General features: G+C 36.1%; 1 protein-coding gene across 2 annotated transcripts; it reads right to left on the bottom strand.

Moving 5' to 3' along the window:
* Positions 1-11,547: 11,547 nt before the first annotated feature.
* MAP3K7 (mitogen-activated protein kinase kinase kinase 7) lies at positions 11,548-73,428 on the bottom strand. 2 transcript variants are annotated; one of them, XM_054569722.1, is made up of 17 exons: positions 73,118-73,428; positions 61,116-61,226; positions 57,493-57,558; positions 56,956-57,001; positions 55,595-55,733; positions 47,221-47,345; positions 44,628-44,756; positions 42,890-43,020; positions 41,218-41,299; positions 38,795-38,925; positions 38,014-38,143; positions 35,366-35,446; positions 28,931-28,995; positions 20,186-20,291; positions 15,915-15,976; positions 15,101-15,216; positions 11,548-12,904 (listed from the first exon to the last, which is right to left on the bottom strand). In XM_054569722.1, exons 1-17 carry the CDS (start codon positions 73,235-73,237, stop codon positions 12,724-12,726), a joined length of 1,821 nt encoding a protein of 606 aa, XP_054425697.1. In that variant the 5' UTR covers positions 73,238-73,428; the 3' UTR covers positions 11,548-12,723. The 2 variants fall into 2 exon arrangements, with proteins under 2 accessions (XP_054425697.1, XP_054425698.1); XM_054569723.1 differs by lacking the exon at positions 35,366-35,446.
* Between the last annotated feature and the right edge of the window lie 70,751 nt (positions 73,429-144,179).

Below are 144,179 nucleotides of genomic sequence, written 5' to 3' on the forward strand. Positions count from 1 at the left end.
ATCATGTTTACTCTACTACAGTTGTCTCAATTTTTCCCCCTTTGCCCTCCTCCACCCATCCCACCCTGCCCCCCTCACCCACAGTCAATTCCCACTCTGTTGCCAATGTCGATGGGTCATTCATAAATGTTCTTTGTCTCGTCCCTTCCCCTTCTTTCCACCATTGTCCTCTTTCCCCATCCCCTCTGGTCACTTTCAGTCTGCTCCATGTTTCCTTGCCTGTGGTTTATTTTATTCATTAGTTTATTTTGTTGAATAGATTCCATTTATAGATGAGATCATATGGTATTTGTCTTTCACAGACTTGCTTATTTCACTTAGTATAATATTCTCCAGTTCCATCAATGTTGTCACAAAAGGTAGGAGTTCCTTCTTTCTTTCTTTCTTTTTTAAAATGCAGATTGATTTTATATTTTTAAATGTCAAAATCCATTATAAAATATTAAAAAATTTAAATCCATTTTAAAGTCTCAGCAATTAAAACAACATGACACCAGCACGGAAATAATCAAGAAGGTCAATGAAAAAAATGAGCATTCTAGAAACAAATGTATATATCTCTCTAACAATGTAATATATGATTAAATTGATATTTCAAATCAATGTGGACAATAAGGTTTATTCAACAAATAAGGTGCATGGACCACTATTACTTGAAATAAAAAAAAAATACAGAGCTCTATTTCACACATCATACAAAAAGTACTCAGGTGAGTTAAAAATCAATATGTAAAATATAAGGAGTTTTAGGATAAAATACAAAATAATATTTTTCATGACCTGAAGTAAAATATTCAAACCAGAAGCTATAAAGTAAAATATTGACAATATGACTATATTAAACATTTCAGACTATACAGTAACATACATATAAAAAAAGTTAAAGAACAAGTAAAAGAATAGGAAAGTATTTGCTACACATCTAAAAAAGAGTTAATAGTTTTGTTTTTTTTTTAGGGAAAAAATTCTACAAACCTTTAATCAAGAAATAGATAAAGAATACCAAAATGTCATTTAAAACTTCTTAAAAATAATAGAAATAGGCAAGATATATCCAAAAACAGGTTAAGTTTCAACAAATAATAAACAAATTAACACATCATTGTCACAATCAGATTAATAAGTATTAAAAATATTGATAATAGCAAGTCTTGGTGACTGTGAAAGGGAGTGTGTATTCATAGACTCTTTTTCTTCATCTTACAGCAGTCCCTTTAGCATATTTTGCAGTGCTGGTTTGGTGGAGGTGTATTCTCTTAGCCTTCTTTTGTCTGGGAAACTCCTTAATTTGCCCTCCATTTTAATTGAGAGTCTTACTGGGTAGAGCAGTCTTGGTTGCAGGCCTTTGCTTTTCATTCCTTGGAATATTCCTTGCCAGTCCCTCTGGCTTGTAGTGTTTCTGTGGAGAAGTCAGCTGCTAGCCATGTCGGGGATCCCTTGTGTGTTCCTACCTCTTTCTCCCTTGCTGCCTTTAGGATTCTCTTTGTCTTTGACATTTGCCATTTTAACTATGATGTGTCTTGGAGTGGGCCTCATTGGGTTCCTCTTGAATGGGACCCTCTGTGTTTCCTGGACTCGTGTAACTTTTTCTCTCCTCCAATTAAGGAAGTTTTCCATCATGACTTTTTCAAACAGGTTCTCTACCCCTTGCTCCTCCTCTCCTCCTTCTGGTATCTCTATTATGCGGATATTAGTACGCTTCAGGTTGTCCTGCATTTCTCTAAACGTCCCTTTGTTCTTTTTGAGTCTTTTTTCATTTTCTTGCTCCTTCTGGGAGCTTTTTCTACCTTATCCTCCAGCTTGCTGATTCGATCCTCTGCTTCATCTAGTCTGCTTTTGATTGCTTCTACTGTGCTCTTCAATTCAGAAACTGTGTTCTTCATTTCCTCTTGTCTCTTACTGATAGTTTCTATGTCCTTTCTCATGCTGCTAGAGCGTGCAGTAAGTTCCTCGTAGTTTCCGTGTACATTTTTGTAATTCTCTCTGAGCTCACTGAGCTCATTGAGCTTCCTTAGCACCGCTGTTTAGCACTCAATACCTGATAGTTTACTTGCCTGTATTTCATTTAGTTCTCTTTCTGGGGACTCGTCTTTTCCTTCCACTGGGGGGTGTTTCTTTGTCTTCCCATTATTTGTGAGACTCTTCTTTTTTGCTTCTGCTTCGTAAATTGATCTGTCTTGATTTCCTGACTTTGTGGTGTGAACTTCTATGGTAGGCGACCGCTTGTTTTTCTTTCTGGATCTGCCTCTGATGATGTCAGATGTTGTTCCTGTCTGACCTTGGGCAGTCTGTTTGAGACTTTCAGGAATCTACTGTGTGTGGCTGTCTCCTTCCGCTGTTTATCCAGTCACTCTGCACTCAGCAGGCCGACTGAGACACCGCAGGGTGGGGTGGAGTCCCTTCTGGGGGCGGGGCTATTGGGTCCTCTGACGCTGTTGCCGCTCAGGGGAGTGGTCTGCCTGAGCAAGATGGCTGCTGCCTTACGGGGGATGAGTCAGCACCAGGATCCCGCTGGCTACTCTCTCGGTTCTCTCCCCAAAGCCTCCTTCCCCAGTCTCTCCTCAGGCGTCTCTAGCCCACTCTGCTCGCACCTTTGCCAGAAACCAGGGTAAGTGGCCGCAAATAAAAATTTATGCGTTGGCCCTTTAAACGGCTCTTTGCGTCTCCAGCTGCCTGTCTCTGGCAGAGAGCAACCCTGCCGCTCTTCGCAGCTGGTTGTTATCTGTGTACCTTTTGGGCTCCGGTGCTGTGGGCTGGAGATCCCTCTTATGGTGTAGACCCCGCTTTTCTCAGGGGGATCCAACTGGCCGTTTCAATATCCTTCTGGTGCTGCCGCCCGTGGGCTCCCTGCCCGCATTCTCGATCTCTATGGCACTCTTTACCAGTTAGGTTGTGCTAAAGCTGATTCTTCTGTCCGAGGTTATATGGCTCCTCTCTTGCTATTGTTCAGTTGTTTGTTCCAGGTGTTTTCTCCACAGTTTAGTTGTAATTCCAGATTGGTCCTGGTAGGAGGACCAGTGTGACTTCCACCCACTCCTCCGCCATATATATTTTCTTATCTAGGGAAATGTTGAATTCATGTCTTGCTCTATATTATTCATGAAGACTCTGGTTTCTTCCATGCCTATTTCCTGTGACATGTTTTCTCTAGTAGTTTATAGTTTTATTGCCATTGTCAGTATGATTTAAAAAAAAATCTCATTTCTACTTCTAATTTTTGTTATTATAGAGAAAAACTACTGATTTTGATTCACATCATATAGTCACTTTTCCAAATTTCTAATCCTAACAGAATTTAAGTAGAATTTTGTGCCTTCTATGCAATTTTACATTCTGAAAATAAAGACAGTCTTATTTCTTAACTTCTAGTGTTTATACTAATTATTCTATTTGGGGATCTTTTTTCATTAATTAAAACAAAAAATATTGAATGAAGATAGTGCTTCTCTACTTTCAGATTTAATTAAAATGTGTCAGATTTAATTAAAATGACAGTCATCTATTTAGTATGCTGTTGGTTTAGATAAGTGGCTTTTATTAAGTTTGGGAAATTACATTTTAATCCTTCTATGTTATTTGTAAGTATTATCAAGTGTCCTCTAGGCATCTATTGATATAACAGTACAGTTCTTTTAAATTGTTTATATAATGAATTACACTGAGATTAAAAAATGTTGCATTCTTGATAAAAACTCCACTTCTTGATTGGTGCAGCCACTGTGGAAAGACTATGGAGATACATCAAAAAATTAAAAACAGACCTGCCTTTTGACCCAGCAGTCCCATATCTGGGACTATATCCGAAGGAATCCAAAGCACTAATTTGAAAGAACATAAGCACCCCTATGTTTGTTGCAGCGTTATTTATAATCGCCAGGATATGGAAACAGCCCCTACGTCCATCATTAGATGAGTGGATACAACAACTATGGGACATTTACACCATGGAATTCTACTTGGCTATAAAAAAGAAAATTTTACCTTTTGCAACAATATGGATGAACCTGTAGAATATTATGCTAAGTGAAATAAGCCAATCAGAGAAAGACAAATACCATATGATTCCACTCATATGTGGAATCCAATGAACAAACTGAATTATCAAGGAAAATGGGGAGAGATTCTAGATAGAGGGCAGGATGGCAGCTATTGGGGCAGGGGAAGGTTAGGAGGTGGTGGGAGCACAAAGGACTCATGAACATGGACAACAGTGTGGTGATTGCTAGAGGGATGGGGTATAAGGGGACTAAATTGTAATGAAAAAAATACAATAAAGATTAAATTAAAAAATAAAAATAAAATAGGAAAAATCCTACTTCTTGGTGTATAAATTTTAAAAATATTTTGAAGCATTCAATTTTGTACAGATGTATGCAATACTAGAACTACATCATACTTTATTTTTTTTTATTTATCAATTGATTTTAAAGAGAGGGGAATTTTATATATATTCCCCCTCTAAGTGAAGGGGAATCTCTAAGTGATGGTTCCACTTAGGTATACACCCAGTGGTTTTACTTATTCATGTTCTGGCCAGGGATTGAACACACAACCTTGATGTATTGAGACGATGCTCTAACCAACTGAGCTACCTGGCCAGTCTGTTTCATACTTTGTAATGGCTATATAGTATGACATCGTGTAGCTCTGCTATAATTTAATCTGATGATTAATGCCTATTTAGGTTGCCTTTTTTTCATTCAATACTCTGATAAACCTCTAAAGTGATTTCTAATTTCACCTTTGCTTCTTTGCTTCCTCTTTAGGGATGAAAGTGGTGGAAAAGACAAAGTTCACATAGTCAAAACTTTTTGCTTTTTCTGTTATTCAGGTATCCCTTCTTATATGAAAAGGCAGTTTTTTCCCATCACGAGCCTCCATCGTTATCTAAACTTATCTAAACACATTTTGAGTTGGCTTTCCATCGTTTTTGAAAGTTCTGTTTCTGCATCTTTCCTAATCTTATCCTCACCTCCATGCTCCTGTTTTTTGTGAATCCCCAGGATATAGCCGATCTTATCAATCTGAGTCATTAATGATTTGGATTCAAAGTCTAATGTGTGGGTTCCCTCCCCACACCAAGCAATTCTTTGACAATGGCTGGGTGCCCTAGTATTCATCAAAATTTTGACACTATCTACTCAAGAGATAATATCAGGTTCCTCAAGTTAAGGATTCAGTCCTATGAGACTCCCCCCTGCTCCCCCTCCCCACTTCAATACAGACACCAATGGTAAATCCAGGTTTCATCTGTGCTTCTGATTTATCAGCTACAGATTAGAAGTTCCAACAGCCCTCTCCTTGGATTCAATTTGCTAGAGCAGCTCACTCGGAGAAACATTTTACTTACTAGATAACCCTTTTATTATAGAAGGGTATAACTAAAGAACAGTCAGAAGGAGGAGATGGCATGCAGAAAGGCGAGAAGCATACATGCTCCAAGTTATGCCCCTCTCCCCAGACCTTCGTGTTTTCACCGACCTGGAAGCTGCCCTCACCTTCTTCTTTTGGTGTTTTTATGGAGGCGCCATTACAAGTATGACCAGTTCAATCACTGGCCATTGGTGACTGAACTCAATCGCCAGCCACTCTCCCCTCATCCCGAGATCTGGGGTTGGGACAAACAGTTCCAATTTTCTAACCTTGTGGTTACTTCCCCTGGCAATAGTCTCTATCCCTGTGTTACCCGTGGGCTTTCCAAAGTCACCTCATTAACATGACAAAGGACATCTTTATTATTCTCACCACTTAAAAAATTCCCAGGGTTTGAGAGCTGTGTGTCAGGAACAGGGGACAAGACCAAATACATATTTCTCATTATAACTCACAATATCACGTTAATCATTCTAGCTTTCAGAATACTAGTGGTGTTAGTCTAAAAAATTTATAATTGCAATGCTCTTTATATACTCTATGGTGCAGGTAATTCTCAAATTTGTCTATGCAACAGAATCACTTGGCAAGCTGGGGGGGCAGGGGAAGAGTTTATATTCCTGGGTTCATGTCCTGCTATGGTGAAGCAGAATTTCAGAGGGTGCCCCCACCCCTGGAATATGCATTAAAAAACCTGAAACACTTAAAGTCATTGAAGTTCTGATTCATTTTTTTCTACCTTCTTGTTGGAACTGTGCTTCATCAAATCTGGGAGAACCTATGGAATCCCCTCCCCGCAGGCCCACCCCCACCGGCAGGGCTCCCCCTGCAGGGGTGGGAGCCAACAGTGAAGCACGTTCCTGCCCTCGTAGGGTTCATGCAAGGGCCCCGGGTTCCTGCCGAAGGAGCATTGTTAATGTGTAAGGTGGCGTCAGTGTAAGAAACGTCCAAACCTTTTAGAATGTTCGAATTTATGTGTGTCAAACTGACGACAGTTGCGGGGAGGCAAAACCTCAACAGATAGAAAAATGCTCCAGGGAAGGGCAGTCTGCACCCTGCTTTATACATTACCGTCAAAGGGGAAGATGTAAGTACACGGGTTACATGAAATCCACTGGTGATAGATTAGGGGAGTGGGAGAAAAACTGGGGAAATCTCTGGGATTGGATAAAAAAGTAAAATGATAGACACATGCTTCTTTTATGTAAGTGGGTACAGGACAGTTAACAGTCAACAATGAACTAATAATGAGATTTGTGGTCTCCCATTTGGTGGGGTATCTGCACTATGAGGGGTCTGGGAAAAGGAAATTACTTTGACATTCCAATGGTATATTATGGTAGATGCAAAAAAGACAATAGACAGGCTTAATGAAAGTAAGATTGAGTTTTGTCAGGGAAGATTCTAACCTAGGTCATGTCTATGTGCCATAAACTACTTTTAGTTAGGAAGTCTTACTCTCAGACTATCCCTTGTGGTTACTTTAGGTCTCTGAGTTAAGAGCTTGCCACGCAGGACTCCCCTGAGCTTGTCAGGTTTCATTTGTGGCCCCGTTTTGTTTGTCCACAGTGGTCTTCCCTCTGGGCAAAAATACAATAAAAAGGGAAAGAACTTGGAAAAGGGTAGTCACCAGTGTTAACACCTGAACATCAACTGCTTCGTTTTTCTGTTCTCTTACAGTCCTTGTTGGAATTGTTCACTTCAGTGGCATTAGTATTTCATTTCCATTAAAGACCAAGTAGACTTTCTTGAATGAGCTTAGGAATTTAGCTCCTCTCTCCTTTATTAAATCTGTAAGAAAATGCATTACAAGTTCTAAACTAATTGAGATTTTTGTATGCATTGAGGTTTAGGAGACCTTAGTTTGAACTAGAGTCCACCATCTATTAGCTGGGCAAGTTTTCAAACATTTCTGGGCTTCAGTCTCTCTTTAAAGCAAGGATAACATTTCAGAAATGCTTGAAACATAGTACACTCTTAGTAAATGTTAATTCTGTTGTTTCTAATAGCATCTCTAAGTTTGTTAATTTTTCCTCTTATGGCTATTTTGCTCATTATAATAGTTTGTTCTGTCAAAGTTCAAAGTTCATTCTTTTTTTTCTTAATCCCTTCACCTATTTCACTGAGCCCCCAAACCTGCTCTCCTGACAGCTGCCAGTCTGTTGTGTTTGTCTGTATTTTGTTAGTTTATATTGTTCATTAGATTCCACATATAAGTGAAGTCATGTCTACCAAAGTCCTATTCATTCATTCATTCAAGATAAAAGTGAAGGTGTTTTCTAAGGTGGATTGTCTGATTGAATATATAAATTATTTCAAGTCTGGTTCCCAACTAGTGTTCCAAATAAAATGCTCCAAACGTCACATTTTTAAGTTTTACTTTTCCAAGCTGCATCAGTTATAATCGCAGGAAAATCTTTAAGTATTGTACACCACATTAGTCAGGTTTTGATATTAATGAAAATGCAAATTACATCTGCATTCTTGTGAGGTCAACTTTTCGTATTTCTCATTTTACTAGAAGAGTGGGGACAGAGGAATCAGAGACGGCAGTGATTTAGCTTCTTACCCACCTTAGGCTTGTCTGCCCTTAACACAGACATTTCCCAGCATCCCTGAAGGCAGGGCGCTTATGTGACATGCCATGGTAAATAGATGCGAGCCTATGTGCTTCTTCACATCATAGACTAGTAGTGGCCACTGAGTCCACTTCCAGGAGATTCTGCTTGAAACAGATGGAAAGGCAGCCTCAGGTACAAGTCTTAACCTTCAGGAGCCTATTTCCCCATCTGTGAGATGGGAACACCATCTATCATAGGACTAAAGTGGACATGTAACTTGGCATTAGTCACAGGAGCTTGGCATAAAGTGAGTGCTCAATAAAAATTGGCAAAAGGAACCAGTTAACAAATGGATAGATTTTACTAAAATGAAGGCAGATTTTATAAGAGTGTGTGTGCACATGCATATGCACTGGTTGGGGGGCTACTAGGTTGATAAGTAAAATATTTAATATAGCTTAGATACAGCACAAAAAAATCAGTTTTTTAATTAGAAGAATCACTTAACAATGCATGCCATGTTGTACTTCCTACAAAGTAGAACTCTGAGATTGCGACAAGTACCCATGTAACCAAAAATCTAAACTGCAGATATGTGTAAACTGGCCAATCAGCCAGCCTCTTAAAAATTATGACTATGTTACAACAGTGTTAGTATTATAAGAATACTGACTTTTAAAGTTTTTATTTGATTCTGTCTAAGGTGTAAGTATAATGCTGGAGCAATATGCACAGCTCATTTGTTGATACAAATCATTCACCATTTTTAGGAACAAGTTTAGAATAAAAACCTGAATTTTATTACAAACAAAAATAAATTAACCCTCCCTTCAATTATACAGCATGTACAAGGATTTCTGTATTACATCATTTTACATAAATGTTCTAAATGATAGAAGATGAACTTCCTACCATTGGAAGGGAGGAGTTGACTGCTGAAAACCACAAGCCTACAGAAAGAAACGTTTCACAGGTTAGAGCTGAAACTAGAAACATTAAAGAAACTTGGAGGGAAATGACGACATTCAATACCCTAGAATACATCAGCAAAAATAGCCAAACATTTGTAAACACTTAAAAAAATCTCTTCAATATGCTATATTTCTATAAGGTAAATATTGTTTTGTAATTTATTTAAAAAATTAAAAATGATTTTAATTACAGTTTACATTCAGTATTATTTTGTATTAGTTTCAGGTGTACAGCATAGTGGTTAGATAATCATACTTGACAAAGTGTTCCCCTGATATTTCCAGTACCATATATAGTTACTACAATATTATTGGCTCTATCTCCTATGCTATCCTTTACATCCTGTAACTACCAGTATGTACTTCTCAATCCCTTCACCTTTCACCAAGCAAGCCCTCCCCCGGCAACTATGACTCTTCTCTGTATCAATGAATCCATTATTTTGTTTGTTCATTTATATTGTTCTTTAGATTCCACGTATAAGTGAAATTATATGGTATTTTTCTTTCTCTGACTTAATCACTTAGCATAATACCCTCTATGTCCATTCATGCTGTTGCAAATGATCAGATTTTGTCCTTTTTTATGGCTGTTTAGTATTCATATTTTAAATCTTTTCTTCTTCTTAAAGAAGACCCTTTATTTCTTCTTGTAATATGGTGGTAATAAACTCCTTTAGCCTTTTCTTTCCCCCCTCTGGGAAGTTTTTTAGCAGTCTTTCAATTCTAAATGATAGTGTTGCTTGGTAGAGTAATCTTGGCTATGGGTCCTTGCTTTTTATCACTTTGACTATTTTGTGCCAATGTCTTCTGGTCTGCAAAGTTTCTGTTCAGAAATCAGCTCAAAGTCTTCTGGGAGCTCCCTTGCAGGTATCTGATTGCTTTACTCTTGATGCTCTAAGATTATCTTTGTCTTTAACCTTTGGCATTTTACTTACGATGTGTCTTGGTGTAAATCTCTTTGGGTTTATCTTGTTTGGGACTCTGCACTTCCTTGACTTCTATGGTTATTTCTTTCCTTAAGTTTTCCATTATTATCTTTTCAAATGTTCTCAATTTCTTGCTCTCTTTTTTTTCTGGAGTGTTGGTACACTTGAAATTGTCCCAGAGGCTCCTTACACTATCTTCATTTTTTTTGGATTCCTGTTTCTTTTTGCTGTTCTGATTGGGTGTTTTCCATTTCTATACATTCCAAACTGCTGATTTGATTTTGTTTCATCTATTCCACTGTTGATTCCCTGTAATTTATTCTTCATTCCATTTAGTGTGGCCTTCATTTTGAAATGGTTCTTTTTTTTATGCTTTCCATGTCCTTTTTAATGCTAATTTTTACTTGACTCAAAAATGTAGTTTTATGGATGAGGAGTACTTCCCTCTAGATTAGATAAGAGCTTTGTTTCTTTCTCTGGAGGCAAGAACAAAATGTAATTCTGGCTTGTTCAGGGACTATTTGTGAAGTTCTTAGACTGGGGGCTTTTAGCTACTTGTCTGTTTGTGATTTCTACCCCCAGAACAAGGGTTAGAATAAATGGTAAAGACAGAATTAAATTAAAAAAAAAATTAGCTCCTTGTTAACATCTCTTTGAATGTTTGATGGGTGAGGATACTGATGAAACTGGCTGTGGACTTGAACAATCACTGCAATCCTTTTCTCTGACCACCAAAGATAATCACGATGTACAAAGTATGAGCTTAGCAACACAACTACATAAAAACCAAGTAAGGCTGAACTGCACCTTGTGTCCAGGACAATTACAGTAATGAAAATCCCCAGGAACTTACTGTACACAAGCAAGTGCGCAAAAGCCTTTTTCACATTTGGCACCATGACTTAAAAACTATTTCCATTTACTTATTTGGATATTTTTATGAAGTGACTGCATGTAATAATTATAATAAAAAATTTTCCAAGTATGTAATATAGGGCAAAAATATATTGAAGATTAAAAAATAAAATGAAAATCTAAATACTAATGGAAAAGCCAAGCCTTAGCATCCATACCTGGATATCTCATGCTCTTCTGTGATAATCAGAAAAGTCTCTCAACACTGACTGGGTCCCTTTTTTGTGGAGTGACAGATGTAAAAACAAGCAGCAATGCTATGGCTGAGTCATGCTTTTCCTTAGTCTATAGTTATTTTCTGTGCCAATTTTATTTTATGATTAATAGGTTGAAGCCCAATATTATTTTCAGCTAGGTATTAAAATTATTTGGAAATGATAACCCTCCTTCTGTTTAAATGATGTGATGACATTTAATAACAGATTTTGAAGAAGCTAAAAATGACACAGTTTAGTACAAACTGTCCTTTACCTTTATTGCTTGTATACACAAAGAATACATTATAAAACTCAGTGGGAGAAGGAAAAAATAACGAAAGAAAAAGTTACCTGCTTTAGCATTTTTAAGAATAGTTTGATAACTTCTTAGATCAACTTGCTTATCTGAAATAGAGCAAAAACTACAATACAATCACGATATAATTCTAATAATCACAGCAATTATGCTTTGTTTTAATTTTTCTTCAAAAAACATTAATGTTATAAAAATGAGGTGGATGACATCCTTATTTAAAAGACACCTTGTACTGGTATCAAAATATGACTTATTTCAATACCAACTGAAAAAATAGATCTCATATAGTCTATTTACTTCAATGAAGTTTTATTATTACTTTTATTTTCAAAGTTGGTAGCAAAGTTATTTTTAACAATATAAACTTTCTCTTTATAAGTGTTGAAATTCCCTTAAAAGTGTTGAAAGGCAGCAGGCATTCCAGGAAGGGTTTGGTAGGAAAATCAATTATTCCAATATTGATAAATAGGATACTTGATACATTTATAGTTACTTTAACTTCCTTACTAACATTTCCTGATTTTCCAGGGTTTTTATGCATTTGGTATCATAAAACTATCTAAGGCCAAGCCTTTTTTCTTGGAGCCATTATTTCCATTAATTCTCTTCAGTTTTTCAAATACATAGTAAAACAATCCAATAATCATCACAGGAAGGAATGATCATTTAAGTTGGATAGTGCTGATTTACCTTTTAATTTCATTTAAGAGATATTGATAGCAGAGTCATAAAAGCTTTACAGTTTTAACACACATACATGCCATTACAGAATTAAAAATCTTTATACCCTTTAGAAAGGGTTCCACTTTGTTTAATGTACCATAGTCAAATTTCAGTCTAATGAAATATGCTTTTATTAAATACAGCAGCCACCACTTACCTTTAAATATTTTATGGATGAAACTAAGTTCAGTACTGATCCAGGGATGCTGGCAACAAAGCCCTCACTTCGAACTATCCCTAAAGGTTCTGCATTTCTAAAACGCACCACCCATTTTTCTAGATTTATCATACCCTGTCTTTAACCTGGTATATACCATCTTTTGGAAAAAAGATTTATTTATTTTTTGAGATGAGATACAAGAACAAAATCATTTTTGAGGTTCCACCTCGGAAAAAAAAAAGTTTGCACATAGCAGCTAGTTTGATACCTCCTGTTTTTGTTAGGCTAGCCTTCACACAAAGAGCATGCATATACAGCCATGGTTCACGCATCTGTTTGGAAGTTGGGAACTGCTGCTTATTCAAGTCACAGATGCCCTCATGATATGCAAAGAGACAGTTGAATTGTATGTCCACCATGAAAAAATGAAAATTAATGATGAAATAAATGTAGCAAATATAGGCAGTTGGCATTCAGAACACGCCAAAAAGCTCACTCATGATTGTCATTATCAGGGTTTTTCTTTCCTTAAAAAAAGTCCTTCTTTGCATATTTTAAAATTTAACGGTCCCAGAGAATCATGAAGTGCCTTGTCGTTTTTGCTGCTGACTTCTGATGACCTCTAGTTGTTTTTTGCATTGCTGGTAGTAAGTAGAAAGGCTTTTGTTTTCATCTAAAAGCTTTTTATGTTCTTGTACCAGACGAGATGTATTTTGCTGGTCCTTTTCATCCTGGTCCAGTTCTGCAACTAGTTCTTGCCTAAAAACAAATTCAAATAATAAGATATTCTACCTGATGTAAAAATTCATACCTTAATAGCTGATGATGAAAGCTCAATGAATTAGAATTTTTATTCTGGGTCTATCATTATGCATCTTAGGTGCACCACTCAAATTTATTTATGTGCTGGAATGGAAACTGTCAATCATTCTTCCAGTGTAAACATACTAATGTCATAATCCTATTAATAAGTAACTGTACTTAGATAATTAGTGAAGACAGACAAAATGCTATAATAGAAGTTTCAGAAAATTCCTTTGAAATTCTTTTTGTGGAGGAAGGAAGAATGAAAGGTTGGGAAGGGCTTCATTTGACTATAGGACAAATAACATGAAGTTTTTTATCATTAACATTGCACTTTTATATTCATGCACTTATATTTTGAAGTCATAATCCTATTTAACTGCAGTGCAGAGTGGTAGCTAACAGAACATTTGCAAGGTAATTAAAATAGATGTTATCAACTTAAATCTCTTTGCCATTTTAAAACAGAACAATACAAAATACCACTTTTAAACTACTGAAGTTTCCAAACAGTTTCAGGAAAGACCCTCAGATTCTTTTATAGCCTTGTAAACTTTTAAAAGTCCCTTTTATTTGGGGGATATTAAGCAGTAGCTCCTGTAGTAATAGGATATACCTAAATAATTGATAAAAAGTCCTCAAAATTATTTCCTAGTAATATCTCTCAGTTAAAGTATTTAAAAGTTGATTAAAACTGTCATAGTTTCACATCCCTCAAGCTACTATTTGGCTTTCCAGCACAGAACTTCTCTTCCAAATGATTAAAGTAGTATAGGTTAAATATGTGAAATGAGAAATACAGAAGTTCTTTAAAAAAAAAATTAAGTGACAACAGTTCCACAATTAGTTTTACAACTTGCAGACTCTAATACAGGGTGGGGCAAAAGTAGGTTTATAGTTGTTAGTATGGAAAAATAAAACAATAGTTAACAAATAAGACAAGAATAAACTCTGTGTTTTGCATACTTACAACTGGGAATCTACTTTGCCCTACCCTGTATTTATTTCCATCTAGCCTTGCCTTATAAGGTACTAGGTTGAATTCACTTAAATCACTGTTATCAGTAAATTGTGATGAAACTATGCTTTCCTTTTTTTTTTTAAAAGTACAAACAGAAAATTTTTCATAGATTACTTCAGGAAAGAAGAATTTTTTATTTATTTGATTAAAATTAATAGAGGAAATCCTGTTACCATGTATATATAGTTTCCATGATTTTTTTCCTATACCACCACCATAAATTGGCTTCAGAGGCATAAAATTTCATGAGGGGGGGTCCTGTGTAAGCACATTAAAGATTTTTTTCCTCTTAAAAAAACTGCAAATAAAGGAGCATGAAAATTGTACTGTATTTCCTAAAAAAGAGAAATGCAGTTGCTACAACTCTCAGAAAACATGTGTAAGTATAAGGCTTCCCAGAAAAATACTCATAAGGTATGAAATAAAGTCATTATACTCTCCTAACCATACTCCTGGAAAGAACATAACTACAAAATGTTCCTAAGATAAAGCACAACTCAACATTAGTAAATCAAATTATTTTACCTATGTCCAAGAGAACAAATCTTTATAACAATAAATCTAAACAGCTTTTAACTTTAAAATGCTGAGAACACAAAACACATTTATGTAGCACCAGTTTACTTTCTCCTTAGTACAATATGATATAGTCAAGAGTTTTTAAAAAAATTTTATTCCTCACTGGAGGAAATTTTATCGATTTTAGAGGGAAAGGGAGAGGGGGAGGGAGAGAGTGAAGCACTGATGTGAGAGAGAAACATCAATTGGTTGCCTCTGGTACGCATCCTGACCAGGGAGAGAAGCAGCAAACCTAGGTATGTGCCCTAACTGGGATTCAAACTCGCAACCTAGGTGTGTACCCTGACAGGGGATCAAACCTGCAACCTTTTGGTGCACAGGAAAACACTCCAACCAACTGAACCAGGGAAAAAGCGTCGAGTTTTGCATGAAAAATAGCCAAAAAGGTGCTTAAACACGAACATCTATAAAATCTCCAAGTTTGAAATATGCTTAATTATTAATTCTAAAAATGATAACGTTTTCATGTCTTCAAACAATAATGCAGCTTAACATATTTCAAACTCAAAATATTAATGAGTTTTAATTTCTATTCATAAAAGATAACTTACTTTCTCTGTAATAACAATGCAATTTCTGTTTGAACTTTCATATATTCTTGTGCCATTTTACAATGCTGTTCAAACACCGCCATAGATTCTTTGGAGTTTGGGCATGGTGCTAGAGGCTGAAAATAAATAAAAAATGTTAAAACACAGTTAAACCAAATCTCAGTATCTCACTAAGAGTTAAGACAGTGACTGTGGTATATTTTTATAGCACTAAAGTAATGATCTTTTAAAAGTAAGTGTTAAACCATGCCCTAGAAAATCTGTGTCCTTTTGTCAGAGTTAACTCAGAACTTAAATTTATACTTGCTGTTTTAACACTTGTTGTTCCAGAGAACCATGACTATAGTACTCCTGGCCTCTGGTTTTACATTGCAGTTTACCAAGCTGTATTACACCAAAAGATGTTTATAGTTCTCATAAGCATGAGGAGACACCCAAGTGCATTACTTATGTTTTCAGTCACTATGAACATGCCAATGTATCACAAAACTTATTACATACAAATGAGCTTATATGAATTTTATATTTTAGTGCACTAAAATTAAAGAACAAACACGCTATACTTGGCAGTTTTAAAGATATGAGAGTATTTTAAAATGGCTGTTGGGATAAGAACCTATGATTTTGCCAATTTTAGGTTTGATTAACTTAACTGAAAGAATCGTTTATTCTAACAAGAATAAGGAGGCTAACCGAGAGCATAAATAAATGAATATCTGATGACAGAAACACAGCTGTCAGCCTTAAAGGTACATTCTCTACATTTTTCTAAGGAAAAAGTAAAATTGAGTGAGAAAGTATAGTATTCCTTTACCTGTAGTTGGTGATCCAGTGTAAGGTAAGCCATTGGGATGGAGTTATCTGATCCATTGGTATCTGTAATTCAAGTATGTTATTTATTTTCTTTCATAAATTATTAGAAAGTAGGAAAACATGCATGAAATATTGGTATTTTTTCCCTAAATAACACGAAAGTTATTGTTACTGGTAATGAAGAGTCTAGTCTTGAATTCTAAAGATAAAAAGAGGATATCCAATTACCAGATAATTAGAATGCAATCATTACTTTCAACTTAAGTTGGCTACAAATTAAATAAAATTAAAGCTTGTAAGCCCTTGTTTAATTAAAAACAAAAACAGTGATAGGCTAACGTAATAATCTTTTAAAAATAAGTGTTAAACCATGCCCTAGAAAATCTGTGTCCTTTTGTCAGAGTTAATTCAGGACTTAGATTTACACTTGTGTTTTAACATTTTTGTGGTTACACAGAACCACAACTACAGTACCCTTTATATTTAATTCAGAATAATGTCCTTTCCATTTTAAGTTCAGTCTTCACATACTCCATCGACCTAATCAAACCCACATCTTTCTTTCCTTGGCCACGCCAGGTTTACTGTCGGGCCGTCCGCATCCCAGCAACGTTAGTGTTCCATAGTAGGGAAAAGGGGGCAGCAAGAGACACCTTCTCTTCCAGTGGGTCACCTTCAATTTACAAAGATTCTAGTGTGAGCCTCCAATCCCACCCCTCCTAATGAGAATCACTGCAGAAAATGGGAGACATTACTGATGGTAGTATATTACGCACATAAACATCATAGCTGAAAGTCATGCCTGAACAGTTCAATGGGTTAATCTGAACAACCAGTCAAATTTTATCAAAGTATTTGAACAGAGAGCTTTTGTTTTTATTTCAAGAGGCTAAACTGCCCTAGCTACTTGCCCAAGAAGCATGGAACAGTCTCTTCCCAACATTAACATTTATGTGTACAACAGTTCCAGAAGCAGGCAGGGTAACTATGAAGTATATGGCTTTTCTATTTCAGGAGTAGCTTCTTTCTTACTGTTAGTAGAGAACAAATGAACTCAACAAGTGAGCTGCTGTTCAGCCCTTTTTCTGACAAGTAACTCACTGGAAGAGCAGTGCAGATAAAGGCAAGGTCAGGATAGCAGCAAGGCAGGCGCTGCATCCAATGCAATGAAAAACTAACAGTTTGATGGTTTGACTGATACTCTAGTTTGTTTTTTTTTTAAACTATTAAGATGCTTGTAAGTAACCCCCAAAGCTAAGCTAAGTCAGACCACATGATATAATGCATGTAAGAAATACCATGCAATGCTGGCATTTGGTAAGCACTCAGTACACAGCAGTGATGGCTATTACTATTCTTGTTTTTAATACTTAATGGAGAATAGTGAAGGAAGGTCATTTGAAAATGCTCAAGTTTGTATTTCAGGTTGGAAAAAGTAACGTTTATTAAAGATAAAGTAACAGTATTGCCTAGGAGAGCCTAATTTACCCTAAAATTATACATTAACATAAATGTTTTTTTTGGAAATGGCTGAGTAAGAAATAAGTTCATTTATTTCTCTGACCAACGCTCTCCTTGCCCCCAACAGCAGTTCCAAACTATGCTCCCACAGAACACTACTTTCCACAAAGTTAAAAGTGAGTGAAAATAATTTGCCCTTGACTTTAAAGGAAAAATTGTCTTAAAAGTTTTTCAATTTAACATCCCCACTCCTATTTCTTAAATATTTGATACTTGATATATCTTATTAAATCAGTAACCTATATCTGATATGTATTTCAGAATCAGGTATAATATATCAATGTTTCACAATATTCTAGGGGTGGAAAAAAAAGTCCACGGATTTATTCAAATAGTTAAAGCCTTTCAGTGGTGGGGAATATAAAGTCCTTTATTGAATATTGGTTTTTCTCTACAACCAAGAAGTGAGATTTTGCTTTCTCACTTACACACAAACTAAAATTGTTTTTAAGTTTGTAATAGCAATAACTGATCTTAAGACAGCAAAGGATATTCCACAAAGAGTCAGTTTTTTAATGTTTCAATTGCTAATCAAATCTAATCTCATTTCCTGAATGTCAAGACTCACATTTGTTTGGTTAAATTAGGCAAAAATATCTTTCTTGGCCCTTCAAACACAATACGTATAACCATTTCATATTTTCTAAGTATGTGTTCCCTTTATGTGAAATGATGTCTTCTTTCTGCTTTATGACTAAAAAGAAGTCTCACAATTTTACAAAAAAGTCTCAGACTATGCCAGGTCTTACCTAACTGATTTCTGTCTTAACTATTAAAACACTTTGTTGATAACACAGCATGATAACTTTAAAACAAAAATGTGTCAATATTATAATGCTCTAATCAGACCGCAAGCAATGGGTGTCTTTACTTCTATCTTGGCAAAGTACTAAGCACAGGAGAATCTCTCTTCAAAGAGTTTTCCCAGTCTCTTTCTCCTTACTAAGTCTAGGTGTCGCTCTCACAAGCTGCTCTTGGGCATACTTGTCTTTTTCTTTTTTTTTTTTAAATCTCCACTATTTTATAAATAAAAACCCAGAAACCCAAGAGCACTCATTATATGCTATTAAATCATCATGCTCTTTCTTTTTCTCTGGAAACTACATAGAAAGCTCTCCTCTTTTAAAATTAAAAAAATTTAATTAGACTGTTTTAACTTGTGTATGCACTTCTAATTTTTTTCCTGAGTTAGTGGGCCTTCAGAGAAAAAGGCTTTACCTATCTTTTCCCTGTAATTTATTTCATTAGCTTATCAATACTTTTCTTTAGAAACTGAGCAAAGCTGAACTTCATTCATTATAAACTTAAACCAGAGCTTCAACTTCTAAAATTGTATTCAATATTATTTAAAAAATGAAAACTACACATTTGCAATAATTTCAAGGCAAAGAAAAAATTCAGTTACTATCACAAGCTGGACCTATGTATGATTTCTAGCTATTAATATTTTATGGTATTTTAGGTTGCAGAAAAAAAAAATGAAATGGACGCTCGCAGAGAACACATGAAGTAGAAACACAGCCGTTAAGTGAGATGGACATCAGAGGATTTTGATTTTAACCTCATGAACTCATGTTTGACACGCTGACTGGCATGTCTAGATTAGTCTAGATTGGAGTCAGGAGGCCCACCATGTTGAATCCAAGCTTAAGCAAATGCTGTTGTATCAGGGAGAGTACTTCTTCACCAGATGGTGGAGGGGTAGGAACAACAAAGAGCTGATATTACCTAACCAATGATGATCAAATCTGTCAAGAGCATTTCCTTGTCTGCCTCTGAGGAGAAGCATGTCATGATGAACTCTGCACATGTGCTGAGTAGTGGTAAATGTTCTGAGCAATCCTAGATTGGACTGTGCTAGGGGAGAAACTTAGAAGAGTTTTTGCTACCACTAAATTTAAACTTACTAAAACTACAAAGTACACACCCCTGGCTAAACATAGGTCTATCTTAACATGACACAGAGAAAAGCCACCCAGTTAATTTTTTAAATTAAAATTATAAATTTGACTAAACCATGCCAAATATCTATAAATACTTATAAGCAGTATTTTAGTTTGTAAACACAATGAGCTGACTTTTTAATTTCAATTTAATTGACACTATTAATAACATAGTTGTCTTTATATAAAATCTGAAATGGTTTAATTTTTCAAGGTCTAAGAGACTGTTGTTTCTTCTCTGACATCATACCATATAAATAATTTTTATAGGAGCATACTGCTGAGTATTTATTAAGGCATTCTTCTAATGCTAAGGAAAGGTTAATTCTACTATGGCACACAATTTCCTGTTTGCACATAATGAAACTATTCCAGATTAGATTTTAGGGCTAGTATTTTGACCAGTTATTCATGTTAGGGAGTTTTAATAACTCTTAACAGACTTTTAAAGGTCTATTTAACAGACTATATAACTGAAGTGAAGTTTCCTTATTACTTAAAATTGATTTAAAAGGTCACAGTCAGAAATATTTATCTCACTGAAGTACCTGATATCTTATATCTTTAAAACCAAAGACTGAAATAAAGATGATTATATTTACCATTCTGCTGATTTCAGGTGTTGGTCTCTGTCTCAGTACTCAATAAGACATTTTTAAGTTTATTGCTAAATATTTGATTTTATTAATATGAAAACCTAAACTACCATACAATGACTGCCTTTGTAAAGATTACAGTAATGACACAACTAAATGATAATAAACATGGTAAATTCAGCTTCATAACCATGAGGAAATAAACCAGCTACCTGTGGAGTCGTCAGGGGTCCATGGATGACTTCGTGCGGGCTTTTCTGAGGTTGGTCCTGAGGTAGTGATCATTCTGATGCTAGGACTGGATGACCTACTGCTCACCTGGAGGAAGTGACAGGAGTTTTATTTTTTAAAAATGACAAGGAAAAATTTCCATGATAAGGCAAAGGACAGAATTCCATTTTTATCATTAGAGGTCCTGAAATACTCTTGCCAAAAAACAAAAACAAAAAACCCCCCAAAAGCCAAATGAATCCTCCAAGGACACCGCACATATGCACAATTACACACGCACTGATCGCCAAAGGCCTAGAGCTTTTGTTCTGACTGCCTGCTGCACTCAGAGGAAAAAGTGTAAAGTCTTGGGCCTTTGTAGGATGTAAGGCTGGAGAACCTCCTTCATGCTCAAAGCTAAAACCTAAGAAAGGCTTCACTCTCAGAGAAAGAAGGAAGTAGGAAAAAAAGCCTATCTTACAAAAGAAGAGAGTATGTAAATTTGCCTGTCTCTAGCAGCAGCTGTGGGTGGAGGGGAGAAAACGTATTCACTGTGAATCTGCAAAAAATTTCCAAAATTGATGGAAGATGTAACAAATCCCAACCATAACAAATCCCGAGCAGAAAAAAAATAAGAGAAAACCTACAATACTAAGTTAAACATGGGGCAAATTATAATCAAATTCAAAGAAAAACAAATAGGGGAGAGTAAAGAGCAGCCATAGAGAAAAGATAGGTTATCTATAAAATACCAGTAAGACTCTCAATAGCCACTAGAGAAGACAGAAAGAAGAAAGTAGAATTATCTTGAAACTGCTAAAATAAAATAACTGAGAACTAGAATTATTTAGCTAACAAAAATGTGAAGAATGAGGTCGGAATAACATTCTCAGATAAGCAAAAACTGAGTCTATCATTCATAAGACTCTTACCATAAGGATTTCCTATAGCATGTTCTTCAGGGAGAAGAAAAATTTTTCCCTAATAGAATAGCCAAGTTGAAATCAGGATCACTGGTAAACACAAGTATGAATCCATATACTGAAAATATTAAACAGTGAAAACAATGACTAATTTACAGAATTACCAAACAAATAAGATGGTACTTAAATCTGAATAAAAATAGCATCAGCAAGAGGAATGTAAATTTAAAAATCCTCATATTGATTAGGATGAAGGTAAAAATATTAATTTTAGATTGGGCATGAGTGTTAAAATTTCACAGGTAATTACTAAAAGTAGTAATATATCTACCTCCAAAATGAGATAAAAAAGGAATGGAATGAGAAATATATTTATGGAATACAAAGGAAGGCAATAAAGGGAAAAAAAGAAATAAAGCATATAACAAGAACAAATTTATCAGTAGTCATAATAAATATAAATGGATTACACTCTTCAGTTAAGATATTTAAAAAATCAGATAGGCTGGATTAAATACTGTTTGTAAGAGACATATCTGATTCACAGAGAGATAGAGAAAACAGAAAGCCAAAGCATGAAAAAAGATAACCAGGCAAAAACTACCCAAAATAAAGTTATATAGCTATATTAATACCAGAGGAATATATTTTAGAGCAAAAAAAGTTACTAGGGAGAGAGATATGTTTCAATTTAGAACATAACTCAAAACCTACATGCTGCACTTACAACAATATAGGCTGTACCTATACATAGCTTCCAAACAGATAAAGCAAATAAAACTGTAAGAGAAACATTCACGATCAATCATAGTGAGATATTTTAATCCTCTGTAAATGATCCATAAAATCAGATCAAAAAACAAAATATGGACATAGCATAACCTAAACTCCATGAACCCTATGTGTGAAAAATGAGGATTTGTGTTTTAAGCACCCAAGGAACATTTATGAAATCTCATCATGTAATAAGCTATAAAATAGATCTTAAAAAAGTTAAAACAAACTTAGTATCATATTAACTGATCTTTTTGTATTGATTAACAATTGATCTTTAAAAAAAAATTCCATGTTTAAACATTTAAAAACTTATACATAACTGGTAAAAAAAAAAAGGAAATTAAAAAATATTTGAATTGAATTTTAACTTTAATCACGCTAAAAGTTGTGGCATGCAACTTAAGAAGCACTTAGAGAAAAATACTGAATTCCAAGTTAGAGGATGAGGCGTGCCTAGCAGTGTACGGAACACAAAATGTTTATTGCTTGTTTCTGCTGGATCAGTTCTGAAATTCTCACCTGGGCATTCCTGAACTTCCATCAGCAGGTTTATCTTACCTATACAGAACGTTCTCCTCTGACAGTTCCTTATGCCCATTTCCCTCCTTGCTTTTAATCTTGACCTATAGTCATTCAAGAACTATATGGTGCAAAGTGCATGTATGAAACGGAGCTATATATAACTGCTGCTTTTGTAGGTCAAAAACAGTCAAATGCAGCAAATTCACATGACTGAGTCCAGTGATTTTCAACCTTTTTCATTTCATGACACTCATAATCTAATTAATAAAATAATTATATAAAACATACATAGTGACCAAACCCTATCACAAAGACTTTCCTCTTGGTTTCTGGCTGTATTTACAGTCTGTTCCTACATAAACTTCAACTTCAGCCAGAAGTGCTTTATACTATTTTTAAATTTTGTGATTTTGCAAAAGCATAATAATCTCCTAAGGGCGGGGAATCATGTGTACTTTTGTATTATACTCCCCAGCATTTAGGAAATTACTAACTATACAATAACTACATAATCAATACTCATTGAATACAATGATAATATAAGCTGGTGTTGATTAGGTTTATTTACCTTTTATACAATACATAAGAAAAATAATACATACCAAAGAAAACCAGCAAGGAAATAGATCTTTTATTTTAAAATGCTGTTGTTACCCTTGGTAAAACAAGCACAGACATTAGGACCTTATTATTGAGTCCTTTTAACCTCTTTTACTGAAAGAAGTCTTGTGATTTAAAAAGAGTACACTGATTTGACCATAGTTCTAATTTCTATTGTAAAACAAGAATAATTTTTCTCCAAAGTGCTAGCAGAGGAGGGTTCCACAGTCAACCTAAGTTTATGTTAATAGTTTCACTGTAACATTTTAAGGGGAGAAATAAATATAAGTGTAATGTGCGAGACTCATATCAGTTATAAAGATATTAAATAAGATACAAGTAATAATTAGGTTTACAAAATATAAGAATGGATTTTGTGTATTAAAAAGTCCACTGAACATCTGTCATATTAAAACAAATAATCCTATTTGGACCTATTATGAATTATAGTATTTCTTAAGTTTATATCTTTCCCAAAAGAATTCTTTGCTACTTATTTCTTTTCTCCTTCTATTTTCCAAGAAACAATTAGCACCTCACATGCAGTCATTTTTTCTACTTGAGGTTTGCTATTGCTATAAACCTAAAAAATAAGGCTAATATTTTTAGGTCAACTTTCAAAACTGGCCTTTCTTTAAAGGTACAAGAAAAGTTCTAATGAGCTAAATTTAAATACATAAAAACAAAACAGAAAAAAAAATTTAAATACATAAAAAGTCTTCATAATTTGAGGAATATCTCATATATTCATAGTATCTCAATAAGTAATAACAATATGCTAATATGTCTGTATTAAAAAAGCCTAAAAAATATTTAAAAACAAAGCCATAACTGTATTTTTTGAATATCTGAAAAATAAAAGGTATAAATAAGAGGGACAGGCAATATCTGACAATTTACAAAAGCCTAGTTCGTGGGTTAAATCTATGGTACTGCTTACAATTTGCTATGGAAGATGTCTTATTTTATAGTAGCTATTTTTAAAAAAAATCACTGGTAAAATTCCGAAGGCCATAAACACTCTCAAACCATTAAATTACTTAGGGTGCTCCTTTCTTCAAGACATTTACAATTACTTTATTCTATGTTTACATAAACTGCAACATTTAAGAGATACAGAAAACCTGACTTATCACAAGTTTTGGATATGAAAGTGGTTACAAGAATACAGAAATGCCACATAGCAATTTTAGGCAGCAAAAGAATACTAAGCCAAATTTAAACTGCAAGGGCAAATTTACCATCAGTAGACACGAATGAGAATTGGACTTTGACCAGAACTTTATCTCTGTATTTATAAAAAGAAATTGGGTGTTATTTTACAGACAAAAATAAAGCTTTGCTTCTTTTTATGTCTCACCTGAAAGACTGAAGAAATATTTTCATGAGGCAAGAATTTATGGCCAAGTACTACTGTTTAGACTGACATTTTAAAGCTATTTAAAACCCTCAGAAATCTTAGTTGCTAAAATTATACAAACACAAAACAGAGATTAAATGTTGATTTATCTACTATTCTACTAAAGTAACATTTGAATAACAAATATTAAAAAGAAATGTCTATCAGTTGGTAATGTGGATTTGCAAGTGTACTTTCTCCACTATGACAGTCACAGATAATTCAATTAAATTTGTACATGACAGGGTGTAATGAAAACATTTTTTCTACTCTGAAGGTATAGGTTCAATTTAATTCTGGCTTCACTATACTAGGAGAAAATTTTAGAATTTTATTATTATACGATCTTTAAATTCTTTAAAAGTACAAAATTCCTATGACCCAAGAATTATTTAAAACTATAATGTAAGCTTCTGATTTACTTTTACACAAAATTATTTACACTAAAGTAGGTGCAGATTGAGGATGGACAAAAACTAGTAGTAAAATAAATTATATCCCTTAAATTAAAAAAAAAAAGTATGATAATACATCTCTCTATGTGATAAAAGGCCTCTAAGGCAAGTATTTTCCATAATCCCCAATAGAAACTCCTCTTCTGATACAGAAAGAATAGAATGCCGATAGATTTTACTTCTTTCCAAGTGCTTTTTTGTTTTACTTCTAGTTAGTAATACACTACAGTTAGAGCAAGGAAGTGTTAAGAGCCCTGGAAGACATACTATGGGGACGCAGGCATACAGCATACATTAGGCATCTACTGTGTGGTACTTTCCTATGTGATAACCCTGAGGTGTGGGTATTATGTCCCCACTGGCAGATAAGGTTACTGAAGTTTAGTTACATACCTGACTAGTCAAAGTAGATTCCAAACTCCATTAAAAAATATAGTATGTCTAGCTTTCTAAATAATCATAATTGCATCATCTTGCAGTTGTGATTTTTACTGACTTACGTTCCCTCTAAGAGAAATCTTATAAACAGATCTGTATTGCATACATTCCCAGAAGGGGTATGCAGGTATACATGAGGATGTATAATTTTAGTGAAACACAGAAAGGCTCACTCAAATGTATAAAACATAAATTTGTGCAATCATCTGTAGACATTTATCATTAAGGTGGATTAGCCTTGCTCAATAATATGATGCAGCTAAAATCCATCATCACTGAAAACTATTTAAATAATTAATGACAATGCAGACTGTCAGTAGCCAAAACACTTGAAATTAAAGAGTTCTTGGAGTACTTTAGCATCTGTTACATTCAGTTTTACATGCACAATGGAATGATAGAGTGTAGAGCTGGGTGCTCTGATATCAGATCTGGATTTAAAACTTGGGTGATAGCAGTTTCTGACAGTAAGAGACTTATAGTAAGACAGTAAATTGAGACTCAGGCTTCTCTAACCCCCAGTTTCTCAATCCACAAAATGAGGAAAATAAACAATGCAAATTTATAGGATTAAGATCAAATAACATACATTAAAGGCCTGACTGGCACAAAGTTGGTACACAATATGTAAACAGCACTTGTTATTATTATAAATTTTAAGTGATCTGGGGATAAGATCTGCCCAGATATGCTTCTTGGGGACTGGGCATTCTTGGTAGGCTATTTCCCCAGCCGAAGGCCATCAGGAACGTACCTGTGGTAAGGCAAGTCGCTTTCAGTTTTTGTTGCAGCAAACCAGGAAGCTCACCATGAGGCACTGTGGGTGTCTCCATAAGAGGGTTTTAGAAAGAACTTATTATAGAATTTAGGATTTTGTTTTGTGATTTGGGGAGGCTCCAGAGAAGGAGGGGTTCACTCTAGATGGGCTGCTGCCAGAAAGCAGGAGCAATTGTACAGGGAGGACAGACCAGAGTGAGGATAAAATTACAACTGAAAAAGCAGCAGCAGTCACTCAATCAGCTGGGAGAAGGCAATGTGTGGCATTTTGTGGGTGGCACAGGGACCTTGTTTTTGTCTGTGCTTAGACAACATTACAAAATGGTCTTGTTTTGTCTCATCATGGTCTCAACATAACCTCATCTACTGGTGTTCTGAGAAACTGTATGTTTTAACAAGGCTGAGGCCTCAGTGTCAGATCAGTTTGTGGACATCATGTTGCTCTTTCTTAGCATCTTTTCAAAGCATCTAGCAGGTCAGATCCACTATGTGTGCTTAATAAGCTTCCTGAATAAATAAAAACCTGAATTAATTAATTTAAAAGTGATTTGTGTGTTTTGAGTTTACAAACATACTTACACAACTACTTTTAATAAAGAGGCTTACTTGGTTCACTATGCCTCTCAATAGAAATGGTAGTATAAAAAACAACTACTTAATTTTAGTTTATAGATACAAAGTCTAAGTGATTTTATTAAGATCAGTCTTGAACCAAGAGCCAAAAAATACACACTCTGGTCAGTTTACTTTCCCCTATGAGATGGAATGTTAAACTTTATTAGTAGGGTCTCTCTCTTCCTCTGATGATTGTACTAGGTGGGCAAATTACTTTCTTCGTATTCTTCATCAATCTCCATAACCATTACAAACAAATGAACCAACCAACCCTGTGCATGATTAATCACTGCTTACCTAGACTTTAAAAAGAACTATACCTTCAATTTTGAAAATTCATATTATGCAAACTTTTCTTCTTCAAATAATGAATATTTTCATGAGTAATATAAATTATTTAATGCCCAATTTTCATAACATTTTCATGGGAAAATGTTTTCATAGTGCATTAAGGTTACTGTTTGCCATTCTCATCCGAAATGGCGTATTAGGCATTTTAAATTTCCAATACTTAATTTTGAAAAGAGTGAATCAATTTTTTTAAATTGGCTATACATAGGCTATATATCACCTATTTTAGAACACATTTTTCTGCCATATCAAACTCCCCCTCACTCCAAATCTTTGGGAGTGATACATGACAACTCATGCAAATGACTGTCTTACAACCACAGTCTGCCTCAGTTCCTGTTTTACTACTTGAAGATATTGTAAACGAGAACAGTAACAATATAATCTCAAGTACAACAGAACTTGTAAGGAAGTAAGTAAGGCTTTGTATGGTGAGGTCAGTCCCAAATTATAGCAATGCCTTTATTAGAGTACAGAGAAAAGCATTCGTACTAGCAGATGCTTCTGAACTGTCTTAGGGGAAGCTTCTCATTCCTAGTCAATGGGAGAACACTTGGCTAGAGTTTCTCATAACTGAAATATCAATGGCAGTAGTAAAGAGTTAAAAAGGCTGAGCTCATCAAGCCTTTAAGGAATCAAAGCAAATACCAGATATGTTAAACTATGTTACTAAATGACCTGATTAATACTTGAAGTATCTGAGGAGGTAAAAAGTGGGAAAATTCATACAAAAGTTCTGGAGTGTCACAAAAGCAGATATACTGAAAAAACTGCTATTAAATAAATAAAATCAAGATCTAGGGTCACTTAATATCATAAAATATACAATAAATTAATGTCTGTGTATAAATATTTTATCTATGTGTGTGTACATATGTGTACATGTGTGTTTATAGGCATTGTGAGAAATAATTTTTATTAACAACTACAAAGACTCTTCAAAATTTAAAGTACATTATAAAAATGAAATAATGAAACATCTTTCTAGGATAAACAGTACTCATATATTTTACCATAAATTGAATCACAGTGTTTATAACATAATCCTTTAATTTTATATGAATATGGACAATAATGTGATATTTTTATTATTTCAGATGCATACTGTATTCAAAATCTATTTCTGCACAACTGAAAACAAATCAACAAACACCTAATAATTAGTTCCCACTGATTTTAAGAATATGACATATATAAGATATATATGTTAAGTTTATCAATCTGAGAAAGAGATGAAAAAACAGTGAGTTGCTACTTTACTTGGTGGGTTAAAACTCTGTACTAGTCAGAAATGGCTTTATCATAACACTGTCTGGATCATATACAAAAAAGCAGTAGTAAAGAGATTAGGGGAATTTAGCAGAGCATCCAGAAATATAAAGATGATGAATGAAAATCTTAACCACTAGGATAGAAGCCATTCTTGAGTTTACCCAAATGCTTAGTTAATATTTTTCATAAAAATATAAATCCAGTGATATGATAAATTAAAAGATGTTAAGAGTCTTCCAGGTATGTCAGTGTTTTATGTAATTGCAGAGAAATGATATCTTATTAGGGAAATATTTAAGGATTCCCTATAGAAGACAATGGTAACAAAAAATTATTTAATTACAACATTGAATACTTCCTTATTAGAACACAAAACCACGTAACATGTACAGAAGACTACTGAATTTAATCGACCTTTCTTAAATTATCCTTCAAGTTAAATTAATAATGGCATGAAGATTTTTTTCTCCTAAGAACTTCAAACACAAATGAACTTCTCTATTACAATTTTAGGTCAATTCATAGACTAATTTTGCAGAGTATATATATTCCAGTTAATTCTTGATTTCTACCCATTATTATTCTTCAAAGACTGAGAATTCAAATGTTAAGTCTTACCTGGCCAGGTTCTGTTCCAGTAGCAGTCAAGTCCTGGATGGATCTACGTCTTGGCTGTCCGTTGCCTTTTAAAAAACAGAAAAAGTAAAATGCTGAAATCTAGTCAGACAGACAATAAGGATGTAATTGCTACAGTAGGAAGTTGGAATTTGTTGCTCCTTGAATCTATACAAAATGTTTGTGAAAAAAAGTGAATTTATTATAAAAAAGAAAAAGAGAAAAGAAAGATGTATAAAAGGGAAGGGAAACAGCTGCAGTGTTTTAACTCAAAAGTTGCTGGACTACAATGAAGTATGTCCTAATACAATAACCACTTCTACTACACGAATAGCTGCTGAACTCTCTCCCACCATCTTCTGTCATGTATTTAAATAGATGAATGCTTGGGGGATGGGACTGATGACGGCATCTATTTCAGGGGCCTTACGTTACGGCTTCTACAGCAAGACAGCTATCAGGTTGTAAGACATGACTGACTTTAACCAACAGCAGTACCTTGTTCATTTCAGGGCCTGAAAGGATGCTTGGACTTTAGAAACTTCTATGCTATAATAACTTAAATATCAGTTTATGAAAGAATTCTACAAATTTAAGTCTTCAGCAAGAGAATGAATTAAGCAATAGCTGCATTCGGCACTTTTATTTGGGAATAGGGATGTTTATACAGTATCTTCTAAGATGAGAGATCAGCTGTCTAAAAGGAAACACCAAGATATTATGAATAACAGCTGACAAAATACTCAAAATTCTTTTGACTCTGAAAGCTGTATTATGTAATTTCTCAACTAGTGGGCAGCCCAGGAACATGTACTCTAATAGTTGTGGCCTGATTAGCAGGCAGCACTCATTCTTAAAATTTTTATTTCCATAATCTTAAGTATCTTAGATTAAACTGATCAGTAATATAATTTAGCATTTTAATCCATGTGATCCTATTATTATATTCTGCACATAAACTAAAAGGACCTTACAATAAAATGTTTGCTGCAGTAATATGTGTAGTGAATACAAAAAGACAAATTTATTAGCCACTCTTGAAGTACAAAACACAAAACTCTTTCCCATTTTAAGTTGTTTTAGAATTTCGTATAACTGTAACTGAAAAATGTACTACAAATTTCATTTTATTCCAAGTTCCAACTTTTGATTACAAACTAACATAACAAACTGCACATTTACTCTATCAGGCACACAAAGATACTTTTGTGAAAACTTAACTATCACTGTTTCCAGAGGACAAAAAGGATCCTCACTACTATGACTAATAAGCAATTTTAGGCACATTTCATTCAACACAATCATTCTAAAATTAGCTTACATGAGACAGGCTTGTAAAAGTGTCTGGAATCCTCTTTTCAGATAAGCAACATTTGTGAATCTGGGGAACCACCTAGCGCATGTGTCTAAAAATCATTACATCATCATTGCAATAACAACAAAAACAAACTCAAATCTAGGTGGTAAGAGGAAAGGGAAGTAAAAACTTCTAAGGAAGTAGGCTAAAGAAGAGCTGACAATGAACAAATGCCATAAAATGAAAAATCTTTAAGCTACAGCATGAGCCAAAGCAAGCAACATTAAGCAATGCATTTTAATTAGCGTAACCATGGCAGAAACCATCTGGCAAATAGTTCAGACAAAGCAAAAAAGGACTGCAATCAAGATACTTGTTGCTCCAATATTAAGTTTTAGGTCATAATTTAGAAATATGAATGTAAAAAAATCAAACACCTATTATTAAAAATGAAAATTACTGGGTGTGTTCTTAGTAAATTTAGACTGATTCTGATTTTTTTTGCAACTAAATACTAATTTAGAAACTCACTTATTTTACATTTTTTTTATGGTTCCTTGATATGTGCATACCTATATTACACATGGTAGTATAAAAAGAAAAAGAAACAGAAAAGAGGGGCAAGATGCCTGATCAAGAAATCTGAAACCTGAAATGATGTCCTTAGTATTCAATTCTGTAATGAATTCTGGAACTTTTCATGACTTGTGATAGAAAACAAATAATATTATAAAAAAATAACTTTTCTAAGGGCAACAAAAGGAATACACTATACCCATAGGCTACCCCAGCCCTCACTCCTAAAAAAGAAAAGGTGGTTAGAATAGTACCTCCTAGGTCAATTCAGTTGATTCTACAATAATGTCACAAAAACAGAATTCGTCTCTTCAAAGTGCTGCTCTTTTAAGTACAACTGATTTCCTGATCTGTTATCTGAAAGACATCAGCGTTCCTCCAGAGACTGTTGGCTTAGGTCTCAGTCACTCCTGTGGTTTTTCTTATCGGTTTAAGGAACTCATAGTTTTCCTTACCTTAACTACTCTGATTCTTCTGTTACCAAACTTCCCAAGAATCTCAAGTAAAAATCAACACCACATTTTTTTTGCAGACAGCTAACTAAAATGTTAAAAATTCTGACATCCATAAAGTTTTGAATATTAAAAATTATGGGACAATGTGCTCTTCGTGTGTAAAATATGTAAGAGTTAAAAAATCTGAATAGCACTTTATTCTGCAGTATTATATTACTGCTTCAGAGTAAACCGAATATGTAATTATAAAATATATGTTATTTAGGCTGCCACAAATTTCATATTCCTTTACTAATACTTTTCAGAGCCAGGGCCATTGTAGAAGAGGGCTTCAGCAAAAGAGAATGAATTAAACAATAGCTGCATTCAGCACTTTTATTTGGGAATAGGGAGGTTTAGAGAAGAGGTATAAAGATTGTGTAGTTTGAGCCATACATAGGAAGTCTTGAGGTATTAAATATCTATTATTACATGACCCAAGAAACTACTGAATTGATGAATACTGCTAGCCAGTGGCTAAGGTTGTTCTTCCTTATGAATGATGGCATAGTTCATAACAGTGTTGAAGATCAAACAAAAAACAAGATCTGAATTTGGCTATGTTTACCTATGACTAGGTTTAGGCAGTTCGGTTGTTATAAAGATGTACTTTCTTAAAAAAAATTCTTTTGACCCATGGACACAGACAATAGTGTGAAGGTCAGGAAAAAAGGGGACAGGGGTTGGGTAAAGGTGGGCAAAGGGAAAGAAATGGGGGATATCGGTAATAGTGTCAACAGTAAAAAATTTAAAAAATCTTTTGAGCAATAGTGTGTATTTAAAACATATTAAAACTTAAAAATGCCAAGAGCAACAAACACTTCAAAAAAGATATACTTGTACACTGTCAATAAGTACACATAAAAATTTTTGTGTTGCTTAAAGGAATGCTCTTACTTAAATCATATTTAAGCAGTCAGTTTGTTTTAAGTACATTAGGCTCACTATTTTGGCCAAACAAAGTGTTATTGAGCCTTAACTGCTGTGGCTCAGTGGATTGAGTGCCAGCCTGCGACCAAAGGGTCGCCAGTTCAATTCCCAGTGTAGGACAAATACCTGTTGCAGGCCAGATCCCCAGGAGGGGGTGCACGAAATGTAACCACACATTGATATTTCTCCTCTTTCTCTCTCCCTTCCCTGCTCTAAAAATAAATTAATTAAAAAAAAGTGTTACTGAAACTATAACCCCTATCAATAACAGATAAAAGATATAGCTCTATTTTAAAAAATGCTTACAACTGGGATCCTATGTATTATCAGTTTAGATATATCAAAGAAATATCTGGTAATAACACAGAACTTGTAGGAAATTGACTTTAAGGAAAAAAAATTCTGGAAAGTATTGATAAATTAGGAAAATAAATATCATCCTCCTTTATAATAAGTATGTCCATGTAAGATAATAGAGATATTCTCAAAGCATGGGTTATATTTGTATTTTCAACTGTAAAATACAACCTAGGAACAAATTAATATTTGGCTTTTATGTCTAATTGTTTCAGTTCCAGTGCTTGCACTCTTTTACTAAAAGAACGTGAAATGATTAGGTTAATGTTGGATATCTGGGGGAAAAACAGTAAGAATATTTAATGATATGTATTACTAAAAACTATTTCCATTTGAACAGCATTGTTGCTATGGCAATTAAGTGTAGAATTAAGCTTTCCTGACTCCATAAGGATCCAATGTCATAAAAGAGGGTCTCCTGGCTGAAGAGCTCTCTTTAATGGAAATCATGAGGAGGAGCAAGGCAGAATTACTCTTTCTTCTCTGACTCAAACCAAACAGGGGAAAAATGGATGTGATTTGGAGTCAAAAGACCTAGGTTGGAATACTGCCTTTGTGACTATGGGAAAAACACTCAACCTCATCAGATCTAAGTTCTTCACCTGTAAAATAGCTATTACAATACAGAGTTTTACCTGATCACCCTGCTTATAACACTGTTATGAATGTCAATTAAGATGATGTATTTTAAACTACTTTATAGGACACAAAAAGCATGTCTCTAACTAGGGTTTCTTAGCACTGGCACTGGTGACATTTTAGGCTGCACAATTCTTGGCTGTGGGAGCATGTCCTGGACAGTGTAGGATATTTAGCAGCATCCCTGGCTTCTGTCTACTATATGCTGACAGCACCTGCCAGTTGTAACAACCAATGTTTCTAGACATTGCCAAATGTCCGCTGAGCAGCAAATTCACCCTGACTGAGAACCACTGAGACTATTATTTTCTCCTCTCCCCTTCATCTTGTACAGTACTAGCTGTATCACCTACTCTGTGGGTGTGTGTCTGTGTGTGTCCCTAATGCCTATTCATAAGACTTGGATTAAGATTATACCACATTTGCTTAAATTTTTCTGACTCCCTCAAACTAAATAATATTATCAGGGCTCAGCAATATGTGCATTAAAATGTTGCCACTTGGTTAGAATATTATTCCCTTAAACACAGTGACTTTTAGCACAAAGGTAAAGTGATGTCAAACTTTACCTTTGTGCTAAAGCTTGTTAACTTTGAAGGTAGCCCCTGACTCAATGAATAAAATTACTATGCAAGAAATAGGTTAATTCTATTCTCTGAAGAGTAACAGTGATATCACAAATTACTTTGATAACCAGAAAAATTAATACAAAATGGTTTTATATACATAAAATTCTGTAACTCATATTTTATACATATTTATAATTTATACAGATTTTGTATGTATACTAGCTCCTGGTTACTGGACCTCAATAATAGTTTGTTCGTTTGTTTAACAAGGACATATTTATTAAACACTATGTATGAGGCATTGACTGGATACTGCTGATCCAATCAATACTAAATAACAGCCCTGACTGGTGTGGCTCAGTGGATTGAGCACCGTCCTGAAAACCAAAAGGTCGTGGTTTAATTCCCAGTCAGGACACATGCCTGGGTTGTGGGCCAGGTCTCTGGTTAGGGGTGTGTGAGAGGCAACCAATAGATGTTTCTCGCCTTCTCTTTTTCCCTATCTTTCCCTCTCTCAAAAAATAAATAAAATCTTAAAAAAAAATCCATTAAATAACAAAGATATTGTCTTTAGCTTCAGTTTTCAGCTTACTAGAGGAGAAAATAACCACTAGGTATTCAACTGTAACACAACAGTATGCTAAAAGCACAATCACAGGCAAAGTAGAGTGCTGGAGAATTCCCCCAAAGCACACCCATGAATGTGTGTGGGAAAATTTAACATTTTCTTATCAAAATTTGAGGGGAACAGGTAAAGGAAAACCTAAAGAAGAGGGATAAAGAATCGATAATTTGGATAACATATATTAACCAATACTGAAGGTCATACATGCCATTTAAGTTTCTGCAAAAAAATTGTGATTTAGATTCTATCTATGATGTCATCACCATAATAAAAGCAATTTACCAATTTGAGATACTGAAGTACCATGTGTGAGTTAGGTATAAAAACAAGTAATCTGCAAGAAGATTCTCCTAATACCCAAGAATCAGAAATGACCATGATTCTTTGGCAAGATACCATGCAAAACAGCAAATCTTATCTAATTTTACTTTGCGTCTATTTTCTAAGTTAAGGCAAAATGGTATTTAGCAACTCTCTTTTCTCAACTTCATATTTCACTTGCTACCAACAGAAAGAGGCTGGGATAGAAAGCTTAGAGGGAGTCCCAAAAGTAGTGACTAAGGAAGAAAAGGAGCCAAGGACAACAAGTATTTTTAAATACAAGTAGTTGTTTCCTCTTTCTGCTGGGTGCAAAACAGGTCTGGGTTCAATTTATCTACTCACCTAAAAGCTGAGAGGAAGTTGGTAAAGTCTGGGCTGGCATTCTCCCTTCTGGGAAAAGGTTTACTTTGCCTTCTATTTTATCCTCATTTTTGGATATCTGAGGTATCCTGTCAAGCCCACTCCAGTGTAGATAAGTGTATACAGTTTTCAATCTGTCTCCCTAATTACTGCATGCAAGGTATCTATTTTCATGTCCTATAAAAATTGGAGCAAGAAGCATTTTGTAAGTACCAGGGATCATTATTCCGGTTCCACAGTTATTAGACCAACTCAGGTGGTCTATGATACCTGATATGACGATCTCAGGGACATCCAGAATGTTGCCAAATGAAGCAGTTTTACGGTGGCCCCGTTTAGGCTTGGAACAGGCTGCAAAAACATATATATACAGTATACATGCAAACAACCACAAACAGTAACACAGAAAACAATAAATTACAAAAACAGAATAGTTTTCAAATAGTTATGTTAATTACACTCCATGCAGAAAGGCATGCAGAACTATCTCACTTTTCATCCATGCTCAGAAAAGGCAGGATTAAGGAGCAAACAACTACCAATACAAGATGTTTCAGAGACTGGCTTTAATTAGCAAAAGGAAAAAAAAAATAAAAACAAAAACAAAATGGACGGAGACAAACGAGGCTGCAGGTAATGAGGAAGCTAAATTCAAACATGTTCATAGAAACAATCTACCTAAGTAAAACTACTGATACACGATGGCGGAGTTGGGCGGAAGCTAGGAGGAAGGGGGGGGAGAAAAAGACTTCAAAGAAATAAGCTGCCATATTTTAGTTAAAAAATACAGGAATATATGTTCAAGTTAGGTGTTTCTTGGAGTGTACTATAAAGTAAAATTCATTGATTAAATGATAATTATTGAATCAAAGTATAAAATGTATATGCTTTTATAAGCATTTATACATACTTCTGGTACACTGAGTATTTACTGTGGTTTCCAAAGTTTAGGATACAGCCCCACTAAACACGGAAAGTGTTGAAAAGGTGGAGAATATGAACCTTTCAAAGTACGGTATGCACTAAAAAAATCTGAATTGTGTAGAATTCAATGGCTGTTCAATAGCACCTGTTCTACGTTTAGATAGAAAAAAGGAGAGGGTAATTTAAATGTGTGGCTATCTTTAATCTAGTGAAATATCACTTCTGTAGAAAATAATTATTAACCAGAACCTGACTAGAAAATTGACACTAGCAGACAAAATTATAATTACGGCACTGCTTCGTGTTTTAGGGTCACCGTCACTGTTTGGCAGGTCCACCTTGAATGATATCCCTGAAGTGGAAAAGATTCCCCCAAGTGTGAGGGTATATCATACGTATCTGACATTACAGTGAGCCTCCCTCCCTCCACAGAAACACTTCTGACTCACAGAGACCCGGAGAGCTTGTCAGAGGTTCGTGACTTCCAATCAACTTGGCTGTTTCTGAAGACCAATCTGTGTGGCAGAGATTGCTTGTGCCCTGGCAATCATTATTTTCCTCTTTGTTCTTAGCAACAGCCATTTTACGCAGGACAGCAATGTTCTCAGGTAAAACATCACACATCCTTCTTTTCCTTGGAACAGTGTGTAGCCATGTGACACTATTATTATGGCCAATAACACATATGTGGGAAGTTCTGGGAAACTTCTGGAAAAGCTCTTTGAATAACTTGGGCATGTGCCCTTTTGGCCTTTCTTAATTTTTCCTTCCTGCTGTCTGGATTGTGGGGATGTGATGATTGGAACTGTAATAACCACCTGGAGCACAAAGTATCCTTGAGGATGGAAGGCACAGAGGGACAGAAGGAATCCAGTTGCTTAAAGATCATGGAACCTACCTCCAGATTTGTTTAAGTGTGAGAAATAAAAGTTTATGTGTTAAAGACAGTTATTTTGGATATTCTGTTATTTCAACCTGATTCTAATACTAAATAAAATCAGTGATCATGATTAGCTGAAGACAAGTACAGTATGATGGTCCTCTGGACAACTTCTTTTCAAAAATAACTCCACACAAAATGAGAATATTCAATATAGAAAAAAACAAATATGAATGACAAAGACCTAAAAAAGACCTGGTTAGCTAATTTAAAAATTCATATGCTAATATACATATATACACATATATAGTTAAAAGACTACAGGTAAATACATAAAAATGTTAATTTCTGAGTGGGACAACTATGAAAGACTACATTTTTTGTTTCTATTTCCACATTTCCACAAGAAAAATGTATTTACTTTTAAAATCTGCTCCCTTCCACCCTTGGGAGAATTGGGAAGAAAGCAATTTAAACCAGCATTACTTAAATGAAACCTGGTTAGAAAAGAAGGTCAGAGGTTCACTCAGGTAACAAGACATACAGTATTTTTGTGTGACTAGTCCTTCCATAATTAATCATTTTAAGAACTGAAAAAATGGAATTTAAATGTTACCTTTTTCAAGATCAAATTAAATTAACATGATCTTTTATTTTTTACAATTAAAAGCATTAACCACATCCAGCTTAGCTATCTTTGCCACTGGCAGGAGGAGGAGCAGAGAGTAAGGCCATATCATGTGACTCCAGAATACATTTATTTTTCTAATTTCAAAACAAAATGTTTGCCATTATTTGAGTCCAGCACAAAATTCTAATAGAATCACTCAAAAACTTCCAAAGCGTTCTGGTTTTGGTAAAATTTCAATTTCTCATTTAGGTTTTCTGCTCATGTTTCCACTGCAAGAATTACATTAGCTTAATTTTATAAATCTATTTCTTATTTGGAATTTGAGAGAAATGTATAAATTATGCTTAAAAGCTTAGAAAGTATATTGTAAGCCTACTTCTTGCTTTAAAATATTTTAAGACACAGCCCCCACCTGAGACCCCCACTACTGACACAACTGACACTATCATTCCACTCCTCTTCAGACTTTGATCTCCTCTTTACCTGTGGTCGCAGCAATCCTGGCTTCTATTTCAGACATGTCGGCACTCATCCTCTTGCCCTCGGAGGCTGGGGGCAAGCTCTCTACACTGCTCCCGCGGGAAGCTCCCACGCTTAACCGGCCAGATTCACTCTGTTAAAATTACAGGTCAATTTGAATTACTGCAACTCATTCGATTTAAACTCTCAGACAGCCTAGGAGAAGAAAGAATGCTAACTGGGATTCTTATAGGTTCTGCTCTTTTTCTGGAAGAGAAGGCAAGTTTTCAGGGAGAGGGAGCTATAGGGATAAGGGAGGGCAAGCTACAACACTGGCCTTTAGAGAAGGGCGGTCACTGGAGTTTGTAGTTAAATGGCCCAATTATTAGTTAACCTAAATGCTTCAGGCAAGATGAATAAATCACATCTTAAAATATTTTTAAAGTAATAATAGTAAAAATTTAATAAATCTGAACAACATGAAATGACAGATTTAGGACAACTCCTTTAACTGAGTAGTACAGCCAAGAAATAGCCATTTAACTTTTTTAAATATCAACCATGAAAGTTAGGGATCACCACAGGGAGGGAGCTGCATGGTTAGCAAAGGCAGCAGTCATCAGGAGGGAAAACAATTTGGTAAGAGGACATTCTCGTTATCTCTCTCTACTCCGAAGCTTATCTATTTGAGGAACAACGTTCAGAATTTGTATAATGGAAGATAGCAAATCATTTCAGTTGGTATAACATTATGACTACTAGAGTAAGGTTACCAAATTATTTTACTTTTAATTACAAAACAAACCTGTTGTTTTGCTTGATTTTTCAATAATTTTGATTCTAAGCGTTTAATAGTATCATTTGTGGAAGGAACTTGCTCCATATTAGTGTCACTTTTATTACTGGTATTTGTAGAAGCGATGTCCATGAATGAGCCTATGAATACAGAAACATTTATGATTAGAAATTGGGAATAATACAAATACTTCATCAATATGTAATATAAGTTCATTTCTAAATTAGTAAGACATAAATAGAAATAACTAAGACTTTCCAAACTACTGAAGATAGCCCAAAATATCCATTTTAAATAAAATTTAGGAATAGCATAAAAAGGGAACCAAAATGCTTGAAGTCTCCTTACAGTCAAAGATGACTTTAAAGTTGTCAGCCTGAACTAGCAGTATGAAGTAGCTATTAATCAAGATGGGGAAACCATGGTAGGAGTGAGTTTGAAGCAGGTATCAGGAAGTTAGTTTAGAAAATGATAAGTTTGAGTTTATTAGAATTTAAGTATTGGATATGAGTGTGGAGTTCAGGTCTGGGATGAATCAAAACACCAGCAAATGGACAGTATATAAAGCCATAGTATTAAAAAATAGTACCAAGGAAATGACTGTAGACAGATAAGCAAAGAGGCCAAATTACTGAGCTCTGGGAACTCTAACATGTATAGGCTGGGAAGACAAGAAATAACCAGCATAGAAAACCATCAGAATAGTGGTCAGAGATGTAAGACAAAATGCAGGCTAGTATGGTATCCTGGAGACCAACTGAAGAAATTCCTGTAAAAAGGGGAGTGTAATGAACTATATCAAATAGTACTGATAGTCAAAAATGATGAGAACTAAAAATTATTCAGTTTCAGTAATTTTGAGATAAGTGGTGAAACTTTGACAAGAGCCAATGTGGAGCAGTGGTATAATAAAAGCCTGAGGGGAGCAGGCACAAGAGAGACGGGAAGAGAAGCTAAAGAATTAATACAAATCATTTATGTTCTGGGACTGATACCAGTAGAAAGGTGAAAGCTGATGACACAAGAGAGAGAACTGCTATAAGGGGATTTAATACACAAGTTACAGGCTTGCCTTTAGCCAGAAGCAGGGACAGTTCAGCCATAGTTAACAGAAGAGAATGTAGAATAGATGGGCAAAGATACAGGTAGATGGGCAGATGTAGTGAAGGAGTTTGTGGAAACCATCTTCTGATTAATCCAATTTTTTCAGAGAAATAGTAAACAAGGTCAGCTGAAAGTGAGGAAAGGGGAGGAGGTATTTAAAGTTTGAGGGGAGAGGCTAAAATATAAAATTAAGTCATCTAGGAGAGGGAAGAGGGACTAAAATAAAAGTACAACTGTCCAGAAGTACTAAATAGGCATTTGAGGATAGTAAATATATGTCATCTCCAGCCACATTCGGCTGCAATGACACAGAGACAAGCAGTAAGCTGAGAGTCAGATTTAACCAGGCTTGCGGCTTAGCCAAGCAAACTTGAGACAAGGGCTAGAATGCTGAGAATTATTCCCAATGAAATTATAACTGCCTAGAATTAAGTAGAGAAGGAAAAGAAGAACCTAAGAGGACTGAAGGTCAGTGAAAAGGGGAAAGAATCAAAGGGCTGATGGTCACAGTATAAAAACAGGTAGAGGGTTTAAAGGTAACAGTAGAAGCAAAAACCAGAATTTTAGAGTTTACTTTAAAGTTCAAAGCAATTCAGAAGAGTTTCAGTAAAATTGGAATTTGGGAATAACTAGCCAACACTAAACCAGACTAAAATAAATATGATTATTTTTGAGGTGGGAGAAATAGATCAGTAAAAATATCTGTCAATAAAAATAAAATTTTAAGTACAGGATAAATACGTGTATGCAGACACATACACCTTTTAATTTTAACTAAATAATAAAATGTCATAATGTATTCCCAAATATATGTTGAGAAGTACAATTTTTCTAAGTTACAGTATTATTTCTATTTTTTTGATGAACACAAATAACAAATCCTACTACTACTTCATGAAAACTGAAGAACTCTAAAACAGTAGAAGTGTCTCTGTTGACTCTTCTACAAAAAGCGAAAAAGTACGTTGTCCATGATGAAGAATTATGTTATATATATTTACAATAATTTCTAATATTATTACATCTAGCAGTATTCATATAAAAACTGTTTTTCAAAGAAGAAATGACATTCACAGCAACATAATATCCAATATTTTTATATATAGCTATGGAAGAATTCTGAGACTTGGAAGCAGGCCTTCAGTAACTCTTTCAATCTGTGACCTTCATGAAGACTGGTGGCACCTAGAAACTCAAAGTGCAATCAACTGTATACAATTAAGAAATTAAACTGCAAATGGGGATATCATTCACTGCTTTTTGATTATAATTTCATGGTACAGATACAAAAAAATGAAGTTATTAACTCTTCCAATCTATCTATTTACCTGTACTGGTGGCAGAGTTGCTCTGTCCTTCATCTGAATACTGACAAGGGTATTGTAATGGCTCATCTGCTCCTGGAAAGTACTATATATAAAAAAAGTAAATCCAATTTAAAATTTCTTTAATACAAACTAAATCCTGTAAAACTTAACTTGACGAGTACATCTGACTTAGTTCATTTTCATGGGATACGAATATAGTAAAGATGCTGCTTTACTTTAAGGCATAAACTGAATTCGTAGACATCTCAGTTTTTGATTTTATAAGGATGACGACAATGTGCTCCTTTTCTGAATTTCAATTGTGATCAATGCCTTGTATTATACCTAAGAAGCTATTTCACAGAGACCAAAGTCTTGAAGGAAACAGCAAAAAGTTCTCTAAGGGATCATATGAAATACAACAGTATAATTCCTCATTATTATATAAAACATATTTATGTTCTTATAGCAGTGACGTAAACTTCCAAACTGGTGAACTGACTGTTACTCTGACAACTGAGATTGGTGTGCCAAAGAATAATTGTTAGAACTATTATTTTAAGTAAAAAGGATAGATTATAGGTATCCCTTTATGAACTGGACATATAATATTAGAAATACTTATTGCATAAAAATTAGAATATAGGAGAAAGCAGATTTTCTTCTCAAATTAAACAAAACATATATTAAGCACAACTGCATTTGAACAATTTATATATCCCAATGTTTTAAGGTATCGCACTACAGACTAGGTTGTTTCCTTATGGACACATCTTTAGGGCCCAAAATTCTATATATAGCTGGTACTCAAATATAATGGTAAGTTTTAATCAGATGAGTTTGAACTGATTTGCCTGGATTTTCAACAGAATGAAAAAATTAAATCTTTGGCCATTTAGGAAATCACTTAGCTATATTTAAGGAGATTGAAAAATTCTTCTACTGAGCAAATTGTTCTGAAATTCAGGTACTTTCATTAAGTATATTACCTTTTAAAAGTCAAAGTACCGCTTGATAGATTTTGTTAGTGAATCAAAAACAAGAGGCCTAAAATTACTCAAATAATTCTGAAAGTGTTTCATTTAGAGACCAGGAAATTTTGCTAATCATTTAAAGGCTTGTTCTAAATATAAAAATTCTATAAATTCTAGAAAAGAGTTTTAATTTTTTAATGCAAATGAAACACTGAAAATATGCAATGAGTACACAAAAGGTAAAAAAAGACATCACTTAAATAAATGTGTCTGAATGCAATCTATTGCCCTGCATAAATGACTGCTTGATGAAGATTTACACTAAAGAAAATTAAAAAGTTAAGTTTAGCAAATATTAAGAATCATAAAATACCTAAATCCTGTAAAGGTCATAAAGATCACCTAATTTTGCTTCTCTCATATTACAGATGAGGCAAAAGGGCCAGAAACAAACACATTTATCCACTAAGTTAAGCAGGAGGAAAAAGCAAGTCCAAAAACCTATCTAGCCCCCTTTGATTATAAAGATCTAGATTTTTCCCCCCAAAAAATTCTTCCTCTGATAATGAGTAATAAATACCCTTTGTAAATAACTTGTAAAATATGGAAAAGTATAAAGCAAAAATTAGCAATAATGTCCTTATATCTTAAAACTCCATTAAAATTCAATATATATCACATTTCCCTAAACCCAAAGCCCCTCAAAAGAAGGATTATACCCGCATCAAGTGAGTCATTATTTTCACAATTTCCTCCATTGAAGGGCGCTGAGAAGGATCTTTAGACCAACAGCGAGTCATCAGGCTCTCAATAGGCTTAGGTAAATTTTTGATCAGTGGAGGTCGAGTACCTGTAATTAAAAATTAAAGGAGGAGAAAGAATGTATGTACCCAAAGAACGTTGTCAGCTTTTTATATGTATTTCTAAAGCAGTGTTTATTTTAGAGACCTTGTAATTTAAGATTTTTTTTGGAGTGATGAAAGTACTTTTCTTCCTTTTTTTGGTCCTTTAGGTTAACATTGTATTTTCATTAAGAGAAGATACACCATTTCAAAAGTTAAATTAAAAATTTTCTATGCAGTATGGCAATAGTAAGACTAAGAATAAATAATATTTCATTTGTTACAAATACTCTTTTAACAAGTAATGATGGCTTGATGTGTTTTATTAAAACACAAATGGAATGGTAGTTTAGGGTAATCTTACTTGAACTATATTTTGATTCATTGCAAAAATTTCAAATGTGTTTGAAAAATCATCTTCCATACCTAAAAGCATCTCCAAATGGCTCTCTTTGTGGGAGGCAGACCTTTTGGCTGCTGTGAATCAATTATTTCATAAGCTGAAAACGGCAAATTTTTGTGTAATTATCAGAACTGTAATATTAGTAAGTTCCTAACTTAAAGAAGGTCTTTAATGCAATGAAATCTTTGTAATTTTATCAACTAACAAGTTAGTTCTTTTATCCCTTACTTCACTGATGTTCAATTAAAGGAAGTAAAATGAAAGGTAAGTACAGGAAATTGGTGAAGTGTTAAGATTACTCAGGTGATGGTACTGTTTGGGAGGTGTACAAATGACCTAAACAGTTAGGCAGACATGTTTGTATCACTTGTAGAATAGAGTATTGAAAGGCCAGTAATCAGAGTTATTATAATCAAGTGACAGAAATTAAGTAACAGAGGGTAATGATAAAAGTTAGGAAAATTAAGCAATTTTCCTTCATGAAGGAGACTGTATTCCCTTCATGTATTTTCCCAAAGCAAATACGAAGTAACTTGGTCAATGAAGAAGACAAATTCTAACATCATGGGTGGTTAAAAATATTCTAGCTAGAGACAGAAAATGAATAGAAGGGATATAAGGACATTGAATCTAAGTCAACATAACTTAAAAATGAGCACTGGAGTTAGAACGATGTGGACCGAATCCCAGCAATACCAGTTACTAATCTTGTGACCTTAGGCAAGTTACTTAACCCCTCTAGGTCTCAGTTTCCTAATCTGTAAGACTATCTATCTGTCTTTCTGTCTATCTATCTATCCACCCACCCATCCATCTATTTAATTTTAAAATTTATTTTCTCCTTAGAGTCCAGTCTAATGCCCCATCCATCCATATATCTATCTATTTAATTTTACAATTCATTTCCTCCCTACAGTCCAGTCCAACGCTTCTCTAGCCTCTGGAGAGAGCCAACCTAAGCAGCTGGCTCCTGCTGTCTAGTGATGTTCTTTCCCAAATCAGCACAGCCAGTAGAACCCCCTCAGTCTTGTGCAAATACCAGGACCACTCTCAGTCCTACACTGCCTGATTTTTGGGTTGTGGGAAAAGTGTGAAATTCATGGCAGAAAAGTATTCTGGTAACAAAGAGTTGTACATTTTAATGTTAAAGACAAATGATCTTCTTCAGGGGAAATGTGCAAATGTATTAAAGAAAAATGTCTGTTCACAAACCGTTATGAACAGCCCACATGATACGGAAAGCTGGGCCACCAATCTCATCAAAGGGTTTCCGACGTGTTATCACTTCCCAAAGGATAATACCCCAGCTGAAGACGTCACATTTTTCACTGTAATTGCTACCTAGAAAAAGATTTGGTACAATATCAAGACTTTTTTCCACAGGACTTACAGGAACAACTGTTTTCATAAATTTTAAGAATGAGCATCATGTACAAAAACAAGAGGAGGCCACAAATAGAGCTGAGAAGTTACCCTATTTCAAGTTTCTTAAGTGTTTGCAACAAATACGCTTAAAAAAATGTGCTTAGGACATTGTTATTGTTGTTGTTGTTTTAAATTATTGAGTTTTAGAGAGAGAGGGAGAGAGAAACACTGATTTGTTATTTCATTTATTTATGCATTCATTGGTTGACTCTTGTATGTGCCCTGACCAGGAACTGAACCCACAACTTTAGTGTGTCAGGACGACACTCTAACCAACTTAGTTACCTGGCCAAGACCTACCAAATATACTTTTTAATGAATTAAGTATTAATAATGAACTAAAAAAATCTACTTTAGAAAGTCATTTTCTACTTTTTCATCAACAGGCACAGGTTTTATCTTTATATAAGACATACTTTCTCTGAGGCAGAGAATGAAACACTTATACATTCTTTTCCATCATATTTTAATATTAAATTTTCTCCCACTTTCTTGTTGAAAAAAAGCACTACAGAAGAAATGTTTAATTTAGTGTTAAGATTTTCTTTTTGATATATGGTGAGATAAAATTCTTAATTTGCAAACTTAAAAGTAAGTTGCCAACAGTGAAAATTATAGATAACAAATTTATACAATAGTAAGCAGGTTATGTGGCAAAATACATAGGATTTATAAACTGGTGGGTGAATCACTGTCCTAAACAGCCAAAAAAAAAAAAAAGAAAAAAAGAAAAAAATGAAAAACGAAACCCCACCCCACCCCAAATAACTCACTATAAGAATAAACAATTATTATAATAAGCGTTATACATGTGCTTAAGAGTGCACACTACAATGCACTTAGCAGTGTACTACAGGCATTACGATGAGGTTAAAATCAAATTTGGGCTGAAGGTACTGACATCTTTTGGAAATAAAAAATCTATGTAGCCTAATAGTTTGAGCTTTGTTGCTCTAAACAATTAACTAGCTTTTATTTCTGGTGATTGGCTCTGGAAAGATTTTTATATAATATAAAATCTTTTGCTTTTCACACTATAGGAATGCTGTGTTATTTTAACTCACAGAAAGGTATATTAAATAAATGAATACTCTTAAAACAATGCCAATTATATGTAAACTTGAAAACATTATTATTAGGAGAAATTATTTCATTTCGTGTAATTTAACACTTTCTTGTCCCCTAACTTTTATATTGAATTTATGGCAAAATAGTTACACTCAGGTGACCAGTTACATAGCAAATTTCTTTCTCTCATGTGGGTGGCTAGGAACAAACAAAAACCTTCAAATTCATAAAAAAGAATAAGCCTTAATCAGAATCTGATTACTGAACATATCTGAATTGTATGGGCACTCTTGCATTGTAACATACAAATCACACATCTTCAGTTCAATTTTTCTCATTTAAAAGATAACTGGATGTTTTTATACGGAAACCTCGTATGAAATTTATGGACCACTTTTTTAGAACTTGAACATAGAGATGCAAAAGATAGTAAACATAAGCTTATCCTTTATTTGTTCTCAGTACTGTATTTTCTCCCTAAGGCCTACTCATTTAGACTATCAATTTTTAATTGCTAGGAAACCAGTACAAAAGTGCAGTTAATCCCCATTATTCCTGGTATTTATGTTTTATAAAGTTGCTACGAACACTGAATCTTTTGCTCCCGGGGGAAATAGAGGGTTAGTGACCTACAAGCCTCTTCATAACAGTTTTGTCAACTGACCAATATATAATGTGTTTCTGTTTCAGATATCTTACTTGATACATATTGTTGATTCATTAATATTGAACTCATCACCAACAGCACTACAATCATGCTTGAATGAAGACTAGCTAGCACATGTACTTTCTCTGTAAGACACATTATAGCCTTCTTACACTTCAATACTTTTCTTGGAGGTCCTTTCAAACTGTGAAAGCACCAACAAAAAGCACACACATGCAAAACTCAAAGAAAAAAAAAGCGGCACTAAAGAGATGACAAAAATGTCAACAGTATGAGAGCTAAAACAAGGCAGAACGTTGCTTTGTTTGACCTTAGCTGGGAACAAACTCAAAAATTTCTCCCCTTCTATGCATGCTTGAGAGTAATGATTTTCAGGTTACAAATAGGCAATTTTGCAATTATGGAATCTGAGAATGAGGATCAACTGCACATATGCTTGAATTGGCATGGAAGGTGCTTGACAACTTAAATCTTCCCAGGAGATTGAAGATCTAAGTCTATATTTAATACCTCCTTAACCTTTAGTATATGCTTTATAATTATGTACCATGTATAAATAAAACTATGGGCAAGGTCATAAACACATATTGAATATACATGAAGTAATAAGACAGATTACCAATCATATCAGGCTTGTCATTTTACCTTCAAAAACTTCAGGTGCCATCCAAGCAGCACTCCCCTTGTTATTGGTCATGTGTGTCTGAATGTCACAGGCTGTACCAAAATCACAGATTTTTAAAACTGTCCCTCCTGCGACCAGCAGCAAGCTGTTAAAACAAACGAACAAAAACAAAGGTCGTTAAGACTAATATTTGATTCTACAATAAGAGACATTTGTGGAAATAGGATTAACCAAAATGTCACCAACTTCTGCAAAATGTTATCTGTTCACTCTGACAGCTTAATATATGGTCAGAGGAATATCAGCAAAAATTAACTGACCTTCACCTAGCTCTCTAGGAAGGCTGCCAGGCCCACATTTGGATGTCTCCATCTCTATCTCCATAATCTTTCCTGACTATAGTTCTCTCTGGGCCAAAATAAAATAATGGGGTTTAAAAATCTTTTAGTAGCTCAACATGGTGTCCCGAGATAGAGGAAGATCAATGCCTTTATAAATCACCTGCTGGCCCTATCCTTAGCTTACCTATCCCCATGTTTTTCAAGTTGCAGGCAAAAATCTAGTCATAAAGTCAAAATCATAAAAATCTAGATGATGGACCTGGAAACTCAGATCACAAGATCAATTCAGTAGACTATGACCACGCCTTAAAAATAAAACAATGCTAACGTCAAAAGGTGTTACAGCCAGTAAGATTTATTGTTTCATAAAAGTTCTGTTTCAGTTCTATATACACTAATATGTGACACATTATAGTCTTAAGTATTTTCTATTCTGGATCATGGTCTAAAAGTTTTTGCAACCCTTGTTCTCATTAACATTACAGTGACCAAAAATGAGTCTTTGGTTTAGCCTCAGGTAGAAGACTAGTTAGCTGTTCACTGACCCCATTTCCTCCCCCTCATGGTCATATAGATTACATTCCCCAGGCTTATAAGTAGTTGGGCATCACTATATAACCTTTCTAGTTAATTGAATATGGGTGGAAGTGATGGACTTCACTTCCAAGCCTAGTCCACAAAAGTCTCCCACATGTATATTCATTTTCCTTTCCCAATGTCACTGAATGCAAAGAATTCTGAACTACAAGACAAAAGGAGGCTGGGATCCTGAACCACCATGTAAAAAAATGCCCACTAATCAGGAATGTTGACTTTGGAGTTCATGTGATTGGGGAAAAAAAAAACAACAAACAAATAACCTGTACTCTGTTAAGCCATGAAATTCAGGTCTTATCTATTGTAACAGTGTTACTTCAGCTAACATAAGAAAATGGTATCTATGTGGGTATTACTATAACAAAAATCTAATATATTTGCTATTGGCTTAGCAGTAGGCAACAAAAAAACTGTAACTGGAGGCTAGAAAGACAGAGATCCATGCAATGATGTGGAAAAACACTTGGTAAAATTTGTCTCCTGTTACAGCCTGTGGTTTTAAAGGGCTGGAAAAGTTGACTGCTTCTGTATTCCAAATAGCAGGAAGTAAGACTGACAAAGGTCCACTAAGACTCAGTACTGCACTCTGACCAGTGTGGCTCAGATGGTTAGGTGTCATCCTACAAGGCAAGAAGTCACTGGTTTGATTCCTGGTTGGGGCACATGCTGGGTTGTGGGCCTCATCCCCAGTTGGGGTGCATGTGAGAGGCAACCAATGGGTGTTTCTCCCCCTCTTTTTCCCTTTCTTCCTCTCTCTCTAAAAATATTTAAATATTCTTAAAAAAAAAAAAAAAAAGACTCAGCACTGCAGCAAAGAACAAATTAACAGAAGGAACTTCCTGCTGAACCCTGATAACCTAAGGTGCCTCCATTCAGTTGAGAAAAAGCACTGAGGCCAGTAATCATATTAACCAAGTTCAAGATTATGTCTAAGAAAGAATTCTGGTAGTGGTCAGACACATTGAACTGACTAGAATCAGGGAAATCAAAAGTGTACTTTTTGAGGAAATTTTATTGCTAAGGATACTACTGGTCTGGAATAAAAAAACCTATAACTCCATTATCTGTGTAAGCAGGAAGCAGGCTATGAAAGCTGTACAACTTGTGAGGGAGATATATGCCACAAAACCCGGTTCTGACAGGGCTGTGGAAAATGGATAGGGAGGAGCCTACAAAAGGGTAAAGCTAGGAGTGATGAGCAATGCATAAAGGAGTTCCTTTCCAAGGCCAGAATCAGGCTCTGACCAAGAAACTCTCATACCTCCAGGGCAGAGGGACCAGACAATGCAGGACTTCATCCCTACAAACCAGGAACGACTCTATGCCTCCATCCTCTTCTCCCAATGGAGACTTTTACTGATTGTCCTCTCTTCCACTATGGCACCTGTGTGTGTTGGGGGGTAGGGAGTGTGGAGGGTGAGAGATCATTTGTCTTTTTAATTCATTTCTCTTAAAGACTGGGAGAAGCCATATCCAGACTGGCTGGAGAGGACTGCCCATCATCCAGACACCCTGGACTGTAAGCTGGAGGGTGACTGGAAGAGCCTCAGGGATGTTTAACTGGCGAAGGGCAGTGAGTGGTTCCACCTGTGGTAAAAGTAGAACAGGTCCTGGGTGACCAGAAAGTAGACGGGGCTGGGACTGGCCAGCTGCTCACTGAACCCATTGCTTCTTCTGGAGCATGCAATTCTTTTCTCAACCTCTCTTGCACAGGTAGGTGTGGCTAAGATTGTGTTGTGGCCACTGGTATGTGAAAAGAAGGGACATGGATCATTTGTAGATATGGCTCAAAAAACCTCTCATACATTATCTCCATTCGCTTTATCTGTTGGTCCCCAAAGTCCTGAAGGGTGTCAGAAGTAACAGACGAAGGAGGCCCTACCTGGGTCCTTAAATTACCATACGGAAGGTCATCTACCAAATATGAACACCTGTTTTGGATGTCAGATGAGTGAAATAAATTTCTATTATGATAAGACTCATATTGCCTACAGTAGCTAATGTTAAAACAACTAATATACCTAGGTATTTAGATTCCTTAAGAAACAGATATCCGGAGTCTTAAGTTTTTGATATCCCAGTGCAACTTGTTATTCCTGTGATGAAATATATAAAGCATTTTGAAAGTATAAAATGAATGATGAAAGTAGAAGGTAATTTTTTAAGTTTATTAAAAAGGTGACATTTAAAAATGTAAATGACTATATCATTATCTAAAAGGCTTATAGACATGTAGATTACTCTGCAAACCAGTAGAAATCATTCTTTATTTTGAAGCCCCTCTAATCATTTCCTCTTACGTGCAAGATATTATTTTATAGAGCCACTGTGCATTTTAATGTGTTTACTGTTTTTGCTTCACCATTCCTTCTTGGATCTTATATTTACTTTATGTAATCATTTTTTTTCTTCCCAAAATACCTTTAATGAAGGTCTAATTATAGTGAATTTTCTCAGGTTTTACTTCAAAATGTCTTTAGTTTACACACCTACTTCTTAAAAATAACACACACAAAATTCTGAGCAGGTAACTTTTTTCTCGGCTCTGTGGAGTTAAGATTTCAGTCCTATAGCTTGAATTTTGGTATTGATAGTATACTTCAGTCTGTCAAGCCTTTGTAGGTAATATCTTTTCTGTTTAGCTTTTAAAATCTCCCTTTGTTTTTGATGTCCTGTAGCCTCATTATAGTATGCCATAGGATAGATTTCTTTTCATATCTTTTATCCAGAAAATTCCTGGCCAATCCCTCTTGAAGTTTCTCCCCATCCTTTTTTTTTTTTTTCTCACTAGAATGCCAATATTATGCTGTCAGTCCTTCCCTTCCTTTTCTACAGGTTTCTTAGTCCATCATTTTTTTCCCTCATCTGTCTGTCACCTCAGGGTAACTGCAGATGTATCTGATAGCTCACTAATTCCCTTGCCATCTATTTCATAACTGCTACTTAAAATTTTCAATTATTTCTAAATGTTTCATTTAGTTCTTTTGGCTATTTTTGATTTTTGAAATTTTCATTCCTTGCACATTTTATTTTGTTAAAGTTTTTTTTTTTTTTTAATTTCTGTTTATTATTTTAGAGAGATAGAAGAAGCGGGAAGAGAGAGAGAGAGAGAGAAAGAGAAACACCGACTTCTGTTCCATCCTTTCTGTATTCACTGGTTGTTTCCTATTTGTGCCCTGACTGGGTTTTGAACCTGTAACCTTGGCATATTGGGACAATGCTGCAACAGAGCTAACCAGCCAGAGCTCCTTATTCATTTTAATTTCTTCTTTTATATCTTATATTCCATATCTGGTAATTCCAAATGTTTTGAGTCTTCATATTTGAGGACTTAATTCTGCTTCATTTCTGCTTTCACTCATGGTAACTTGCATCCTATGGGTGTGGTAATTTTTACTGTGGCTTCATCTTTGATCCGTCTTACTCTGAAATAATCCTAAAGGCCTAGCTTGAAAGGATATGACTTTAAGCACTTTTAACCTGCCTTGTTAGGGTTTTTGTAATTGTGTAAGTAGGGCAAATTAAAATTCACAACAGCATGAAGGGAGACCTTCAGTTAAGAAATAAAAGTTTACCTAGTCAGAAAATTGATTTTTTTCCCTAGCTTACTTTTCTTTAGGTTGTTCCTGCCAAGCCTACTAAATTCATACAGAGGTCTCAGTTCTGCTGCCTCACCTGGTGAAGAACAAAGGACCTGTTTCCAGTTACACATGAACCATTGAAACCTGGGGCTCCATATTCTATACACAGGCAGAGGCTACAGGAAACTTTCCCTTGGCTTCCACGCATGCTTCCCAAACTCTGGATTCAGTTCCCTCCATCTTTTCCTTGATGACGTCCCTTATTTTCTTGTAAGATCACCTACGCATGTAAAAGTATGCTTGTTGTACTATGAAGCATCTCTGGATGTTTGCTGTAGGATGGTTTTTCAGTTTACTTGGTTTGCCTATTGCTGGGATATCAACATTCGCATCATGTGAGCTTAAGAACCCAGGCCACACTTCTATACTGTCCCTTTGAACACACACAGGGTGTTAGAATTTAAATGCATACACATCATGGCTTAAACTTTATGTTTCTCAAACTAGGGTATAAAACCTTGCCAGTGCATCAGTGTATGCTGGGAGAAGTGGCAGGGACCTATAGAGACTCAGGTTAAAGTTAGCACATATCCCTGGACCATCGCTTTCACTCAGCTCTAAGTATTTTTACATCCTAACACTGACTTTAAAACAAATTGCATAATATATGAAGTTGAATACAAATACGTGTGTAACTTTCCTTAAGGCTTTTATAGGCCCCGTCCCTAACTATCAGACCTACTGAGGTAATATTATATCATGATTTTTTCTGGGTAGGTAGAAAAGTTTGAGAAGCACCAATTTAGGGCATTAAAATCTTTACACTATCTCCAAATGTCAAACGATTGAATAGCATTTTATATTCTAAAAATGGCTCTATAAATCAGTTTTTCCAAGTCTAAGACTTGCTAATAAAGCCAAGGATAGTTTCTATTTTAAGTACTCATCTTACTTAAGAGTATATAAGAAATATAATTTATCTATCAAAGATACAGAGGGAAATATCTGTATGAAAAGATGTCCATGTAAGCAGAAAAAGCAACATTATGTACAATATAACCCATAAATGCTTAAAAAAACAAAACAGCAGCTACCTCTGAGGAGTGAAAAATGGGTGGCAGGAAAGACTTACTTTGTATTTTTGTATACTGTTTCAATTTGTTTTTAATCATGAATATGAATTGTTTTAAAAATAACATTTAAATAAAGAAAACAAAGTAAAATAAACCAATATAGACAGAAAAATCGTCCTTAAGCGTCCATTTTGAAGACACTTTTAAACATTTTTAAAACCAAAACCATTTTTTATGTTTAAAAAATGTTTGTGGGAGGAGTATAACTCTATTATTGTTAAAATGACTTAATTAAGGACTTCCAGAAAATTTTCTGAAATGAACATTTTAACTTTCCTAGGTGTGATATAACCCAAGTACAATCACCAAGAAGCATATTCTTGCTTAGGTTTTCCTTCTGATGACAAACAGAAAAAAGGATGGGTAACATAATCTGCATCATTATGCTGTAATAATTAATATTCAACAGCAATAATATGGGGATTCATTGTAATTACAAATTTTATAAATTCTTTGTATATAATTTTGTGCTAAAATTCTAACTGGAAATATTATTTAGAAAATTAGCTTTCTTTTAGTCCAATGTGACTAAGATAAACCAGATAAACTACTACTCACATTCCCATAATGCCACAAATACTTCTATAATGTAAGTAGAAAGAATGCTAAATGCAATTTACCTCTACATGCACCTCAACAAAAATTTTTTCCCATTTCACTGCTCTTGTTCAAGCTCCTTTCGTAATCTTTACCAAAGATAAGAACTCTAACTGGCTTCCATGTTTTATCCTGGTACATTCAAGATATCACAATAATTTTTCTGAATGACTTTTATATTATTACTATTATATATTATAATTAGCACTCCTTTACTTATAGGATGTTAATAGTTCACCAACTCTGAGCATGACATTCAAGGCTCACTGAAATAAGAACCTAAAATAGCTTCGTAGGCTTACTTTTAGAGTTAGAACCAAAACCACATTTTTATTTCTGAAGTACATGCAAATGAACTTGCAGAAGATAAATAAAATAGGGACACAAGCACAAATTCATACCGTATAAAACATCTAACCAAAACATCAGATGCCTTCTTTATATGCCATTTTGAGGAACTCTTACTAACCACATAATCCATAGGTTTTCCAGTGACAAGATACAGCATGTGTGCTTATATGTAAAATTATATATGAAAGCATAGTCATTCCAAAGAATTTTAATTTCCCTAGTACACTCTAAAAAATCAAGTCTAATTCTAAAGCCTAATTTGTATACTGGGGGGGGGGGGGGGGGGGGTCCAAAGACAACCTACTATACTTTAGATATAACCATAAGGATGTTCCAGGAGGAACAAATGACCTAGATCAGAGCTCTTATAAATATGTTATGGTATTTATTAGCAAAAGGAGAGTCCCTACCTACAAATGACTTTAGATTTTAATAAGACATACCTGGTTTATCTACACAGGCTGGTTAAATAAAATTTAAATACTAGAATTTATGGATTTATGGTATATGGTTGGATAGAGAATGAAGGTAGTAATTTAAGCTGTGTAATTATGAAATATAAAAGATGGTAGAAAACTAAAATGACTTCCTTTTATGAACTATTTTCATGTATGCTGTTTAATAACGAGTCACTTATTCCAAAGCCAAAACATGCTCTAATACAGAAGGAAAGGGATGCTGTAGAGAGCTGCATCTGATGGCTCCTTCAGGAAAAGGATACTTTGTGCCTGATGCTTGCCTGTGTCCTTTGAATCAGTCAGTTTGTTGGGGGAAGAGAGTAATAATTTCCATGATTTTGCTTTGATAATTCAACTCTGTTAATACAGGGGGAAAGGGAAAAAAAGAAAAAAAAAAAGGCCAAGTGATTTCTTCTTTACTAGCCAAGATAGGTAGCTAAGGAGAAATAAGGTACACTAGTGAAAACAGTGATTCCAAGAATTCGAGCCTATGTAGAGTGTATCAGTTTAGACATGAGAGTTACAAGCTATACTCAGAAGGGACATCTTAACAATTTAAAGCAGTATTAAGAGAATGGAATCCTTAAAACTGATTTCCTAGGGAAAACCTCTTATGTGGAGGATATATGGGGACTCTTTTACTCTGTCACAGTTGGATAAAGAACAAAATTAGAGGGGGAAAAAAAAAAGACAATAAATATCTTATGTATGTTTTCTTTAATTTAGTTCCTATACAAACAACAACCCCTCTCCCCCTGAAGTTTTAGCTGTTTAAAGTACTTATTTAGGGAATTCTGAAGGTCTTTCAAATTTTGAGGTTCCTAGCATCCTCAATATGGAGAAATGAAGAATATTTTCAAATTCTACCCAGATGCCAGTCATGCCCTTTTGCCTTCCTCTGAAAACGTAATAACCACTATGTAAATTTTCAGAGTGTCTGCTATGTGTGGACATTGTGCTAGCTGTTAGGTATATAGCAGGGAACAAGATAACACCTATCTCTGTTCTCACGGAACTGTCTAGAGGCAACAACATAAAATGCAGGCACCAAGAAGATAGGCTAAAAAATTCTAGAAGTATGATTACCTAAGGTAGGAGTTATTAAAAATAAAATATGAACTAAAATAAAGATGACACTAAAGACAACATCGCAACTACAATGCAAGCTTAGATAAATGACTAACTGATGGTGAGTAAAAAGAAACACTCTTAAGCCAGCCAAAAGGCAAAAGAGAAGCTTGTGTGCAATCTACAAGCTGAATTAGGGAGTGGGGTGTGGAGGTTGGTGCAGCAGGGAGAGAGACAGACAGACAGACAGAGACAGAGACTGACTTACTTTGGTGGTTTCAGGTCCCTGTGAATCAGAGCTTTGGGCTGCATGCTGTGAAGATAAGCCACTCCTTGGGAACACTGTAAACACCAACTCATGGCATGGGCAGCAGTGTAATACGGCAATGGTTCAGCACCATGCAGCACTGCAAAAGAAAGGCACAAACTAAAAAGAACTTTATTGCATATAACAGAAGATACAAGATGAATGCAAGCACTATCAGAACTTATGGCTGGGTATTTTTAACACATGCTCCCTCTAGTCCTGCTTTTAATACTTTTCTAAATAAAAAGATGGAAATATCTAATAATTTCAAATGAATAACCACCACAGAAGTACCTAACATTTTATAGCACTTCCACTGAATGTTATACATACATTTAAGTAAAATTAATATAGTTTTTCATATTGACATTGTGAGATGCAGTATCTCACAATAAATAATAAGCAATGTGATGCACATTACTAAAAGAGAGATAGAGTAGCTCAGGAGAAAACAAAATGTATATCAAAATGTTTACAATTATGTTTACAAAATGTTTACAATTATGTTTACAAAACAGTTAGCAAACTACCTGTTTACTATTTCTGTAACAGGTAAAGACTAGAAATAGTTCAACCAAATAAAACAGCAGAGTATTAGATACCCATTAACAATGATGAACACATGCATAGTAAATATAAGTAAAAGTTTATATAAAATAATGTTAATTTAAAAAATAAAATGCAACAATGTATTTTATATAAATGGTGCAATAAGTGACAATACATTTACATATACGGTTAGTGTTTGAGTGAAAGAGCTCTTTTCGGTAAAGGTAACTAGTTAACAATATACAGTTTTCATTATTTAATTAAAATGTTCTGTAAAGTGAATTTTCAGTTTTATTTTTTGAAAAGAAAGGAAAACAGGGGGTGAGGGCTGAGTGGAGAAGGGCAAAGGAGGGGGAAATGGGGACATCTCTGATAGTATAAACAATAAAAATAAAGTTAGAAAAGAAAGCAAAATAAAGCAGAGTGAAATGGAATTATAATTAGAGTACTAAAATGAGGAGGCTGAAAGGTGAGAGGCAATAAATAAATAAATATTTTAAAATCTATTTAAAAAGCAAATTTTACTTTATTTAAATGCATTTAACATTATGAAAAGTGCCATCAATTTAAAAGACTGATAGAGTTCTAAATTTTACATAGTAACGTTGCAGTGTTTTATTTTATTTTTAATCTTTAGCAGATTTTAAAAAAATACCTTCTTTTGGGACTCTGAAGGAAAATTGTGAAGAATTAAGTAACTTAAAGTTTATATTAAAAGCTTTTCCATTCATTATTTTATTCTAATAGATAAGGATAGTTCTAATGACACTCACCATTATATAAAGAGCCCCCTTCAGCATATTCCATCACAAGACACACCTAAAGGAAACATAAGCCAGAATAATTAACCACAGAGCATCTTAGGGGACTTGAAAGGTAACTTAGTTCAATCTTTGATTTTCTAAATGCATTGGAAAATATTCTTTTGGCCCCTACGTAAATGGCACTGGGGGGAAAAGTTATCTATGATCTAAAACCTCGTTGGTCTAGGCACCCACTGTCTACGAGTAGAGAAGTATGTAACAACATAATCACAAGATCTTTGGGGCCTTTCTCCAATGCTAATGAGTAGGTGCCATCACAGAATAGCATTAAGCCTCATAAGATGAGGTTACTGGATAAGAACACCTAAGACAACAACTTCAACATACTATGTTGCTAAAACTAGAAAGAAAATATATAAGGTAGTGCACATTTTTCCCCCCTAGAAGTAAGATGACATCAAAATAGCTAAACAACACACTAGCACACACCTGCCATGTCACTTCTTATACAGCTGACAATGAAACTTACTGGAGTGACGAACTTACTGGATTCAAGCAGGCTCCATATAGCTTTACAATATTAGGATGGTTCACACGGGATAACTGCCGAAGCTGTAAAAAATTAAGGTTTCCTTTAAAAAGTGCTGACTTTTGAGGAACTGATTTCACAGCATGATTAAAATCTGACAGTTGAACAAAACATTAATCATTCAACAATCACTATTTACTATGTAGCAGGTGCTTTGGTCATAAGTGCCTGCCCAGAATGGCACAGAATTCCTGTCCTAAATATCTCACAGTTAAGTTGGGCAACAGACATGTACACAAATAGTTAAAACAATGTACAAAATGCCAAAAGAGGAGTTATGTATAAACAACACACAAGTACAAATAAGAAGAAACTAACTTCGGCCAAGAAATGTTAGAACACCATCCCAGGGATGGCACTGGGCTGCTATCGAAATCAGAAGCAGCCATCCTATGGTCATGGCCATCGTCTTCATACCTACGGCTGAATCATCTACCTACTCAATGCTGGGTCCTGGCGGGCACTTTATGAATAGTGTATAATTCCCCACTACTCTACAAGGTAGGTATTATAGTTTCCATTTTAAAGATGAGGGACCTTTACGATAAGGTTCAGAGAGGGTTAAGTGAGCTGTTAAATATCCTAAAGCTAGGAAGTAATTAATGCAGCCAGGGTTTGAATGTTGGTCTAGCTGACTTAAAATCTGTACCCTTTCTGCATACTTGTTCTCTCTTCCCTATGCTCCATCTCACATCTCTTGAACAAAATTGTTCCTCCCCAGTCCCACTACCACTGCCTTAATCACTCCAACCTGACCACCGCAGTAATTACTAGTTTTCTCCTAGCTGGTCTCCCTACTTCCCGTTTTAATCTTCCCTGATCCAGTGATTCATGCTGAGGTCAGCGAGGGGTTTGGCTGTACTCATTTCTCTTGCCACACATCTCAAACTTCTCCTAATGTGTCCCCTTAAACTGCTCCTTGCTTTTCTTTTTTCTCTCCCTTCTCTTTTTCCGCCTTTCCCCTTCTCTTCTTCCTTTCCTTCTCTATTACCTATATTATGCTGCTGGCTCATATGAAGTCCACTAAGGTAAACCTTTTTACTATATGCAACTAGAAAGCTGTATTTTTCTACAGCCAATATTTGTGAATTTTCAGTCTTAATAGAAGAATATCACTATCATGCATATTCCTTTATTATATACAAATATATTTATTACATTTTGTCTTGTTAAGATTTAGCACTGAGCTTCAGAGAGCAGATTATTCAAGCATTTACTCCTGCTCCTTCCCCAAATCCCAAAAAAGACAATAAAGGCATTTTTTTCCAAACATAAACTTAGAAGGATGGAGAGAATGTAAAAGTTTTGTAAGCAGGAGAGAGAATGACTAGAAAAAACTGACAAAGCAGGCCTGAAAGAAATGAGCAGCGACCAGATTTAGCTTACAAACCCTCCAAAAGTTTGGGAAGTGGTGGAAGCAGAAGATACCTATGCAAATAAGCTAATAAAAGAGAGGAGAGATTGGCTAGAAGTTAGACCCAAAGATCCTCTCCCTCCCTTACTTCAAGCAGGGTGGTGACTGGCTTTTTATCATCCCAAAGACTAAAGGTAGACACTTTAGAGAAGGTATTAATAAAGAGTCTGTGGATTGGGGGACACCAAACAAAATAAAGAAATGAGCTCAAAGTAGTAGCCTTTGAGAAGCAGAAAACTTGATGTGAGAAGGTATAGAGGATTAAAATTTTCTTAGTAAGAATACATCGAGAACCGTCTGACAATTTAAATTACATGATGTATATAACTTTGATTAAAATTTTTCCTTACGCTATTATAATCTTTTTTACTCGTATTTCCTAGCATTTAACACTTATGCTTTTACCTAGTTTTGTGAAACTGCCAATACAATAGTATAGGATCAATGACTTTATCTAAACTATAAACAAAAATTATGAATAAGGCAAAGCTGATGCCAGACTTCTTGAGCATACTACTAGAGATTATTTTCCTTCCTTCCTCCCTCCCTCCCTTTTTAATCCTCACCGGGGGATATTTTGTTATTGATTTTAGAGGGAGAGGGAGGGAGGGAGGGAGGGAGGGAGGAAGGAAGGAAGGAAGGAGGGAAGGGGAAAAGGAAAAGGAAAAGGAAAAGGAAAAGGAAAAGGAAAAGGAAAAGGAAAAGATAGCTAGCTAGTTAGCTAGCTCCCATACATGTCCTGACTGGGAATTAAACCCACAACCTACGTATGTGCCCTGACCAGGAATTGAACCCACAACCTTTTGGTGTATGGTACGATGCTCCAACCAACTGAGCCACTCAGCCAGAACAGAAATTATCTTTCTTTATGAAATAATCAAACTATTCATCAGTATTCCTCAACTCATTCAATTAATTTACAAATTCCATTTTATCACATCACAACCAAGTTCTCATTTCTCAATGTTATACATTTAAAAATATCATGTAGTATATTTGAAAATTACAATTAAATAAAGTCAAAAGAACCTATGCACCCTAATGTTCATAGCAGCACAATTTACAATAGCCAAGGGCTGGAAGCAACCTTAGTGCCCATCAATAAATGAGCAGATCAAAAAACTATGGTACATCTACACAATGGAATACTATGCAGTAGAAAGAAAGTGAGCTACTACCCTTTGCATGACAGCATGGATGGAGCTGGAGAGTATTATGCTAAGTGAAACAAGCCAGGAAGTGAAAGACAAATACAATAAGATCTCACCTATAAGTGGAACCTGATCAACAAGCCAAACAAGCAAGCAAAATATAACCAGCAACATCGAAAGAATAAACAAACTGACAGTAATGAGAGGGAAGAAGGGAGGAGGGTAATGGGGAAGAGAAGGGGAAGAGTCAAGTCAAGGAACATGTATAAAGGACCCAGGGACAAAGCCAAAGTGGGGAAGGATTGAGGGTGGGAGGTGGGGGTGGGTGGGGCAGGGGAAAGTAGTGGGGGGAAAGTGGAGACAAATATATTTGAACAAAAATCAATCAATCAATCACAAATATAAATTCACAAGGTTTATAAAGACACTTATCCATTGGCCAATGAAGTTAAAAAGTGATAAAATCACTGATTTAATGAAACACTGTGATTTAATATACAAAATAGCACAAAATTCACAGAGAATAAGTCTGATAACACAATTTCATGATTATTAAATTCTCCATCAATAAATCTGTATGAGAACCGAGTTGTAAATTTTCATGCTACAGGAGAAAAAACAAATTTGAAATTATTTTCCCTTAAACTCATTCAAATCTCTAAAAATATCCAGTCAAAACAAATGCATAAAATTTCTCTTCTTAATTTTGGATAATGGGAGAGAATAGCATTTCTTTTCCACTTTAAAATTTAAATTCTGTGTCTTGAAATAGATCTAAATTACATGGGTGAGATTATATTTTAATTCAGAGATGAATTCATTTAGGTAAGCCTCCCTTCCCTTCTAATTTTTAATGAGACTAAAGAGTGTGAATGAAAAATTGTTCCTAAAGCATTGCCTTTAGTTCAACCAAATTGCCGATATTCAATATAGACAGACAAGACAACTGCGAAACAATTTTTTCCATAATTAAATTCACAGAGTATCTTAGGTGAAAAATGATGTATCAACTTACCTCTACAATGAAAGCTTTCCTCTCAGATTCACTTTCTATTTGTTTAATAGCAACATCTTTTGCTCTCCACTTAGCTTTGCAAACTACTCCAAAGGCTCCTCTTCCAACAACCTAAGTTAAAGAAAAAAAATGTAAGAATCAGAAACAAATAAAACCAGCCCAATAAAAGCCAATCTGAAAGACTTATTAAAATGAGGATAAATGAAATGCATTTGTCCCCATCTTTGAAAGTTTATGGTCTAGGTATCTTCCATTTTCAAATAAAACCAAAAACAGGAAAAAAAAAATACCTCTTGGAGACAGGAAACAAATTAAAACAGGCAAGATGAGTAAGAAGATAGAAAATGGTTTGAAAAAATAAAAAGCAGAAACATAATCAATGTTTTAAGCTATCAATAGCAGTAAACAGTTGGGGGAAAAGGATAAAAATACAGAAAAAAGACTGGCCACTATGAAGGACAGAAAAAGCATGGCATTATGTATAAAATATGTTTTGTCAAGAAAAAGAAACAAACTGCTGACACATGCTATAACATGAATGAACCTCAAAAACACTATGGTAAGTGAAAGAAGTCAGATACAAGAAACCGTACACTATACAATTCCATGTATATGAAATGTCCAGCAAAGGCAAATCCGGAGATACAAAGTAAATTAGCAGTTAGCCTGGGGGTGAGGGTGGAAATTGGGGTTAACTGTATATGGGGAGGAAGAATCCTACTAAGGTGATAAAAAGGGTTTAAAAACTGAATTATGGTAATGACTGCACAACTCAGCAAGTTGTACAAATCACTGTAACACTACATACATGTGAATTTTGCTATGCACAATACCTCAGTAAAGTTATTTTAAAAAATTTTTTTTAAAAATTATAAAATACATATTGACCATGTATTGTATCATTGTTGAAGCTAACTGATGGGTCCCTCATGAGTTCATTGCTCTCATTCTAGTCTACTTTTATAAATGTTTGAAATTTGCCATAATATAAAAACAACAAAACAAAATAGGTTTTGATACTTGTTGCAACAAAATCATTAGATTTTATCATTATTTAAGTGCCATTTACTGCAATCTTTCAACTTCCAAAGGATCTATGTACTTTTCCTTAAGTGGAAAAATCTATCTCCCTATAAAGCTATCATTTATGATGTACTTTCTATGTACAGTCACTGAGCTAAGTGTCTACTAACTTGCCCAAGGCTATATGGTTAGTAAATAGCAAGTGTGGTTTGATGCCAGACAACCTAACACCAGAATGTAAGGAATCCTAATTTGTACACATATATCTGTATTATATCTCAGAAAGTATCCCTTGGAGGAAGAGCCTTCACTTTAGATAAAATTATGTGAACAGGTTTCTGGACAATAAATTCTTCTATAACAAAGTTGGCTGCAGCTACGGTAATTATAGATATTTTTCATGTTGCTTAATGCATAAAACCACCCAAAAGGTTTACATTTATTGTTTATTGTATGCCAGGTACTAGTCTATGTGCTTTCATGAACTGCCACATTTAAGCCTTCTCCATTTTAAACGTAAGTAAACGAAGTAACAAATTTGCAAATTGCCCAAGATCACATGGTCAGTAAGCATTCAGAGAAGACAGAATTTGAAGCCCACAGGAAGTAACAACCAATTCACTCTATTTGGCTTCTGTGTGTCACTGGTTTAAAAGAAACTGGACTGAGTCTAGGCAAAAGCAGGCCAATATCCTTGGTGGCCAGTCTTTCCTTTAGTGATTTCTCTTTTTCCCTTCCTAGCCGATGGTGCTCAGGGTCCTCCTGCTGTTAAGGTTCTTGCTCTACTCCACACCTCTCATAAGAGAAAGGAACCAACGTCAGTCATTTGCACTTATCATCCAGTTGCTTTAACATAAACGGGTGCTGGCGAAACCTGGCACCATTAGAATAAAAGAAAGAGCATGCCTGGGCTCTAGAACCCAAACAGATTTGAGTTTGAATATTGGTTCGGTCTACCTATTAGTTATGATGTTGAGCAAGTTAATGTTTCTGAGCTTCTGTTTCCTCAACACTAAAAGAGAGACGCTTACATTTTCCTCATGAATACTATAGAGTTCATAAGTTTCACAAGGCATTTTCTTCAATGCTACAAAAGAACAATAAGCGTTTAGAATTGGGTATAAGTCAAAGCAGTGAGCTGTATTACTCATTTCTCTCACAATTAATCATAATGAATAACAAACAGGTCCTAAAACAAATTTCAACTTTACAGTAATGTTAGGGTAAGAGTATGGATGGAGACTCTCCTACCTATTTGGTATTACCAGGAACACCCAGTGCTGCTAGTGCTGAGATAATGGCTAACGATTATGAATTTACTATATTCATCAACCATGTATTTATAAATATGTCAAAGCAACAGTACTTAGTAGGTCTCCTCTTGTTTCATGTTCCTATTCTCAGGAACATCCACACAAAGATTCCAAACATTTCATTTGTGGATCATGCACTTGTCACGGACTGTGTTAGGTATGTATGACTAACTGTGATGCACAAGTGCCACCTAGTGCTGAGATGGTGGCTAACTCTGAGCTTTCAACTTAAAACCATCGGAACAGAATGTGGGCAAATGATGACATGATAAATTTTCCCCCTTTTGTTTAAGAAAGCAACTTTTTGAAACGTAAAACAAGCATATTCATGTAAGATCAGCGCCCACAGCCTTAAAAAGCCTTGAATCAAGTTAGGGCCATAAGCTATGTTACAAATGTGTGAAACAACAGATCTAAAAATGATAATAAAATCCAACTGCTCACCCAGGTTGTACATATAAACTGAATTACACGGTAAGAAAAATAACTGCTGTTAATTCAAAGGAGGTTAGATGTATAGAGTTAATGTTCAAAGAATTTAAACTTCTGCTTATCAAATGATTCTGATCACTAATCCCAATGTGTGGAGGGGGTTTCCCCACACCACAAGCAATTCTCAGACACCAGCTGGGTATGCTACAATTCAGCTCAAACCTGACACTCTCTACTTGGAGACAGCATCAGATCCCACAGGTTTAGGGCTCAATTTTACAAGGCTGTCTGCTCCACCCTCTGCTGGCTGACCAACCACCCACAGGGCGGAAGTTCCAGTAACTCTAACTTTGGGTTTGATTACTTTGCTAGAGTGGCTATTCAGACAAATATTTTACTTATTAGGTTACCAGTTCAGTATAAAAGAATATAAATCAGGAACTGCCAGATGGAAGAGGTGCATAGAGCAAAGTTTGCAGAAATGGAGGTTCCATGCCCCATCTGCATGACAATCTCCTCTAATCACTGTGTTCACTAACCTGGAAGCTCTCCAAACCTTGTACTTAGCAGTGTTTATAGAGGCTTCATTACAAAGGCACGGTTGATTAAATCATTCCCTATGGGGGTCTGATTCAACCTCTAGCCCCTCTGCACTCCCTGGAGGTAAGGGAGGTGGGACTTAAGTTCCAACCTCTAATCACGTGCTTGGTTGCTTCTCCTGGTAACCAGCCCCCCCACCACAGGTGGGGTCCAAAAGTAACTTCCTCAACATAACAGAAGAAAAACAAAAAAGATGTCCTTTATGCTCCCTCGCTTATGAAATCCTGAAGTTTCTGGAGCTGTAAGCCAGGAACCCTGGACGAAGACCAAATATATTTAAAAATATATATATTTTGGTCACCTCAAAGACCAAATAAATATTTCTCATAAATCACCATATCACAGTATCAGAAAATGACTCCTTTTTTTTCAAATGGCATAAATGTAGATATATTAAGGGTGGGAAAAAAATACAAAAAATAGACCCCTCCCTTTATGGTATAAAAGTGAGACATAGAAGAAATTTAAAGACAAAACAACAGTATTGAACGTTTTTTTAAACATCAGCTGAACAAAGACAAAGGCGAGAGTAAATGATAGTGGCTAAAGAACCACCCGTTCTCCTCCTGGGGCAGGCTTAAGGATTAGAAGTTAGAAATGATTTATCTCCTCACTTCACAGTGAGATCCCCTGGAGGAAGCAGCCTTATAGGACAGGCTTTGCCAACATGGGAAGCTACAAATGAGTGAGAGTGGCAAGGGAGATACAGACAGAAGGAGGCCCTCCCTACTCAGATTCTCTCAGCCTCAACAGAACATGGAAGTGATACAGAAAAACTCTTGCCAAGAGAAAAGCAAGGTTACTGAAAATTAAAGAATCTTCTGACTGCAGGAAGGAGGCTCTTGTTGGGCTCAATGTTGGAACCTATATTGGAGGCTGTGGGATAGTCACCATCTCAAATACAGGGAGCTAATTGCAAAGCTCAGTTAAGTTTGAGAGGATCAATGACAGCCAAAGGGGAAGGCCTAATCAGCAAGCAGAGAGAAATGCAAGGTTTGCTTTCAAGAGGTGAAGTGAGACTTATATCAAGAGAACAATGAACCTCATTTGTTCTTAAATCAGTATTTCTTGACTCTCTTTGGGATATCAGAAATACAGCAGTAAATAATACAATGTCCCTGATCTACATGGAATGTACTTGCAATTAAAAGGGAAGGGGAAGAAGCAGTCAATAGACAAAAACATGAATTAAAAAAAAAAGATTGTAAAAAATGTCATGTAGAAAATAAAACAGAATGACAAGACAAAGGAATTAGTGGCAACTTCAAGCAAGATAAATGGGAAGGCCATCTAAGGAGGTTACTAGCTTGATATTTGAATGAAACAAGGAACCAACCAAAGAAAAAACAACTGATGTAAAGGCCCTAAAGGAAAAGAAAAATCCCTTATTCCCTATTCTACCATATTTGAACCCCTTCTGCAGGCTGGGTGCTATCCTAGGCACTCAAGATATAGAAGTAAACAAACCAAAATCCTTGATCTTACTGCTTTATAGTCTCATGAAGGGAGACAAATAAAGAGGGAGCAAGATATATAAAAACATATAGTTTTTAGAAAATGATAAGTATACTAAGAAAAGGAGCATAACTGTGTGTGCATGTACATGGACATGAACTCCCCTCACCTCAATTTTAAACAGGGTAGTCGTGCAAGGCTTCACTGAGAAAGAGGACATTTCAGTGATGACCCAGAGAAATAGAGCGTTCAGTGTGGGCAGTGCACAGTGGGAGAAGGGAACAGCAAAGCAAAATGAGGCTGGAGAGGCAGGCACAGTGCAGATCCCCAAAGGCTCCTTGCACCATAAAAAGGAGTCTACATTTCAGTCTAAGTGCAATGGGAAGCAACTGGAGAGATTTAAGGAAAAAAAAGATGACATGATTTCACATTAAAAAAAATCCTTCTAGGCCTTATGTGAAGAATGGATTGGAGGAAAGCTGGGGTATATAAACAGAGAGACCAGGTAGGAGGGCCCTTACAGCAGCCCAAGCAAGAGTATATAGTTAGTTGTGAGGGCAGGCTGGTGGCAGTGCAGAAAAATGGGCGGATCTGGGATATGTTTTACAGGTAGAGTCAAAAGAGTTTGCTGACTGTGTACTTGCAAATAGAATGGGTGGAGAGGAAGACAGATTAGGCCAGAGGTTCTCAACCCTTTTGGCACCAGGGACAGGAAGACAAGTTTTCTAAGGACTGGTGTGGGTAGACAGGAGGCAGAACTCAGGCTGGGAAGGAGAAAATTTGGGGACCCCTGGATTAGGCAACAGTTTAAAGAAGGATAAGGAACAATGAGGCAGGCAGATTTTTAAAAACAATAACAGAGAGTTCTGCTTTTGTCATACAAAGATGCCTATTAGATTTCTGGGAGGAAATACCTAGAAAGTGGAAACATGCATCAAGAAGATGTCACGTAGGAGACAGTAAGTTGGAAGAGTTATTAGCATTTAGTTGGTATTTCCAGTTAATCAATTGGATGAGATCACTAAAAAATATGTAAATATTGGGGTCCCAGAATTGAGCTTTGAAGCACTTCAACATTTTGAACACAGAGGAGAAAGAACCAGCAAAAACTAAGAAAGAACAGTCAAAAAGAGGCAGGCAAACCAGGGTAGTGTCACAGGAAGCAAAGAGAAGAGTTCCGAGAAGAAAGCCAATAGAAAAACCAGCAAAAGCATTAAGCTGATGACTCTCGAAGTGTGGTCCCTGATTCGGAAGTATCAGCATCACTTGGAAATTTGTGAGAAATACACACTCTCAGGTTCCAAACCCAAATTACTGGGTCTGAGGGTTGGGCCCAGCAATCTGTTTAACCAAGCCCTTCAGGTGGTTCTAATGTTTGAGAACGATTAGGCTATATTAAAAACATAATTAACAGTGAGGCACAATACCTCAGTGGAAGCCATGACATTGAACAGAAAGTCTTCCCCTACTGTTGATATTATTTACGGAAATTTTTCAGAGCAATGGGATGCCAACTTGGGCAGGAAGAAAGACAAAGGAGAAGTCTTGTGAGCAAACCAATGTTTTTCTTGACAAGTGGTAGATCAGTAGAAAAGACTGGCAAAAAGAGCAAACTGACACACTGGCAACTGAGGTAAATAATGAAAAACCTAAATTCCAATTACAAAATTCTGAAAGGAAGTCACTTTTAACCCACTACCAAATTTATGATTCAAGTTCACAAATCAAATATGCTCTTTGGATTGCATTTGGATTGTATGAGTAACACAAGTTTCTTTGAAACATTATCAAAACAATTATTTTGAATGACAACTTTCTCCAAGGACCAATTTTCACCAAGAATGTAAAAAAGGGTGCACATCCAAATTACAAGTATCCCCCCCATCACACACAGCCATCCAAAATGGTGAACCCAGAAATATTTCGGATATTTTTCACAATCCTTCATCTGTAAAAATAGAAGAACTGAGGAATGCAAAGAGGGCTTTGGTTTTAAGGGAGAAGTCAATTTAGAAATATTTCCTTCTAAATTTATGAATGTTTTCTAAATTAAAATGTTCTTAGAACAATTCTTTTATGGTATGCATCTCCACCCCCCAACCCCCAGGGCTTAGACTCCTCTTGGTTTTGGGTCCACAACTTTAATCTCATATAGTAAAAGCATATTTAAATTAAATTTCTTAATTAAAAATGTAACAGAAAAATATGAGATGGTGCATAGAAGATTTCCATGCAATTAATATGAAGAGGCGGAAAAATAAAAATCAGAATCTGGCAGGGGGTGGGGCGGGGGGGTGGGGTGTGTGTGTGTGTGTGTGTGTGTGTGTGTGTGAAGAAAGCAACTCCTTTAAAAACTAATTTCCTTAGGATGGAGACTATTTCATCCCTTCATCGAAATCAGGTTATTAAAAACAAAACACCGAAACAAAACTAAACAGAAAAGGAGGATGCATGCCCTTGTGCTTTTTATTTACTAAGAAGTAATTCTTAATTGTCCCCAATTCAGTTATTTCTAATTTGGCGACTATAGCTGTCAGTTTGGCTTAGCCCTGTTCTATGGACTCTGTGAATGCACCCTGGCTATGTTGTCATCATTGCCGGCCAGAAATTTGGAACATGATGGAACCAGCATAGATGTTAACATTTATTAGTTAGAACTTGAAGCCTCCAACTATTTCAGAACTTCAAAATCTATTAATAAACTGTGGCAGAGTGGAACTGCCATCTGCTGACAAGGCAGATTTGATAACAAGACTGTTCAAACTTTCTTTTCAATTTTTCATTGTCTTTTAAAGTCTGCCATAAGACATATGACGCATTTAACAGTCTTTTCTTTCAAATAATATGCTTGTATCACCTTTTAAGCTATACACGCACAATATAAAAGTTATCACTGGACTATCTTTTCACTCTGACGATTCCAGATCTACTGAAACGAACGATCACTTAAGCTTCACATAAAAGAGTTTATTAATAATTTTGGATATCCATAATTAAATACTAACAAACCTACAGATTCAGTTTTTTTCAGGCCACTGTATGTTTTTCTCTATTACCAGTTTCCTATACACTCATAACCTAAAACTACAAAATATATACCACTTTCAAAGTTCTTTTTTTATTCCCTTTAAAACAAAGCCTTTCCATGTCTCTATAATGAAGCTTAAGAACATATAAATGGTGTAATGATTACATGTGCCTTTCTCATACACTACACTTGAGGTCAACACTGTGAGTCTTCCTTTTAAAAAGCAACCATGCCACCTATGGTCCATTTAGCATTTTAGTAAAGGCCCACCAATATCTGGGTTACTCACAGCATTGACCCCTGCTATAAACAAAAGTATCTGCTAGGTATAATGGAGTGTTATATGGAATCGGCATTTGCAAAAAGAATGATTTTATTTCTACTTTAAATGTTGCCTTACTCAAACCACTAACTGATCTTAACCTCTGGTTTTATCACATGTAATGTAACAGAACCAGATGGACACTAAATGTTCATGATTTTGCTGTAATAACTTATTTTACTCATTCAACTAATATTTACAGAAAACCTTCTAGGTGCCAAGCATTGGAGCTACAAGTGTGAATAAGGCACCTTACATTTTGCTGGGGGATACACATTTTTGGTTACTGGTAAGTACCATAAGGATACACAGAAGCAACAAAAATCTAGGTTGATGAGGAAAATTTCTCTAAGAAAGTAACATTTGAGGTGGGACTTGAATGGTAAAAAGAAGCCAGTCTTGAAGTTCTGGGGGGAAAAGCATTCACTTTAGGCAGAGAAACAACTGCAAAGAATTCCTCTTAGCACCTTTCCCAATCAATGATGCTTTATTCAAAAGCTAGTTTCAAACTTTCCCACTCAATGGAGCCTTGTGTGATTAAACCTACTTTGGACTTACTTAAGTGTTCAATTTACATTATATTCAGTTGTAAATTTGTGGTCCTAAAAACTTAATTATTAACTGTCCTGTGTTTATTCTAGTCTTACAAGTCAAAAATTTTGAGAGAATCCTAAGATTCTTCTATTCACTTCCTTAGTAACTTCTCAGTATTGTCCAGGTATGAGGATGTTCATTAAATGCTCAAAACCAATTATGTACTAGGAAATCAGAATTTTGTCTCCTCATTCTCAAATAAGGTTTGGTTATAGAGTACTTTAAAAAGAACTAAAAGAACATTGTAAATCCAGTGGTAAAAACAACTCAGAAGTGAGAAATCTGAAATTCAATTTTCAACTCACCATTTATTTAGGCATAAGGTTTCTGACAAATCAAATTCTATGATCACTTGTCAGTATCTGTAAAATGGGAATATCGCTTTCCCTGTCTAACCAGAATTAGTTGGTCCAAGTACATTTCATGGGAGGTCATCATCACTGTCCTTAAAGCTTACTGTGGAAACAGCATAAATACTGAAACAGAAAAATGTGTTTTCATTTTAGAATTGGAAGAGATCTTAAATAATCTTGTTCAATCCCTCACTTCACATGAGAAATCAGAGACCCAGAGAAAAGAGGTGACTTGTTCAAAATTACTGAAATGCATTATGGCAGAATCATTGTGGCATCTAAATTTTTTAAATACCCAGCTCAGAACACTTCTCACCATACCAGGCTGCGCTGACCTCTTCTTGCAAGCTAGTTCCCAAAGTAGATACCTTGTAATTTATTCTAACATTCTCTACACTTAGATGCAAACGGCAAAAACTAAATGACTTTTTTTTAAACTACCATATAGATTTCTAAGGCTAAACGTCACATAATTTGATATCAGAATTGAATTTAGGAAGTGCCACTCTCATATTACAGGGTCACAATATCAGGAATGCAAGAATTAAAATCAGTTGATGCCTTAAACATATGCATCTACTAAATGATTGCCTGTGGTTGGAATGTTTTTCTTACATAGTTTCTAACTGAATAGATAGAATGCTGATTTAATTACATTTTTATTTAAGAAATATGATATGATTTTCTTTTATTTATAGGCAATATACGTTTACCATATAAAATACTGAAAGTGATGTAAAATACTTTCTGTTTCTGGTTATTTTTCTGTTCCCTTCTTCATGATTTTAACCTAGAAGCAGAATCTAAGTTGAGAAATAGTTACTGAGTATCAATGGTGCACCATGGTTGCATTGTTTTAATGTGTGCAAATAAAGATTACATGATGGAAACTATGTAATGGCTTCAATATCAGAAAGGCTGAAATTCAATCTTTAAAATACACATAAACTGGGTATTAAAAAAAGTTTTAAACATTATCTAAACTGAAACAAGAGTCTTTGGAAACATAAAAACCCAATCAGAAGTTAAATGGCTTTGGGGGAGGAGTAGAAAAATAATGTCTCCTTAGTAACATCCATTCCTCCAAGAAGCAAGAATGTAAAATGCTTTAAAGTAGTGTGCAAAAACTGAGGTTGTAAGGATCAAATGATGTAAGTCTATGAAAACACTTGTTAGATCATGAAGTACAAGTTATTATTATATAACAATTTGTAGTCTACAAATGAGTTATTATTATATAACAATTTGTAGTCTACAAGTATGACAGTTCACCAGAGTAGACGTAAATGCTTATTTAAAAACTGCAATTCTTTTATTCTGACTCACTGAATTTTTATTCTTAAAAAAGAAAGAATGTTAGCCATGGAAGCTGGATCAACCATCCACTTCTGAAAAAGGAATTTATCATAGCCTCAATGGAAAAAAAAACAAAACCCAAAACAAAAACCAACCAAAAAACCCACATACACAAAAAAATTCCCCCCTCTTTTCAAAATACAGGTCCTTCTTTTAGCCACGTGCCCTTAAAGCAGGTCACTGTTCCTCTCTGTAACTGTTTCCTAGTAATATGTGTCAGACTCTGTGTTTGGTGTTTTGCGTACCGCCTAATAGGACCTGTTATACAGAAAAAATGAGATAGAAACCACTCCTATTTTATAGGTAAGGAAACTAAAGCTCAAAAGGGTTAGGTAACTTGCTCCAAGTGACACAGCTATTAGCTGATATATTCAATTTTCCTCTAACTCCAAAGGTGTCACTTTAACCTTGTAAAATAAGATTGTTCTCAGTGATTAATCCATCATTCTTCCAAAAACATTCACAGAAAAAACTTATTTGTTAAATGATAATTATCTCACTACTTTTAGTTTGCCACTACCTAAAAATAATTTTGGACTTTTAAAACAGTGATGACTTCGAGTATAATATAGGACATACGGGGTTCTTCATGGTAAATGTAATGCAAAGTACTTAATAATTTTTAAAATGATGAATAAATGATAATAGGTAGTATTTTCAACCAAAGTTTTAACACTTTACAGTCTTTAAAATATATATATGCAGTTTTTATTTTTCTAAATGTTATGGTCTTTAGAACCAGTCTACTACTCTGAATTTGAAAAGAAACAATGTACTAAAGACACATTACTACGTTGCTCTAAAATAACTTTATTACTACAGAATAGAGAACGGATCCTCGTTTTCTAATAGAGATTTCTGATCTGGCGTTATATTCTAGTTGTCAAAGAAAATCATTAACGATCTCTTCAGAATGTGCTACTCGAAACAGCTTTCCATTGTAACCAGTCTACATTACTAATGTTGAAATTCATCTAAATTAGTCCAACTGAAGGCAGAACATTACTCTGTGGACTAAAGAAACCATTCCATACTCGGGGAACCACTTTGTTAGATAGGATGATGGTCCATTAATTTACCAAGTATTTACCAGGCACCCATTACGTGCCAGGCAGAGCGAGATGTCCAACATAATAGTACAAGCCTTGCCCCTTAAGTATTTCGCGTCTTAGTGAACTGAAACTCCAAAACAACCAGTCTTGGATAAATTTACTACTTACAGATAAGCGAACTGGTGGACCACACTGTCTCACCAGTTCACCTTCCTGTTTGAGATGTCCCACATCCAGGCACCTGAATATCAAATCCAACTCAAGAGTGTCTAAGTGAGGCAAAAAGAGGGCTACCTCGGAGCAGCTGAACGCAGAGAGTTCCCACTACAACCAGTTTCTGTGGGGCGATGGGGGACTCTCGGTGAACCCTGCTGGGCCCTAAGAATCAGAGGGGCCGAGAAGCGCCTTAAGAGTCGGAACCAGGCAGAGGCGGGACGGGCCGGGGCCGGCATCTCCGTGTCGGGCCTCGCTCACCTCTTCCACCTCGATCTCCTTGTAGTCGATCTCTTCAAAGTTGAGAACTTGGGAGGGGGCTTCGATCATGTCACCGGCCGAAGAGGAGGAGGAGGAGGAAGCGGCGGAGGTTGTAGACATGATCTCTCGCGGAGCCCGGGGGGCCCGGGAAGGCTACCGCCCGGACACTCCGGGGGAGACCCGCGCCCACCCGCCTCCGGACCGGCTTTCAGCCTGGAGCCACGGCGATCCGTGGAGGGGACAGGGGCTGCGGCCACAGCCGAGTCCCCGCTCCGGCTCTGCTGCGTTTTCCGCCGCCGGGCCCCGCCCACTAGACTTCCGGTTCCGGCCTGATACGTGAAACAGGAGGAGGGCCGTGAACTCAAGGAAAGGGAGGGGAGAATTTTGTAATTGAGACTGAGAAAGGAAGGACAGTTTTGAGGATGGGTGGGGGAGGGTAAGAAGCTAACTTCGATCTGTAGAACAAATTCCGCGAGATCTTTGTTAAAGTCCCTCAGCAACCGGATGATATCGCGAGAGCAGGCTTTCTGACGTACTGAAGATGCGCGAAAGGAAGTGGCGCAGAGCATGACGGAATATGAGTGTGGTTGGTGTTTTAGGAATCAGCGGGAAAGATGAAAGCTGTGGTTTCAACTCTGCTTTTTGAACTGTGTTACGGGCTCGCTTCCGTTTCTTTCAGAGACTGGCGGGGTAGTGTTGGACTGGGTTTTTGTGACGAAGCTTACTTTTTAGTTCCACCCCTAAACTAAGCTGAACTATTTCTTTAAGAAGCCTTGGAAAATGTGTTTCTCTCAATGTGGTATATGGAAGGAGATCAGTTGCTACAGTTACTGTGAGCCAGTCCATGACTCTTACGAGAGATTCTAAAGAAAATAATGCAGAGCGAGCCAGCTCATGTAACCCGAATAACAATATGTAGGCTGGGTGCTCAGGAACAGAAGTTAATATTAGATAGGTAGGTGTCTATAACTTGTTGTATTCATCTGAAGTTAGGGGTTGCGTTAATAGTACACGTAAAGTGTGGCGCACCATGCGAGATGCTTTATATTTTCATCATTAACAACAGCCTTGAAAATTAAATATTTTTGCTGACATTCAGGATGTGAGAACATAGACTCAAGATTAAAATGTTGAACAACAAAAATACTAGCTTCCACGAGTGAGGTGTTGTTTTCTTTTTTTAAAGTAAGGTCTTATTGAGCCAGAATGCTAGCCAAAAAGAAGACCAAAGTTTAAATCACTGGAAGCATGGCTAGGTTGAAAAGACAGCATGCCTATCGTCCAGAGTTTTGCAGGCATTCTTAAACATCACATAGGGGGAAGAAAGAGGTAGTGTTAAGAATTTACTTTAGCTATACGCAAAGGGGTGGGAGAAAGTGAAGAGAGGCAAGCGCTGGGATGTACGCTAGCTCCACCTAAATGCCTGCTGTTCTAGATTGGCTGTGGGCAGCATTCGGAAAGCCTAGGTGTAAACAAGCAGAGGCTTATGGAGTCAGATAGTGCCTGGCTAAAATGATCTGTGGAAATGGCCACCTGGAAATTGACCCAACATTCCAACAGGCAATAGAAGGAATGTAAGCAGCCTTTTGTTAGCTGGCCAGCAGCCATTAACAGACTAAGAGTTCTGTCTTCTCTCACTCGCCAGCTGCTGTAATTGAGAACATCTGAGAATCTCCTCCTTGTTAAAACAATTATGATCCTCACAAACTAATAGAACCTAGGTCAATGTATCTCCAAGGCGGATAGTGTTGCCTGTGGTATGTTCTGAACACAATTTTTAGTTTTAAGTTAGCTGGTATATTTTATTCAGTTAGTTTATTTTGAAATCTAACTGGGAAAATTGGAGTTAGAGATGAAAGTTTAAGGACCAAGGATGAAACACTGCAGGTATCAAATTCTGTGTCGATAAAAGATTGAAAAAACAGAATGTGGAAAAATGAGGGGAATGGTGATCTGAATATCACTGGAGGAGACTTTTCCAATTAAGAAGTAGGCAGTCAAATAAATGTACAGAATTAAGTTAAACACACTGATTACAAATAGGCTATTGGTTTTGGCATCAAGAAGTTAGTAATTCCTGGGAAAGATTCTGTTTTTTTTTTTTTTTATTCATAGTCCTAGAAACACTCAATATTTTGGTGATTGGATAAAAGAATGAAAGGTTAATTTCTCACGGTGCACTCTTTGGATGATTTTATCCAGCATCTTGACTACCTATAGCGTTTTTATGATGATGACTTCCAGTCTCTCCAGTGCTCAGTTTTCTTCCTGAATTCTGAATCTATTGCTCACCTCTGTTTAGATGTAACACCTGAATTTCAAGGTTCCAAAAGCAAGTTTAAAAGTTATCAACCACCACAAATTTGTTCTATTGTGTGCATTTTCTATATCCATGAAGAATTGCATCATCTACTCAATTGTCCAAATGAGAAATCAGCTTTATTTCTACGTGGAAAATGATGCTTGGTGCACTGATAACCAAAATGAAGCAGATTTAAGTCAATGGGATAACCATTTTTACCTTTCATTTCTCTACTGGAATTCCTAAGCTAGAACATCATCACCTCTTAACCTTGTGTTCTTATTCTGCAAGTCATATTTGATTTAACATCTTGATTTTATTGCAGTGGATGCTACCAAGTGAGAATTCAGGAAATATTCGGGGTGAATGAATAGCTTTTGCCAGTCCTCTCTTGCCCTGCGAATGCTGTTTTCTGTACTTTCAGTTTAGGACTGGAATTCTGCTGACAAGAGACTAATCACAACAGCCATGGTGTTATTCTGCTTGGTTTTTTATCATCCCCCAATGTTTTGTTATGAATAGCGAACACAGAAAATTTCAGTGAAGACCGATAATAACCACCAAGTTTCTACCATTAACTTTTTTACTGTGCTTGCTTTATCACACATCTGTCCATTAGTCCATCTATTTCTACATACATTATCTTTTCTTCGGTTGGGTGTATTTTAAAGTGAATTTCCTGCATGAATTTGAACATCTACCCCAATACTTCCGCTTCTGTGTTTTATCCACTGATTTTGACGTCTTGATGCTAGTTTCAAGTCAATACATGTCCATTTTCTTGCAGACCACCTTTTTTTGGGGAGGGGGAGTGTCTACCTGACACCTTTTCACTAGCTTCTGATAATAAAGTCCCAACAGTATTCATGCCTGCATAGAATCACCCCCAAGGTCCAATTTACCTCTCCTGTGACTTGATTATCTGAGCTGGTAGCTTCCCATTTTTTCATTTAAGGTGATTCAAGTTGTATTTTTGTCACTTACAATCAGAATCCTAAGGACAGCTGATGATTGAACAACACAGGTTTGAACTTTGTGGGTTCAGTTATATTCAGTGTTTTTTTTTTTCTTTTTCCAAAGATACCTGTATTGTTTCTAATCTGTCGTTGGGAGTCTGTGTATGCAGAGGACTGACTGTGTGCATGGATCTGTGCCATTTTATCTAGGGTACTTGAATATTCCCAGATTTTGTGAGCAGTCCTGGAACCAGTCCCCCTTGGGTACAAAGAGTAGTTAAGTTTTGGGGGATCAAAAGTTATACGTAGATTTTCAACTGTTTGTGTGTTGGGGGGTGGTGGCCAATGCCCTTAATCCCTGTGTTCAAGGGTCAATACAGAGAAATGAAGGAGAGCTGAACCCATCTTAGTTCACTTCAATTTTTACTGCATTCACTTTAATTTTTATGAGTTAAGGATAGGAGTTTGGACTTCATAATTTCATGTAAACTTTGGTCACCAATCTATTGTGCCGCCACAAATTTCTAAAGATAGATATCAAGCTATTTAAGTATTCTCCGTGAAGTCCCTTTCAATTTGATCTGTCTTCCTACCGTCATGCCAGTGTACTAATAATTCCTCTCTAACCTTGAACTGTCTTCAACTGTAAACCTTTTACACTACCCAGTTTTGAGAACCATTCCCACTATCTCTTTGCATGTTGTAAATGGTATTCTCATCTTATTTGGCTCATTTTGGATTTGAGGATATCTGACATCTATTTTTATGGAAGCTTAGCAAAAACAGACTATAATAGTTCCACTTTAATGTTCTGTTGCATTGGCATATGTAATAATAGATACAGAGGTCCATATTTTATCATTAATATGACTTGTTATATGTAACAGCAAACTCAACACAAAATGGCTGAAACAATAAAGGGGATTTATTGGCTTAGTTAAGTGGAAAATCAAGAGCTAAAACAGGCTTCAGATGTCATTTGATTCATAAACTTAATGATAGTATTAATAATGGGTTTCCGTTACTGTCTTCTGCCTTCTGTGGTATTTGTCATTGCTCTAGAACAATGGTTTCTCAATCTTTTAATTTCTATTTTTGCCCCCTGTAGGAGACTTCTAAGACTTTCATTAATCTTCCCCAAAGTTTTAACACCACAGATATATGGTTTATCTATTTACATATTGTGTCCATATTTCTGCTTTACATATAAAAAGAGTAAGATCTTTTGCTCTCCAATTTTGATCTCCTAAAGGTGATATCATCCCCATTGAAAATGCATGCTCTAACAGTTTGACATACCGCATTTTCTATCGTAATGACAGAATCTCTTTTGGTAGCTAGCTATTTCAGAAGAACACGCAACTTTGTTTTTCAAAAGGCCTTGGCAACTTACCCTTGAGTGAGGAATGGAGACAGGTTTGAGGTTGCAAATATCTTGCTTTGTTTAGATCCAGAACTCAAAGAAGCATGGGTTTTGAGAAGGAGCAGCTGCTAACCAGAAGAAAAACCTGAAAACTCAGGAGGTGCAAAGCAGGGAATGCTATGCAACCAACAGATGTTCATTATTTGTAAGTCTGTTTAGGCTGGGCTCTATACCTAGAAAGTGCTGTCTTTAACTTTGTCCCTGAACTAAACGAGCCCAACTCAAATCAAATATTCTTTCCAAGAAGTTCAGAAGTAGTTTTCTATTATACTGTATTCAGCGCTGCTGTACTCAATTCAGTGACACTGCTGGAAAGCAGCTCCCTAGATTCATGCATTTCTTTGATATTTAAATTTGTTCCATATTTTCTACTGCCCACATCTTTATTCTAGGTTTTTCACAACTGTGGAGTTTCTGGAAAAGGTCTGTGTGGCTGATAAGATTAGGTCTGTGAAGGTGGAGCAGAGTGTTCGTCAAATGCAGCTTCAAGGCATTCTTTGCTTTGACATTACATATAGCTGACTTTTCTGTCATGTAGCTAATGTCAGGGATGTGGCAGCTGCATCCCTGGTGCCCATGTTCCCTGCAGATAAAACCTTCATCATTGTTTTTTAATTACTTGGTGTGAAAAATTCAACTGGTTTCAAAATTCATTGATTTATATTATCACAAGAATATGAACATTATGTGTGCCATTTAAAGAAGAAGAAGAATTGTTAGAGTCTTTATTATAATTTCAACCATTGTAAACTTTAAAATGGTTGTAAAAATATTTAAATAATTTTTTCATTTACTTGTGTGAACAAAATTTCTCTAATGATGACAATCAAGAATTCAGAGAGATCTTAAAAGGTCTTGATCAGGAATTGATAGTAGGCATTTCAAGTATAAATTTTTATATTAAAGGTTATATTTATGAAGAAAAGGTTATTTAAAATTTCTACTAAAATTTTGAAAAACATTTGATATTTATACAAATTTAATATTTAACATTGTCTTTAAAACTGTTTTCAAAATTACAAGTGTGAGGAAGTAATGGTATTTTTTTAAAAATTAAGTCCCAAATAGATACCTCCAAATTCTTTTTAGTTTGTCCGAAGGTATCTTACAATATTATAATTTTTTACATGTGCCATGATGTGAAAAAGTTTGAGAAACACCATGTTAGGAGGCTGTCGCAGTAGTCAAGGCAAAAAATAATAGTGGCTTGAATGTAGATAATGGCCATAGGGATTATAGATAAATGGATAGATTTGAGAGATTCTGAGGGAGAATTAGTGGGATTAGTAAATGACTGGATATGGGGGAAGGACATAAAGGAAAGGACAATGTAAAGGATAATTCCCAGGTTTCTCACTTGTGCAACTTAGGAAGAGAAGCAAGGAAGACCGGAACAAGGTTGGGGAAAAGAGAATAAAGAAGTCAGTTTTAGATATGTTCAGCTTGAGGTACCTGAGAAACTTCCAAGTGTAATTATCAAGTAAGCAGTTAGGGAAAAAGAGAGACAGAAGAACAGATACTGATTTGCTGATGATAATTTAAGTCATGGAAATGAATGAGCTCATCTAGGGAAGATGTGTAAAGTGAGAAAGACCATGATATACAACAGAGGCTTAATGAATAAATTTTTTAAGGCATGGGTGGAGGCAGAGGGATTTCCAAAAGATTTGTAGAAAACTAAAAATTGTGATATGTGGAAACCAAGATAAAAGGGTGTTTCACTACTGAGTTCTCCAAAAAATTAAACATGAGAAAAACTGAACGGTGTCCATTGGATTTGGGTCTTGCCACTTGAGGTCGAGGTGTCCATATGTGGTTGTGTAAGCTTCCTTGCAATATAGAATTTAGTCCAGAGTAGGAGGAGAGGGGTATAGGTTAGGAACCGAAGGCTAACTTTGTTCATACCACTACATCCTGGTGAAGGTAATATCGTCAAGGTAGGAGGATGGAATATATTTCCTTTACCACATTGTTATCTTGAGTTAGAACTGATGAATATGAAGACGTATAGTGTGTGAGCCTCTATTTATATTCTTGCTCTGGGCCCCACAAAAGCTAGGAGAAAGGCTGTTTTCACAAGTATTAGATTTTTATTCCTATGTACTAGTGATCTACAGGTAAGCTATTCCCAGCTTTAATGTGCAATTTTCCAAATTTCCCATAGATGTCTCCATCATTACTTAGGTCTCAGTTCAATCAGCACCCCAGAGGTAATGACATTGGCTCTTCTTTAGTTCTCCACCCTTTCTCTTTCTATTCATGACTCACTTTTATTTCTAGCCCTTTATCTATCTGACATTATTTTCTTTAATTATTTGCTGTCTTATTTATTTTCTGCCCCCCCCCCATCCCTTCCCTGAGGTGTCCATTGAATGTTAGTTCCACTGGGACATGAATCATAAGCATTGTGTTCACTACTGTCTCCTCAGGATTTAGAAAAGCACCAGAAATAATCATTTTAGTAATTAATAATTCCAGTAGCCACAATAATTTTCCATTATGTAAATGAGTATCTACATTTTAAAGAAACTGCTGTTTAATTTATTTCAGATGTAAGGAATGAGTTAACTGAGTATTTTTTATAATATCATTGAGGGAAGATTGAATAAATAGCCAAATTGATATACAAGTAGCATACCAATTATTTATTATGGAGATTTCTTAAGTATTTGAAAGTTTTGGAAATGTTTTGTTCTCCCAAGCAATTTAAATCTCTTGATTCTTAAAATTACTAATTTTTAGGATAGTTCTCTTTCAAGATTTTGCCAGGGTAAACTTTAGTTGTTTTTCTTTCTAAACATGCACTACTATTTAATCCATTTGAATTGTTTTTGTCATTGAAGTTTAACAATAAAATGTTATTGTGACACTAATGATTGCTTTAAAAACAACTGATATTTTTATTAAAATATATGTAAAATCAGACAGAATATTTTTTTTCTGAGTTTCTAAGGCAAACTTAAACATTACAATGTACTTAGCATCAGTTTTTAAAGCAGAAACTTAATCAGTTGAGAATATACTTCAGGAATGAAAATAATCTTGATAAAAATATTGTTCTTCACTAATCCCATTCATGAGGGCTCTACTCTCAGGTCCTAATCGCCTCTCAAAGCCCCCACCCCAAATACCACCCTGTTGGTGTTAAGATTTCAACATTTGAATTTGGAGTGGGGGAACATTTGCATGCAGCGACCTCAGTAAGTTCATTTATTAGTTCTAGTACTATGTTTACCTATTCTTTTAGATTTCCTATGTACACAATAATGCTATCTGTGAATAAAGGGTTCTCTATAAAAAAAAGTGTTCTTTACTACAAAAGCACATTCATTGAATGTTTTGTTTTAAAGACTAATGTGTCAAATCAATGTTCTTACAATAGATGGTCTTTCTCAGATGAAATTCCAGGAGCAGTTTGGCTTCATTTACAGGAATAAATAAGGGTGTTTCATTTCACACAACCTCAGGGAATCACAAATTAAAACTTCCCACTAAAATGGATGCCATCTACTATTCATTATTTTGATAAACAAACCACTCCACTCTGCTAAAGTTGCAATCAGAATAAGGGCTATATAGTGCTTGAAACCTGCAAAGCTAAGAGGGCCTCCTTTGCATTCTTATTCTTAAGCAGCCCATTTCACATCTTCCTCTGAGTTCTCCAGCACCCTACCGAGCTACTCTCAGTGGTATAAAGCTCCATTAAGTAAATAGAGGCTCCACATTTAGAAGCCATCTCTAGAAATTCAGAGTGTTCTGCGAGGGAAATTGGTACTATCACGATTAAGGTATTAATGAAAAGTTCTGTTAAATTTCTGTTGGGATGCTAATTAATCTTGTAACAAGTGTTAATCAGTTCAATTACATAACACATAAACTTTAACATATGGTACAGGAAAAGTATCAGGGCCTTTAAATTCTGCCCAGAGGTATTTGGAACATTAAGGGAAATAGTGAAAACAGAACATCAAGTGGTGTTTTAGTTTGATCTTCAATATTCACATTTTCTATCACATTTGATAAGTTTGGGAAATCAATATTTAGTGCTCAGATATTTGAAGAAATATTAGAAGTATTAGAAGACATTCAGGAAGTGAATTACGACAACTGTGCTTTAAGGGAATCTCTTACCAAATTGCAAAAGACAATATTAGCATGGATTATTAGACCCATGCTGGTAGTTTTAGCCTGAATTGTTAAACAAGGAAATAATCTGATAAATTTTTAATATTTGAAGCCTAACCACGATGTCAGTATTGAGCTAAATGAGTTATGTGAGTTATGCTATTTTCCTATCATTAAAGTATTTTGTTTTGTTAACAGGCATATGAATCGTATCAATATTGTAAACAGGGAAAAGAAAGGGAAGGGTCAGATCAAGAAACATGTATAAAGGACCCATGGACAAAGCCAAAGTGGGGAAGGAATGAGGATGGGAGGTGGGGGTGGGTGGAGCAGGGGAAAGTGGTGGCAGGAAAATGGAGACAAATGTATTTGAACAATAAAAATAAAAATATCAATCTCTAAAACTTAATATGGAGCTGAAATGAATGGTACAGTGCCTAGAAAGTACTGTTGCTTAAAAATGTTAATGTGAATGAATTCTATATAGAGGAGCTTAAATAGATGACTTCATGTGACAAGTTAGCCTCAGGCTACAGATTAGTATTATTCCTTGAGATTCTGATCTAGTAGATCTGAGATGTGACTGAGGCAGCCTTAGTTTCTATTTCATAGTCCAGTTAGAGTTCAGAACCATTAATGCCACATATAGGCAGTGGCATGTATTTAATAGATAATTTTAATTTCTTTTGAAGAACTAAAAATTATTAATACCGTTTTAATCGGGCTCATTTTCCTGTTGTTTAAAAGAAGAAAGTTGATGTTAGTGATTCTGTCACAGGTGGGCACAGGTAACCAGGTTCTTGGTGATTGTGGGCAAAAAATTGAACTGAACACACAGAGTTTATAGCAGAAAGTGAGAGAAAGCAGATTTGTTAAGTCCGCAGAACATGGGAGCAGACCAACTCTGAGCAGAGCAGAGCCTAACAACAGCAGCAGCCCCGAACTTGGGCTAGAGGGCTTTTATTCCTTAGGGTGGGTTTCTCATGATTTCCTTGATTGGCTACTGGGAGGGGGGGTCCCACACTGCTAACTTATTATAATGCTATTATAATGAAGCAAGAGTCAGGTAGCATCTTCTGCACAGGTGCATTCCTGATTCACTAGGATTCAATGCTTTTCCAGAGAGCAGGAACTACCAGTCTTAGAATAGGGTCAGCCCTTTATCCGTGTTCTTTATCTTAGCCCTGGGGCACCTCTGGAGTTTCCTCCTTCCTGTTTAACTCCTGCCTTAATTCTGTTCTGATTTGTAATACATTTCTTTTGATTCAAGTTGAAAGGGGTTTTCAGTAGGGTCTGTGGAACAATTCACTTTGCTGAGGACAACTTGATCTTGTAATCTTTAGTTATATAAATTTAGTAACTCAATTTTATTGGTTCACTCAATGTAACAAGTGCAGCAAATGTAATGTTATGCTTCATGGCATTAAGGAGAAACTGATAATTTGGGGAGGATGAAAAATAGCAAATTTTATCATTCAGTATGTGTTACAGTTTTAAATCTCTATATTTCTTTAGAGTTTTATTCTAGTAAATACTTCTGGTTTCCTTGATAAATGTCAATTGTTTAAGGTATGTCATTATCCTGAGCAAAACTGGATGAAATTCATAGCCTAAAGGGAAATTTCATTCTGAAATCAAATTAAGCAATTCTTGATCAATCTAAATGAGAGAAAGTTTTACACCTCCTAATACATTGGGATAATTCAAAACTTAATCAATATAAGCCATCTTCATTAAAAGATAATCAATAGTGAATCAAATTGACACATGGTACTTATTAAACTAACAAAAATGGAGTCATCTTCAGTTTCAATTTCTTTTAACATTGTTTACCTTAACTTTCCTGCTCAGAATTGATTTCTACTTTTTTCTCAAGCACTCATTATCAACTTTAATAACCCTCAGATTGATCCCCTTTGGAAAACAAAGAACACATTATTTCCTGTGTTTGTAGCTTAATTTGTTAAGAAAAATAGGTATCAGAAATGATAATTCATCTCCAATTGAAGTATATTGAACGGGCATACCAGACGATTTCTGAATGCAACACAATTTAGCTGCAGGATCATAATAAGATATAAAAGCTATATTGAAAATTTAGCTTTGAAATGCCATTAGATCTTGAGAAATATTTAAGACATAGAGAACAAGTTAAATAATTGTACTTTGTTCAAGATTTTTTAACTTTAGATTTTTAATTTATTATATAATTGTGTTTATATTAGGGGGAAATAGTTAGGATTTAGTATATTTTTTTATTCTTGATACTTTATGGCTAACATGGGGTATATAATAGTCTCTTACAGAAGAAAAAGCTTTGCATCAAAGTGATCCCCTGTTGTCAAAAGTGAATTTTTAAAAAATAAATTCAAATTCAGAGGTCAGTGCAAGTGGGCTGCTATGACTGTGCGTGATGTCCCGGTGTATCTGTTCTTGGATAGCTCAGTCACAGATTATTTATTCACTGCTTCATCAAGCAATAGTGATCTACTGAGTGTAGACAGTGGTAGCCACTAACTATAGAGCCCTTAAAGGCTATTTAGTTAGTACTTACTAAATACGGTACTTACTAAAAGAACAAAAATGGAGTCATTTTCTTTTCTTATTTTCTCTTTTTTACTTTAGGGCCTCTTTTGATATATACCAATCGATGTTACTTGCCTGATGCAGTAACTCACCTGGTGTCTCACTCATATCCCCTCAAATTCTCTTACTATTTTCCATACATGCTGGCTTAACTTCCAAGGGCCAGCAACTACATCTTTGTTGGGGCCTAACCTTGGGTTTCCAAAACTTACTTTGTCCACATGTTTTGGTAGGTTGAAAGTGTGTGGGAGTTAATGTCCCTTAGGTGATGATGTTTAACCCAGAACCTATGCTGGGGTGTCCATCATTTTGGCATCTCTGGGCCACACTGGAAGAAGAAGAGTTGTCCTGAGCTACACATGAAGTACACTGTGACAGATAATCACAAAGAAATCTCAATGTTTTAAGTAAATTTCTGATTTTGTGTTGGGCTGCACTCACAGTCATCCTGGGCTGCATGGGGCCTGCGGGCCACAGGTTGGACACTCTAGAGGTATAAATACTCAGGTTCTTCACCTCTTTGCTGGAATAATTCCAGAGCTTTCCCATGGTATCTGCTGGGGTAGTTACCTTAGTAATGTATTGGCTGCCTTTTGTTTTCTCTATTACCTGCCGCCTCCCTGTCAGAGTCACTGTTCCAAACAAACCAAGTGTACTCAATCCTTGTCTCAGGATTTGCTTTTAGGGGAAATGCAATGAAGAACTTGGTATTCTGCAAACAATCCGGGTAAAATTTTGGTTGCGGCAGTGCAACTCTACTAAATACAGGTAGTGGGCAGGGTTTTTGTTTCTTTTTTGGGCCTAAAAAACTTACATACCCCAACATTTGAGTGGCAGATTCTTATTGGGTATTATATTTGAATGTAAATTCACATTTATATCCATGCTGTATTGTAGTAACTGGTTTCACTTTGAGAGCAAATAGTCCACCACATTGTTCACTTTAAATAACAGGGTAAAATGATTATGTATGACATACTTTAATTGCACAAAACTTATTGAGCATCTACTGTATGCCAGGTACTATTCTAGGCTTACAGTAGATGCAAATAGCAAAGAATAAGACTAATGATTATTTAGTTTTAATACTTTGCCCTCATGGAAGCTTAAAGTTGAACTTATTTTGTTTCCAGCTATGTTTACATGATGTTCTTGCAAATGTATTATGTCATTCTTCCAGATGTTAATAGTTGTTAATAGGTTATTAGTTATACTCAATATGTTTAATTTTTACTCCCAATATTTGCATTGTGAGACTCAGAGTTGTAATGTATTTCCTCTATTTTACTTTTTCATATTGATGTAGCTTACTAGTTTTGCATTTCTGATAGGTCTACTTAATTATTTTCTTTTTTTCTCTTCAATTTCATTCTTCTATTTCAAGAATTCTGTTTCAAGAATACCTTTTTGTTATTGTAGAATTTGCTTCAGGGTCTTCTTTATTATTACAGTAATGTCTCATTGAGATTAGTATTTTTCAATGTTTTCATATTTGGCTCTGCCATATTTACATTTAAGATTTATAGTTTTTGATTAAGTGTAAAAATGCTCAAAACTGAATACATTTTTAATTAAGGAAATAAATCCAAATAATTCTTAATACTACAAAGAATAGTATCTATCAGTTTGAAATAAGTACCACATTTAGCTTTTCACATTGTAGCATTTATCAGCTTAATTTATAAAACATTAAGCTAAAACTTTAATAGAAATGCATAAAATTCTTATAAATGGTTACTGCCTTCCTGACATATGTCAGGGTAAACATTGGTAAATTAAGAGCTAGAGTTTTGTTTTTGTTTGTTTGTTTTCATGTTCATGCATTGGATTGGAGTGTTCACTTAAAATTTGCACTCAGCTGAAACTGGAGGAAACTTAGCAGAAAGTTTATATACATAAAATTTGTTATTTGAAGATTTTTGGTCATATTTTATGTGTGTTCCTTTTAAAAAACAATTATTAGTCATTCTCTGCTTTTAATATTATTTACACATTGAAATGATTCTTACCAGTCTGTAGTTGGCTTTTTATTTGTCCACCTCACATTCTCTTTTCCTTCTGGCATAAGCATCTTGCTTTTCTTTGGAGAATGAACCTTCCTTGTACTTGGGTTTCAGGTGAATCAACTATTCCCCCCTTCAGTGGTGGGAACACCCATGAAGAATAGTACATCCCTTTGGCCACAGTGATTGGTTCAGGAGTGGAATTGTAAACCAAGTCAGGGCAATCAGAGCCAACAGACTTCAGCTAGCACTGTGGGAAAGAGGTATTCTCTTTCTGCTAGGGTTGCCATACTCTTAGTCTGCATACTTGGAGCCACTAATAGCTCTTTTTCACAGTTTAGGAAGAACTTGCTTGAGAACAAAGTCCATAAAGGGAATTGTAGCATGGATGGAGGGAGATAACATCCTATGACAACATCTAAGTATCTAGGTCCAGTGGTGCTTAGATATCACCCCTCCCAGCCTCTCACATGAACCATTGAGTTTCAACTTTTCAGGCAACACTCTCCCACCATCCCTTCACAGTTTGCATTTTTTTTCTCACTTGCCACTGTATGTTTCCTAATACTTACTATAAGGACTATATGAAACCACTGTTCTCCCTTTCCCAGTAAGACTTTTGTGATCAAAACACCAAATAAATGGACTTTGTTTTAAAAGCCTTTCTGCTCTTGGGGTACATGAAAGAGAGTTAAGCTTTTCTTTACTGTGAAGCAATAAGAAAGTGTCTGTGGTGTATAAACCATAGTTAGATGCATACAGGAGAGAGATATTCCAAGTCATGAAAAACTAAGGTGGGCAACCAAGACTGCTCTACCCAGCAAGGCTCTCAATTAAAATAGACGGTGAAATAAGGAGTTTCCCAGACAAAAGAAGGCTAAAAGAATACACCTCTGCCAAACCAGCACTGCAAAATATGCTAAAGGGACTGCTTTAAGATGCAGAAATAGTTTCTCTGAATACTCAGTTTCTTTCAAAGTTACCAATACTTGATATTACCAATATTTTTAATACTCATTAATCTGATTGTGACTATGTTATTTTAATTGCTCTTTTACTATTTGTTGAAACTAAATCTTGCATATTTCCATTATTTTCTTTTTTAAAAAAAGCTTTAAATGACTTTTTGGTATTCTTTATCCATTTATTGATTAAAGGTTTGTAGAACTTTTTTCTCTAAAAAAACAAAAAAAGAAAAACAAAAGGAAAAACCAACCTATTAACCGTGTTTTAGCTGTGTTGCAAATACTTTCTATTCTATTCCTTGTCTTTTAACTTCTTTTAATACATATATTACTATATAGTTAAATGTTTAATATAGTCATATTGTCATTACTTTATAGCTTCTGGGTTTGAATATTTTACTTCAGGTCATGAAAAATATTAGCTCTATTTTCTTCTAAAACTCCTTAGATTCTACATATTGATTTTTAACTCACCTGAATATTTCTTGTATAATGTGTGAAATAGGGTTCTATATTGGTTTTATTTCAAGTAATAGTGGTCCATGCACTTTATTTGTTGAATAAGCCTTCTTTTACCCATTGATTGGAAATATCAACTTAATCATATATTACATTGTTAGACAGATATATACGTTTGTCTCTAGAATGCTCATTATATTTTATTGACCTAATTGATTATTTCTGTGCAGGTGTCATGTTGGTTTAATTGCTGAGACTTTATAACAGTTTAAATTTTTTTAATATTTTATAATTAACTTTGACACTTAAAAGAATAAACAAAATCAATCTGCATTTAAGAAAGAAATAGAGAGAGATGGAACTCCTACCTTTTGCGACAACATGGATGGATCTGAAGAATATTAAGCTAAGTGAAATAAGCCAGTTGATGAAAGAAAAATAACATATGATCTCAACTATAAGTGGACTCTATTCAACAAAATAAACTAATGAACAAAATAAACCACAGACACGGAGACATGGAGCAAATTGAAAATGACCAGAGGGGATGGGGAAAGAGGACAATGGTGGAAAAAAGGAGAAGGGACCAGACAAAGAACATGTATGAATGACCCATGGACATGGACAACAGAGTGAGAAATGACTGTGGGAGTGGGGGGTGAGGGGGTAAAAACTGAGACAACTGTAATAGAATAAACATGATTTATAAATTTAAAAAAATAAATAAATATTGAATAAAAAAAAAGAAACTCTGAGTATGACCTACATCTACAATCATATAGCAGACCTATTGTCCTTAGAGATATATTGTTTATTCAACAAACGTTTGCCAAGTCTCTACTATTTCAGGCAGTGAGCAATACAGATAAAAATTCCTGATGTTTGGAGCTGACATTCTTGTATATTTCTAGAAGACTTGGTACCCAGAACTGGAGCCATTTCTGGAGCAAGGGGCACTCAGGAAGACTTCATTTCTCTGTCTAAAATCCAACAGTTTCCCATTATACTTCAATAGAATTCAAAGGCTTTAAGATGTTTACCAGGATTACAAGGATCTGGCTCATGCTCACTTGTCTGAAACATTATCCAAGGACTTACACCCCCTTGCTGCTCCAATCAAACAAACTTTTTTCCCTTTCATCTAACATTAATTTATCTCATAAACTTTTGTATCTTACTACCTTCATCTTGATTATTACTTCCACCTGACACCTCATGTAGTCACTGCCTAAATGACACTTCTTCAGAGAGATACTACCTCCCTACTCAGTCTGAAGTGGATCTTTTTAATATTCTGAAAAGAAACCTATTTCCATAGTATTTAAATATATATATATACACACACACACATACACATACATGTACATACATACACAAACACACACACATATTTGTTTTTTAGTGTTTATTTACTACTTCTCCACCACTCTAAGCTCCTTGAGGTCAGAGACTATATATATTTTGTTCACCACCAAATTACTCAGTGGTTGATATAGTGCCTAGCACATTATAGGAACTTAAGTATATTTGTTGCATAACTATGAGGTTTGATCTCAGGCTCTTTTTGATCTTCTAAAGAGGAAGACGTAGCTTTTACTGTCTCAACCCTTTTTGGAGCCTCATGCCTTCTAAGTCAAGGACCCTTTGTAGCCTTCTGCTTTAGCTGCCTGTCCTGGGGTCATTCTAGTACAGCAGTCATCATCTATTTATGTGGTAGGCTGGGCCTCAGACACCAAACTGGGAGAGTGACCACAGAAACTTGATGAGATAACAGGGACCAAAACAGAAACTCCACCCTTACAACAAGAATTTCCCAGAGCTAGAATTGAAAGGGGCAGGGTAATCCCAGAAGTCACTGGTCATCACAGGGCATTGGATCTCAAGTCTAACTGTGGGCAGAAGAGGTTCAGGCAGCCACATGGAAGCCAATGATGAGACTGGGATTATGAGCAAGTGTGTCAACTTCTAAGCTGGTTTGTTTGGAGGGTAATGTGTATGTCAGAAGGAGAGGCGGTAGTTACATAGTGGGCAGCTGTTTATGTGTCCCTACTGACTGCCTGACACATGGAATGGCTGGATAACCAGGTAAAGACTGGCCCTCCAGAAGGAGAATCAATATAACCTGGGGTGTCGGGGGCTGCTGGGGGAGTTAGAGGCAATATAAATGGGAGAGCTGACATACTGATCTTGCCTCCTCCCACTCCATTCTGGCTCTTTGTTGGTTTTAGATGGGGTGTACACAGATTAAGTCTTAATCTACCGCAATCCCTTTTAGATTTAAAATCTTAGATTCAAGGAACTTCTTGATATTTCATTAATGAAAGTTTTGAAGCTACAGCAAACTTGAAATAACTTTACTGTAAACATCCAAATTTTTACCACCTAGATTCTACTACCTATTTTACTTTGCTTGTATCACATCTCTAGTCTTCATCCACCCATTAATGCATCTTAGTTTTTGATGTATTCACTGATGAAAGTGAATTGCAGACAATACTACATTTTTCCCTTAAATACATTTTCACTTTGGCATTCATATCATTAATAAGAGTTCAATATTTTTTACATTTTTTCTTTTGGGGTAAATTTCACATGTAATAAATGTGCAAGTCTTTAGTATACTTTTGCTGGTTTTGACATATCAATACACCTATATAATTCAAACCTTATCAAGATACAGAACATTACCATCATTGTACTAAATTTCTTCATGCCCTTTCCCTGTCAGTGCCTGCCCCAAACCACAGAGATCAGGCCAGAGCTGTTCTTTTCATTTTTTTTAACCCCATCATAGTTTCAAGACACTGATTTACCCCAGTTAGTGTCATTAATGAGTCCTCAGATAATGTTTCTCCAGTAATCTGTTCTCATGATTCAAATAGAAAAGAACTCTGTTTCCAAAATTTATTTCTTATTCAACCTTTATTGTATTTTTTTCCATTACTATTTAGTCCCCTTATACCCTTGCACCCCCAGCAATCACCGTGCTGTTGTCCATCAACCAAAACTTGAAAGAAAGAACTTGGCATAGTGTTGACTTCCTAATGACTTTTCCCAGTTAGGGCCTAGTGTTATGTTATTAGGTCACATTTCCTCAGGGTGCACCAGGGCCAAGGGTCACAGTGTCACACTAACAGAAAAAAAACCACAATATTTTTCTGGTTATCCTCTCCCCTCCATTTCCACCCTCTTTTGCCACTGCCCCCCCCACCCCACAACCACCTAGGCCCACTCTGAGGTCATCCTGGCCTCTTAAATTCTTACCAGTGCTTTCAGGAAGTCTCCACACATCTCACAAGAGCTGGCTAACATGGCCAAAAATCATCTCTCTGTTGATAATAGCTTGTTATCCTTACGTGGTATCTTATTGGTATTCCTAAAAATCTCTGTCAACCTAAAGGTGAGTTATTTCTCAGGAGCATCCTCGGTCTCTTACAGAAGTAGACTAGTGATCAGCTTCATCTTGGTATCTCTTGCAACTGTTATAAATGACACCTTTCAAACTAAACCATTAATAAGGGCCACACCTTTTTTCTAGGCCTTTTTCTTCCAATACAATGGGAAACACTTTATATTTTATGTTGGACTTTAGCTGTCATGCATTCTTTTTCATGTATTAAAATGTATACTTTAACTCATTAAACATTGACACATCCATACTATCTTCGATACAATGAAATTGGACTCTTCTAAACCATCTTATCAGGAATGATTTTGAAATAGTGCAGAGTTGGCACTGACTGGCAGCCCAAAATTTAGCTTCAACCATCTTGGTTTTCTTCAAGTAGAGTATCTATTTAATATTTGAATATTTTATTTTACCCTTATTTGAAAAATTAATTCACAATAGAAAAACAAAGGGGCTGATAAGAAATAAAGGCCTACGTATCTTAATGTTGAATTTGGAACAAAGAGTCAAATTGTTAAATGAGCTGAAAGTAGTGATTTGTCAATCTTAAAGCTTTGTTAGACTTAAGTGGCTTGTCTATATTTTTTAAAAAAGAAAGGACATATGCGGGATGGTTTAGAAATATATCACCGAAGATTGGGTCTAAAAGGTAAAGTATAGCTCTGGCTGGGTGGCTCAGTTGGTTGGAGCATTATCCCCCATCAGGGTACCTATCTGGGTTGCAGGTTCCATCCTCAGTTGGGTAGCCTATGGAAGGCAGCTGATCAATGTTCCTCTCTCACATTGATGTTTCTCTCTCTCTCTCTCCCTTTTTCTCTTTCACTCTGTCTTCCTCTCTCTCTAAAATCAATGAACATATCCTGGGGTGGGGGGAGGGCGGGTAAAAAAAAGTAAAGTATAACAAGAGGTTATGTGAGGTCTGTCCAGAAGATCTCCAGCTATGTAGTATGAACAATAGAGACATTTATTGAAGAAGATACAAGATACAAGAAACATTGTACACAGGACAATGATGCCTCAGTCCCCTTCAAACTGGGGACCTTGAGACCTCACACAGTTCTCCCAATTGCCATCAGCTGCCCCCCGTTGTATTTTCCTGAATCTCATCAATGGTCTGAAATCTCTTCCCTTTCAAAGTTGATTTTAGTTTTAGGAAAAGGCAGAAGTCGCAGGGTGCCAAATCTGGGCTGCAGCAGGGCTAAGTCACCTGGGTGATTTGATGTTTCACCAAAAAACTCTGCATGAGATGTGATGCATGAAATGGTGTGTTGTCACGATGGAGCTGCCAGTCACCAGTTGCCCATAGTTGCAGCCTTCTGAATCATCAGAATAATTTCCATGGAGGAATGTTCAAGCTTAATGCAAAATTTGCTGCAGATTCATTGCTCTACTCGCTCAGTCATTTTGAATGTGACAGCCACACAGTACACATTCTCACTCAGTGGCATCTATAATCCTCACTGACTAGTACAGGGAACTCATCATTGTTCACACATGCACATTCCAGCCCATTCTCCTTGGCTGCCAGATTACATGGATGTACTCAAGCCATTCTGGTTATATTAACAATGGCTGGACTTTTTCTGGACAGACCTTGTATTGCACTTTGTAGCTCTTTGAGAAGAAAGTCCAATGTTAAAATAGTTTACCATAATTTCCCTGTTACTATTTACTGAAATTAATAATGACAGATGTACTATGTAATTTTTATCTGGTATAGATTTATCCTACTGATAAGTATATCCTTGAGTTTTTTTTTCTTTTAACCACTCTTCCATGAGAATCTAGCAAAGTGACTAGCATTTAGATTGGTTCAATAAATATGCTGAATGGAATAGTGAATTTGTATGAATAGTCCTATAGAAAAGCTACTCTAGTGTTAGGTTAAAAGATATGCACATTTTAAATATTGATAGAGACAGCCAAATTACTCTCCAAAAAGCATAAATCCCATTATTGAGGTATTGTGACAATCTAAAAAGGATATATATTTGTTGTTTTCCTGTGAGGAAATGAATATGCTGAGGGAAAAAAAACCCCTCCTGTTTATTGTGTTTAAAATGTTTGAGTAAAGAGGTATATTGTATTGAGAAACTAGTTTTAAATTTTGAAATTGTTGCTTCTTAAAGGTTGATAGTATGGTTACTTTGAAGTAACATAAAAAACAAATGTGTGTGTAGATATTAGTGTAGGAAATGTATTTTTGATAGAGGGAAGAACAAGTGCAAATATATGATATAAAAACAAAAATCCAATTATTCAACAATAGATGTGAGATTAAGTAAATTACATTTTGGATAATAAGGAGTCATTAGAAAGAATGAGGTGGTTCTGTAGGTACTGACACAGATATTTCTATTATATTATTGAGGAAGAAAAATAAGGTGATATAATCCTGATTTCTTGAAACATATACTCTGTGTGTATGTGCTCACACACACTTGTATCTTTGCCCACATAGGAAAAGTGTATGAGAGGGTACAAACCAAAATGTTAACTGTTATTCCTGGGGTATGAGAGGGTTAGAGTTGTGATACAAGATTTTTAATTTAATATACTTCTGTTTTGAGGTTTTTTTTTTTTTTTTAAAAACCAACTTGTATATACTTTGTAATGAACTATTTTTTAAAGGGAATAAAAAAGAATGTGATATGTGGAAGTCTGGTGGGCTGCTCTCAAAGTGCATTTGTTAATAAACGTGCAGGAAGCATCAGGATGTTTTTTATAGCAGTTCTTACTAGACTTATACAAAATAGGTTAGGTGAGATCAGTGATTTTCTAACATTTTTAAAGCCATGTTGATTTTAACTTGTTTTAACTCAGTCCTAGGCAGAATTCCCATACGTGAAAACGATGAAAGCAGAGTCAGTTGGTAGAAGCTGGTAGTGAGGGGCCTCCCAGTGTTATTCTTCCCTGATAATCTTTTGACAGCCCCTAGAGCTCTGCTGAACACAATTTGAAATACACTGGTCTCTTCCTGGGATGCTTTTGATTTAGTCCTTCCTGAAGGTCAGAGGGATATACAAGCTCTGTGATTCTAAAGCACAGAGAATAAAGAATGCCTAAAGGTAACCTGGAATTCTCTCTTTCCTTACAGAAAACATGTTTAGAACAGGAAACATTTGTGTCATGTAAGATATTTCAGGCTGTACCATAGAAGAGAAACAGTTTTTATTTTGCATTTCTTGGCTTTGGGGTCTCATAATCTTCTTAAAATCCAAGCTTTATGATCTATGCCCTTTTTATGTCTTCAAATTGACTAGAACAGTGTTAAACTGACAAATGCAGCTTCTGGCTGTTCTGTCAATCTTAAATGTAATGAGACAACTTTAAAAAATAGAACATTACTTTGTATTTATTTAAGAATATGCCTTTTCCACATCTAAGCAACTGAACAAAGACATATTTAAAAAGCATAAGTACTATTTAATAGTGAAATTTAAAACAATTTTTAAAATAATTTTTCTTTTTTAAGAGGTGCACATAATTTTATTTTTACTGTTTCATGCCTAATATTTAATTAGTAGGATTATTTGTAATTTAGAAGCATAATTTCCTAATAACATATATTATGTTTAACTTGTTGATAAACCATAGATTTTATTTTGATATAAACATGCTGTGTGTTTAAAATAATACAGCAGGCATATTATCAGTTTATTCATGTAGATCCGAATTTTTGTCCTGTACCTTAAATGGCTTTATTAATTTTTACTTAAAATTTGTTTAGGTCTGTGTAACTGACTATATATAGTAGAGGGTAATAAAAAATCATAATATAGAAGGAGAAAAAAAATCTCTTCTCCACAAGGTGGTACTGTGGTTCTTTTACTCTTTCAAAAACTTAAGCACAAAATTGATATTTTTTTACATGTCTTCCTTCCCCCAATATTTTACAGGTGATCTTCAATGAGATTCTAATAAAACTGAGAAATAATTTCAAAGGAAACTTGATACTTTTAGGGTTGAGGTAACTGACAAGCAACTAAAAATTCTCTAGTCTTCGTTAAGGGTTTTTCGTCCCTTAGCTTTTTGCTTCCTTAAAAAGAGTTCTTACACAAAAGTTTGGCTGTAGTTTACAATATTTTATTTATACTCTTTATACTATGCATACAGTAGATACAGTAGTAGTTCTTGTTATTAGAAAGAAATAACATTATCAGACATCTTTTAAATGTTTCAAAAAGTGACCATAAATGCAGCTCTTCATTTTTAGGCAATTCAGGTTTTAGGCAATTAGATTTTTCTCTCTTCTAAACAACCTCAATAATTAAGAACTTGATTTAAACCTCCGTTATAGAGGTAAAAATTACAGAACATGCTTTAAAAAAACGAGTAGAACTTGTGCTGTTTCTTTTCACACTGTGTGTTTATTTCAGCTTATTTGAAGATTAAAAAAATGTGTTCCTATGTGAGTATGGAACATCACATTTAAATTCGTTTTTCTCCGTAGTAAGAAATCAAGGCGAGCAATTGCCAAGACTGGGTTCTGGCTTCAGCTTCCCGGCTCTGCTATGGGATGTTTGCTGAGCCCGTGCGTCGATGTCTGGGCCCTGCGTCGGGGCCTCCGTGACGAAGAAGCCACGGCGGACTTTGCCCTCAGGGCGGTGATGGTCCCAGGGGTCCTGCATAATAGAAATGTAATGGTTGGAAGTGGGGGAGGGGGGCGAGGGGACGTGTGTCTGGAGACAGCATTCACACCGTAAGCAGAGGTCTTTTTTGGCTGTCGTACTATTTGGGGCGCCCCACGAAGCGGGGCGGCGACGGAAACAACGAAAATTTGTTTTGGGGAGCTCAGACTCTAGGAAGGGGAAACACATCTTTGATAAATTTGTTGGCTACACTAATGAGCATAGGAGGCAAAGGAGAAATGAAAGAAGAAAAGGATTCCGAGCGATGAGGGAGACAAAAATCAAGGGAAAACACAGGCTCAAAATGACAGCAAAAGCCAGAGAAGAGAGACGGTAGGAGGTAGAAAAGGAAGAAACGTAGTCCCACGGAGACAGAGACGGCTTGTTAGGTGACGCTTCCTGGGGGGGAAACACAGCCTTCCAGAGGTTAGGCGGCCGCTCAAGGTCACCGAATGAAGGGTCAGAGCCAGGACTCTGGCGGCTCCAGGACGGCGACCCGCCCGGGAAAGGACGCGCGGGGCTGGGGTTCACGTGTCCGGGGAGCACAGTGGAGACAGCGGCGGGAAGCGGTCACTGCCTTCCCAAGCAAGAGCGCTTTTCAGGGGCGCGCACCGGGGCCTCCTCAGACCTCTCCTCCCCAGCGCGCGTCTGGGCGGAGGGACGAGGGGCGACAGGCGAGGGGCTCGGCCGAGGCGCGAGCCGCCCCAGCCCTCCGCGCCGGTCGTTCCGGGCTCTTCCCGAACCTCACTCGGGTTTCCCAGGCACCGCGCCGCGGGGCGCCCCTCTCCTGACTGCCGCGCCTCTAGCTCCGGCCGGACTGAGCGACAGTCCCCGAGGGCTGCGCAGGCTGGGGGCCGCTGTCCGATGTGACCGCCCCTCAGGGCTCCGGCGCGCGGTGCGCGTGCGGCGGGCTGGGTGGGGTGAGGCGTTTGCAGGGCCTCGCGTCCCTGGCGCAGAGACCGGACTCAGACGTGAGGAGGCCGGGGGTGTTTACCAACCTCATGCTAATTTACACGAATGTACACAAATACAGAAGATCAGGGACGTGTGCCCTTCTCAGGACGTAAAAACAAAACAATCAAGGAATAATGCCCCACAGAGTCTACATTGTAAATCGATGCAGTTTCATGATAGGAGCATTCTATTAGATGAATAGCTCCTGCCAATCCTTAGTGATTGCTTAATGATTATTAATTGACGAGACACCTTTCACCTGAAAATGGCTTGTCTGCTTTGTCTTTTTTCGCAGAGAACTGCAAATTAAAGTTTCTTTGTTAGGGAGAACAAAGAAGAATCCAAATTATTTTAAGGAGGCTTGAGCGTGTGACTTGGCAAACTGTTTTGCTAAAGATCATCCTTCGCTCCTTGAGTCGCCCCCTCTCTGTCACAGTCTCACTGCTGAGTTGTCTTGGCACCAAGGCTACCGCTCCCGACAGGTTGGGGGGCCCTCACTGGTAGCGATGAGCAATTTAGAGTAAGATGAAATTTAGAAGCCTGCTAACTTGTACTTTCGCAACAGAGGTAAATGAGGCCTGGAGAAGTCAAAGCCATCTTGGACGTTCGTGCCAGAGCTTGGCACCTGACACCTCGCCTCTACCCTGGCGCTCTGTGGGCGTGTCGTGGCGGTGGCGGGACTGTTCCCCAGCTCCCCCTTCACGGGACCCCCCCTCCTTCGCTCATCCGCCCTTGTGAGCCCAGTCAAAACTCCCTTCTTGAAAGTTTGTCGAGAAGGCAGTGTCTTCTTTTTATTTTAAAAATTATTTTCTTTTGCTGTCAGATTCCTCCTGACATAGATCAGGGGTGGAAAAGTGTGTGGTATAGAATAGAGTCATTAGTAAATCTATCTCGTTTTTTGTTTCATTTGACAGCAACACATTAAATTAATCCCTGTCCAAAAGAATCACATTAAGGGAGCTGTCAATGCTAATCCCCAGCTCATTGTTGCTACCTAGCTCAGGGTTGATTTTAATAGGTCGCTCTGACATTTGTTTCTTCAGAGGTACAATGGTGACTTCATCCAGACCCAAATCTATTCTCATCAAAAAGTGGAGGCCTGGCAAGTTTTCATAGATCCCGAATTCTGAGCGTCTATCTTGGGGTTTGGGTTCTTGTTGGAAACAGCGATTCCCACTCATGCTTTTAACCGAGTAAATATGCTTATAAAAATAAAAAGAAAGGAACGTAGAATCTTCCCTAAGAAAAACAAAAAGCTGGTATTTTAAAATTTAAAAATAGGATGACATATCTATTGTTCTACTTTTTTTAGCTTCCTGTATTAGCTACCACTATTGTCTATAGATCTGATCTTATACAAACCAGATTTCAGATAAGAAAAAAATTATTTAAAAAATAAAGTGGTTGAGAGAAGAATAGATTACATAGAATAATGAAAAGGGGAGAAGAGGTAAAGATGAAAATAACCTGGAGAAATATAAGAATAAAAGATCTATAGAAAAGATAGAGGAGAAACAGGATATTTGCTGGCAAGGAAGAATAACATCTAATAATTTGGACAGAAGGAATTTAGGCAGTACAAAAACTAGGAAAAATGCATTTCCATAAGATTAATATATTCCTTTAATCAACATTTACAAACTATGATTATAAAATGTTTTCTTTAAATGTAATCTCTCTACCTCTCCCCTGCCTTCTGCACCCCACACCCCACCCTGTTATGGATTATCCATCTTTGTGCTTATGACATTTATGGATTCCAGATCTGACAATCATATATTAGCTTTTGTCTGGGCGGATAAGAGAAGGCAGAGGACTGATGCATCTTAAATCTTTTAACCTGTTCTTAAAATATGCTTCCCACCTGGTTATTCTTATTTTTATAGCTATTTGGCAAGGTTTTAAAGATGAAATGGAGGCTAAAAGTTGAGAAATGGGCATCCATTATTTAACAAACTTATATTGTATGATTAGTGTACAAATACTACAGATTTGCTATTTCCGAATGTTCATAGAATATACATATATCAATATATGTATATTCTATTTTTATAAACTGAATCATACTTTATTCAGATTGCAAGATGATACTGTAAATCTCTTCTGTCAAGTGAACACCCTCCTATGCCTCATTTTTTTCTCCTGAAAATCTGTATTTTCAAGTGAACATGACACAGCTGTCCCTCTCACTCTGAGGATTTTATTTATTTTACTTTTATCATAGCTTTCATCTCCTTTTTCTCCCTTTATCTCCTCAGAGTTATCTCTGGACATAATCATTTTAAAGTTACTTTCATATAATCTATGTGAAAACAGTTTCATTGAGCTATCTATTGAAGGCAATTTTATTTATTTTGTTGAACAACCTAGGTTCATTCTGAGGAAATGGGCTAGGGTTTTGGTGGTTCAAACAATAAGACTGCAAAGGATCAGTAAGAAAGTAACTATTCATGCATCCAAGAATCTCCAGACAAATGACAGGAGTATGAGGAATTAGAACTTAGGTTCCTATTGCATCAGTGGACTAAGACCTAGTTGACATTTTAGAAATCGGTGAGAGCAGACATGAATGGAATGCCAAATCTCCAGGGACTCTAAACTTAGTGATGCTTGTACTCAGCACAATGTCATACATAGTCGGTACTCAGTAAATAATATTTACATTAGTAATGAATGTATGTGTAACACACCCATGAGGGAGGGAATGCAGGACAGAATGAATAGAGAGAGGAAGCTGAAAAGAGAAGAGCAGAGGAGGTGGTAAAGACGGATATTGTTAGTTGTGGAATTGGACATAGGTGATAGTGCCTTGCTGGGATGCAGAGACTGAGGAGCTGGCTCTGTGGGAATTAATGCAGAGGGTAAAGCCAGTAGGCAGTAATGCAGTAGCCATATGAGTACTTGCCTATGGAAATGTTTTTATATGCACTGTTCATTGTATTCATGATCAGATAAGAAATTTGCCTTAGAATATGCATGTCAAAGAAAAAACATAACTTCGTATTTAGATAATTCACTATGTGTAATGATGTTGTGTAAAGGAATGGCTTTCAGTGATTGACCTTCTGGGTGTACCTCATGGTTATTATCTGTGCAGTCCAAGAGCTTCTCCCTTTCTTCTTCTCTGCTGGACACAGAGGAAGCCTGGAACACGCTAACTACAAACCACTGGTGATGGACCCTAAGGCCACTGGTAGATGCTGGCGTGGGACCCTGCGTCTGTTGTTGGTTTCGTGGTGGATGCTATGGCAGTGGGGTTATATACTGAAGGGCACTTTTCTGTAGAGTAACCTACTCCAGTCATTCTCTGGAGCCTCAGGCCATTTCCTAAGAGCCCCTGTCTCCACCAATCCCTCTACTTTTGTTTCTTCACTGGCCCAAGTGTTGTCTACCTGCTTTCCTTTCTACATCTTTCTCCTGTGATTTTGTCTGGGGTTTTCTTTATCCTATGGTGTAATAGAGTCCTGATTCACTGTCTTTGCCCCATCATTTATCTGACCTTAAGGTAAGCAAACACAGCATTTAAAAAAAATTGTTGCCCTGACTGGTGTGGCTTAGTTGGTTGGATGTCATCCCACAAACTGAAAGTTACTGCTTCAATTCCCCGTCAGGGCATATGCTTGGGTTGCAGGTTCAGACATAGGTGGGGGGCCCATGCAGAAGGCAGCCAGTTGATGTTTGTCTGCCTCTTTTTCTCTATCCCTTACCCTCTCTCTAAAAAATAAATAAGTGTATCTTCTTAAAAAAAAGAATTGTTTTTATTAGTAATAACAGGACTAGAGGGAACAAATAGAGATGGAAAGCTACTCCAATTTTTCCATTCTTCTACACACTTAGATTTTTATGGAAACACATAAAATATATACAGAAAGACCTAACTCAGAGGCCAAGTTTCAGACCCCACTTCTCTAGACATTTGTCACAAAAATTAGAGAATATATATGTCTGGGAAGATCAAGGCTTCTGAGAGAATAGTGAAGATTTGAACAGGGTTGCGGGTACTGCTGGCAATACTACAGGCTTGGACTGGTTAGGATAGGGATGAGTAAGAGGAATTCAGCTGTGGGGCTTTACCCTTCATCCAACTCTCCTCACTTGCCATTGCTTCTGAACGCACCAACCCTCACACACAGCAGGGAGAAAGGTGAGAAGTCAGATGCAGGATTGCTTCTAAGTGTTGATCATTTTCTCTGAGCTCTTGATGGCCGCTCACTACTAACCTGTGGCATATTTCTGTGATATTGTTTTCTGGGTTAGTAGACCAGGCTGTGGAATATACAGAAGACCCAAGGGGAGAAAATGAGGTATATGAACTTACATATATTTAGTTTTGTTCTATTGCTTCTATGCCTTTAGATAAATCTGTAACTGACAAGTACTGACCATTTTCAAACTTAAATTATGTCTGTGCAATTTTGGTAGAAAAAGCCCTGGGCAGGTATTATACCTTTTTTTCTGTGCCTGCCAGGGTACCAAGCACACTGAAGGCATTTAACAAATAACGATAATAACTTAAAGCAGTGGGAGCATTGGATGTATAGGGAGATAAGAAACTGAAAGACTGAGGTCCACTAATAATTAATAATGTCTCAGGAGGTGGTCCTACTGTTTTTGGATTTTAAATCCCCTTGTTCAATTTCTTGCTGGAGTGAATTCCACACAAAAAAGAATAATCTTTAATTTGATACTTAGTCACTTCAGTGTCCTCTGCTGGCTAAGATTGCATATTCTTATGAAAATATATGCATTCTTAATCATTCTGATAATGTTCCCCCCGCCAGGGCTTCTAAATACAAAAGCAAGAGATCATATATTCAGATACATGGCTTCAAAGTCATAGGATCATCAGAGAAGTTTGCATTTCTCATTTTTTAAACTTTTATTCTTGGAATTGAAGGAAAAACAACACTGTGAAAACTTATAACTAATTAAATACATGATGAAATAAGGCCTGGCACCTGCAAGTTAAGGCTTTACCAGGAATGAATTCTTGTCCTTTCATGTGATAGGCTGAACTGACACTCATTTTAATAAAATGACAGGATAACTAGAGTATACCTTTGATTAAGTTTGGTTACCAGCTATTTTGCTGCCTCCAGTGCTCATATGCTGAAGATTTGGAGTCTGCCTGTATTTGGGTTAAAGTATTCAGAGATCGTAGGAAAAGGTACCCCAACGAAAGACTGGAAAGAATGCCAAGTGTGTCTTCTGTGCCCATCACTTACTCCAGTGTGTTCTTTTTCTCCTATGTCTGATGCACCCCTTAGCATCTGCCTTGGGCTTGATTTAGACGTTCCTTCTACTTCCCGTATTAAAGCTTATGATTTTTTTTTTGTATTTTAGATTGGTTTCATAATAGTCTTGAATCCTTCCTCTCCTTTATATCCCTTTTGTCACAGTCATATTTTGAGACTACATCATCTCTTGTTTGAATTACTACAATAGCTTCTTGAGTGGTGCATTCAGTCTGGTCTTCTTATAGTTCATACCTTACCCTACTGTTAGAGTTTTTTCCCCCCTAGAACACAGGTCTGTTTTTGTCTCTCCTCTAGTTAAAAAATTTAACACCCCATTTCTATAAGTTATTGGATAAAAATCCTATTTTTTAGCAGAGCATAAAAAGTACTTTGTCATATGGTCCCTGGCTGTCTTCCCAGCATCATTAATTGCTCCCTGGCCAGGGGTCTTTTATACAAGCTGCGTTGCTTCATCCATACCACCGAACATGACATTTTGTCTGCTTGTATTGCATTTCCCTCTTCATTTCCCTGGAAGATCTCTTCTTTTCTTTCAAGGCTCAACTTGAAATTATCTTTATTGTAATGGCAATTATTTCCTCCTCACTCCAACACTTTCTTTTAAGAGAATCTGTTTTTGGACTACGGTAGTATTAAGTCAGATTCTCTTTCAAAGGAACTGATATGGGGATAGAGAAAATGAATTGGATGGATATGGGTGTTAGATGAGTAAGATCTTATGGTTTCATGGTTGATGTGGTTATATGTGCAAGAGAGCTGACTTGTAAGAAAAGATTGGAAAATGGGGCAAATTACAAGGAAAAACATATTAGAGAGATAGCAAGAGACAGAGAACAAGTGGAGAGCTATCTTGGTTCTCATTGGCTTATCAATTCCCTATTCGGGTCTTTCTTGAGACTAATTGCTTTTGGACACTCTTAACTTTTTATGCTAATATTTTATTTATGTAGCTTGTTCAGTTGAGTTCTTTTTCTTTTTAATTTAATGTAATTTAATTTTTAAATTTGAATTCATTTGGGTTACATTAGTCAATAAAATTATACAGGTTTCAAATGTACAATTCTACAAGATATTATCTGCACATTGCAATAGGTGCTTACCACCCAAAGTCTAGTCTCCTTTCATCACCATTTATCTGCCATTTACCCTCTTACACCTCCCCCATCCCCCATTCCCTCTGATAATCACCATACTGTTGTCTGTGTCCCTGAATTTTTTCTACTTAATCCCTTCACCTCTTTCACCTAGTTCCCTAGCCCCCTTCCCTATGACATCTGTCAGTCTGTTCTCCGTATCTCTGAGTCTGTTCCTATTTTATTTATTTTGTTCATTATATTCCACATATAAGTGAAACGATATGGTATTTGTCTGCCTCTGACTGGCTTGTTTCATTTAGCATAATATCTTCCAAGTCCATCCATGCTGTAGCAAAAGATAAGATTTCCTTCTTTTTTTTTTGACATATAATTTTTTTATCGTTCAAATACATTTGTCTCCATTTTCCCGCCACCACTTTCCCCTGCCTTACCCACAGATTTCCTTCTTTTTTCACAGGTGAGTAGTATTCCATTGTGTAAATGTACCATAACATTTTTTAATTTAATTTTTTTATTTTTTATTGTATTTTTTCATTACCATTTATTGCCATTATACTCTCTTCAACCTCCATGCACCCCTCCCCCACAACAATCACCACACTGTTGTCCATGTCCATGAGCTCTTTCTCCCTTTTTTCTCAGTCTCTCCACCCCAACCCCCAGCTGTCAGCTGCTCTCTATCTATAAGTCTGACACTATTTTGCTTGTTAGTTTATTTTGTTTATTAGATTCCACATACAAGTAAAATCATGTGGTACTCCTCTTCCTCTTACTGGCTTATTTCATTTAGCATAATGTTCTCCAGGTCCACTCATGCTGCTGCAAAAGGTAAAGTTTTCTTTTTTCACAGCTGCTTAATATTCCATGGAGTATATTATGAATCTACTAATATATTGTGTATATTAGTAGATAAAACCATAGCTATTTTACCTCCTCATCTACTGATGAACACTTGGGCTGCTTCCAAATCTTGGCTATTGTAATTAGCCAATTACAATGAACATAGGGATGCATATATTCTTTCAAATCAGTATTTTAGGTTTCTTCAGGTCTGTCTGGAAAAAATCCAGCCATTGTTAATATGAGAATGGTTTGCATGACATTAATGTAACCTGGAAGCCAAGGAGAGTAGACTGGAATGCACATACACAAACAATGACAACTTCACTGTACTAGTCAGTGGGGCCTGAAGATGCCAATGAGTGAGCATTGCACGGTGTGGCTGTTGCATTCAAAATGACTGAGCGAGTAGAGCAATGAATCTGCATCAAGTTTTGGTTTAAGCTTGAAAATTCCTCCATGGAAACTATTCAGATTATTCAGAAGGCTGCAGCTATGGACAACTGGTAACTGGCAGCTTCATCATGACAATGTGCCTGCTCATGCATCACATCTCGGGCAGAGTTGGCGAAACATCAAATCGTCCAGGTGACTTAGGCTGCCTAGAGCTCAGATTTGATGCCCTGTGACTTCTGGCTTTTCTTAAAACCAAAATAACCTTTGAAAGGGAAGAGATTTCATACCATTGATGAGATTCAGTAAAATACAATGGGGGCAGCTGATGGCGACTGGGAGAACTGTGTGAGGTCCCAAGGTTCCCACTTTAAAGAGGACTGAGGCATCATTGTCCTATGTACAATGTTTCTTGTATCATGTACCTTCTTCAGTGAATATCTCTATTTTTTCATAGTGCAGGGCTGGATACCTTCTGGACAGATCTTCTATTCTGAGAAGTGGAATTTCTGGCTCATAAGGCAGTTTCATTTTTAATTTTTTGAGGAAACTTCATTCCCACCAAAAGTTCACATGGGTTTCATTTTCTCCACATCCTTGTCAATACTTGTCATTTGTGGATTTATTGATAACAGCCATTCTGACAGGTATGGGTGATATCTCATTGTGGTTTTAATTTGGATTTCTCTGACGATAAGTGTTATTGAGCATCGTTTCACATGCTGTTGACCATCTGTATGCCCTCTCTGGAGAAGTGTCTATTCTGGTCCTTTGCCCATTTTTTAATTAGGTTGTTTTTTGTGTTAAGTTGTCTGAGTTCTTATAAACTTTGGATATTAACTCTTTATCAGATATATCACTGGTAGATATAGTCTCCTATTCAGTGGGTTGTCTTTTCATTTTGTTGATGGTTTTCTTTGCTGTGTAAAAATTTTTCAGTTTGATTTAGTTGCATTTTTTTATTTTATTTTATTATTATTTTTTTGTTTCCCTTACCTGAGGAGAAAAATTATTGCTACAAGAAATGTTCAAGATTTTACTAACTATGTTTTCTTCTAGGATTCTTATGGTTTGAGGTTTCCATTGAAGTCTTTAATCCATTTTGAACTTTCTATTGTTTGTTGAGTAAGAAGGTGATCTGATTTCATTTTTTGCATGTATCTGTCCATTTATTGAATAAACTATCTTTATCCCACTTTATATTCTTTCCTCCTCTGTCAAATATTAATTGACCATAGGGGCATGGGTTTATTTCTGGACTATCTATTTTGTTCCATTGATCTATGTGTCTGAATTTATGCCAGTACCATGCTGTTTGATTACTATGGCCTTGTAGTATAGTTTGATATCTAGTAGTGCAAAACCTCTAGCTTTTTTATTTTTAATGAAGATTGCTGAAGATTCAGGGTTCTTTGTGGGTCCACAGAAATTTTTTGAGTATTTTTTCTAGTTCTGTGAAATACGCCATTGGTATTTTGATAGGAACTGTATCGAATCTATAGATCGCTTTGCATAGTACAGTCATTTTAATGATTTAATTCTGTCTATCCATGAACACTGTATATGCTTTCACTTATTTGTATCTTTCTCAATTTTTTTCTTGAGTATCTTATAATTTTCTGAATGTAGATCTTTTTCCTCCTTGGTTAAATTTATTCCTAGGTACCTGTTTTTCTTTATGCAGTTGTAAATGGGATTGTTTTCTTAGTTTCTCTTTCCAATAATTCATTACTGGTGTATAAAAATGTCACTGATTTCTGAATATTAGTTTTGTATCATGCTGCTTTACTGAGTTCTGTTATCAGTTTTAGTAGTTTTGTTGGTGGAATCTTTAAGGTTTTCTATATACTGTGTCATGTCATCTGCAAATAATGACAGCTTTCCTTTTTCCTTTCCAATCTGGATTCCTTTTCTTTCGTTTCCTTGTCTGATTGCTATGGCTAGAACTTCCAGTACTATGTTGAATAAGAGTGATTAAAATGGACATCCCTGTCTTGTTCCTGATCTTAAGGGAAACATTTTTAGTTTTTGCTTTTTGAGTATGATGTTGACTGTAGGTTTGTCATATATGGCCTTTATTATATTGAGGTATGTCCCCTCTGTTCCCACTTTGCTGAGAGTTTTTATCATAAATAGGTGCTGGATTTATCAAATGCTTTTTCTGCATCTATTGATATGCTCATGAGGTGTTTATCTTTCATTTTATTTATGTAGTGTGTTATGTTTATTGATTTGTGAATATTGAACCAGCCTTGCATCCTCAGAATAAATCCCACTTGATCATGGTGTGTAATCTTTTTAATGTATTGCTAGACCTGGTTTGCTAATATTTTGTTGAGGGTTTTTGCATCAGGGGTATTGACCTATGTTTTCCTTTCTTTGTAGTGTTTTTATCTGGTTTTAGAATTAAGATAATGCTGATCTCATAAAATGAGCTTGAGAGTCTTCCTTCTCTAGAATTTTTCCGAATAGTTTGAAAAGGATAGGTGTTAGATCTTCCTTGAATATTTGGTAAAATTTGCCTGTGAAGTGTTCTGATCCAGGATTTTCATTTGCTGGGAATCTTTTGATTACTCCTTCAATTTCACTAGTTTCAATTGATCTATTCAGATTTTCTGATTCTTTCAGATTCAGTTTTGGAAGACTATATGCTTCTAGGAATTTATCCATTTTTTCTATGTAGTCCAAGAGTTTGTGTTTATTGTTTTTTAAGTGATTCTTTATTAAGATTCATCTAGTATATGCAATAAAATGATTGTATATACATCAATCTTTTCTACCAAACAATAAACTCCCTGAGGGTAGAAATACTTTTATTTATCTTGAGATTCTCAGCAATTAGTCTATCTGTGGTTGACTGAAAATATGTGTTTGAATGAATGAAAACTGACCTCATTTTTAATGCTTTTTCTAACAAAGATATTAAGAAATTACAAATTTGATGTTGCTATCATAATGGGTGATAGACTATTAGGTCTTCCTGTAACATTTATATTTTAATAAAGTCTTTCTGGAATCAATCCTTTGAGGTACAGGAAAAGCCATAAAAGGGGGAATTTATCAGTATTTGATTTCATGGTGAGGTATTTTGGGAGCCTTTCAATGTCTCTTAAATTATAACATATCTTTGTTCAGGGCCAACAGCAGGAGGAACTGACTGAGAGACAGAAAGGAATGCTTCCCTACAGGCACCGATGAGGTTGGATCTAGGACTGCCACCTCACTGGCCAGGACTGCATTTACTTCCTTCCAAATAGTTTTGTATAAACATGGATCATCCAAGAGAAGCTGAAATATTCTAAGTGAAACCAGTTAAAATGCCAAGTCACTTGAGGTGATATCATGGTGGGAAATTTCACTTTGTGAATCAGTGTATTGCTCTTTTAATATTGTTGTCTCTCACACTTTCTGTGTTGGTATTACTGATCAAATGACACTTAACAGCTATCAAATAAACACTTCTTTTCTATGGCATTAATTAAAGGGGATGTTTCCACATCATATCAAGACCTCACTACAGGAAAATAAAGTGAAATTGATCATTGAGATTAGCCTAAAATGAATGTTTCCTTCCTCCAAATTTAATCTTCCAACATATTTAGGTCATGTAATTCTTGATCTCCCCTTTTAATAATGAGGTGTACATTTTAACCGTCTTCTCTCTTTACAGTATTGTATTAGTAAGCGTCTCTTTTTTTTGGTTACACCAAGATCTTTCTTTTTTGGAGGTGGTTAAAACAAGGGAGTGATATTTATTATTCAAGCAGCCACCCTCATTCACTGGCATTTTTTGTCGGGATAGGTACCTTTGGGAAGGCAACCTTTACCAAACTGTGTAAGGCCGGTCTTCTTCCAGACAAACCTTTAAATGGGGAATGCATCCTTCTTAGCACTATTTCTTGTAAACAGGCCAGGCATTAGAGGCTAGCCTTTGTTGAGAACTTAGTTCTACTTGCAGTTTAAGGTGATGTTCCCTTTACTGTTAAATGTAATTATAATAAGATAGATGTGCAGTGTAGACATGTTGCATAAACACATAAACTTACATATTTTTTTATAGAGTCTGCACTTACTCCTTCTTTGTGAAAATGTTGCTCAACTCTAGTAAAACATAGATGCACTACCCTCCAGAGACTCTAAGACCGTAAATGGAGGTTAAACAGCAGGACAGAATTCCAATGTCTTAAAATACAGCTGCGAATCAAAGTTAGAAAGCAAAAGACCTTTTTAACTTCAAAGGTAGCCAATTAAGTTGCAAACACTATTGATAATAGTTGCTTTATTCAGAGCCTTATTTTATAAAACACCATGCTGTCTTGAAACTGAAGAGGTGGCGGAGAAGTTGTCTCCATAATCCATAATTGAAAGAATCATAAATGTAACAATTATTTCCCTCTATGATTGCTTTAACAATTTCTTGCTCTCTGCAGGATCCTTGTTTTTTTCTTTCTTTCATCTCATTGCAACAATCAAGCAATTATGGTGTGATTCATATTTAAGATTAAATTTTGCATGTCTAATGAGGTGTATAAAAGTCTTTTTTTCATAATTGTGAACTATTTTATATAATTAATCAACTTTTTAAAGTAAGTCGCTTTGATTGCAATATATGCCTTATAAGTAATATCTATTTGGCCTAAATTTTGTAAGTTTTATCAATCTATGATTTATAATAAAACAATGTGATTTGATCATGGACATAAGTAGTATGATATTCAAATTGGAAAAACTGTATGATAAAAAAGAGATATGAAATAAGAACAGTTCTCATGTAGTGTATTTCAATCTAATCTTCAAAAATTCCTGTCATCCTCCAGAAGCTATTTCTGGCTTTAAGTACTTTAAAATGTTAGTAATGATCTAAATGAAGATGTTAGTACTTCTCAGGTTCGATATTGTCGTTCTGTAGATATTATCCAGTGACAGAGGGCTCTTACAAAAATCTATCTTTTTCTTCCCTAGATTTAGGAAGTTCAGTTAATATTTGTTTAAAAGTTATTGCTTTCCAGGCTGGGATTGAATACTTGTCAGGTGTTTTTGGGAACCCCGATTTAACATCTGAGTTTCAGAAGAGGGAATCAGCTCTCTTTTTTCTTGCCCACCCCTCACTCACCCTCTTGTCTAGTGGAGAGAAGAGGGAGTGAAAGCAAGTAGGAAAGAGGAGAGGAAGAACTGAAGGAAAGGGAGGGCACAGTTCCAGAGAGAGTCTCATGTATTTTGAACAAATGAAGTTAAAGATCTCCACATGTAAGTTCAAACTCTTATTTAAAAACATAAATGCCATCAAGTTACATCATCTTAACCAAAGCTAATAGCACTTTATAATATTTTAGACTATATTTACAAAATATTCAAATATTTCTTTATTCCATTTTTTTAACAAAATACATTTGCATTTAACAAAATAAATAATACATTTGTACTTTAACAAAATACTATATATTTTAACAAAAACCTTTATGTTTTACATGATTTGAAAGTCTGCCTACTTCATTTTCCTATGTGTATGGGAGAACAACTGAGTACTCTATATTATAATTAAGTGATTACATACTTTATTGACCAAATATGGACACTGATAATAAAATAGGTTGCTATAATAATTACCCCAGGACAACAGGGTTAAACTAGGAAACTAAGATTTATGAGCACCTTAATTTAAAAAAATAGAAACTAAGATTACCAGATGGTTGAATCATTAAAATTAATCTAATTGCTTTTTTAGTCTTCTGCCACTATGACAGAGTGAAAAGGTTAAACTGGCCATTCTAATAATAGTTAACATCTTTGGATTACTTATTATGTACCAGTCATTATTCCGAGCATTTTGTTTGTAAAAACATGATTAATCTTCATGACAACTCTGTAAGTTGTTACTCTTATCCCAATTTTATAAATGAGGAAACTGAGGTTTAGAGAGGTTAAATTTCTTGTCTAAAGCCACAAAGCTAGAATAGAGCAGAAGCCTGCAATCCTAGAAGTCATAAAAAATTGGAAGTTCAGGGCAGGAGGTTATGAAGTAGATGCTTAGACCAATGCAAAATATCTGGTATTATAAATCAGAAAGTAAAGAATGAGGCCCTTATGGATGCTCCTCAGTGTGCTTCATAAAGTGCGGGTCTTACATATGGCTTCAAGGAGTGATAACCATGTGGTGAGCCCCGGGTGAGCAGTTAGAGGCAAAAGGAGCATTGACTGAGGTGAGGAGTAAAGGTAAGAAATGGAGGTTCCTGACCATTTATTTGATCTACCCATGAGCTGTATACACTACCTTGGCTTCAGTTTCTGTTGACAGAGGGGAGAACCTTGCTCTTGCTTCCAGGGAATAATAGGAAAACGGGCTGGTGGAAATGGGGACAAAAGGTGGTTTTTCAGTCAATGTGCAGAGTCTTCTTGGCAGAACCCCCAATCCTGGCTACCACCAACATGCTGGAGACCTTGGCAGAGGTTCCACCACGCTGAGGTTGTACTGAGAAACCACAGAGGAACCACTGGACTAATTGTTTCTTGACTTTTGGCTCTCTTTATAATGGGAAATTATGAGATTCAAAAACTGGGAGCAATATACTGCCAGTTGTAATGTGAGTTCTGTTGGTCTTTTAGGTAGTTATTTTCATCCTTGTCAACCAAGATATTCTCTAGTTACAATCACTTATCATTAGATTGACTTTAGTATAAAAATATATTTATTACATATACTTTGAAACCCTTTGACATATTGTGTCTAAGTTTTTCTTTAAGAATATGAGAACACACTCATTCACCTGGGTCTCAGTTTGTATTCATTAACTGGCAATCTCAATCTTAATTATGCCGGTCAGTCTTAATTATCCTTGAGGACCCTTTTATTGAATGGTGGTACCATAGGGAGGAAGTAATTCCTGTCTTCAAAGTAGAGTCATAGAAACATTTACCAAAAATCAAAACAAAATAAAAGATAAACAATTTAATCAACAGTAACATAAATAATGGGAAATGATAATAAGAATTACTTATATTAATTAACAGTGGTTATAGTTTAAAAGTGCATTCACCATACATTTTCTCCTACCTTAACCTTTGTTTGAATATTATTGAGTATTTTTGAAAAATGTTCAAATACAATGTTAAAATCTAAAAAAATTGTATTCTCTTAAAAAAGCTAACGACTTGTAATTTTTTATTACATTTATAAAATATCTATATATATCCATATGTACTATTAAAAAAACCCTCTAGTTTAAAATTAGAAAGGAGATCAGAGTTTCTCTAATTCACTCTCCTCCTTCACAGAGCGAGCAATCGAGAATCAGAATCTTTCACTGCTTGCTCAAGCTGTTCAGGGGTACAAACAGAACTGGAATCCAGGTTCCTGTCCCCAGGCTGCAGCCATTTCAATACTTCGTATTCACTTAAAATAAAAAATTAATATCATATATGTTGAATACAGACTATATTCTATAAAACTGGTGCTGAAAGATAAAGGCAGAAATCTAATTCGAGGAAATGAAATTTTTTTCTCTAACAAAATAACTCCTGTGATGCACACAATGCACCCACCCAAATCAGCAAACTATAGAAATAGTTCTAAAGTCTAATCTTGCATCCATCACTGTTTCTGTGCAGCGTTTGGTAAGTCAGCTCACTTCAATGATTGTTACCCCATATATATAGTACTGAAAATAATGTCTTGACTTTCTGAAGCTGGGAGAGGGCTGTGTCCTTTATTTAAAGAATGAAACAATGGAAAGGAACTTGAAAATTCCATGTTATATACATATTATCACATTTGATAAGAAGCGAATTATTATGTAAAGTACTAACAATAATGGTTAAACAAGGCAGAAAATCTTTAAGCATATTTTCTGTTTATGGCTTTGATTTCAATTCTACTCTTCTAGAGAGTCAGAATTAACTATATTTTTTTGTACATATGTTTTCCTTTCTTGGCAAAATTCTTGTTAGAAATATTGTATTGTAGCCCTGGCTGGTGTGGCTCAGTGGATTGGGTGCTGGCCTTTGAACCAAAGGGTCAATGGCTCCGTTCCTAGTCAGGGCACAGGCCTGGATTGCAGGCCAAGTCCCCAGTAGGGGGTGCTCGAGAGGCAACCATACATTGATGCTTCTCTCCCTCTCCTTCTCCCTCCCTTCCCCTCTCTAAGAATAAATAAATAAAATCTTTTTAAAAAGAGAAATATTATATTGTAGAACTATTAGTAACTTTCTTGGACTTACTAAGTCAAGCTAAACCATCCATGCAATTTCTCCCTACACCCCTGCCTTAGCTCAATAGACTATTGGTATAGGTCATACTAACTGGGTAATTTCTGAATCTCCGTTACTTTCTGATATTGCAATTGAACCAAAAATAAGAGAGCATGACCAATGAGGGTATATTGTGAACAATAGTATAGCTATTTACTTTTTTTGTAAACAAATGCTTATGTTTTACAGAGGTTAGAGCTAGACTCATTTCAGGTTAAAGAAATAAAAATGAAGAAAGAATAAAAATAATTTATTTTAGAGTAATAGTTTTCTTAAAGTACATGGTTAAATTATAATATTAGAATAGGTATCACCCCAATCTATATTTCAACTTCAATAAATGCAAGACTTAATTATAGACATCATTAATGACAAAATATTTGGCACTTTTAAAAATAAGGACTAACACAAATCTATTTGACAAAAGTCTGTTTGCTGCATCTTATTAGCATTGTCTATTGTACAGAATAGATAAAATTCACATTTTTCTTGTTATTTTTTAAAACATGTCCATTTTAACATTGAAGACATAGGTTTGGGTCAAGAAATACCTTTTAAATAAAAATATTTATTGCAGTTAATATGTTAGCACTCATTTTTATGTTTCTATTTTTATTTTAACCATAAGAGGGCACATTAGTTCAAGAAAAATTAAAGAAAAAGCACAGCAGCAAAAAGGAAATAGGCTTAGAAGTGGTAGGTAGAGAAAATTTGTGTATTTAATTATGCTTATTTTCACTCAATTTATCGTCATTTGCAACATAATTTATCTGAGTTTTTTTATTAGAAAAGAATTCAAGAATATATTGCTTTATTAAGAAATAACTCTCCACTTTTTTATTGCTAGCTACTACTCCTAGGAGAATGGAGTTGGCCTAGTTGATTTTGATGAATCTGACTATTATGTGACCAAGGAGGGCATAAATCACAGCATTTGAAGAACATCCTGAGTTCAAAGGTATGTACAATTAAGTTATTATGAAGTGAGTAAATGCCAGTCCCTGGTCTTGTAATTAAAAGAAAAAGGCACCTATGTGTGAATGAATGCAGCTCAGTAATTATGCTTCACTGTAAGTATTTATAACCTTTAAAATTTGGTACAAATTACAAAGAACAATAGATGGCCCTATAGTGAACACAGGTTTTATTTCACTGGAAAGGTTTGACTGCGGTCATAAACTGCAAGAGGGCGGGCAGCTCAAGTGGCTTATGAACAACTGCTGACTGCCCAGTCTAAGAATGACTTCATTTGTTTACAATCTATAGCAAGTTATTATTATTTCTACTGTTCAGACTTTTGCTCTAAAGCCTGCGGGTTTTTAATCTGCAAAGACTGAAATAGATACTAGCTAGTATTTAACAATAATGCTTTAGTTAATTTAAAGGACTACTTTAAAGGATTAACTCATTATTTAATAAAATTAATTGAACACCTACTAAGTTTCAAGTTCTGGACTGGGTGCTATGAAGTAGAGATAGATTATACATTGTTTTTGGCTTGAAAATACAATTTTTAAATTTTCCCCGTGATTTACAGAGAAATAAGTCAGCAAATAACTATAGTATATGATACTGTTATATTTTAATGGAAGGACAGAAACAAGATTTATCAAACCTATTATAAAATATATTTTACATTATACTTTTAAGGAAACAGGGGTTAGGCAAAATCATTAGTATACATTATCTCCAGTTTAAGGCTGCAGAGCTGCTCTGGTAATATCTTTTTTTTCTGGAGAGTCAATTATACAATAAATTGTAATAATTAGTAGCATAAAACAAGGTAATAATGTAATGAAAACCAAAATATTTACTTGGTATAGGAGATACTTTTATGCACTTTAATTCTGCTTCTTGCAAGCTAATAATACTCTATAGGCATTTCTGTGAGGCTTTTACATCTGGTGGTTGTGGAATTAACGTGTACAAAGAGAGTTCAGAATTATGCTTCAATTATGATTTGAATGATGATTTGAGTCTGAGCATGAGTTGTCAACAGAATTGTGAACTGGGGGGGGGAAGAGATAAGGGCTGTTAGTGGGATAAAAAGTATATTTGCAGTCACTTTAAAGTGCCTTTTGTTTTAAAAGAAGTAATTAATGTTAGGAATTAATTGGTTCGGATTCTTGATTTTAAAGTTATCACTTGGTTGCTAAGATGAAGCCTTTTCAAAATTACTACACGATATGCAATGACAGGAACATTTCAGTTGAAAGGTAGAAAATATAATTGAAAAGCTAGCTTTTGAGTGCCTGCTTATCACTTTAATTGATAGCAGACGAGACTAAATGCTGTAGTTCAATAAAAAAATGTATTTAGCTGGATTTCACATTATTATGCATGGTTTCCTCTAAATATTATTGCTGAAGAATTCATATAATAGTAAGCTTTAAGTAGAGCCTGGTCAGTATGTATTAACTATTATAAAGAATTGTTAAGTCAAAATTATGTGCAAACAATGGAACCAGGTATAGTGTCTAAAAATCTTCCAGTGTGTGTATAATCAAAATAGAACATTCATAAAATTCATAAAATGCAGCCATAAAAGGTGATGTTTTAGATGTATATTTGTTGACATGGAAAGTACATTATAAAACAGGCTAGTCACTATGAAGCTAACTACTGTTAGAAAAAATGATATATTTATATAAATGGGAAAAAGTAGAAAGGACATAGTTAAAATAGGAAAGGACTAAGTGTTAAAGTGGTCATCTCAGGCACTGGAACTATAGATTTTAATATTCTTTTTTGAAAAAAGATTTTATTTATTTATTTTTAGAAAGAGAAGAAGGGAGGGAGAAAGAGAGCGAGAGAAACATTGATGTGAGAGAGAAACATTGATCATTGCCATTTATACTTGTTCTGACCAGGGACTGAATCTGCAACGCGGGCATGCGCCCTGACTGGGAATGGAACCGGCCACCTTTCCCTTTGTGGGACAATGTCCCACCAGCTGAGTCACACTGGTCAGGGAGATTTTAATTTTCAATAGGCATATCTGTGTTTCCCTAATCTTTCTACAACAGATATATTTAATTATATAATCAATAGGACACAGTTTTCCAGTTTGCTTAATGGGTAGCAGAAAAATCTTCATTAATTGAATACAACTGTGTACTCTTGATGATATTTAGTTTGTCCTAACTTAAATTTACAATTCCTATTCATTCAGTTTTTTCTGTGTTTGTTTTCACATATATAATTTTAACAAGTATTAACATTTAACATAAATAATACCTAATTTGTCTCATACAAATAAGAAGCTGAAGTGAATTCAGAAATAGGATAAAAGGACAATTGAACAATGGATCTGAATTTTAACTTTGCAAAAATAGATGTGAATACTTAAGATATTATGAAGGAATTATGCATAAGATGCGACCTGGGAATATAGGAAAATGAAATAAAAAGAAATAGATCCAAATTATACCATATTTTGTGTCTGTACATTGGAAGAAAGACGATAAAACTATCGGTAATGATTGGTCAAACTAATCACTTAGAACAGAAGGTATTATTTTCCTTTATTTATTTATTTATAAATAAATTATATTTTATTGTTTATGCTAATACAGTTGTCCCAAATTGTCCCACCTTGTCCGCCTCCACCCAGCTTCCCCGCTCCCTCAGGCAGTTCCCACACCATTGTCCATGCCATGGGTCATGCACATATATTCTTTTGCTACTCTATTTCCTGTGCTGTATTTTACATCCCCACGATTATTCTGTAACTACCAATTTGTAATTTTAATCACTTCACCTTTTTCACTCATTCCCTCAATCCCCTTCCCATCTGGTAACCATCAAATCATTTTCTGTATCTGATTCTGTTCTGCTTGTTTGTTTATTTTGTTTTTTAGATTCAGTTGCTGATAGATAAGTATTTGTTGCCATTTTATTGTTCATATTTTTGATTTCTTCTTAAAGAACATCCTTGAACATTTCATATAATTCTGGTTTGGTAGTGATGAACTCCTTTAGCATTTTTTTATCTGGAAGATTTTTTATCTGTCCTTTGATTCTAAATGATAACTTTAATGGATAGAGTAACCTTGGTTGTAGGTCTTTGCTTTTCATCACTTTGAATATATCTCACCAATCCCTTCTAGCCTGCAGAGTTGCTTTTGAGAAACTAGCTTACAATCCTATGGGAGCACCCTTGTAGATAACGATCTCATTTTCTCTTGCTGCTTTTAAGATTCTCTATTTTGTATTTAATCTTTGGAATTTTAATTGTGATGTGTCTTGAAGTGGGCCTCTTTGGGTTCATCTTGTTTGGGACTCTCTGTGTTTTCTGGACCTGTATCTTTATTTCTCTCACCAAGTTAAGGAAGTTTTCTGTCATTATTTTTCCAAACAGGTTTCCAATTTCTTGCTCTTTCTCTTCTCCTTCTGGCACCCCTGTGATGTGAATGTTGGTACACTTAAGCTTGTCCCAGAGGCTTCTTACACTATCCTCATTTTTTGGGATTCTTTTTCTTCTTGCTGTTCTGATTGGTTGTTTTTTGTTTCCTTATATTCCAAATCACTGATTTGATTCTTAGTTTCATCCACTCTACTGTTGATTCCCTGTAAATTATTCTTTATTTCAATTAGCATATCTTTCATTTCTGACTGAATCTTTTTAATGCTTCGAGGTCCTCACTGAGTTCCTTGAGCATCCTTAGAATCAATGTTTTGAACTCTGCATCTGATAGATTGCATTTATCCATTTTGTTTGGTTCTTTTTCTGGAATTTTGTTCTATTCTTTCATTTGGACTATGCTTCTCTGTCTCCTCATTTTGGCAGGTTCCCTATGTTTGTTTTTATGTATTAGATAGAGCTACTATGTCTCCCAAGCTTGATAAAGTGGTTCAATATAGTAGGTGTCCTGTAGAGTCCAGTGGCACAGCCTCCCTTATTACTGAAGCTGGGTACTGAAGGTGTACCCACCATGTGGGCTGTGTCCACCCTCCTCTTGTAGTTGAGCCTTGATTGCTGTTGGTACGAGCAAGGTCAGCCACTGCCTGTGTTCTGTCTGGGTTCACACAGCATTAGCTACAAAACGATCTGCAGATGGCAGCTACTTATGCTGAGTTTGGAGGTGCCCAGGACAGGCCATGGTGTGAACCAAGGCTGGCTGCTACTTGTGCTGGGCCTAGGGCAACTTCACAAGAGGTATGGGGCTCACTGAAGTCAGATGCTGCTCATCTGAGAGAATGTAGGAAAATCTGAAGCATGGGCCAAGACAAATCATTCATATGGAAAAGCCACTGGAACAGTTTGTGTGGGCCTGAAAAATGGGTGGGGCAGGACCTCAGGGAATCACCAAGGTTGGGCAAACAGTATATGCCAGGTTGATGGAGTCTCAGATATAGCACCAGCCTGCTCACTTTGTGGTGGGGAGGGCTCAGAAAAGGAACAATGGCCTCTGCCAGCACTTATGTCTGGGAGAAAACTTCCCTCCAGCTCTCTCCCTGATGCTGGACAATTCAGTTACTCCTCATATGTCTCTGATGCTGTTCTTTTAAAATTTTTTAAAAGATTTTATTTATTTACTTTTAGGGAGAGGGGAAGGGATGGAGAAAGAGAAGAAGAGAAACAGCAATGTGTGAAAGATAACATCAAGCAGTTGCCTCTCTCACATGCCCCCAACTGGGGATATGGCCCACAACCCAGTCATGTGCCCTGACTAGGAACTGAACTGGAAACCTTTCAGTTTGGAGGTTGGTGTTCAATCCACTGAGCCACATTAGCCATGGCCCTGACGCCTTTCAATCTTCTGCCCCAGCACTAGAGCTCATTGGGTGTCAGTATGAGTAAGTTCATGTGTGGGCCCTTTAAGAGGTACTGCCAAGGATTCCAGCAGTTTCTATCTTCCGCAGCCTCAATCCCTGCTAGTTTTAACAGCCAGAAGTCAAGGAGACTTATCTTCCTGGCACTGAGACCCTGGGCTGGGGTGCAGGGACCCCTTGCTTCTGAGATATCCCTCCTGATTTTTATCTGCCACAGGTGGATGTGGGACCAGCCCGTTCCACATCTCCACCTCTCCTATCAGTCTCAATGTGGTTCCTTCTTTAATTCTGTAGCTGTAGGACTTCCATTCAGCTCAATTTCTGACAGTTCGGAATAATGGTTGTTCTATAGTTTAGTTGCAACTTTGACGTGGTTTTGAGAGGAGGTGATCCGTGTTTACCTATGCCTCCATCTTGACCAGAAGTTGACTTTCCTTTAAAGAAAGATGATGGGTTGGTTAGCGCCCTGGCTACCTGTTTCTATCAAGTTGGATCCCTTTGAGTGAGAAAAATCATGTTCCAATAGACCTTTTCAAGGAGAGTTTATTTTCTTGTTTCTATTTTAAAAAGTAGCTTTTATCTCAGGGCACTGTAACTCAGATATCACATCACATCAGTGTGAATAGTTGAAACACACATATGAAAATCAAATGAGTGGATTTGAGTGAAGGTTAGGTAGGAATTTCCACTGAAAGGAAGAGTGGGAATGGCTTCTAAACAATTTACTTGAAACACATACACACACAGTTATTATAGCACTTTGTGGCATCTCTAATCTAGGTTAAACAGGATCAAGCTATAAAAGAAAAAAATTGCTTTGCTCGTCAGATTAATAGCTAATTATGAGGTAAGCGCTTATTGAGTTGTTGCAAATAAATGTTATAAAATCACAGTTTAAGGGAGGAAGTTATGTTTCAGGGGACTCGGTATTAAGCTTCTTTCTTCTTTTTCTGATTAAATGAGGTACTCTAGTGGGTGTTTTATTTTTTTCTGCTTCATAGGCTGTCTTAATTCTGACATGTGGAAAGCAGTTTTTAACCACTAGTGAATAATCAATTTTCCCTTACAATTTCATTAACAGTAAGTAATTAATCAGTCTCACAATTTTACTTAGAATGTTGGTTTAAATATATCTGGCTATAATTTTTTTCAGCCCAAATGAAAATTTGCAGACCAACCACATTTCAAATTGGTCCTTTAACCGATAAACTGCTTTTTTTGAGAGAGAAACCTTAGAAAATTTTCTAATTAGTGCTAAGAACTGATTTTCTGTGGCTTATTGCTTCATGTGTTCTATGTCCTCAAGTTATGCTTTGGAAGTGTCTTTAGAGGTTGCTGTTTTCTACTGATCTCCTCAATTGTTCTCAGTAATTTAAAAGTAAACTGTGCAGTGATTTTTTAAAGAATGTACCACAGCCTTGAGCCAGTGCACACCTCCCCACCAATCCAGGGAGCAAAGATTCTTGTAGCCCCTCATTGGCTCTTAGTATCAGAATGGGACACATGGGCTCTAGCTGTCCATTCATTTCCTGTGTAGAACTCTCCTGTCCTTTCAGCCTGCAGTTCAGGCCTTAAATGCCTCTTTCCTTATAAACTGAGAAGAGATTTGTGCAGCATAGGCTTACCTGAGAAACTAAAGATCATTAATTAGAAAGGTGCTTCTGGGCAACAGGAAATTTTTTCATTGGAAAGGTTTCAAATCTAAGAAAGTAATTAATTTCTCTGTGGCAGGTGATCATATTTTTGACTTCTAATGTCCTTCCCTATTGCAGTTGTATGGTTTAAAGCATAACAGAGGTAATACAACTGCTCTCTCATTAACCCTCACAGTTTGTCTCCCTCCTTCCTGTCACTTTCCTTTCTGCTTCCATTTTGGCATTACTAATACCTTTCAGGGATTTGGAGTGCATTTTATTTTTATTTTTATTTTTGTGAAGAAAAGTTCAGGAATATGTTTTAGGGGATATATCACAGCATTTTTATTAATGTGCATGTACTGTCAACAAGTTTTTAAGAATAGAGCAGGGTGGGCTGGTGCCTGGGAAAAGACTGGTGAGGAAAACTTTGTGAAGAGAACTGACACTGCTGCCGGTGGAGCCCGAGTGATAACGCACCTCCCACTCTGCAGCTACCATCTTGCTCAGGCATAAGGAAATCAATTAACCTGCCTTTTGTGCGCTCTGTACACAGCTTGTCTGCGTGTGAGCTGGGGGGCTAAGTGTAGACTGGCTGGGAGAGCCTTGAGGAGGCACTGGAGATGGAGGCATTGCGGAAAGAAAGGGAGGAGGAACCAGGGAGTCCCGACTCCTTCTCCTTGCCGTAGTCTCCATTGCGCAGGAAGAGGCCACACCCCCAAAGAGCCAAAAGCCGAAAAGCACACATAGACACCCCAAAAACACCCAGTGCAGGCGCGCACACTTGCGCCGAGTGACCAGCGAGGGTTGGCGAGCGTGTGTGTGACCCGCGCGGGCTGGCGATCGCTTGTACCTGCCCGCAAGGCCTCCCACAGATTGGCACCCACATGGCCTGCGAGGGAGTGCACAGAGCGGCAAGGGCAGGTGTAAATTGACCCGCCTGCCCGCGATTGCGGAGCGGCCCATGTAATTGGTGGATCCCAGGCTGAAGGGGTCACAGAGCTGCCCAGAGTCCCTGGAGGAGAGACCAGAGACAGGATTAACCAGAGAGTCCTGGAGTTGACTTCCTCCCATTTCCGTAGTCCCCATTTGGCGAGGGCAAGGAATGCACCCAAAGAGCCAAAAGCAGGGAAAACACACAATAGAAGACCCTAAACTGATCAGTGCTGGGGAGCTCGCTGGCCAGGGGGGCCAGATGAGTCCGCGAGGTTGCGAATAAGCCCCCTGGTCTGGGGCAAGCACATGCGAGCCCAGGCAGGCGGGGGATCCTGCAACGTTGGGAGCACCCTCAAGGAGCGCGTGTGAGAGTGCAGAGAGATCCCAAAAAATAGCCCAGCCCTGACTGAAGGGGTCACAGAGCTGCCCCAAGCAGGAGTCAGACACAGACAGTAGACTCCTGGAAGGCTCAAACAAACAACCCAAGGTCCTATAAGGTCAACAACTGACATCATCAGAGGCAGGCCCAGAAAGAAAAGTAAAGGACAAAAATACTTAACAGACTCTCACAAAAATAGGAAGAAAAAGAAGTTCCCCCGAAATGAGTGGAAAAGGGGACTCCCCACAGAGAGAGCTAAATGAAATAGAGGCAAGGGAACTATCAGATACTGAATTCAAAACAATGGTTCTAAGGAAGCTCAATGAGCTCAGCCAGCTCAAAGGTAACTATGAGAAACTGCAGAGAAACTATCAGGATCTTACAGCAAACTATATCAGCCTGGAAAAGGACATAGAAACTATCAGGAAGACACAAGAGGATATGAAGAATACCATTTCTGAATTGAAGAACACAGTAGAAGGAATCCAAAGCAGGCTGGATGAAGCCAAGGATTGAATCAGTGAGATGGAGGATAAGGTAGAAAGAAGCTCCCAGAAAGAACAAGAAATGGAAAAACGACTCAAAAAGAATGAAGAGGCATTTAGGGAAATGCAGGACAACCTGAAACGCAATAATATCCATATAATAGGGATACCAGAAGGAGAAGAAGAGGAGCAAGGGATAGAGAACCTCCTCGAAAAAGTAATGATGGAAAATTTCCCTAATTTGAGGAGAGAAAGGCTCTCGTGGATCCAGGAGGCACAGAGGACCCCACTCAAGAGGGACTCAAAGAGGTCCACTCCAAGACACATCATCATTAAAATGGCAAATGTCAAAGACAAAGAGAGAATCCTCAAGGCAGCAAGGGAGAAGGAGAAAGGAACATACAAGGGGGCCCCGATACACCTAGGAGCTGACTTCTCAACAGAAACACTACAAGCCAGAAGGGAATGGCAACAGAATATTCCAAGTCATGAAAAGCAAGGGCCTACAGCCAAGGCTGCTCTACCCAGCTAAGTAATCAATTAAAATAGGAGGGGAAATAAGGAGTTTCCCAGACAAGAGAAGGCTAAAAGCATACATCTCTACCAAACCAGCACTCCAAGATATGCTAAGGGGACTGGTTTAAGCAGATGAAGGAAAAGAATGAGAGAGAGGAACACAGGTACAAAGAGAAAAGATGAGTAAGTTTCTATCAGTAATATCTCTCAGTGTGAATGGACTAAATGCCCCAATCAAAAGACACAGGGTAGCTGAATGGATAAGAAAACATGACCCACACATATGCTGCCTACAAGAGACCCACCTCAGAGCAAGAGACCTACACAGATTGAAAGTAAGGGGACGGAAAAAAATATTCCAAGCAAATGGGCATGAGAAAAAGGCCGGGGTTGCCATACTTGTATCAGACAAAGTAGATTTCAAAACAAAGGCCATAAAAAGAGACCCAGAGGGGCACTTTATAATACTTAAAGGAAGAATCTATCAAGAAGACATCAACATTGTAAACTTATATGCTCCCAATATAGGAGCCCCCAAGTTTATAAGGAAATTGTTGGATGACTTCAAAAGAGATATAGACAGCAACACACTGATAGTAGGGGATTTCAACACCCCACAGTCAAAAATGGACAGATCTTCCAAACAAAACATTAATAAACATATTGTGGCGCTGAATGACACACTGAATCAAAGAGACTTAACTGACATATATAGAACCTTACATCCCAAAGAAGAAAAATACACATTCTTTTCAAATGCTCATGGCAGTTTTTCAAAGATAGACCACATGATAGGACACAAAGCAAGCCTCAGCAAATTCAGGAAAATTGAAATAATACCAAACTTTTCCTCGGACCATAAGGGCTTGAAACTGGAAATCAACCTCAAAGAGAAACTTCAAACACTTGCAGACTCATGGAGACTGAACAGTAGACTATTAAACAATGAATGGGTCAATAATGAGATAAGAGAAGAAATCAAAAAATTTCTGGAAACAAATGAAAATGAACAGACAACAGTCCAAAACCTATGGGACATAGCAAAGGCGGTCCTGAGAGGGAAGTTCATAGCAATACAGGCTTACCTAAAAAAAGATAGAAACATTTCAAATAAAAGACCTAACACTACAACTTCAAGAACTGGAGAAACAACAACAAATAAATCCCAGAGCAAGTAGAAGGAAGGAAATAGTCCAGATTAGAGCAGAACTGAATGACATAGACACAAAAAGAACAGTTCAGAGCATCAACCAATCCAGAAGCTGGTTCTTTGAAAAGATAAATAAAATTGACAAGCCTTGAAGCAGACTCATTAAGAATAAAAGGGAGAGGGCCCAAATTAATAATATCAGAAATGAAAGAGGAGAAATAACAACTGATACCACAGAAATACAAAGGATCGTCAGAAGCTACTATGAACAATTATATGCCAAGAAATTTGAAAATCTTGATGAAATGGACAAATTTTTAGAAAATTATAATCTTCCAACACTGAAGGAGGAAGAAACAGAAAGCTTGAACAGACTGATAACAGCTGGGGAAATTGAAGCAGTAATCAAGAAACTCCCAGCACACAAAAGCCCAGGGCCGGACGGTTTCACAGGAGAATTTTACAAAACATTTAAGGAAGAGCTAACCCCTGTCCTTCTCAGACTATTCCAAAAAATCCAAGAGGAGGGAAGACTCCCAGACTCTTTCTATGAGGCCAGCATCACCCTGATCTCAAAACCAGATAAAGACCCTACAAAGAAAGAAAACTACAGGCCAATTTCGCTGATGAACATAGATGTTAAAATCCTCAACAAAATATTGGCAAACCGCATCCAGCAATACATTAAAAAGATTATCCACCATGATCAAGTGGGATTCATCCCAGGCATGCAGGGATGGTTCAATATATGCAAATCAGTAAACGTGATACATCACATAAATAAAAGAAAAGACAAAAACCACATGATCATCTCGATAGATGCAGAAAAAGCATTCGATAAGGTACAGCACCCATTTATGATCAAAACACTCAGCAAAATGGGAATAAATGGGGCATTCCTCAACATAATAAAGGCCATATATGAAAAACCTACAGCCAATATGATACTCAACAGGCAAAAACTGAAAGCTTTCCCACTAAGATCGGGAACACGCCAAGGATGCCCACTCTCACCACTTCTTTTCAACATCGTATTGGAAGTCCTAGCCACAGCGGTCAGACAAGAGAAAGAGATAAAAGGCATCCAAATAGGAAAGGAGGAAGTAAAGCTATCATTGTTTGCAGATGACATGATAGTGTACATAGAGAACCCTGTAGACTCTACCAAAAAACTCCTCAACCTAATAAGTGAATTTGGCAAAACAGCAGGATACAAAGTCAACATTCAGAAATCAAAGGCATTTTTGTACACCAGCAATGTGATAGAAGAAGAAGAAATCAGAAAAAAAATACCATTCGATATAGCAAGAAGAAAAATAAAGTACCTAGGCATAAATTTAACCAAAGACGTAAAAGACCTGTACGCAGAAAACTATACAACATTGAAGAAAGAAATTAAGGAAGACACAAATAAATGGAAGCATATACCGTGCTTGTGGATTGGAAGAATTAATATCATCAAAATGTCCATACTACCGAAAGCAATTTATAGATTCAACGCAATCCTTATTAAGATACCAATGACATATTTCACAGAAATAGAACAGACATTTCAAAAATTTATATGGAAACATAAACAACCCCGAAGCAGCAATTTTGAGAAAGAAAAACAAAGTAGGAGGGATCACAATACCTGACATCAAACTCTACTACAAAGCCACTATACTCAAAACAATCTGGTACTGGCACAAGAACAGACCCATAGACCAGTGGAACAGAATAGAAAGCCCAGAAATAAGCCCAGGTCTCTATGGGCATCTAATATTTGACAAAGGGGGCAGAAGCATAAAATGGAGCAATAATAGCCTCTTCAACAAATGGTGTTGGGAGAGCTGGGCAGCTACATGCAAAAAATTGAAATTGGGTCATCAGCTGACACCATACACAAAAATAAACTCAAGATGGATAAAGGACTTAAATATAAGTCGCAACACCATCAAAGTCCTCGAGGAGAACATTGGCAGGAAACTCTCAGATATCCCACTCAGCAATTTTTTCACTGATATGTCTCCTAAAGCAAAGGACGTAAAGGAAAGAATAAACAAGTGGGACCTCATCAAAATAAGGAGCTTCTGCACGGCAAAAGAAAACATCAGCAAAATAAAGAGGGAGCCAACCATATGGGAAAATATATTCGCTAATGATACATCAGATAGAGGTTTGATCTCCAAGATATATAAAGAACTCACTCAACTCCACTCCAAGAAGACAAACGATCCAATCAAAAAATGGGCAAAGGACCTGGGCAGACGCTTTTCCAAGGAGGAGATACAGAGGGCCCAGAGGCATTTGAAAGGATGCTCAGCATCGCTAGCCATCAGAGAAATGCAGATCAAAACCACCATGAGGTACTACCTCACAGCGGTCAGAATGGCCATCATAAACAGATCCACAAACAACAGGTGCTGGCGAGGCTGTGGAGAAAAGGGAACCCTAGTCCACTGTTGGTGGAAATGCAGGCTGGTGCAGCCACTGTGGAAAGCAGTGTGGAATTTCCTTAAAAAGCTGAAAATGGACCTGCCTTTTGATCCAGTGATTCCCCTGCTGGGACTATACCCTAAGAACACCAAAACACCAATACAAAAGAACCTATGCACCCCAATGTTCATAGCAGCACAATTTACAATAGCCAAGTGTTGGAAGCAACCTAAGTACCTATCAGTAGATGATTGGATCAAAAAGTAATGGTACATATACACAATGGAATACTACGCAGCAGAAAGAAAAAAAGAACTACTAAATTTCGCGACAGCATGGATGGAACTGGAGAGCATTATGCTAAGCGAAATAAGCCAGGGGGCGAAAGACAAATACCATATGATCTCACCTATAAGTGGAACCTAACCAACAATACAAAGATGCAAGGAAAATAAGACCAGCAACACTGAAAGGAAAAAGAAACCAACAGAGACAAGAGGGAAGGGGGGGCGGGGTCAAGGAAGGGAAGGGGAAAGTCAAGGAACATATAGTAAGGACTCATGGACAAAACCAAAGGGGAAGAGCTGAGGGAGGGAAGGAGGGAGGGAGCAAGGGAAAGTGTTGGGGGGTAGGCAGAGACAAATATATTTCAAAAAATAAATTAAAATAAAATTTAAAAAGAAAGTTTTTAAGAATAAAAGTATCTGTTTATTAAAAGGAAATTGACATATTAGGAAAAATTTTTGCATTTGCCTTTCTCCATTTCATATTTGCATGTCTTTTCTTCTGCTGTGAGAGCTCTGGCTTCAAAAACATCAACACATTACTCATTTGCTTATCACTTCAATGCACATAAAATAGTTTAGTAATTTGTATACCTTTACCACCAGAAAAATAAACCTATTAAGATGAGTTTTAGATTTGTTTGCAATTCTTCTACTCACTAGCTGATTTTCAAAAGTAATTTAAGTCTTTATTTCTCCCAGACTGGATCTCTGGTTTCTGTTTGCATTTAATTTTAGGTTTCCCCTCATCTTTGTTGATTTACTTTTATTTTTTGAACATATAGAACATTAACATACTTTCGGAAGCATCCCCCCTTATTCTCAGGAGATATGTTCCAAGACCCCCAGTGGGTACCTGAAACTGAGTCTTATATAAACTATGTTTTTTCCTATACATACATTCATACCTATGATAAAGTTTAATTTATAAATTAGCCACAGTAAGAGGTTAACAACAATAACTAATAATAGAATAGAACAATTGTAACAGTGTATTGCAGGAAAAGTTATGTGAATGTGAACTCTCTTTTTCTCAAAATATGTTGTACTGTGATGATGTGAGATTACCAATGAGATGAAGTGAGGTGATGATATCAGCACTGTGATGTAGCATTAGGCTTACAATCCACCCTCTGATGTACTGTCAGAAGGAGGGTCTTCTGCTTTGAGGGATCCTGGATTATAGAGCCATGATGATGTACTGGATGTCAGGAGAAGATGTCAATGGCTGGGGATCCTCAATAGCTGAAGGTTTCTTGCCAAAAATTTTTGGAAGAACATTATAGTCACAAGTTGTTTCCTTCTGAGTCATTAAAATGTTGCTACAGAAGTGATTATATATAGGCCACTTTAATACTGCATTACATTTGAGGATTATATTCTATAATTTTATCTTTTTAAAAAATCCTCATCCAAAGACATACTTATTGATTTTAAAGAGAGGGCAAGGGAGGGAGAGAGCAAGGGAGAGAAACATTGATGTGAGAGAGAAACATCAATCAGTGGCATCTTGCATGCACCATAACTAGGACTGAACCTAAAACCCAGGCATGTGCCCTGACTCGGAATCAAACCCGTGACCCTTCAGTTTACAGGGCAATGCTTCAGCCAACTGAGCTACACTGGCCAGGGTGATAATTTTGTCCTTAAATGTCTGTGAAATTCAAAACCAGCAAAATAGACATTACCAAAACACTTTGGTAAATTTTGGTAATGTCTATATTGCTTGTTCTGCTTCAGTTTCTTAATCTTCCTCTGTAGATGACTTAAATTCTTCCAATTCCTCATTGTTAACACTTCTGAATGGCTTTCAGTATGTTCTTTGACTTCTTTAAACATGTCGGCAAATCTTTCTCCACCAATGTGTCTTGCTGTGTGAATGATTCCCCTAACTTCTCCATTGATCCTTGGGAAGCCATTAAAATCATCCACAACTTCACTTCTTAAGTTCTTCCAGAAGGCATTTACAGTTTCTAGTTTTAATTAATCTACTGCAGCTTTTATGAATGTTATTGAGTTAGCAATAGAAAATGATTTCTAGCACTGCATGGTGTCCATATTAGGATCTGCATCAATTGCTGGTCAAATATGATAAGAAAACAAACCAGGTGGATGTATATGGCCTTGATAAACCATGTGATGCCCTGGAGCTGAAGCAATGAGGTTGTATTTTGGGGTAAAAATACAACTTCAACATTTTTAGCTTTATAGCAAAGATTCAGGATGGCCAGGTGCATTGTCTGTTATTAATACTACTTGTAAATTCCAACCCTTCCTCTTTCAGGTACTTTTTTCACTTCTGGGTGAAGAATTGGTGAAACCATTTCATAAATAGGATGGCTGTCACTCAGATTTTTTAAATTATGTTGCCAGAATACGGCAAATAACTTTTGATTTCGAGAGTGTAGGGTCTTCACTCTACTACTCCTGGCTTTATCATATGCCCTGCAGTGTTGCCATTTAGTAGCAGAGTTAATTTTTTTCCTTCCATGTTTTATGCCTTGGCACTTTGTTTGCATTTCTATGAATGCAGATTCTTTTGCCATAAGGACCCAGTTTTTTATCACAATTGAAGACCTGTTTGGATGATACCCTTTCTTCTTAAGTTCTTTACCTCTGCCAGAAATGAAGCAGCAGCTTCTTCTTTCTTCATCAGCAGACACTAGCTCTACAATAATTTTTACATTTTTAAATTCAAGCCTATTTCAGAGTTTGTGTAACTATCCCTTACTTGCAGTAAATGGCTAGGTGTCACTCATTTCTAGAAATCCCTTGCTGAAATCTTCCTGTCCGCTCAGTGCTTTCTGATGCAACATGTTCATGTCACTTGGGATATATTTTAGGTTTATGGTTTCCATCCACATAACTAATGCCTTTTCCATCTTAACTAAGCATTTATCACACACTGTGGCCATAACTTTTGCAGTTTGAAATGCAACAGCAAAACTAGCATGAATTTCTCTTTCCTTCACAATTTCACAGGTAAAAGATTTGTTTTAACATAGATCTTAACAACTTCAGTATATGACTTTTCTCTTATTACGTCAAGAACTTTCACTTTTTCACTTAAAGGAAGAAGTTTGTGACTTCTCTTTGACACATCTGAATTGCCAGCATCACAACTCCTGTATTTTGGGGCCATTGTCAGGTAAAGTAAGGGTTACAGGAGCACTAGCCCTGTAATATCGCAACAGTCATTCTGATATCTAAGACAGCTACTAAGTGCCTAAGGGGCAGATGGCATGTACAGCCTAGGTAGGCTGGAACAAGAGACGGTTCATGTCCTGGGTGGGACAGAGTAGGAAGGCATGAGATTTCATCATGCTTAATCAAAACAGCGTGCAATTTAAAATTCATGAATTGCTTACTTCTGCAATTTTTCATTAAGTATTTTTGGACCGCAGTTGACTGCAGGTGAATGAAACTGTGGAATGTGAGAGCTAGGATAAAGGGGGAGGGAACTACTGTAGGATATTGTGAGAGAGATTCCTCATTCATATAACTTTTATTATAGTGTGTTATTATAATTGTCCTATTTTATAATTAGTTATTGTTGTTAATCTCTAACTGTGGCTAGTTTATAAATCAAACTTTATTACAGATATGTATGCATAAGAAAAAATAGTATGTATAGGCTTTGGTACTAATATGGTTTTAGGCACCCCCTGGGGGGTCTTGGAACATATGCTCCGTGGAAACAGAGACTACTGTATATTCTGACAGGTAGTATTTTTAATATTATTCAGAAATTTGGTAGTTTCTGCTATATTTTTTTCACTTTTTCAAAGAGTTGTTTAATAAAATAAAAAATAATTTCCAGGTTGGAAGGCCTTTTTGGTATTTGATTGCATTTTTCAATTCTAATTTTGTGCATGCTGATCAGTCTGTGTTGTTTATGTTTCTTCTTTATGCAACTTGATGTTTTCTTTGGCACCTGATATACTATCAATTTTGGTGAATTTTTCATGTATACCCTGAAAGAATGTACTTTTTAAAATTTTCAGAGTTAGTGTTGTATTTCATACATATTTATAAGATACATTCCACCTTGACCAGTGTGGCTCAGTTGGTTGGGCATTGTCCCACAAAGTAAAAGGTCAACTGTTCCATTCCCAGTCAGGGCACATGCTTGGTTGTGCATTCGGTCTCTGGTTGAGGTGTATACGAGAGGCAACTGATCAATGTTTCTCTCTCACATTGGTGTTTCTCTCCCTGTCTTTCTACCTTCCTTTACTGCTCTCTAAAAATAAATAAATAAATAAAAATTAAGCAAAAGTATTCTATGAATTATATTGTTTAGATCTTCTGTATTCTTATTTATGTTTTTCCAGTTGATGGGTTTTATACTGAGAGTGGTGTGCTAAGTATTAAAAACTTCTATTATTTGTGTTTCCATCTCTTTGTCTTTGCATCAAGTTTTTTGATTTGCATATGTACTTTTTGTGTTATTTGTGGCAAAGTTATTTATAGCTATTCTATCTTTCCTGAATTCTGGCTTTTAGCATTAACGAGTATTTTTATTTTTCTTAATTATTGCTTTTTGACACAAATTTTACTTTATATTAGGATTACAAACTCTGCTTCCTTATTGTTTTCATTTGCTTTGTGTACCTATTCCCATATCTTTATGTTTAGTGTTTTAATATCACTGCTGTAGATGTTTCTCTTATATACAGCATAGTTAGGTTTTGTTTTATGTACCACTTTGAAAATATTTTTTTTAAAGGCAAGGAAAGCCAATTTACATTTATTGATATGACATATATTTGGTGCTGTGTTATGTTGTAATTACATACATAATTTTATGTATTATACTATATTTACTCTTTTTATAACTTTTGTTTGCTAGTTTTAAAAAAGTTTCTTTTGGTATTTAAGAAAATTTGTACTTTTTATACTTCTTTTAATTTCCCTCTTAACAATTACAATCTCATTTGCCAATTTTTTTTAGAATGTTTTAGGTATATTTATCTGTTTCTTTTCAGAAGTTTTTTTTATTGTTGTTCAGTTACAGTTGTTCCCCCTTTTTTCCCATTGCTCTCCCCTGCCCCCTGCACTCCCACAGTCAGTCCCCCACCATTGTCCATGCCCATGTGTCCTCTATTTGTGTTCCCTTGCTTGCCTCTTCCTCTTTTTTCTCCCATTGTCCCCCTCCCTCACCCCCTCTGTTCTCTGTCACTTTGTTCTTTATTTCCAAGTCTCTAGTTCTATTTTACTCATTTGTTTGATTTGTTGAGTACGTTCCAATTATAGGTGGGATTATATGGTATTTGTCTTTTACTGCCTGGCTCTTTTCACTTAGCATAACGTTCTCCAGTTCTGTCCATGCTGTCGTGAAGGGTAGGAGTTCCTTCTTTCTTTCTGATGTGTAGTATTCCATTGTGTAAATGTACCACAGTTTTTTGATCCACTCCCTTACTGATGGCACTTAGGCTGCTTCCAACACTTGGCTATTGTAAATAACGCTGCTATGAATATTGGGGTGCATAGGTTCTTTTGAATTGGTGATTCAAGATTCTTAGGGCAAAGAACCTGAACAGACACTTCTCCAAGGAGGACATGCAGAGCGCCCAGAGACACATGAAAAACATCACTAGCCATTAGAGAGATGAAAATTAAAACCACAATAAGATACCACTTCACACTGGTCAGAATGACCATCATTAATAAATCAACAAACGATGAGTGCTGGCGAGGTTGTGGAGAAAAAGGAACCCTAGTACACTGTTGGTGGGAATGCAGACTGATGTAACCACTGTGGAAAACAATATGGAATTTCCTCAAAAAAACCTAAAGATGGAACTGCCTTTCTGTCCAGTTATCCCCCTGCTGGAACTATATCCTAAGAATCCTGTATCATTTGACAATTTTAAATGGCATCTTTTCACTCCCACTTATTACCTATATAATTACTTTATTTTTTATCTTTATTTAAAAAAAATCTTTATTCTTTCATATTTTTAGTTGCATTCATTTTTCTTTGTTAGAATACACAATGTTCACAAGTTTTTTTTTTACTTTTTAAGGTTTTATTTATTTATTTATTTTAGAGACAGGGGAAGAGAGGGAGAGAAACAATCACGTGTGAGAGATACATTGATCGTTTACCTCTCTTGCGCACCGGCAACTGGAGACCCGGCCCACAACCCAGGCAGGTGCCCTGACTGGGAATTGAATGGGTGAACCTTAGGTTTACAGGCCTGTACTCAATCCACTGAGCCACACCACCCAGGGCCAAAAGTTATTATTATTATTTTTAAAAATTAATTAATTTATCTTTTCAAATACATTTGTCTCCATCTTCCCCTCACCACTTTCCCCTGCCCGCTCCCCCCGCCCCTCCCTCAATCCTTCCCCACTTTGGCTTTGTCCATGAGTCCTTGCTATATGTTTCTTCACTTGCCGCTTCCCTTCCTTTTCCCCTGCCCATGCCTCCCTTCTTCCCTCTTGTCTCTGTTGGTTTCTTTTTCCTTTCAGTGTTGCTGGCCTTATTTTCCTTGCATCTTTGTTTTGTTGGTTAGGTTCTGCTTATAGGTGAGATCATATGATATTTGTCTTTCGCCCCCTGGCTTATTTTGCTTAGCATAATGCTCTCTAGTTCCATCCATGCTGTCGTGAAGTGTAGTAGTTCCTTTTTTCTTTCTGCTGCATAGTGTTCCATTGTGTAAATGTACTATATTTTTTTGATCCGATCATCTACTGATGGGTATTTAGGTTGCTTCCAACTCTTGGCTATTGTAAATTGTACTGCTATGAACATTGGGGTGCATAGGTTCTTTTGTATTGGTGTTTTGGGATTCTTAGGGTATAGTCGCAGCAGGGGAATCACTGGATCAAAAGGCAGGTCCATTTTCAGCTTTTTAAGGAAATTCCGCACTGCTTTCCACAGTGGCTGCACCAGTCTGCATTCCCACCAACAGTGTACTAGGGTTCCCTTTTCTCCACAGCCTCACCAGCACCTGTCGTTTGTTGATCGGCCATGCTGATCAGTGTGATGTGGTATCTCATTGTGGTTTTGATCTGCATTTTTCTGATGGCTAGTAATGCTGATTAGCTTTTCAAATGTCTCTGGGCCCTCTGTATCTCTTCCTTGGAAAAGCGTCTCCCCAGGTCCTTTGCCCATTTTTTGATTGGATCATTTGTCTTGGAGTAGAGTGGTGTGAGTTCTTTATATATTTTGGAGGTCAAACCTCTATCGGATGTATCATTAACAAATATATTTTCACACACAGTTGGCTCCCTTTCCATTTTGCTGATGTTTTCTTTAGCTGTGCAGAAGCTCCTTATTTTGATGAGGTCCCACTTGTTTATTTTTTCCTTTATGTCTCTTGCTTTAGGAGACATATCCGTGAAAAAATTGCTGAGTGGGATATCTGAGAGTTTCCTGCCAATGTTCTCCTCTAGGACTTTTATGGTGTTGCGACTTATATTTAAGTCCTTTATCCATCTTGAGTTTACTTTTGTGTATGTTGTCAGCTGATGATCGAATTTCAATTTTTTGCAGGTAGCTGTCTAGCTCTCCCAACAGCATTTGTTGAAGAGGCTATTATTACTCCACTCTACGCTTCTGCCCCCTTTGTCAAATGTTAGTTGCCGATAGAGACCTGGGCTTATTTCTGGGCTTTCTATTCTGTTCTACTGGTCTATGGGTGTGTTCTTGTGCCAGTACCATATTGTTTTGAATATAGTGGCTTTGTAATATAGTTTGATGTCCGGCATTGTGATCCCTCCCACTTTGTTTTTCTTTCTCAAAATTGCTGCAGGTATTCAGGGTCGTTTATGGTTCCATATAAATTTTTGAAGTGTCTGCTCTATTTCTGTGAAATACATCATTGGTATTTTAATAGGGATTGCATTGAATCTATAAATTGCTTTGGGTAGTATGGACCAAAAGTTATTTTTTTTACCAATGTCCCCAGTCTTTTAGTTTTAGGTCTATAATTAAGTATGGTAAATATTCACCACAGTGTCTGCTGAAGTTTCCCTAATTCCTTATTGGTTGGGTAAAGATAATCCTCTATTTTTTTACTTAAAAGGGGCACAGATGTACAATGTTCTCTGAGTTTCTGCTCCTTTAAAACTTCTTTCTATATAGCTTTAAAGGATAGCTTGGGTGAATACACAATTCTTCACACTTTCTTTTATTGAGTTTCTTGAGAATGCTGTCCCACTGTTGCTTTCCTTTATGCATTGCCCATGAGAAACTCCTTACCAGTCAAATTTTCTTACTTTATAACTCCTTTTTTTTGTCTGTAGATCCTGAGAATTTTTTCTTTGTTTATGAAGTCCAGTAGTTTTACTAGGATTGTTTCATCTAGTTTTGTTATGTATACAGTGATACCTTTAAATGTGTAAAATTTGTTCTCTTTCATTACCAGAAATTTTCCTTGATTAAATTTTAGTTCTGGTGTTTTATTTTGTGTTTCTCCTACTAGGATTCCAATTACTACAAGTATGTTGAACTTTCTTTTTCTGTCTTCCATTTTAAACATTTTTTCTGATACCATCTTCTTTATCTTATTTCAATTCTCTTGGTTGTTATTCTGCCTTTTCAACATTCCTTATTAAGTATTAATTTGAATAAGTTATAATTTATTCTTATTTTCTGGGGTGTTTTGTCCTTTATACCAGTTTCTACATTTAATTAACTCCCATGCTTATTTTTCAGTGTTTTTATTCTTAATTTTTGAATTTCTAAATCTAATTTTCTTTTAATTTTCAAATTGTTCATTTGATGCTATTTAATTCAGTTAGGAAAAAACAGAGGGTTTCTTCTGCCTTGTGGCTTCTTTTTTTTTTTGAGAGAGAAAAATTTTCATCAACTGAAATGCAATTGTTCTTTTTTTTGTACCATAGCTTTATAAGAAGCTGTTTATTTATACTTCTAGGCATTTTTTGGATACAGTTTCTAATTTAAGAGCAGTGTTTCCTGAAGTATAATAAAGTTCAGTCTTTTTGATCAATGATATTACTAGTGCTGGTGCAGATGGAGGAATTGGTCTTTTTTTTTGTAGAATTTTAAAAATTTCTTTTTTTAAAAAATTGAACTTATTGGGGTGACATTGGTTCACAAAATGATGCAGGTTTCAAGTGTACAACTCAGTAAAACATCATCTGCACACTGCGTTGCATGTCCACTGCCCCAAAGTTTCTTTCTGTCCCCATTATTTTCCCCTTTGCCCACTTCTACCTATCCACCACCTCCTTTTTTCTCTGGCTATCACCCCTCTGTTTTCTGTGTCTTTGTATTTTATATATATATAATGTTTTATTATATATGCAACATTTATATAATATATATGGCACATATATATAATACATGGATTATGTTACTACATATATAGTAATATTACCTATATAGTTTTACATATATGTAATAGATATGATTTTTTTGCTTAATTACTTTACTTCCTTTCACCCAGTAATTCAAACCCCTCCTCTCTGACAGCTGTCAGTCTGTTCCTTGTGTCCATGTCTATGTTTCTATTTTGTTAGTCCATTTATTTTGTTAATTATATTTCATGTATAATTGAGATCATATGGTATTTATCTTTCTCTGACTAGCTTATTTCACTTAGCATAATAATCTCCAGGTCCATGCATGCTGTTGCAAAGGGTAAGATTTCTTTTTCTTCTTCTTTTTTTATGGCTGAGTAGTATTCCATTGTGTAAATGTACCAGAGCTTTTTTATCCACTCATCTATTGATGGCCACTTGAGCTGTTTCCAGATCTTGGCTATTGTAAATAACGATGCAATGAACATACACATGCATATATTCTTTTGAATTGGTGTTTTGAGTTTCTTAGGATTCCAGAAGTGGGATCATTGGGTCAAAATGTAGTTTCATTTTTAATTTTTTGAGGAAACTCTCTATCATTTTCCATAGTGACTTCATTGGTTTATGTCCACCAATAGTGTGTGAGGGTTCCCTTTTCTTCACATTCTCACCAGCACTTGTTAATTTATTGGTGATAGCCATTCTGACAGGTGTCAAATGATATCTTATTGTGGTTTTAATTTGCATCTCTTTGATGATTAGTGATGTTGAGCATCTTTTCTTACGTCTATTGGCCAACTATATGTCCTCTTTGGAGAAATGTCTATTCTGGTCCTTTGCCCATTTTTAATTGGGTTGTTTGTCTTCCTGGTGTAGTATTGTATAAGTTCTTTATATATATTTTGGAAATTAACCCTGTATCAGATGTATCATTGGCAAATATGTTCTCCCATGCAGTGAGTTCCCCTTTCATTTTGTTGATGGTTTCTTTTTCTGTGCAAAAGCTTTTTAGTTTGATGTAGTACCATTTGTTTATTTTTTCCTTTGTTTCTTTTGCCCAAGGAGATATATTGGCAAAAAAAAAAAATCACTATGGAAGATGTCTGAGATTTTACTATTATTTTTATGGTTTTGTGACTATAAATCTTTAACCCATTTTGAGTTTATTCTTGTGTATAGTGTAAGTTGGTCTAGTTTCATTTTTTTGCATGTACCTGTTCAATTTTCCCAACATCATTTTTTGAAGAGATTGTTTTTACTCCAACATATTCTCCTTCCTCCTTTGTCAAATACTCATTGACCATAAAGGCATGGATTTATTTCTGGGCTTTCTATTCTATTCCCTTGATCTATATGCCTGTGCTTATGCCAGTACCAGACTCTTCTGATTATAATGACCTTGTAGTATAGTTTGATGTCAGGTATTGTGATACCTCTTTGTTCTTCTTCCTCAGGATTGGTGATGATATATGAGGTCATTTTTGGTTCTATATACATTTTTGGAATATTTGTTCTAGATCTGTGAAATATGTCATTGGAATTTCAATAGGAATCACACTGAATATATAGATCCTTTGGGTAGTAAGGACATTTTAATGATGTTAATTCTTCCAATCCATGAACACGGTATGTGCTCCCACTTATTTGTGTCTTCCTCAATTTTTTTCTTCAGTATCCTATAATTTTTTGAGTATAGGTCTTTTACCTCCTTTGTTAAATTTATTCCTAGGTACCTTATTTTTTTTAAAAACCTCTCTTTTTGAGAGTTTATTATTGGTACATAAGAATGCCACTGATTTCTGAATATTAATTTTGTATCTTGCTATTTTGCCAAATTCATTTATTAGATCTGTTGTTGTTTTTGTGGAGTCTTTAGGGTTTTCTATGTACAATATCATGTAATCTGGGTATAGAAGCAGTTTTACTTCTTTCTTTCCATTTGAATGCCTTTTATTTCTTCTTGTCTGTTGTGGCTAGGACTTCCAGTTCTATGTTGAATAAGAGTTTGAAAAGCAGACATTTCAATCTTGTTCTTTATTTTAACGGAAACATTTTTAGTTTTTGCCCATTGAGTGTGATGTTGGCTGTGCATTTGTTATATATGGCCTTTATTATGTTGAGGTACAATCCCTCTATTCCCACTTTGCTGAGAATTTGTATCATTTTTGGGTGCAAGACTAAAAAAAAAATACGAAAGATTAATGAATCCAGGATCTGGTTCTTTGAAGAGATAAACAAGATTGACAAACCTTTAACCAGGCCCAAAAAGAAAAATAAAGAGATGACCCAAATAATTAAAATTAGAAATGAAAAAGAAGTAACATCTGACACTACAGAAATACAAAAGATTGTAAGAAAATCCTATGAAAAACTATATGCCAAAAAATTGGATGACCTGGATGAAATGCATGAATTCCTAGAAACATACAATCTTCCAAAATTGAATCAGGAAGAATCAGAAAACCTGAATAGACTGATTATAACTAATGAAATTCAAGCAGTAATCGAGAAACTTCCAATAAACAAAAGTCTTGGACCAGATGGCTTCATAGGTGAATTTTACCAAATATTCAAAGAACTAGCACTTATCCTTCTCAAACTATTCCAAAAATATACCATTAAGAGGGAGACTTCCAAGCTCTCTTTATCAGGCCAGCATTATCCCAAATCCAAAGACAAGTGAAGACACTACAAAGAAAGAAAATTATAGGCCAGTATTCCTGATGAATGCATATGCTAAAATGCTCAGCAAAATATTAGCAAACAAGATTAAGCAATACATTAAAAAGATCATATACCATAATCAAGTAAGATTTATTCAGAGGATGCAAGGTTGGTACAACATTTGCAAATCAATAAACATCACAAAAACAAAATGGAGGATAAAAATTAAATGATTATATAACTATATGTCAAAAAAGCATTGAGTAAAATCCAGAACTTATTTATGATACAAATTTTCTTCTTTCTATCACTTTATTAATGTGTCATGCCTCCCAGCGGTGCCATTCTTTCTTTATTTAACATGATTCTTCCCCAGAAGCAATTTTTCTAGGAGGTTGTTACTTTCTGTTCTTCCTTTTTAGCCGCTTCTCTGTAGCTGGTGCTGTGAACTACCAAGTCTGGTTTGTAGGGTTTTGGCACTTAGTGTTGAACTTTCTTCTTCTGGGGTTAATTTCTTTGTGCCTTATCTTTGTCCTCTATTCTCCTCTCCTCTTTTTCACTAAGTCTCTGAAGCCTCCCTTTTCCTTTTCTTTAATTCCACAAGCTTGCAGTAATTTTGGGAGTTTTGTGTGGAATGCTGTGTTTATTTTTCTATTTATGGTAACTTTATAATCATGGTATTCTGTCTCTTAGTCATGTTGAAGGGTCATGTGTGGTTTTGTCTGTGTTCCTTATTGATTTTATGTTAATGTTTTTTGTTGTTTGTTTGGTTTTTAAAGGGCATATGTGGAAAGGCTTGGATTCAAGTAACTCATTATTCTCTAAAGTTGGAAGTCTTTATCTCAGAAGATACTTTAAAATAAACTATTTTAAATAGGTATGTTATTCCCTAGTTCCCTTTCCAAGGAAAAGGTCTTCTGATGGGCTGCCCTTTAGACTGCAAACCTATTCAAGTTTTTATCATTATTAAAAATTCTTAAAATAAATTTTTCCCTCATGTTATTCTATACTATTATATAATGTATTTCTTCTCCTTATTATTTAAACTTCTGAAAAGATTCATCCATATTTGCTGCCTTTAATTCCCCTTCTCCCATTTATGTTTCTGCTTTATGCTCTTGTACCTATGTCCCTAGCACTTAACAAAATATCTCTCCTTAAGTCACCTATAACTTCCTAGTTTTCAATTTTAACAATATTGTTCAGTCCTTATACCACTGAAGTTCTGTGGTCCCTTGACTTCTATGCCATGACACGCTAGTCCTCCTTTTGCTTGTCTGACAGGGTCTCCTGGGTTTCCTCTGTGAATTTTATCCAGAGTGGTGACCAGAGGGATGTATCCTTAAAACTCTTACTAATCTTATTCTTAGCTCAGTGCCTGGAACAAAGCAGAAGTTCAATGGTTTCGAAAATACTGCATTGGTGAAATAAAACCTATCTGCAAGCTATGACCTTCAATCTATGACCTGCTGTAACTAGGCCCAGATGGGACTATAGGCCCCAATTATTCTCTAGTCCTATCATTCATTCAACAGACATTTAGAATTGGAAGATTTCACAGATAAATCTGAATTTCTTCCTTCTCTCGCTTAATGTGAAAGTGTAGTAACACTGAGTTGGCATTTCTTTAGAGCAACCTGTCATGAAATTGAGTAGATACTACTCTCTAATGGACAGGCATGTGCTCTCAAGCTTGATTTGATTCATTAATTTACCGTGCCTGCCTGTGGCATTTTAATTTGGCTCTCCTATTTCAACCTGTTATCTACACCCAAACCTGACTTTATCTCATGATATCCCAAGGAAGCAATGATGATTCTGGGTAGGTGTCTTGTTAGAAGGGGACTTGGTATTCTGAACACATTTACTCCTAAAATTAGATCTTCCATATGTGGTTATTGGTTGACTTAGCATGCAATTGACTTATAAATAAGTCAATTGACTTTTGGAAACTTTAATCCAGGAAATGGAACCTGTAAAATCATATCTCAATTATCTGAGTTTTAAAGAGAGGGCCACCACAAGCATAAAATAACATTTAAGCTGATCAGTGCAGGTATGTTTTGTTTAATAAACCCACAAAACAAAGATTTGAACTTATTAAGCCACAACTTTATGACTTGATAGTTTTTTTTATGCACTGTTTAGTTCCTTTATAAAGGGAATCAGTGCTGTATACTTTTGAGTAGTAAGTATCAAGCCCAGGTAAGGAATGATTATAACTAACTTTCTGAACTTTTCAAATTGAATTCAGTGCTGACATCCAAGATTTTAAAAAGTCAATATTTTAATAAAACATAAATATTTCAGAAAAAATATTTAATTCCTTTATTTTAGTACAGTAACTATGTTCATTCATCTTCAGCTTTTAAATTTAAGGTCATATTTTTTAAAGTATATTTCATTGATTATGCTATTACAGTTGTCCCATTTTTTTTCTGCTTTGTCACCCTCTGCCTGGTATCTCCATTCCCTCTAGTAATCCCTTCCCCTTAGTTCATGTCCATGGGTTGTACGCGTAAGTTCTTTGGCTTATTAATTTCCTATACTATTCTTAACCTCCCCAGGCCTATTTTGTACCTACTATATGTTTCTTATTCCCTGTATCTTTTCCCCCATTCTCCCCATTCTCCTTCCCCACTGATAACCCTCCATGTGATCTCCATTTCTATGGTTCTGTTCTTGTTCTAGTTGTTTGCTGAGTTTGTTTCTGTTTTCTTTTTTGTAGGTTCAGTTGTTGATAGTTGTGAGTTTGTTGTCATTTTACTCTTCATAGTTTTGACCTTCTTTTTCTTAGATAAGTTCCTTTAATGTTTCATATAATAAGGGCTTGGTGACAATGAATTTTAGCTTTACCTTGTCTAGGAAGCACTTTATGTGCCCTTCCATTCTAAAGGATAGCTTTGCTAGATAGAGTAATTTTGGATGTATATCCTTGCTTTTCACGACTCTGAATACTTCTTGCCAGTCACTTTTTGCCTCAAGGTTACTTTTGAGAAATCAGCTGACAGTCTTATGGGAGTGCCCTTGTAGATAACTAACTGCTTTTCTCTTGCTGCTTTTAAGATTCTTTCTTTATCTTTAACCTTTGGCATTTTAGGTATGTTGTGTCTTGGAGTGGGCCTCTTTGGGTCCAACTTGTTTGGGACTCTCTGAGCTTTCTGAACTTATATATCTATTTCCTTCACCAGATTGGAGAAGTTTCTTTCATTTTTCTTTCAAATAAATTTTCAATTTCTTGCTCTTCCTCTTCTCCTTCTGGCACCCCTATGATTCAGATGTTGGAACATTTAAAGTTCTCCTAGAGCTTTCTAAGCCTCTTCTCATTTTTTTAAATTCTTGTTTTTCCTTTTTGTTCTGGTTGAATGTTTATTTCTTTCTTCTGCTCCAAGTTGTTGATTTGAGTTCTGGCTTCTTTTGCTTCACAGTTGGTTCCCTGTGCATTTTGCTTTATTTCATTTTGTATAGCCTTTGCTTCTTTCTCTGTTTTGTGATCATACTCAATCACTTCTGTGAACGCCCTGATCACCAGTGTACTGAACTCTGCATCTGATAGGTTGGCTATCTCCTCATAACTTAGTTCTTTTTCTGGAGTTTTGATCTGTTCTTTCATTTGGGCCATATTTCTTTGTCTCCTCAATTTGTTGGTGCACTTGTTACATTGTAAGGGGCAGAGCCATAGCTATTCACCAGGGTGGGGCAAGCTGCTCTGCCAAATTTTGGTGCTGTATGTGGGGGAGGGGTAAGAGAGGGAAAAATGCCACTTGCTCACCTCTCGCCCCACTTTCAGTCACTTCCCCCGCTTCCCAGAAGTGACTGGCACCCTTATAGAAGTTGTCTTGGTGCTGGTTCCCCAATCTGGTGGGCTTGTGAACACTCTAAGACCCTGTGGGCCCCTTGCACAGACTCCCTGAGAGACCAGCAGTTTCTTCTGCTGCCACAACCACCACAGGTTTTTACAGCCAGAGGTTATAGGGCTTTATTTTCCCGGTGCTGGAACCCTGGGTTGCGTGGTTTGCCCTGGTGCTGGAATTGCTCACTCCCCAACTGTCCCTCTTGGTTTTTATCTGCATTTGAATGTGGGATTGCCTGTTATACCAGCTGCTTTGCCTTGCCACATGTCCTCTCTGCCCTGGCTGCCTGTCTGGATGAATGTTTCTTCTTTAACCCCTTGGTTGTTAGATTTCCATACAGTTCAACTTTCTGGAAGCTCTCTTTGTTTGTTTTTATATTGGTTGTTATCCTTCTTATGGTTGTGTGAGGAGGTGAAGTGTGTGTATATATGCCTCCATCTTGGTGAGAAGTCCCAAGGTCGTATATTTTTATAAGGTCATTATCAATAGCTTATACAACATTATCTTCTACTTTTCCATTTAGCATTGTTTTACACGAACGTTGATCCATCTATATTTCATATTTAACACTTTGTTGGCATCATGTATTGTATGTCAGATTGCGCTCTATTTTGGAGTCTTGGATTTTCTTCAGTTTCTCACAGTTAGAGTAATGTGAATGATTTCCTTTTTTTACTCCCTTTGAATGATTTCTTATTAAAGCTCTTTTCTTCCTTGGCTTTTTGGAAAGTACTTGTCATAGTCCTTCTCTGTATTTTTTTTTAATGGCCTCTATCTGTTCTTGAACCTTAACTGTCATCTAGGTCTCTGAAATAAGCCATTTGGGAATTTTGCACTCTTTTAGGAGACACAATGGTGAATAAGATATGGCTCCTGCTTTCAAAGACCATCCAGTCTAGGGGAAGATATAGACATTCAGGTATACTTGCAATAGAGTAATGTGGGCTGTGTACAAAGAAGACACACAGCAGAGGCTCATTAGTTCTACTGGGTGAGAGAAGATCAGAAAAATTTATAGAGGATGTCATTTTTAAGTTCAGTTTTGAAATAGGAGCAGAAATGTGAAGGAAGGCTAAAATAGGATCTGGGGCAAAGGTAGGAAACTATTACTATAAACCAGGCATGAGGTGACAGGGATCTAAACCAAGATGGCTGTAATAAGAATGGACAAATAGGAAGGTGGAAAAACCAACTAGGATTTAGTCATTGATTGGCTGCTGTTGGTGAGGTAAAAGAAGGAGATGAAGATGAGTCCCATGTTTGTGACTTTAGTGACAATAAATATTTGTCCATTGAATGAGCAGCATGGGTAATGGTACTAATGCAGATAGAGAATTGAGTTAATTCAGTTTGGGCTGATTTAAGTTGGAGGAGCCAGTGTCAAATGAGTGGTTGGATATATGATGAAACTAGATGCTTGGAGAGAGGTCTGGGTAGGAGCTGTAGAACTATGTGTCAGCTCTGAGCTATTCCTTATTTCCAGTTGTTGCTGGACATGCCTACCTATATATTCTGTCATCACCTCAAATTCATCAAAATAAAATTCTAACTCATCAGCTTCCCCCCACCCCAAATTTCCTTAACTCCTTCATCGTTAGTGTGGCACTGTTAAACCACTCATCTCGACTCTAAATCACAGAGATAAGCTTTATGCTTTTTTATCTCTATTGATATTGCCAAACTTTCTTATTAAGTCCTGCAATTTCTTTCTTCAAAATTTCTCCAGAAACCTAGGTTTTAATACCAACTCTGCTGCTAACTGGGAAAATGATCGACTTGTACAAGCCACACAACCTTCCAAAACCTCAGTTTTTTCATTTGAAAAAAAGGAGAGCTTTGAATTAGATAGCTAGTGGTTTGTTTCTCTTCTGGATATTCTGTCTGTTATCTTTTCTTTCTGATTTTGATACTATCATTTAGGTTATAACTGTCTCCAAACTGGTTTCACAGCTTTTGGTATTATTCCCATTCAATCCATGCATGTCACTGTCACCTGAAGCTTCCTTAAATACTAATCTTTCATGTTATATCCTTGTTCAAAAT

Source organism: Pteronotus mesoamericanus, unplaced genomic scaffold (genome assembly GCF_021234165.1).
Source record: "Pteronotus mesoamericanus isolate MK-2021 breed Mesoamerican mustached bat unplaced genomic scaffold, CSHL_Meso_final contig_20, whole genome shotgun sequence".
Classification (NCBI taxonomy): domain Eukaryota; kingdom Metazoa; phylum Chordata; class Mammalia; order Chiroptera; family Mormoopidae; genus Pteronotus; species Pteronotus mesoamericanus.

Bases quoted from the DNA above. Each gene is read 5' to 3' on its own strand.
- MAP3K7 (XM_054569722.1), bottom strand. From the start codon at position 73,237: ATGTCTACAACCTCCGCCGCTTCCTCCTCCTCCTCCTCTTCGGCCGGT. The intron at 57,002-57,492 runs GTAAGTTCGTCA...TGTTTCCTTTAG, and splicing joins ATGGAGCCTGCTTGAATCCA to GTGTGTCTTGTGATGGAATA. The intron at 41,300-42,889 runs GTATAATCCTTC...TTTTATATATAG, and splicing joins TAATGACTCACTTGATGCGG to TACTTTCCAGGAGCAGATGA.